The 144,179-nt window shown below is 40.2% G+C and overlaps 1 protein-coding gene across 1 annotated transcript; it reads left to right on the top strand.

The window, feature by feature from the left end:
• The first annotated feature begins 29,679 nt into the window (after positions 1–29,679).
• On the top strand, positions 29,680–126,763 carry LOC149189333 (putative 4-hydroxy-tetrahydrodipicolinate reductase 1, chloroplastic). Its single transcript, XM_089411797.1, has 8 exons — positions 29,680–30,289; positions 84,510–84,747; positions 85,034–85,167; positions 85,307–85,381; positions 125,415–125,516; positions 125,718–125,827; positions 125,968–126,055; positions 126,241–126,763. The coding sequence occupies exons 1-8, from the start codon at positions 30,044–30,046 to the stop codon at positions 126,307–126,309; spliced, it is 1,062 nt and encodes a 353-aa protein (XP_089267923.1). The 5' UTR covers positions 29,680–30,043; the 3' UTR covers positions 126,310–126,763.
• Positions 126,764–144,179: the final 17,416 nt, after the last annotated feature.

Genomic DNA, 144,179 nt, shown 5'->3' with positions numbered 1-144,179 from the left:
TTATAATGTAATGAATTTTATAAACCAACGTAGATCCATCTAAACTTTGGATCTATCAAGCGCCGAGAGGGATCAATTCTTCTGAGGTGCAAACCTCTTTTTTGAGTACAAAACTTAAGAAAATGTTTGCACCTCGAGAGATTTGATCCATCTCAACGCTTGCTAGATTTGAAGTTTAGATGGATCTAGACGTTGGTATTAATAATTTAGTTAAATTTTAGGATTTTATTTTTAATCTTGATAATGTGAGATGTATCATGAAGTAAGTGTTTTGATCCTTATCATGGATTGACACCTATAGACATTTACCATCTATTTAATTTATATGGATGAACCATAGGTTTGTCTATTTTGAAATAGGAATTTCGAAATTTTAATTTAATTATCAAAATTATTAAGTAGATGGTAGGGATTTAACCTCTAAGGAATATTTAGAATATTTTCAGTCGCAGTCACGTGTCAAAGGTTAAGATTTATCTTAAAAGTTGTTATATCCTTTTCACCAAATTGAATCAAATTTTAATCTTTTAAATTACAGGAACTAAAAATAACCAAATAAAATGACCCATAGTTTCATGTGAAATATAGGCTATTAGGGATTTTAATCAAATTGGAACTTGAAATTACAGGAAATTAAATCCGATTAGGTATAATCAGTGAAACACTGCATTATTTGAAGGAAATCGTATCACTTTATTTTAAAGGGTAAGTCTCCATTCAATCGTAATAGCCCGAATGTGATTTGCTATGATTTAATTTATCTTCGTGGATTTGGATTTCATTGTTTTGTTTAATCTTATTTAGGGGTAAAGGTTTTGTAAGCGAGTGTCAAAATTCTAAATTTTATTATTTTAATTATAACTTCAAAGTAATGTTACAAAAATTCTTCATAAAATTTCATCCTTAAATATGATGGATTGAAATTTATCTCATTGTATAAACAATTGTTTTCTTCATTTTAGTGACTTTGACTATAATTATTAAATTCATAAAGAGTATTTATTTTCCATTAAAGTAGATAGGCATGGTATACATGAAAAATTATTTTCAATAAAGTAGATGAAAGATTATAAAACATGTATTTTACTTATTACTAAAGTTTTAAATATTAAGAATTATTTTTTCAATATTATATTATTGTGAGTTTCGCGAATTAGAACTATTATCTCAAATGTTATAACGTAATGAATTTTATAAACCAACGTAGATCCATCTAAACTTCGGATCTATCAAGCGCTGAGAGGGATCAAATCTTTTGAGGTGCAAACCTCTTTTTTGAGTGCAAAACTTAAGAAAATGTTTGCATCTCGAGAGATTTGATCCATCTTGACGCTTGATCCTTATGAACATGGGTAATGGTTTTTTGGGCGCGTGGTATTAGTAAGTCATGATATTGTATCAAAGCCTAATTACAAATTAAAATTCTCTATAACAAAATAAAGGTAAATTTTAATGATTAAAAATCTTATTACATTTTCCTTTTTAATACATATATGTTTAACTCATATATTAATTTTTTTGATAACTGATAATAATAAATTGTTGTGAATTGAACCCGCGCGCTCTGCTCCCACGCCCTGCTGCGCACCTGCCCTGATCCCTGAGCGTGCCCGCGCCTGGCAGCTCTGCTGCTGGGCTGCAACCTTCTGCTGCTGACCCCCCATTGCCCAGGGCCTCCTGCCCTCTCATCTGCTAGGCCTCCTGCCCATCTTCCCTCCCTGTCCGCTGGCGGAGCGCTCCAGCTCTGAACTATGGATCCTCCCTCTCAAGAGCAGGCAGAACTGGAGAAAGCATTTGCATCTCTCATTCCAGAGAACAACACGGAAAGGATCCGCCCTTCAGCCTCAAAGTTTGTCAAAAAACTTGATGAAATCCCAGAAGTCTCGCTCCCCCCAGCCCTTCCAAGGAGAGCTGCTGTGGCTCTTGCTGAACGAGGCTTGGTTGGTCAGTTCACGGGGTTATGGCCTTCTCCCCGCACGGTCCAACGTTGGGTCGAACGAAACTGGAATACAATGGTCCAAGGCAAGATCGCAATAAGGTTTTGTGGAAGGGGTTTCTTCACCTTCCTTTTTGAATCAGTGGAAGACCGTAACCTCATTTTCAGAAACGGTCCCTACTTCATGGACACCAGAGGCCTTTACCTCAATCGATGGACTCCTGATTTCGATCCTGAGATGGATGTCCCAAATGCTGTCCCCGTTTGGGTCCGCCTTCCACATCTGCCGCTCCATTGTTGGGGAGATGAGTCTGTGCGAGCCATCGGGAACGCGGTGGGGAAATTTATTGACAGGTCGGAACCAAAGGAGAATATGCATGCATGCGCTAGGATATGTGTAGAAGTGGACTTGGGGAAAGGACTACCGGAGGCAATCAAACTCAAAGTAGACCAGTGGACGCACATTCAGCAGGTGGACTACGAGCAGCTGCCATTCAAGTGTAAGGTATGTCATGAATACGGACATTTTGCTAATAGATGCAGCAAGACTAAATCAATAGATAATAGCAATGATGAAGCCCCGGAAGAGGCTTGGGAAATCGTCAAGAAAAAAAAGACAAACCCTCCCCCTGTTTCATCAAAGCCCTCCTCGGAAACCCCAATCCTCTCTTCTCAACCCTCAGGATCTGGTCCTCCCTTCCCTTCCTCCTCCAATCCTTTTGAATCCTTGGCATCAGAGGAACCATCATCTCCTCCTCCGTCTCCCAAGGGCCCCAGGGCTTCCCCTTCTTCTCCCCTTCAGGCCTCCCCCCCTCCAACAGTGGAAAGAATTCTAACTAGAAACAAAACAAAGGAAAACATCTCAGCCACGGACCCCCCAAGAAAAGTAGGAAGAAAATCAAACAAAGAGATCAGAGATGAGAATGCAGCAAAAGAAATGGCCACCGGGACCCAACAGCCAATGGATACTTACCTTGACAAGAATAAAGGAAGCGGGGAGAAGATGAAGGAGAAGAGCGGGATCCACAACAAATCAAGCAAATGATGATTTTGGTCTCTTGGAACTGTAGGGGGATGGGCTCCTCCCTAAAAACAAATGCAGTCCGAGACCTTATTAAAACAGAACATCCAGACTTCCTCCTACTCCAGGAGACCAAGATCAATGAACAAGAATTCCATAACAGCCTGAAAAGAAGTAGAAATTATGAAGGACTAGCCATGGGTGCAAGCGGAGCCTCAGGAGGTATAGGGGCAATCTGGAATAAAAACAAATGGAGACTCACAGATAACAAGCAAAACAGATGGTGGATCAGGTTAGATATGCAAAGTACAGCCAATATGGAGGAATACACAATCTATAATGTCTATGCTCCCCCCCATTTCAGAGACAAAGCCTCTTGTTGGGATTCTCTCATCACAGACCTTGTGACTGCCCAAGGGAGAAATATTTTCCTGGGAGGAGACCTTAATTTAATAAGGAACGCAGACGAGAAAATAGGAGGGAATTTTTTGGCTGATCCCTCAAGAGACAAACTGGAAGAAATCATTCAAACACACAGTCTCATTGACATCCCTCCTCAGAATGGCCGTTACACTTGGTCAAACAAAAGAACTGGCAAAAATAATATCAAAGAGAGACTTGATCGAATTCTGGTTCAGGAGGGAATTGTTGCCAACTTCACAAGGATACGAAGTACAATTATACAGGGCTTTATATCAGACCACAAACCAGTGGCGCTGCATTTAGACAAAGGGGAAGACATGGGTCCGCTGCCATTCAAATATAACAGAGCATGGGATTCCAATGAGGACTTCAGAACCGTGATAAAAGAAGCCTGGGCAACTGAGATAATAGGCTCCCCACACTTCATTTGGGAATCAAAGATCAAGCTGCTGCGTATTGCCATTAAACAGTGGGCTAGGAACCACGTGTTAGAGGAAAGGAAGGAAAAAACAGACCTGCAAATGAAATTAGAGAAATGGAACCAGGAAAAGGAAACCGGTCAAGACACTGAAGAAGACCAAAAGAAAGAAAGCGAGCTGTATAAGGCACTCTACAACCAACATCGTAAAGAAGAGGACGAGCAAAGACAAAAATCAAGATGTCTTTGGCTCAATTCTGGGGATAAAAACACCTCGTTTTTCCATAACAGTCTTAAAGTAAGGAGAGCTGGAAACAACATTGAAAGGATAACATTTGAAGGCAGAGAGATTATGGACCAAGGGGAAATTAAGGAGGCAGCATCTCGACACTTCCAAACTCTTCTTACAGCAGACCCTCACTACCAGGAGAACCCGGAATTCCTCAATGTAATTGAGAGAAAGATCTCTGAAGCACAAAACTGTGAGCTGGACAAAGAAATCTCAAGGGAGGAGATTGAATGGTCAATCCATAGTATGCCCTTGGACAAAGCCCCTGGGCCTGATGGCTTCACTGTGAGCTTCTATAAAACCCACTGGGATATCATCAAGAAAGATTACATTAGAATGGTGAAAAATTTCCACTCAAAATGTAAAATGGGCAGCAGCATCAAATCTTCACATTTAGCGCTAATCCCAAAAGAGCCCAATCCCCAAACCTTTGACAGGTTCAGACCTATCTCATTGTGCAATGTCTCTTACAAAATTATCACTAAGATCTTGGCCAATAGATTAAAAAAAATCCTTCCCTCACTCATTTCCGAAAACCAAGGAGGTTTTGTCCCCAAGAGACATATAACAGATAATGTTATTCTCATACAGGAGGCGATACACAGCAGCTTAGCCAGAAATGAAAGGGGAATGATCATCAAGTTGGACATGGCGAACGCCTTTGATCGGGTAAACCACTCATTTCTGCAGGCAGTCCTAACGAATTTCGGTGTCTCAGAGCTCTTCATCAGCAAGGTAATGGAATGTATCTCCTACAATTGGACAGCCCCACTAATTAATGGCAGGCCATGCAGCGCCTTCAAAAGTTCAAGAGGCCTGAGGCAAGGATGCCCTCTATCTCCTTTCCTCTATATTATCATGGCAGAAACGCTAAGTTTGCACCTGGAAAACAAGCGTAAGTTAAAGGAAATAATAGGAGTGGACATTGTTCGAGGAACCAAGGGGATCAACCACTCCTTATTTGCAGATGACACCCTTCTAATCGGAGGCGCTTCAAGCCTCATGGCCAGGAGATTCAAGAACATCCTGGACCTCTTCCTTCAAGCCTCCGGGGGCAAATTAAACAACAATAAGTGCATGGTCTATACCTGGAATGTTCCAAGATACATCACTCAAAGAATCTCTATGATCATGGAAATCCCAGCCCAATCAAACTGGTCCCATTTTATGTACTTAGGGCTGCCTCTAGCCAAAGAATCAATTAAAAATGAAGTTTGGGTAAAGCTAATCGAAAAATTGAGAGGAAAATTGCAAAGCTGGGGGATGTACTGGCTCAATTTGGCGGGCAGAACAATACTCATCAAGGCCATCCTATCAGCTCTTCCTATCTACCAATTTGCCATCACCCTCGCCCCGGCAAGCATCCATAAGCACATGGAGTTGATTATCAGAAGTTTTCTATGGAAGGGGGGAAAGCATGACACAAAAAAATTCAGCTTGGTGAAATGGGAAAAGGTCATCCTTCCCCTAGAAAAAGGAGGACTTGGAATCAGAATTCCAAGGCTGGCAAATATGGCAATGGGCTTCAAGTTAACTTGGAGAATCCTCAACGAGAAAGGGTCATGGTGGACAGAGGCCATCAAAAGGAAATATCTGAATGGGCCCAACAGCAACATCCTCTCTGAAGTCATCACTGAGAGACATTGTACACCTGTTTGGAAATTAATCAAAAAAACTCTTCCCCTCTTTAAATCCAGCATATCTAAAGCCCCAGGCAATGGAAGACATATCAGCATATGGGAGGATAGAATTATGGGGTTGGAAGCCATGGAAAAGTCCATCAAATTCAGGCCCCTTCATCAGTGGATGACAGAGGCAAACCTCAAAACCCTCTTTGACATCTCTCTTTGGGATCGAAACAGCTGGATAGGATGGAAATCACTGCCTCTACCTAATGAAATGGAGAACCTCTGGAGTGATCTTAAGCTCTCTCTCATAGGGTCAGCCCCTATTAACAGAAGGACAGATGACAATTATGTTTGGGATCCAAACGGAGGCAACTATACAGTGAAAGAAGGCTATAAGTTACTCCAAAATCTAACAGCAATCAACAACTGGCATCTATATAAAGCAGCATGGAGAATTGAAAGCCTGCCAAAGGTTAAACTATTCAATTGGACCCTGCTTCATGGCAAAATCCTAACAGCAGAAAACCTTAGGAAAAAGGGTATCCAGGGCCCATCATTTTGTTTCATGTGCAGGGAGGCAGAGGAAAATATCAATCACCTTTTCATTGATTGTCCAGTAGCAAGGTCCTGTTGGAAGCTGATAACTAGCCCTTTAAATATTGGAGATCTACCCAATCAGATTTCTCTCCTCCAGAAAGGTTGGGGGAAAAGCTTTCCTTACGCCAACAAAAACATGAATCTGGCAAAGAGGATATGGACCAGCATCCCTTCAAACCTCTGTTGGCAGTTATGGCTAGCTAGGAATGAAAGCATTTTCAAAAACAAAAAACCTAGTATATCCAGCATTCTGGCCAAGACTATCGCTCTCATTACAGAAACAATAGAAGCAAACGGAATCTCTCAAGCAGACCCGGATTACACAGAGGGCAGGGTGAAGGAGTGGGCTCGGAGATTCAACTATAACCCAAGAGCAAATAATAATACAATAACAGGACCTGGTCAAAAGGATTGGAAACTGAGAGGGACAAAGGACGAAGTTAACAATTGGATCCAAAATCAAAAGAGGTTTACACTCCACTTTGACGGGGCTTCAAAAAACAATCCAGGCAGAGCTGGAGCTGGGGGTACTATTAGGGATCCTCAGGGGAAACTGATTGTTTCGTATGAGTGGGGCTTGGGAACCATGTCGAATAACAAGGCTGAAGCATACAGCCTTCTAATGGGGACCTCCATCGCCAGGAAACTAGGCATCCAAAATCTCCTAGTATTGGGCGACTCTGCAATCATAATAGCAGCTATGAACTCTGGAAAAGACTTTAACCAAACAGCCTTAAACAGAATCAAAGGCAGAATCATGGATCAGATCAGGGGGCTCAGCAAAGTGACATTCAAGCACATCCTTAGAAGCAATAACGTGGAAGCGGATGAGCAAGCAAACAATGCAACAGGAAGACCCACGGGCCAGGTAAGGGAAAATAATGAGTTTTATGACAGGGATATTCCATAGACAGGTTTCTATCCCCTCACTCCAGGTTAACGGTCACCTCAGGCATCCGCATCAAAGCTTTTGGCTCTTCCACAACGTACCCTCATCATTTCCTATCCTTCTCGACTGCCAAAATAGATGTTATAGGACAGCATATCGCCCTCAGGATCCGAGGAACGCAGGCAGGGTATGGATTCTCTCACAGACCAACGCAGACATTTTCAGAAGGTGTGATCACGCCCATGCTGGTGGCAGGCTCTTCGGGCAGGTAAAAATCACCTCAAAAGACCACACTGATACCAAGAACAGACATCCTACTGCTCGAAACAAGAATAAGCAAGTCACCACCGCTCCTATAAATGACAGTAGGCACCTCAGGACCACCACAGTTCAAGAATATGCAAGACAGAGGCGCGGTGATTCCTACAGGCAAAGGCTTCAGTTAGCAAGCTCCTTCCAGGAACATACGCTCAGCATTCTGTTCATGGTAAACATCGGGCTCCCCTTGGTTTATATTAGTCAAACTAATCTTTTGTTCTGTTTTCGCAGAGGTCTAGGCACTCATAACTCTACAGTGGTCTGCGCCTCCCATCCTCCGATCTTCCCTCTCAGGATTTTTGTTCCTCCTTGTGCTCCACTCCGCTTTGCTATCCTCCTCCACTATCACCCCTCTGCTCTTCATTCCGACTTCTACCCCATGGAGAACCAAGACCTGATCAATGTCCATGACCCAGCCATCATGCCTATCGACAGACTCTTCAGCAGAGACTGCACCATGTGTAAAACCCATACCATAATGATCAACAGTTTTGTGAAGCAGTTTAAGGATTTGAAGGATGATTTCGAAGCTGATAGTAGGTCGAAGAGAAAGAAGCTTGAGAAACAGAAGGAAGAGATTGAAAGTCTCAAAGGAAGGTGCAGCCACCTTGAAGAGGCAATAGAACAGATTAAAGCACTCTCTCAAAGTTATCAGGCTGAAGCCTCCACCAAGGCTAGTGCAAGAAGGGATCCCATGCCGGATGATTCGGTCACACAAAAACTCCCATAAAATCTCTCATGGTTTTCAAATTCTGCTGGTTAGGCGGCACCTTTGTAAGGCAATATAGCCACTCTCTTTTTAACTTCAGTCATTATAGAGGCAGAATGGAGGAAAATGGGTCTGCGTACCCAATTTTGATCCTCTTCGCTCTAATCTCTGATATCTATGTACTAGAATTCTGATCTTGGGGTTTTATAATATGAAAGTAACCGAAGTTGTTAAAAAAATAAATAAATTGTTGTGAATTAATAAACTTTGTATTACTAAAAAAAACTAGATTACATATACATCAAATGATGCATAGAGGGAGAACAAACTATCAACCCCCGACCTTTGTCGCCTAGACGAACCATAGGAAAATTCCAGAGAAAATATAGATATATCATGTCCATAACAAATTTGGCTATCTTCCCATACAAAATTGACATTGAAGAACATGAAAAAGCCCACAAAGGGCAGACTGAAGCCAACACCCTCATCAAAATTTGCCCAAGAGCATATAGAAACCAAAACTTCCACCATGATTGAAGATCTATAGGGTTAATATAAACTTTCCAATCTCGAAACTCCCAAAAAGTTTAATCATAGAAGCACACAACCATGATGATATAATGTTGTCGTAATCCATAGATACGATCACCACGAAAAGGCCATACAAGAACAAAAACATAAGATCCAGGAAAGACTTTGATTGCGCCGCCCACCACCCATACCCATATTCATTGTTCATTATCGAAAGACGAGATTTGAGTTGGAACCTTTGCGCTAGAGCTAGGGGGATCCTCCATGTCTCCACCGTCTCATTCATAAGATATGTGACTCTCTAGATGCACTGACTGAGCATCAATTTTTTCCACATAGAATCTCAAGTTTTTTAACATTCTCTTCACATCCTCTAGGGAGGAAAAAATATTATATTTTTCCACCTACTTATCTCTCAGAACCAATGCCAACACCGTCTTCATTTGTTAGTGGAGCATAACATAATCCAAATATTGTTTACACCTACCCTTGGTGTGTCCAGGGTCCAGCACCCAAATTTAAATATCCTCTATCAACTTAGAGTCCAAAAGAGACTTCCTCTCCCACCCTACTTTAATTTCGAGCTACCGAATTTCTTGTTATGCTTCAGGCTAAATTGCGTTGAATATATATATATATATATATAGAGAGAGAGAGAGAGAGAGAGAGAGAGAGATTCATTTTCTATAATAATAATTCCCCCCAAAGTGGCTTCCATCCTCAACTCCTCTCCATGAGGTTTGAACCTGAGAGTTGGCGAGGACTAAACCTCATGTAAATCAATTGATCTACACCTCATGTGTTTAAATGTGTGTATGTGTGTGTGATTTACACACACACACATTTAAACACATGAGGTGTAGATCAGTTGGTTTGCATGGGGTTTAGTCTCTCTCTCTCTCTCTCTCTCTCTCTCTCTCTCTCTCTCTCTCTCTCTCTCTATATATATATATATATATATATATCCATATATCGAGAGGTGCTCTCCAACCAAGTATGGAAGATATGTTGTAATGTTATGTTCTGTCCTGTTAAACATTTTGACTCTATCAAATTACATAAAATAGAAATAAAATTTTAAAAAATAATAAAAAATAGAAAAAATAATAGTTATAATTATTAATAAAACATTTTGAGAGGATCAAATAAAAATTAATAATTGTGTCGTGAGGATCTCCCTAGCCCTGTATGGTAGAGATGTGTAACATAATCTAATGTGAATATTTTGACTTCGTCAAAATAAAATAATTTTTTGAAGGCAGAGCGGAGCGCGAGCCTGGAGCAACCTTCACGAGAGGAACCAATTAGCGGGAGCCTAGTGCTACCCCCGACCGGCAAAAGGAAGCCAGGGGAGCGCGCAAATACACAGCCAACCTCGAGACTATTTGAAGCTTTGGAGCCATGGCCCCAGGAGGGGGCCGAGAAAAGGAAACTCCCTTGCCACCAGAGATAGCTGCATTCCAGGATCTGGTTGCAGCTTGCAATAAAAGGCCAGCATCTGAAAACCAACAGAAGTTCGTAAAAAAAATGGCAACTATCCCCATAGTTGCTTTGCCCACTGAAGAGCCTTGCAAAGCAGCTTTAAACCTAGCAGAAAGAGGACTTATCGGTCAGTTCACAGGCTTATGGCCCTCGCCAAAAGCGGTAGAAGCCTGGGTTCAAAGGAACTGGCGTTCACTAGTCAAAGAAGGAATAAAAATCCATTTCGTCGGCAAAGGCTTCTTTGTTTTTGTATTCGAAGTAGCAGAAGACAGAAACCTAATATTCAGAAACGACCTATATTTCATGGGGCCTCAGGGACTATATCTGAATCAATGGACTCCAGACTTCGACCCAACCTAGGATGTGCCCTCAGCTATTCCGGTCTGGGTGAGATTGCCCCACCTTCCTCTTCACTACTGGAACCCTAAATCCTTGGAAACCATAGGCAACAAGCTAGGCAAATACATCGACCAAGCAGAAAGAAGAGACTAGTATTCTTGTGCTAGAATTTGTGTAGAAGTAGACCTGGAGGAAGGTCTCCCTGAAGCCATTAAACTCACGGTGGCTGATTGGTCACACATACAAGTGCTAGATTACGAGCAACTTCCATTTAAATGCAGACACTGCCATGGCTATGGGCACTTTGCCAAGCATTGTAAAAAGAAATCAGAGGATGTAGTTGAGAAAGAGAAGGGAGAACAATGGACTCAGGTTCAGAAATCAGGACCAACTAAGCAGAGCAACAGGAACAAAGGGAAAGTCGTCTCCACTGGGAGGGTTGCTCCTCCAGAACCCCAAGCAGAAGGAACTTCAGTCCCTCCAATAGCAAACAAATCAACCAACCCCTTTGATATACTTAGCACACTAGAAGAACTCCAAGATCTAGCAGATAAAGAGATTGAACAACATGCAAACAACATGGAAGAAAGCAATAGGCAAGAGGAACCAATCCAAACCCCAAAAGGTTCCTCTAGCTCCCCTACCTATGCAGATATGACAAGAAAGAAGTCCCTTGAGATATCGAGATCCTCAGAAGATGAAACATCTGAGAGGCCCTTGAAAAGAGTGGGGAGGAAATCTCACAGAGAGGCCAGAGAAGAAGAAGCAGAGAGACAAAAAATGCAAGGTAGTCAGGCCACTATAGAGATGTCTATCGGCAAAAATACTAGAACCAGGCCTCCCAAGGGAGGTACTGCCCCAACCCCTACCAGTAAATAATGTGATTAGTCTCTTAAAGTCAAAACTTCCTGAGATCCTCATGCTCCAAGAGACTAAAATAGAAGGAGAATCCCTTCTAGAACTCAGCAAATCAAAATGGAAAACAAAAGCTAGAAAAGCGGTAAGTGCTAGAGGTACATGCAGCGGGTTAGCCACCCTCTGGGAGGCTGACAAATTCCAGCTCGAGAGCTCCTTTCAGACGCAGCACTGGATTTACAGCAAACTCCGACACCTACCAAGTAAGATAAACATTTCTCTCTTTAATCTCTATGTTCCTGTACTCTATGTAGAAAAGGAAACCCTGACTGATTTTTTGGAAGCTTACTCCCTCAATAATATAATCTTTGCTGGAAACTACAATCTAATCCTAGACCCAAAGGAAAAAAGAGGAGGAACTAGCAGCAGGGATCACTCCCTCCCCTTAGTGGAAGGCCTGATTCAACATTGGGATTTAATGGAATTCAAGCCAAAAAAAGGGTTATACACCTAGAAAAATAATAGAATAGGGAAGGAGCATATCTCAGCCAGGCTGGACAGATTCCTTCTTCAGAGTTCCTTCCTCTCCTAGAAGATGATCATTTCCACAAAAATTCTGCCAAAGACCATAAACCCATCCTCCTTCTGATGGAAGAAGAAGAAAACTTGGGACCAATCCCCTTCCAGTTCAACCCACTATGGGCAAACAGGGAAGGGTTTTTGGATACAGTGAATAAGGCATGGTCCATTCATGTTCAAGGATCACCCAGCTATGTTTGGGAGAAAAAGATAAAAGCCACCAAAACAGCCCTGAAGAAATGGATAAAAAAGCCCACAGTCTCTCCCACTACCCAAAGAAAACAGAGCACAAAGTAGTTGTTGGATCTCCAAATGGGCCTGGAGACTCAAGACATAACTAGAGCAGAAATTCATAGGGAGAAAGAACACCAAATCAGCACCCTCTGGACATTTAGAGAAGAGGAAGAATATTTGAGGCTCAAGTCACGCAATCTCTGGCTTGTGTCTGGAGACAAGAATACAGCCTTCTTCCACAAGCAAATTCATACCCGTCTCTCTAGAAACCACATTGCTGAAATCACCTCACCAGATGGGACTGTTCTTAAAGGCACAACTCTGATAAAAGAGGCGGCAACCTCTCATTTTCAGCTGTTGTTCAAAGAAGAAGGAGTGGAGGATAATGAGGAAGCTCAAGACTTCCTCAAGCATATTCCAAGGATGGTTAACGAGGAGGACAATGCAACTCTCCTGAAGCCATTCACTGAAGAAGAAATCAGCAATGTCATATGGAAGATGGAACCAGACAAAGCCCCAAAACCTGATGGATTCTCAATACACTTCTATAGACTCTGTTGGGATACCATCAAGGCTAACTTGTACCGAATGATCAAAGGATTCCTTCGAAAAGCCAAAGTGGGAGGAAGCACAAACTCCACCTTCCTAGCCCTAATTCCCAAAGAAGCCAACTCGGAGACTTTCGACAGATTCAGACCAATCTCGCTTTGCAACGTGTCCTACAAAATTCTCACCAAGCTACTTGCTAATAGAATAAAACCTCTGCTGGACAAACTCATCTCTCCCAATCAAGGAGGGTTTGTCAAAGGAAGGCATATCCTGGACAATGTGATACTGGTGCAGGAAATCATCCATTCCAGCCACCAACGCAAAGAGAAAGGTATGCTCATCAAACTGGATATGGTGAACGCCTTTGATAGAGTAAGACATTCCTTCCTTCTCCAAGTTCTTTCTGCATTTGGTTTTAGTTCTGAATTTGTAAATCTAATTAAATCATGCATTGGAGAACCCTGGATAGCCCCTCTAGTAAATGGTAGACCTGCAAACTACTTCAAATCTACCAGGGGAATTAGGCAAGGCTACCCTCTGTCCCCCTTCCTATACATTATGATGGCAGACTCTCTAAGCTGAAAGCTCTCTGATGAGAAGCTCAAAGGGACTCTTCCTGGCATCTGGGTGATACCCGGAACAACCTCTATCAACCATGCCTTGTTCGTAGACGATTCTATCCTTTTGGGTGGAGCCTCTATTAAAATAGCAAGAGCCTTCAGCGGAGTAATCCAAAGCTTTTGCAGAGTCTCCGAAGCTATGGTTAATAATAGGAAAAGTGCAGTGTACGGCTGGGTTGTAGACCAACAATCTATTCTTAGGATTGCCCAAGCCCTAGGCTTCATTGGATATGTATCTTGGGAAAAATTCAAGTATCTTGGCCTGCCTTTAACCTTGGGCACTACTAAGGCCCCTCATTGGATGGAAATTATCAGCAAAATCAAGGCAAAAATGACTACTTGGGGCAGACAGTGGCTTACCACAGCTAGGAAGCTCACTCTGGTCAAGTCAGTCCTCTCATCCCTTCCTATCTACCAGGCCTCTTTCCTTTTAGCACCAAAAATGATCACCAATCAGTTAGCAAAGTTGATTCGAAATTTTCTATGGCAAGGAGGAAAGGGGAACCAAAAAAAATTCCATATAGTAAGCTGGGACATAGTGAAAAGGCCAATACCTGAAGGTGGACTTCAGGTAAGAGATCCTATGTTGGCCAATTTGGCAATGGGAGGGAAGATCCTTTGGAAAATCTTCTCAAACCAAAGACACCCTGTAAGTCAAGTTCTAATTAAAAATATCTGCACATACTCTCAATAAAGAATATGGAAGAAGGAGCTTCACACAAAGGAACCACGTTGTGGAAGTTGTGTAGCCAAGGCTGGAATTTCTTCAAAGAACAACTCTACATAATTCCAGGAAATGGGAAAATAATTAGACTGTGGGAGGACAAGATGATGTGTCTCCAACCCCTAAGCCTTGCACTAGAAATAACAGACTTGCGTAACTGGCTCATCCAAAAAGGTATCCACAAACTTGCTGACATTTGCACATGGGATTCAGCAGGGAACTGGAATAAATGGGATCTACATCGCCCCCCTGATTGGATGCTCCCTCAACTCCACCAATTACTAAAAAAACTCACTGCTCTGGCTCCTGTGCACCTGCATTCAAGGGACAAGTGGGGTTGGGGGAAGACCAGATCTTACTCAGCTCGACTGGGTTTTGCAGCTCTCCAAGAACAATAACATCAGATCCATACTACAAAGCTTTGGCAACATATTTGGGACCCATTTGGACTCCCAAAAATCAACTTCTTCTGTTAGACTCTCATGCACAAAAGGACCCTCACTGGGGAAAACTTAGAGAAAAGAGGTATAGTAGGTCCTCACAGATGCCCTTTATGCTGCAAGGATCAGGAAACGATCGATCACATGTTCATTGACTGCCCCTTTTCTCAAGAGGTCTGGTTGCAAGCAATCATGGGGCTCAATGCCCAAATCCCTCATCAGTCTTCAGTGGTTAGTCTTTTTGCATCCTGGAAAGATCGATATCCACACTCTTTGAACAACAACTCAACTTGGACTAAAATCTGGAATGCAATCCCAAAATATATCTACTGGGGAATCTGGTTGGCTAGGAATGAAGCCATCTTCAACAACAGACTTCAATCCACCAACACAGTAACTGCCAAGGCCAAAGCCTTGTTGTTGGAAACTTTTGAAAATAGACCTCATAAGTCAGACAACTCCCTACTCCCTGAAGAGCTCAGCTGGCTAGGTGATTCCCTGAGACGGGCAAGCATCAAGAAGAATATCTACTTGCCTAGTCATAATCCAGAGTGGCGTCTCCGGATCTCTGAGGCGGACTTTAAAAAATGGTGGAAAAAATAGGGAAAAGTCACGATCTTCTTCAACGGAGCCTCCAAAGGAAACCCGGGGATTTCAGGGGCAGGAGGAATAATTTACTCCACAAATGGACAAAAACAGGACAACTACAGTTGGGGTCTAGGATAGAGCACCAACAACCAGGCCGAGATCCTAGGTCTACTCAAAGCGTGTCAGCTGGCTCAAAGGAACATAGGGGAAAACCTTCAAATCTTCAGGGACTCAGAAATCCTGATCAAAACCCTTAATAAGGGCGACCAACTCAATAGCTCTGCTCTAAACAAGACCCTAGAAAGAATAAGAAAGATGACTCAAAACTTCACATCCTGCTCATTCTACCATGTCCTGCGAGCTCAGAACAAGGAAGCTGATATAATGGCTAACAAAGGATGCCTTCTAGCTCAAGGTATTCTGGTGAACAATGAGGATGAAGCTGAAAGGCACCCAATTCCTTAATAGGCAAGTAGAGTCGTTCAAGGACAGATTCCCGCAGTACAAAGGCTGGCACAGACAGACTTTCACTGTCGAGAAAGAGTAATAACAGGGCGCAGATTGGATTTCATACAGAAGAAGGCCTCGATGGACGAGATGCGTAGGCTCAGGGCGGGGGATGATCTGACGGCCATCGCGAGCTGGAAAAGGTGGGGGGTTAAAGATGCGGGGAGTGGTAAGTAGTTTTTTTTGCACCGCTTTCGGCTGCTGGGCAGTATTCCACGAATCGAACGCGATGTACCTCTCGGCCTGACGCGTGGCAGGACAAAACTGCCCATTTCGCGTGCTCCTGTGGAAATAAAGGTCGAACAACAATTGGACGTGATCAGCGTTGGATCAGAGTGGGGGAAGATTTGACGGTCATCGCGCACTTTTCATGGCGGGGTCTTATCCCAGTCGTGGGGCCGGGTACGAAGATGGTTCAGGTTAAAGCTTGGATAGCGAGGGACACGATAAGCATCAGATCTAGGCGGGGTCGATCTGACGGTCACCGCGCATTGCAAATGGAGGGGAGTTATTTCGCTGGGAGCGGTAAGCGGGTTTCATCGCACCGCTCTTGGCTGCTTGGCAGTTTTTTATGAAACGGACGTGATGCCACTTAAGGGCCGACGCGTGGCAATACAAAACCACCCATATCGCACGCTCTTGAGGAGATAAGGATCGGAAAGCGTTGGACGTGATATGCATCAGATCTGGGTGGGGGAAGATCTAATGGCTATCGTGTTTTGAACACGGCGGGGGTTAACCCTAAAGTGGGGCCGGGTATGGTGGAAAAGTTAGGCTTTAAATAAATTCATTTTAATATTTGCGGGTTTGTAATTTGGCCGTGGAACATAGTTTTGTGGGTTTTAACTAATCCAAGAAAGTACCAAAGTAGCAAGGAAAAGAGGAAAGAAAGACAGGACACTAAGTCGACAACAGCAAAACAAGCATCACTCAGCCTGCCAAGTGCGTCAAATTCAGCAGCTAATCTCAGATACAAAAGTCAGATTAGGAGGACTCTATTGAGCCAGAAGTCTCACATTTGTCTGTATTCGAGGTGTTTGGCACGCCCAACCTCTTTTTTATAAATAAAATTCAACCGTTTCTGTTAAAAAAAATAAAAATAAATAAATGACCTCCATGGTATAGATGGCGTAAGTAATGTAACATAATGTAAATTAAACATTTTTACTCTGTAAAAATAAAATAAAATAAAACTAAAAATAACCAAATAAAAATAAAATAAAATAAAAATAAAAATGACCCATAGTTTCATGTGAAATATAGGCTATTAGGGATTTTAATAAAATTTAATCTTTTAAATTACAGGAAATTAAATCCGATTAGGTATAATCAGTGAAACACTCAATTTTTTGAGGGAAATCGTATCACTTTATTTTAAAGAGTAAGTCTCCATTCAATCGTCATAGCCAGAATGTGATTTGCTATGATATAATTTATCTTCGTGGATTTGTATTTCATTGTTTTGTTTAATCTTATTTAGGGATAAAGGTTTTGTAAGCCGAGTGTCAAAATTCTAAATTTTATTTATGTGTAATTATAACTTCAAAGTAATGTTACAAAACTTCTTCGTAAAATTTCATCCTTAAATAGGATGGATTGAAATTTATCTCATTGTATGTACAATTGTTTTCTTCATTGTAGTGACTTTGACTATAATTATTAAATTCACAAAGAGTATTTATTTTCCATTAAAGTAGATAGGAATGGTATACATGAAAGTTTATTTTCAACAAAATAGATGAAAGATTATAAAACATGTATTTTACTTATTATTAAAGTTTTAAATATTAAGATTTATTTTTTAAATATTATATTATTGTGAGTTTCACGAATTAGAACTATCATCTCAAATGTTATAATGTAATGAATTTTATAAAGCAACATAGATCCATCTAAACTTCGGATCTGTCAAGCACCGAGAGGGATCAAATCTTTTGAGGTGCAAACCTCTTTTTTGAGTGCAAAACTTAAGAAAATGTTTGCACCTCGAGAGATTTGATCCATCTCGATGCTTCATAGATTTGAAATTTAGATGGATCTAGACGATGGTAATAATAAGTTAGTTAAATTTTAGGATTTTATTTTTAATCTTGATAATGTGAGATGTATCATGAAGTAAGTGTTTTGATCCTTATCATGGATTGACACCTATAGACATTTAACATCTATTTAATTTATATGGATGAACCATAGGTGTGTCTATTTTGAAATAGGAATTTCGAAATTTTAATTTAATTATCAAAATTATTAAGTAGATGGTAGGGATTTTTTATATTTATTTTTTTTAACTGAGATGGGTATGTTTTTTATTTATTTGAAGGTAGATGGTTGGGCCAAAGCCTAAACAACCAAGAGTATAGTTCTCCTTATCCTCTTTCTTATGCTAAGATGGATTACAATTATGTGAAGAGAAGCAAGATTGGTATGATATCTCGTCATTAATGTTGAGTTGTCCCTTCTGAAGAGCACACCCTTTATTTTCCATGAGGTCTGCTTCACTGTTCGAATTCCTTAGAATGTGGTAGAATTTGTAGGTGTCGAATTCAAGGAGGGTTCTCTTTAATCTGCTGAGAATTTTGTTGAGGCTTGCATTATTGAACAATTCCTCCGTGTTGAGTTTTTTTATTAGTATTTCTGAGTCTCCAAATGCTTGAAAGTCTTTGATGCCTCTTTCCCTTGCAATTTGGCATGCTTTGAGGAGAGCTAGAATCTCTGCTTGATTGTTGGTTTTTTGCCCAATACCCCAGCAAAAGCAATCCCTTCTTGAGCCATCCGGAGAGTACATAATACCCCCTGCTCCAGCAGCACCGGGGTTCCCTTTGGAAGCCCCATCAAAGAAAATCAAGGTTAGATGTTGTTGCCTCCACCAATCTTGGAAAGTGATGTTAGAATCTCTTTTTCGCCATTCAGGGTTTGCAATGGGGGGGACCAAGGGGAGCTTTCGAGGCAGAGGGGAAAGAGAATCCAACCATCTCTTTTCTTCAGGAAGGAGAGTGAGGTCTTCTTTAAAGTAAGATTGCTGGACTGCTTCTAAAAGGAGGGATTTTTCTTTGGTTGCTACTTTCAAGGGAGTATAAGAGATTTCTTTGAAAATCTATTCATTCTGGGTCAACCAAATTTGCCAACATGCGTATTTGGGATGGCGATCCAAATTCTGTTCCATGGAGATTTAGTGGGAATATTGTGGGGATATAGGTGGCTCCATGAGGCAAATAACTCTGTTACAGAATCATGGCCCAGGGAGGCAATCTGGAGTTCATGGAGAATGTAGCCCCATACTTCTTTAGTAAAATAACATTCAATAAAGAGGTGTTTAGTTGTTTTAGTATTGCTTCTGCAAAGGGCACATCTATGCGGTCCTGAGTAGCTTCTCTTGGCCAGATTTTCTCCTGTTAGGACTCTCTTATGCACCAAAATCTAGAAAACAAAGTTGACTTTAGGAAGACCTCCAGGATCCCATACTTTTTTCCAAAAACTGGGCGGATGATTGTTGATTTTTGTTGGGTGAAGGGCGTTGTAACCAGCAGCTGTGGTATACCTTCCTGAGTGTCCCCATCCCCATGCGTCCTTCATGCTTCGATGAACTGGTGCTGCCTCTTCAAGAAATTTGATGAGCCAATTTTGTTGCTGCGAGAGTCTAACAGGGACGTCGTGGAAGTCCCAGCAACACCAATTGCCTTTGCTATCCCACCTAGAAAGATCATAGACGCTAATGATGCCAGCGTGTTGGAGCCACTCCTTTATATCTGCGATGTCTTCAGACTCAGATAGCGGAGCATGATCCATAATGCGATCGTCCCACAGAGAGGCTTTCTTTCCATTTCCGGGCATGCGATACACCTTCTCTCTAAAGAAGTGTAGACTTTTTCGGCATAAATTCCAGGTTTGGGAGCAGTTAACTGAGATGCAGGCTTGCAGATTCCGTAGCGCAAGACCATCTGCGTACTTGTGCAAGAGTGATTGACTGACCGGGTGCTGTGGATCACAATGCAATTTCCACAGGATTTTGCCACCAAGCACAAGGTTAACCATCGCAGGATCATGAATCTGTAAACCGCCCTCTGTGATGTCTCTTTTCACTGTGTCCCAGTTGATCAGGTGAATTTTTTCCTAATTCCCTTTCACCCCTTGCCAAAGAAAATCCCTCAGGAATTTAGATATTTGATCCATCACATTTTTAGGAGCAAGAAGAAAAGCAGCTTGGTAAATTGGCAATGCAGACAACAGAGTTTTAATAAGAATTACTTTTCCTCCTTTTGTTAACCAGTAGCCTCCCCAAGATGAGATCTTTGTTTTGATTTTGCTGATAATGTCACTCCACAGATCCCTTTTGTTAATTCCATTTGTAATGGGAAAACCTAGGTATTTGATCTTGTCCCATTTTGCATAGGCTTTAAAGCCCAAGATCTGAGATATGCTCATGAGCTCTTGCTGTTCCATATTCCAGCCATAAATTTCACTCTTTCTTTCACTTACTAAGGCTCCTATTACCCTGCAATAGCATTTGAGGACTGAGTCAAATGCCATTGCAATTCTGAGAGAGGCTCCTCCGAGAAGAATAGAGTCATCCACAAACAGGGCATGGTTTAAGGGATCTATGCCATGGAAAATTCTGAGGCCAGGCAGTGACCCAACGTCTCTCTCAGTAGTGAGCTTTCTGCTCAAAGATTCAGCCAACATAATGTACAGAAAAGGAGAGAGGGGGTAGCCCTGCCTAAGGCCTCTCTGGGCATGAAAGAAGCCAGTAGGGCGCCCATTAACCAGGGGGGCAATCCAGGGATTATCAATACAGGCTTTTATAAGATTCACAAACTAGTTCGAGAACCTGAAGGAGCGTAAGACTTTGATGAGGAAGGTGTGATTAACCCTATCAAAAGCATTCACCATGTCTAGTTTTATCAACATTCCTTTTTCTTTTCGCTGTTTACTTGAGTGAATTGTCTCCTGCACTTGGATGACATTATCCAAGATGTGTCTACCTTCAACAAATCCTCCTTAGGAGGAGGAGATGAGCCTTTTGAGTAATGGTTTAATTCTATTTGCCAGCAGCTTGGCCAAAATTTTATAGGAGGTGTTACATAGAGATATGGGTCTGAATCTGGCAAAGGTTTCTGGGTTGGCCTCTTTTGGAATTAGTGTGAGGTAGGTGGAATTGGTTCCTCCTCCTATCTTAGCTTTCTTCTGGAACCCTCTTATCATTTTCTGGAGGTCATATTTAATGGTATCCCAGCAGATCTTGTAGAAGTGAATGGTGAACCTGTCAGGCCCAGGAGCCTTATCAGGTTCCATAGACCAAATAACATTAATTATTTCTTCATCCATGAAGGGTTTGATGAGAACATGATTGTCTTTTGAGTTGACAAGGAAAGGGATGTTTGAGAGGAGCTCTGCTAAGTCTTCCTCGTTGCCTTGTGTCCCTGCAATAAAAAGCTTTTTGAAGTGACTTTCTGCTGCCTCTTTTATTTATGCAAACCCTTTGCAAATCTGCCCTTCTTCAGTTGTGATTTCCGAAATATGATTACGTGAGAGTCTAGCTCTATATTGGCGGTGAAAGAAAGAGGTGTTTCGATCCCCAGCCTTCAACCACAGGCTACGGGATTTGATTCTCCAGTACTCTTCTTCCATTCTAAAGGAGCGGAAGGAAGAGTGTTGGGCTTCTACCTTTTTATCTATCATCTTTGAGGTGATATCCATGTGTTCCATTTCAACTTGTATGTCCTCCAAAGTCTGCACTATTTCTTTCCTTTGGCTGGTTGGATTTGAAGCGGGTTTTTTAATCCATTCTTTCAAGGCTTGTTTTGCTGCCTTGAGCTTTTGCTCCCAAACATAACATGGTGATCCTGAGATTGGTTTGGCCCAAGCTTCTTTCATTGTTTCCATGAAACCATCCCTTTCAATCCAGAGGGGGCTGAAGCGAAAAGGAAGAGGACCCAAGTCTTCTTCATCCTCTAGGAGCAGCTGAATGGGCATATGGTCTGAAGTTAATTTGGGGAGGATTTTTGTATTGATTATCTTGTTGTTCATCATCAGTGAGCTTTGAACTAAGAATCTATCCAGACGAGCAGATATGTGTTCCTCCCCTGTCCTGTTATTTGTCCATGTATAGAGACCTCTTATTGGGCTAAAATCAAGGAGGTCCCATTGTTGGATGAGATCTTCCACAAAAGGCAGCAAATGGTCTCTACTGCTGTTGCCCCCTCTCTTTTCTTTGGGCTTAAGAACTATGTTTAGATCTCCAACAAGGATTATGTTATTGGGGTTATGCTGCTATAAGAATGCTAGGAGGGAATTCCAACATTCTCTTTTTTCAGAATAAAGAACTGGAACATAAAGATTGAAGAGTGATATAGTCAACTTACTTGCACAATGCTTTAATTCTGTGAAGATCCAGTGCTGAGTTTCGAAGGAGTTGTTCAGGTGGAATAGATCTTCTGTCCATAGGGTAGCCAGTCCCCCTGAAGAGCCCCTTGGGCTTACTTCTTTGCCTGTGTTTTTCTTCCACTTACCTTACTGATGTCGAGGAGGGCTTGCCCTTCGATTTTTGTCTCTTGGAGCATGAGAATATCTGGTGGTTCAATTTTCAATAGATCCTTGACTGCTTCTATTTTCATGTCGGTCCCCAAACCTCTACAGTTCTAAGAGACAAGACGCATTATTTACCAGAAGGGGGGAGGGATCCTCCCTTAGGAGGCCTTGTTCTAGTATTTCTCCCAATAGACATCTCTATCATGGGTTGGCTGCCTTGAGTTTTAAGTCTTTCAGCCTCCTCCTCCCTTGCTTCTTTATGGGATTTCCTTCCGGCTCTTTTTGACAGACGCTCGTAGATCTCATCCTCCGATGATCCTGAGCTATCTGCTGGCTTTTTCCTTGTGACTTCTGCATACGAGGGATTGGAGGGGCTACCTTTGGAAGCCTCTGGGTGGCTTGCTTCTTCGTCTTCTTTGTTGGAGTTGGATGTTCCTTCCTGGTCTACGTTTTTTGGGATTATTTCTGAGGGTTGGGCCTGACTGCTTTCTTTTTCATTTGGGTTTGGACCCCTTTCTTTGGTGGGTTTGGAGCTGTTAGGGGCCTCCTTCTGAGTGAATTTCCCCCTACCTTTTTTTTGTTGTGATTCTTTCTGGACTAGGGTCCATTGCTCGCCATTGTGCATCTCTGCTTGTTCCTCAACCTTTTTCTTGCAGTGTTTTGCGAAATGGCCGTGACCATGGCAGTGTCTACATTTAAAAGGGAGTTGTTCATAATCCAGTTCTTGAACATGCATCCATCCGGCGACTGTTAGCTTGATTGCTTCTGGCAGTCCCTCCTCCAGATCGACTTCGACACATATGCGGGCACACGAATACTGATCTTTTTTGACTGCTTGGTCTATGTATTTTCCTAGAGCATTGCCGATTAGCTGAAGAGACTTTTGGTTCCAACAGTGGAGGGGAAGATGGGGCAAACACACCCAGACGGGAACAACTGATGGAACATCCTGAGCAGGGTCAAAATCGGGCGACCATTTGTTCAGATATAATCCTTGTGGACCCATAAAATATGGTCCATTCTTGAAGATTAAGCTTCTGTCCTCTGTACTTTCGAAGACGAAAACGAAGTAGCCCTTGCCCACAAAGTAGCTTTTTATGGCCTCTTTGGTTAACGAGATCCAGTTTCTCTGAACCCACTCTTCAACAGATTTTGGTGAAGGCCAGAGGCTAGTGAACTGGCCTATGAGGCCTCTCTCTGCAAGATTCAGAGCTGCTCTGCACGTTTCTTCTTTTGGGAGTGCAACAGAGGGTATGCTGTCCATTTTCTTCACGAATTTCTGTTGCATGGCGGAAGGGGTTCTCTTAATGCAAGCTGCTATCATCGTTTTGAAAGCCAGAACCTCTGGGGGGTGAGGGGGCGGACCCCCGTTGGAGTCCATTGGAGAGCCGAGGGGCTCAAGAGCTGCTATGCGCAGCAGCCACAAGGGGCGCGCAGAGCAAAGGTGGCAGACCTAGTTTGCAGCAGAGAGGCAGCGCGTGCCGATTTTTTTTTTTTACCTTTCTTGATATTAGAATTGGCCCTAATTTATAACTAAGTAGATGGTAGGGATTTAACCTCTAAGGAATATTTAGAATACTTTCAGTAGTAGTCACGTGTTAAAGGTTAAGATTTATCTTAAAAGTTGTTATATCCTTTTCACCTTTTTAATTAAATTGATTAAAAAAATGCCATATAAACACTTGTCTTATGAATATGGGTAATGGTTTTTTGGGTGCGTGGTATTATTAAGTCATGATATTGTATCAAAGCCTAATTACAAATTAAAATTCTCTATAATAAAATAAAGGTAAATTTTAATGATTAAAAATCTTATTACATTTTTCTTTTTAATATATATATGTTTAGCTCATATATTAATTATTTTTTATAACTGATAATAATAAATTGTTGTGAATTAATAAACTTTGTATTACTCAAAAAACTAGATTACATAAACATCAAATGATGCATAGAGGGAGAACAAACTATCAACCCCCGACCTTTGTTGCCTAGACGAACCATAGGAAAATTCCACAGAAAATACAAATATATCATGTCCATAAAAAATTTGGTTATCATCCCATACAAAATTGACGTTGAAGAACAGGCCAAAGCCCACAAAGGGCAGATTGAAGCCAACATCCTCATCAACATTTGCCCAAGAGCACATAGAAACCAAAACTTCCGCCACAATTGAAGATCTGTAGGGTCAATATAAACTTTCCAGTCTCGAAACTCCCAAAGAGTTTAATCATAGAAGCACACAACCGTGACCATATAATGTTCTGGTAATCCATAGATACGATCACCACGAAAAGGCCATCTAAGAACAAAAACATAAGCTCCAGGAAAGACTTTGATTGCGCCGCCCACCACCCATACCCATATTCATTGTTCATTATCAAAAAATGAGATATGAGCTGGAACCTTTGTGCTAGAGCTAGGGGGATCCTCCATGTCTCCACCGTTTCATTCATAAGATATGTGGCTCTCTAGATGCACTGATCGAGCATCAATTTTTTCCACATAGAACCTCAAGTTTTTTAACATTCTCTTCACATGCTCTAGGGAGGAAAAAATATTATATTTTTCCACCTACTTATCTCTCAGAACCAGTGCCAACAACGTCTTCATTTGTTAGTGGAGCATAACATAATCCAAATACTATCTACACCTACCCTTGGTGTGTCCAGGGTCTGGCACCCAAATTCAAATATCCTCTACCAACTTAGAGTCCAAAAGAGACTTACTCTCCCACCCTACTTTAATTTCGAGCTACCAAATTTCTTGATATGTTTCTGGCTGAATTGCGTTGAATATATATATATATATATATATATATATCGAGAGAGAGAGAGAGAGAGAGAGAGAGAGAGAGAGTCATTTTTTTATAATAATAACTCCCCCCAAAGTGGCTTCCATCCTCAAATCCTCTCCATGAGGTTTGAACCTGAGAGTTGGCGAGGACTAAACCTCATGTAAACCAATTGATCTACACCTCATGTGTTTAAATGTGTGTGTGTGACACACACACACATTTAAACACATGAGGTGTAGATCAGTTGGTTTGCATGGGGTTTAGCTCTCTCTGTCTCTCTCTCTTTGTATATATATATATATATATATTCATTTTTTATAATAATAATTGCGTCGAGAGGTGCTCGCCAACTGAGTATGGAAGATATGTTGTAATGTTTTGTTCTGTCCCATTAAAAATTTTGACTTGGTCAAATTACATAAAATAAAAATAAAAATAAAGTGAATATTAAAAAATAGAAAAAATAATAATTATAATTATTAATAAAACATTTTGAGAGGATAAAAATAAATTAATAATTGTGTTGGGAGGAGCTCCCTAGCCCAGTATGGTAGAGATGTGTAACTAGTATGGTAGAGATGTGTAACTAGTATGGTAGAGATGTGTAACGTAATATAATGTGAATATTTTGACTCCGTTAAAATAAAATAAAAATAAATAATTGACCTCCATGGTATAAATGGAGTAAGTAATGTAATGTAATGTAAGTTAAACATTTTAACTCCGTAAAAATAAAATAAAATAAAACTAAAAATAACCAAATAAAAATAAAAGTAAAGTAAAGTAAAAATGATCGATAGTTTCATGTGAAATATAGGTTATTAGGGGTTTTAATCAAATTGAATATTTTAAATTACAGGAACTAAAAATAACCAAATAAAATAAAAATAAAAATGACCCATAGTTTCATGTGAAATATAGGCTATTAGGAATTTTAATAAAATTGAATCTTGAAATTACAGGAAATTAAATCCGATTAGGTATAATCAGTGAAACACTGCATTATTTGAAGGAAATCGTATCACTTTATTTTAAAGGGTAAGTCTCCATTCAACCGTAATAGCCCGAATGTGATTTGCTATGATTTAATTTATCTTCGTGGATTTGTATTTCATTGTTTTGTTTAATCTTATTTAGGGATAAAGGTTTTGTAAGCGAGTGTCAAAATTCAAAATTTTATTTTTTTAATTATAACTTCAAAGTAATCCTACAAAACTTCTTTGTCAAATTTCATCCTTAAATATGATGGATTGAAATTTATCTCATTGTATATACAATTGTTTTCTTCATTTTAGTGACTTTGACTATAATGATTAAATTCATAAATAATATTTATTTTCCATTAAAGTAGATAGACATGGTATACATGAAAATTTATTTTCAATAAAGTAGATGAAAGATTATAAAACATATATTTTACTTATTACTAAAGTTTTAAATGTTAAGATTTATTTTTTCAACATTATATTATTGTGAGTTTCACGAATTAGAACTATTATCTCAAATGTTATAATGTAATGAATTTTATAAACCAACGTAGATCCATCTAAACTTTGGATCTATCTAGCGCTGAGAGGGCTCAAATCTTTTGAGGTGCAAACCTATTTTTTGAGTGCAAAATTTAAGAAAATGTTTGCACCTCGAGAGATTTGATCCATCTCGATGCTTGATAGATTTGAAGTTTAGATGGATCTAGATGGTGGTAATAATAATTTAGTTAAATTTTAGGATTTTATTTTTAATCTTGATAATGTGAGATGTATCATGAAGTAAGTGTTTTGATCCTTATCATGGATTGACGCCTATAGACATTTACCATCTATTTAATTTATATGGATGAACCATAGGTGTGTCTATTTTGAAATAGGACTTTCGAAATTTTAATTTAATTATCAAAATTATTAAGTAGATGGTAGGGATTTAACCTCTCAGGAATATTTAGAATATTTTCAGTAGTAATCACCTGTCAAAGGTTAAGATTTTTCTTAAAAGTTATATCATTTTTCACCTTTTTAATCAAAATGATTAAAAAAATGCCATATAAACATGTGCCTTATGAATATGGGTAATGGTTTTTTGGGTGCGTGGTATTAGTAAGTCATGATATTGTATCAAAGCCTAATTATAAATTAAAATTCTCTATAATAAAATAAAGGTAAATTTTAATGATTAAAAATCTTATTACATTTTTCTTTTTAATACATATACGTTTAACTCATATATTAATTATTTTTTTAACTAATAATAATAAATTGTTGTGAATTAATAAACTTTGTGTTACTCAAAAAACTAGATTACATATACATCAAATGATGCATAGAGGGAGAACAAACTATCAACCCTCGACCTTTGTTGCCTAGACGAACCATAAGAAAATTCTAGAGAAAATACAAATATATCATGTCCATAACAAATTTGGCTATCATCCCATACAAAATTGACGTTGAAGAATAGGCCAAATCCCACAAAGGGCGGACTGAAGCCAACACCCTTGTCAACATTCACCCAAGAGCACATAGAAACCAAAACTTCCGCCACAATTGAAGATCTGTAGGGTCAATATAAACTTTCTAGTCTCGAAACTTACAAGGAGTTTAATCATAGAAGCACACAACCGTGACCATATAATGTTGTCGTAATCCATAGACACGGTGACCACGAAAAAGCCATCCAATAACAAAAACATAAGCTACAGGAAAGACTTTGATTGTGTTGCCCACCACCCATACCCATATTCACTATTCATTATTGAAAGACGAGATATGAGCTGGAACCTTTGCAATAGAGCTAGGGGGATCCTTCATGTCTCCACCGTCTCATTCATAAGATATGTGGCTCTCTAGATGCACTGATCGAGCATCAATTTTTTGCACATAAAACCTCAAGTTTTTTAACATTCTCTTCACATCCTCTAGGGAGGAAAAAATATTATATTTTTCCACCTACTCATCTCTTAGAACCAGTTCCAACAACGCCTTCAATTGTTAGTGGAGCATAACATAATCCAAATACCGTTTACACCTACCCTTGGTGTGTCCAGGGTTTGGCACCCAAATTGAAATATCCTCTATCAACTTAGAGTCCAAAAGAGACTTCCTCTCCCACCCTACTTTAATTTCGAGCTACCAAATTTCTTGATATGTTTAAGGCTGAATTGCGTTGAATATGTCGCCATAGAGTCATGGGCAAAGAGCTTTGCCCCACGCTGCCTTGGCTGGGATCTACCACCTCCACCCCTCCTACTTCTTATCCTCTGCCTTAGCAACATCAATGAGACACAAGAGGGCGCCTTAATATCTCTATAGGGGTTTCCTCGACCTACAAAAGAGCACAAAGACCAACTCGACCCAACCTCAAGAAAACCAAGATACTAGTAGACTATCTTGTCGCAGTAGCACCAAACGTAAGACTGAACCTTTGATGAAGACCCACCAGAGAGGACAGAGGAAAACACTTCCTCAACCAATGATTTCTCCCCCTTGACCATTGAACAAGAGCTACACCACCTTGAGACCGCGAGACATCAACACCTGAAAGGCCACAAACAATTTATGAGACCCAACCTGCTACACTTGCTTAAACACACAAATAAACCCATCCATACCAAGTCACGAAGAGAATTCCAACAACCCCTACAACCAAAGAGGATAAGAAGACACAAAACCCGACAACTAACCACTCCAACATTCCTAACAATTTTCTCAGAACCCAAACTGCAAACCCCACAACAAGACTGAGAGACAAAACCCTAAGGACAATTTTTTTCGAAACAACTAAACAAAGGACCCAACTGAAGCAAAGATGAGACCAGAATGAGCACAAGAAATGTACAAAATTGAAATCGCCAATGAGTCTTTAAAAGTAGCGAGTCACGACCTCCACCAACTAGCGAAAACACACTACGCAAACATCTTCCTCTACCAACCACGAGAAGGGAGAAACTCTTAAGATTGCTTTCCCCTTAGCCCAAACCTCCTCTGCTCTCAACACTAGAGCCTCCACAGAGACTTTATTCACACACAAATTACTCTAGGGTGTCGAGGACCTCACCTTAGCTCTAACCTTTTTATCGCAAATGGTTTCAATTACCATTCAACTCAAGATATGAAACCCTCGTCAACTGGAGCATTGCATGCTCGTGCTAGTTACGTCCGTACACCATAAATACATAATTACTAGATCAAGCATAACAGACACAATGCCATAGACCCCATTCCATTAATCATAATACCTGATACATGAAACTAATAACAATAATAATAATTTGAAATAAAATTAGTCTTTAAATTTTTTTTAATCTTCACATTATAAAATAAATCTTTTAAAATTTAACAATCATTTAATTTATATAATTACGCTAAATATACTCACACAATAATTATAATTATAATTATAATTAAAATAAAATTTATAATTATAATTATAACCTTATTCGTCAAATCTCATCCATAAACAAAATATTCTTTATCTAAAGTACAAAGTTTATGACAATCTAACCAGAATTTCGATAATCCACATCGTACCATATAGCAAAATCTCTCCATATCGTGGGAGATTTTAAAAGCTTCTAGATCTACCTAAACTTTTAAATATTTGGATACAATCTTTAAAATATTTTATTTTGAATATTTTCCTTGACCAAATTCCAACTAAGCACAAAGGATACATACAGGCCTCATACTGTACTCACGAATGGTAATCGGGTGGACAAACGAACCAATCATCTAAGTGGCAGAGGTTAATGGCTCACTAACAGCGAAAATGCGATTAACGAGAAACCCTCACTGACGCCTACTAGAGTGAAACTTACGCTTTGTATTCTGAAACTGTACACAGTCCATAGCTGAATTTAGTATACCACCTTATAGTTGTGCCGTTTCTCAGTTGCGATCCTCTTTACTAGCTTTAGGCTGCTGAAATTTTGTTGGAAACGATAGCTGGTGCAACCGCTAGGAATAGAACGCGGACAAATCTTAATCCATTTGGAACTGATTGCAGCCAAGTGCCGATACAAGCAGGTTGCTGTAGAAGCTGTGAAAATGCCAGCGAGGGCCATTGGCACTCCTCTTCAATCTCGCTCCCCGCTTCTGCAAAATCAACGGCGAAGCAATGCAGAACTGCACTGTCAGTGGGTTGGAAATGTACGCCCCGTAACATCCCCAGTAGCCATTCCACGGAGGTTACATATGAAGAAGAGTCTCACCTGTAAATGCGTTGCAAATGCGGACACGCTTCAAAATGTGACTCTCAAATCCACACCCACACAAATCCCTACTCCCGTAATGGTAACCCCTTTTGCTCGGACCCTTTTTTTCTCGCTTAGATTAAATATTTGTTGTAATCGGGTAGCTATCAGGGTTTATGTTTAAGTGTTTTTGAGTTCCCTAAGAAACCACGCCAAGACTGTTCTATTTGGTGCTTATGATAGACTATTCGTTTAGAGACTACTGTGCTTGAATATCACGCGGTCACGTTTTGGCATATTGTATTATGGTTGTTGTGAACTTATTTTAGTCACCAATTTTGGTATGGATAACTACTATTTGAGTTAGGTATATATATTATGTTCACCTCGATTTTCTAAATCAGTCCAGAGCTGTCCCTATGTTGTCGTTTCAATGATATTTGATTTTAGCTGCTAGGGTTTAGGGTTTAAGGTTCTTAAATAAATCACTAATTTGACAGAAACGTGTGAAATTGGCATCACCAACGACACTTGGATGCCCAACTGTTCCTTATTCTCCCAAAGACACAAATTAACCACGCAATTTATACTCCTCCAAAACAGAAGTGCAACACTCCTTTTCAGGATCATTTTCATATGATAATTGTGTACATTTGACAGAGCAGGAACACTAAGTTAGATCAGCTAGATCATGTTTAATGGAGACCGCAATCTGTTTCAAATTACAATCTTATATTTGGAAGAACAGGCTGCTTTGAACTTGTCAATTGGCAAAATCCTCAATGGCTCATCTGCTTCCTGAAGTGACCTCATCAACATCAATAACATTTATATCTACTTTTGAAAGCGCCTTAAGGTTGGCACTACACTAAAAGTAAACTGTTGGAGAAATTAATGTCTATTCATCTCTCCATGCCGTTAAGTTTAGAAGGAATAGCTTTAGATAACCTATTCTCTGAGACAACCAAAAAAACCAATTTGTCTTGCCTTCCTGGAGCTGCAGGAAGGATCGAACTTTATCATTCGGTGTTGAGTGGCAATTTTCTGTTCTGATGACGTTGCAAGCTCTTACATGGCTGAATATTTCCTTGAAAGTTCTTTTCTTCTAGTATAATCCCTTCATTTTAGACGAAATGCAGGTTTTACAGTATCTGGATTTGAGTGCAAATTATTTCTGTGGCACAATGTTTTCTGAGATTGGTAATATCGGAAGCATTTTGTATTTAAGCTTGCCGAACAATTATCTAGCTAGGAGATTTCTACCCGAGATTCCATCTATTAAAGTACTTAAAACATTCAATCTGAACATGAATGGTTTAGGTGTTCATTCAGTAAAATGATCTTATGTGGGCAGCTCTTCTCAAACTACAATATATAAACAGAAAAATTGTGAAGACTAAACCATGTCATCCTCATATGATTTATTTACGTTGTGGTACAAATATGTACAACTATGTTATCAAACTGGAAAACATGATCCGACGATATAACACTAGGCACTGGAAAAAATCATTCCTCCCTTTCCTGACATCTTAACTTAACTCACCCAAATTTCATTTCATTTTATGGTGCATGACTAACATTTGGAGTAAATCTCCTTGCCTTTGTAACAAACCAGATTGGTTCAAGTAAGCAGCTGATTTGCAACTTGCTATTGGGTTACCTCTGTTTGGAGTTTTAGAACTTGTAAATTTCCTTGGCGATTTGCAATTAGAGTCATCCCCATTGCAATCTTTTCCTGAGAAGTAATGTTGCATTTCAGCTTCTAAATTGTCATGCATCAATTTGACCATAAAAGAGGAACTGAGGCTACAAGGATGGTGAACACTGTTAGTTTATGGATTTTTGGTAGCATCAGACAAGTGTTCTAGCCTTGATTTGTGTTAAAGAGGCTAAGGAACATGAAATCTCCAAAACCCAGAAAAGGTTTCGGGAGAACACCTAAAGACCACTCAATTAAATTAGTTGATCAATAATTAAAAAGTTCCTTAGTCTAACTTAGGAAAATTGATTAATTAATGCGTACTAATTGAGGAAATCAACTTATGTTCTAGATACTTCTAGAAAGTGACTTGATGAAGTCTAAGATGATCTTAGCCATCGATCATGATTAGATCTTGGCCATTAATGCTCCAACGAGAGATTATAAGAACAAGTCGATGGGATGGAGATAGACACAGTTGTAAGAGTTAGCAAGGCAGATTGAGCTACCCAGTTCACAACTTCAATGAGGGTGTAGTTCGAACCAGAGGGAGAGCATCAGAGAGAGGGAGCAGTCGAAAAATTTGGGAGTAGGATTCCAGAGAGTTTTTTGGTGTTTCTCCAATTACAGAGTGGTAGGAGATTGCTGTTTTTCCATGGCATTGGATAATCTAGGTTAGGGTCTTAGAATCTTTAACGCAACCAACTCAAATGCCACAACAAACTACTTTGCATAGTGGAATAAATACAACAGTAAATCAACTATTGCACAAATAGACAACTTTTTACAATTTTTCAACATCTCAACTTCGTTATTAACTTATTTTATCAATCTATAATATGACTGTCCAGGGCTCCTGTACTAGGGATCATGCCCCTCATACAATCATTGATACAAGAATACAAACTAGGGTTTGGTGTCAACAACTATGACCACCAATCTACCCTGAACAAGATACCAACTGACCTACTAGCTGATGTAGTGCACCTCACAGCTCCACTTGGTCGTACCCTGAACACATTTGCTGGTCCTTCTGCTCCCAATCTGCAGCAACACCAATGTGCCTCTATCAATGAATCTTGCTCATTTAGGTCACTGAACACGGCTCCAATTTGTCTGCTCTCTAGCTGATCATTAGTACATCAATGAGTCAACACATAGGGACTTTTGAGAGTTGTTCACAACTCCTAAGCTACCCACTTGCTTCTCCTTAGTCCTTCAAGAACACAACACTTTGGGACTTCACACTCTTCCCACTTTTGCCTTCCTGTGTTGCTCTAATGAAGACAAACTTAGGGCATGGAGGCTGCCCTCTATCACTGTCAAAAGTCCTTCTCCAACAATCAACTTAGGGCCTGGTCATAAGCCCACTTGGCTGCCCTTCTTCCTTCAAGAAACAAACCCTTAGGTTTCATTTCCTCTGCCTTTCTAACAATCCTTAAAGTCCTTCTTAAGTGACTGTACTTAGGGAATAGGGCTGATTTGGCACTTATTGTCATCCGTCCAACTGCTCCTTTAAATGCCAAGACAACTGTCCAAACGAGGACTCTCATCCACTAGCAGCAAAATCAACTATGGAAAATACATACCTCTAATTTTAAGGACTCTTTCTTCTGCCTCCAAGCTTGGCCCTGTACAGCTACAAACCTTAAGTTTTCGACTTGGTTAGGGCACTGGACCAACCCTCAACCAAACCTCAAAGTTCAAACTACCTCAAAAACCTTCGCTCCTCCTTTTACAAGACCTATCCCACCTGCGTTGTCACTCTAGGTTCATTCTGCTACCCTTCCAGCTATTCTAAGCCACAATTTAGAACCCAAACAGGGCTAGGCCCCACCTATAAAAGTACTAGATATTTTCGGCCCTGTTGCTTGAGAAGATCAAACTCCACGCATGCACAAAATTGCTCTCAAACGACTCAACAACCTTTTGCTCCTACTTGGCCCTTCAACCTGTCATAAGAAAGAACAACCAATCCCTTTTCCCAACTTTGTCTAGGTCTCCTTGGATGCGGTTGCCTCAGACTTCAGATGTATCTCTAATGATTCGTTGCACTTAGGATGTGAAAAATGAGGATGCTCCTCCCTCGTTTTTATATGTTTTCAAGGGTGTGCAATGTCTAGCCCTTAAGGGCACCTTCTAAATCTTGGCTGACTTGAATCTTATGTTACATGCCCACACAAACATATAAAAAATTAATTTCTCCTAATCTACCAGGCCTCTCTTGGTGTACTAAGCAACCCCTTGCTCCTTTAAGGGTGCTCTATCATCTCCAAGTGCCAAGTCATCAACTACATACTTGGTTTCACACCCACAAGCTTGGGTGCAAAACCGCCACCTTTGGTACTTAGCCCACAAATGACTTTGTGGTGCTAATTCCTCCACAACCCTGTACCCTAGGGTTTAGAGTACCTTGCAAGCTACCAATCTCAACACTCCCTCTTAGCGAGGGAGGTACTTCCAAGACTAGGAAGTAACTCTTCATCATTGTCACTATTGGCTACACTAGCCCAACTCCTGGCGGTCACCATTCCAACATACCCTATAGTATGAACTACGCCCTTCTCAGAAGTGCCATTGCATGAGAAGCCTCCTGCTCTTCTCCTGAATCGCTTTAGGTCATCCCAAGGTTCCTTCTTGCTAGCTATAGAAGCACCCTTGCTCCCCACTGACCACACGCTCTTCTTGGGCTGCACATTCTCCCTCTGAACCTGCAAACCTTTGCTAGAACTCGACTCCCTTTGAACCTCTGGAACCTGCACCTGCTTCTACTTCTGCTTCTCATGATCTATAGGCTTGCCCGTCAGCCTGTATAGACCATGCTCCCTAACTCCAATGACCACTCCACTAGAGTTAGAGCCTTTGGGCCTGAGCTTCGCTTTCCCATCCTGGAAAATCACGTCAAACCCCTTCTGCTCGATCACTGAGACAAACAATACATTATATCTAAGCTCTAGTACATACAGTACATCCTGAACTCACATCAACTGACCTGACTCCATTCTGAATGGCACGACACCCGATCCTTTGATCTCCTTCTGACTCTTGTTGCCCACCACCATGTGCAACTTCGAGTCCCACTCAGCTAGAGTCTTGAACACATCATGTGAACCTGTCATATGCTTCGATGCACCACTGTCCACGTACCATGCAATCTTGTTGATGGCACCCTCAGAGAAATGAGAAATCAGAGAAAAATCCTCACTCTCCAATCTCTTGGAGAGATCATCTATCTCAGTAGAAGTGGCGACACCTGCAACCTCCTTCCCATTCTTCTTCTCATTATCTCCCTGCTTCTTCTTTGGACACTTCGTCGAATAATGACCATACTCGCCACAGTTGAAACACTTCAACTTACTCAAGTTCTTCTTTTGCTTGCCCTTCATCCTCGTTGCAAGAGCCACATCATCATCAGAAGTCTTCTTCTTCAGATGAAGCTCCTCGTCTCGCAATTCTTCCTAAATGAAGTCATCCCACAACCTATTCCAGTCTGGTAGCTTCTCTTTGGCAACGATCCCTTTGATGAACAACTTCCATTCTGGAGTAAACCCCTTAAAAGCAATCCTCACCATCTTAGAATCTGAAACAGTCTCTTTGATGGCGGCAAGCTCATCTCGAACTTGAGACAATCTTGTTAGATATGAAGTCACTCCTCCACCCTGCATCATCTTGGTGGATTTCAACTTATCCTGCAATACCAACAACCGATTCTCGTTCTTATTTTGAAACAAATCTTGAAGAGCTTTCCACATCTCATGGGCAATGTTCTTCTCGGACAAATGGGGTATTAGAGGCTCCTTGACACCATCAAGGATGATTAACTTGGACTTGTATTGATCTGAAAATGGGGCACTTAAGGCTTCTGTCAAACTTATAAGAACCTCTCCCACTTCCAAAGCTTATTTATTCCCAAGTCTTTATGATTAACCAGTGCAGAATTAAATATGTGTTTGAACAGAAGGTGTATGCTGGTGTTGTTTATTAAAACTGTTTATGTGCTGTAATTTAATGTGCTCACACTGATATATAAATACATATAACAGTGAATAAAGCAACAGAGACAATGCAACAATAAAACACACAGAGAACAACAATATTAATTAGGAGTTCACCCAAAACTCTTGGGCTACGTCTCCGTGAACTTTAGTCAACTCAACTAGGCTCACTGGGATTATGGTATAAGTTCTTTTTACAAGCTCTTGGCTCAACTCCTGCTGTTTTACACAGAAACAGTGGGTTCAAACCAATGTTTTAAGACTCCGACTCCGACTCCGACTTGGCCGAGGATTGACTCCGACTCCGACTCCGAAACGGTAATGACTCGGCCGGCTCGATTTCAATGACTCGGTCGTTGTAAAAAATACATTAAATATTTATTTTGTTTATAAAAAAACATAATTTTAAAGATTTTAAACATAATTTTAAAGATTTTCATTCATGTTTCCAAACACACAGCATTATAATATAGATGGAAGACAACATATGATCAAAGTAGGCTCATGAACCAATCCATTATATCAAAATGGTACCCAATGACAATACATAGTCAACTGTCATACATGATCGAAGACTCAAAACAAAAAACACATAACCAAGGAGGCTAGAAATGGCCTCTACAACAAAAGTAAACTGTGACGGTGACCAGACTCCAGTACTAGTACTACAGTACTACTGGGCCACTGGCTAGTAGCTACTGTCAGAGGAGCCAAGATCATGTCGATCAATCTCTGGATCATCATCATCAGAGTCAGATAGGGGGCCCCATGGCTCCTCCTCCTCATCATCATCCCCAACTGCAACTGTAGAAGTGGTACCACTAGCAGGCTGTGCAACTGCAGCAGATGCAAGCTCAGATAGAGTAGATATGCGGCTGCGCTTCTGTCGTGGCTGAGCAGAGGAAGCACCTACAACTAGAGTCCTTGCTGGCTGTGAGACTGAGGCTGGTGGATTGGGATCTGCATTCAACTGAATAGGCTGAAGTTGAACAACATGTTCAAGTTCAACTGATGTCTCCAGATCTAAATCTAAATCAAGATCCTCATCAGGATCAAACTCTGCTGGACAACTCTCCACTACCCAATCTGATGTTGGATCAATGTCTTCCAACACAATGGGATCTGAATTAGGTCTTTTGTTCAGCAAATGGTTTCGTCTTAGCCGAAGGTTGTATTGGACAAAAACTAGATCATTTAACCGTTTTTGATCCAAACGGTTTCTCTTCTTTGTGTGAATCCTCTCAAAGACAACCCAATTGCGCTCACACCCAGATGCACTGCAAGTTTGACTCAAAATACGAATTGCAAACCTTTGCAATTCAGGACAATGGCCACCAAAGGCCTCCCACCATTGTGCTGCAAAAAACATAGGAGTGTAATGAGTTAGCTCAACAAAATTACAAATTATATCTAACTTTCAAATTATAAACGATTTAACAAACTTAAAAAAAAAGTAAAACTATTAAGAATTTGAAAATTAAAATTTTTGTTTACCTGGCTCATCTGCTTCTCTTGCAATCTTTGCTAGGTTCTTCCCAAAGGTACCTGCTGCATTGTTGAAGATATTGGCCTGTCGGTGTATCTCCAGCTGATCAGACTCCAATGGGATCATGCGTTCAATGCAATCAACCAGTCCATCTCTGACCTCCCCCCTCAAAGCTCCTGACTCCTTAGCTTTATAATGATACCGTGGGTTCAAAAAATACCCAGCTGCATGTATAGGGCGATGGAGTTGATTGTTCCATCTTTCATCAATGATTGCCCAAATGGGCCCATACTTTGCCACTCTATCCTTGTATACCGTCTTTATTTGCTCCTTTGCTTGATCCATAGCCTCATAAATGAAGCCCATAGCCAACCTTTCCCCATCCACCAACCGCAACACCTTAACTAGTGGCTCAGCAAGCTTCACAATCTCTGCTACCTTTCTCCAAAAAGTTTCTTCATGGACTTTCCTTTTCAATTCTTTGCCTTCTGGTTTGTTAGACCAATTGCTTTGATTCCATTCATCACTGGAAAACATCTTTTGCAAGTTTCTATGTTGGGAAAGCATAGATTGCAATGTCAAAAAATGTGTAGCAAATCTAGTGATGGCAGGCCTAATAATATCCTTGCCCCCAGTGTGTTTCCGCATGAGGCTCAAAACCAATGTATGATTGTAGATAAATTTTGTTATGCTTTTGGCATGATCTATAGTGTTTTTGACCCAATCTAATTTTCCAATATCCTCAAGCATGAGGTCTATACAATGTGCAGCGCATGGGGTCCAAAATATGGTCTTGTGTTTTTCCTCTAACAGTTTACCAGCAAGAACATAGTTAGAGGCATTATCTGTGATGATTTGAACAACATTAGCCACCCCCACCTCCTCAACAACCTGATCCACTAGCTGAAACAACAAGTGGCCATCTTTTATCTTATTAGATGCATCAACTGATTTTAAAAACATGGTTCCCTGTGGGTAGAAGACAAGAAAGTTTATGATGGTACGGTTTCTTTGATCAGTCCATCCATCTGACATGATGGTACACCTTGTTCTTGCCCATGAGTCCCTGAACTCTTGCAAATACTCATTAATGGATTGAATTTCTTTCTGCAAACAAAACCCCCTTAGCTCATGCATAGTAGGGCCTTTGAAGCCTTTTCCAGCAGCATGTATGGCATCAAACATAGGCTCATAATATGGTGAACGAGCAGCATTAAAGGGGATATCAGCATCATACCACCATCTAGCTATGTAATCACAAGCAGTCTCCCTCAATTCTTTCTTCCAATGGTCATCTAAAGTGGGCTGCATTTGAGTTTTACTAACTTCAGGACCATGTGCATCTGATGGAGAGGAGGGAGTGAAATAACTTTTGATAGTCACATCACCCTTTTTCAAATTCATTCTACCCTTTCCCTTATCTTTAACAGAACCAAAAGAGGGAGGAACATATCGGAAAGGGTTGGATGCCTCAGTTTGAGGGATAGAGGAAGAACCCTCAAAATCATAGTGGGGGTTGGTAGCCATCATTTTTTGTATCTCCTTCTTCCTCCCAATTTCAGCCTGTATGTCTTTTTGCCTAGCCTTATCTTCTTTAAATTTCTCAAAGCTGGCCAACAAATTCTTTCTAATCTCCCCAATTTCTGGTGAGGTACATGGGGTAATTTGGCCTCTAATCCCTGCCAAGTGTTGTTTCAGCCTATTAATGCCCCCAGGACCTTCCTTAATTTTCCTATGGCAAAATTTGCATTGCATTTGACTATCAACCATTTCAACATATGCCCAAGTAGGATCTCTTGCTCTAGGTGCCATTTTTTGACTAGGAAATGAAAGCAAACAATCTGAAAATGACAAAAAAAAAAAAACATTGATTCAATGTTCATTTATTTGACAAAAAACACTCTCTAAGCTTTCTAGATATGCACCTAAAATTTACTAAGCAAAAACAGATTTATAGAGGTGGAAAAAAATACCTCCAGGCACAAATTGCCTCCTCAAGCTTGCTCCAAGAATCAGCTCCTCAATGCTGCTCCAAATGGCTGCCCAAGAAGCTCCTCACTCCAGCTACGATGCTCCTCCAAGACTCTTCACTGCTGCTCCAAAACAAGCTCAAGAACTGCTCACTAACTCTTAAAGAAGACTCTCACTCAAATGCATAAGACTGCTGTGAGTGAATGAGAGCACTTGGGTGTGTTAAATAGGGTTTGGGAGGGGGAAATGGACCCCAAAAATCATTTAGCATATTCATATAACTGTTTGGGGTCCAAACCAAACAAAAAACAATTAAAAAATCCATTAAAAAAATATATTTTTTTGCTGTTTACGCTGCCTGGGCCGTTCCTTTGTGACTCGGCCGAGTCATATCGGAAACGGCCGGGTTGGCCGAGTCACCCATTGAATGACTCGGCCGAGTCATGGGTGACTCGACCAACCGGACTGTTTCCATGGCCGAGTCACTCTCCTTGCTGGCGAAACGGATCAAGCCGGCGAAACGGCCGTTTCTTAAAACAGGGGTTCATACACCATTTTATCCCCTGGCTCTTGAAGCTCTCGGCTTTTTGGCTCTCGGCTCTGGCTCTGGCTTTGGCTTTGGCTTTGGCTTTGGCTTCTTTGGCTCTCTATCAGTTTATAGCTCTCTGGCTTTTCACTTGAACTCCAAGTGACTCCAAAGACTGCTTTGCGCATTAGCTTTTTGCTCTCTCAGCCTCTTTTTGCTTCTGCGCTCTTTCTTATTCTCTGTTTTAGCAACAACTCCTGCTTATCCTTTATTCTCTGTCAGTCTATGGCTTTCAAGCCAATCAACGCTATTTGTTCATTTCCTCTTCTCGGGTTTTTTGGCTCCTAGCCTCTGTCCGTTCGAATCCCCCTTCTGAGCGTTAGCAATCATGGCATAACGCCTTCAGGGGAGGTGGCCACCTATTCTGCAACAGAAGAGTCCATCGGGCCTTTGAAATCCCCGAAATAGCCATTCTCTGTTTACACAGAGAAATACATTCAAACACGGGAAAAATCCGCAGAAACACTGTTCATCGGACCTCAAATATCCATAAATCCGCTTTATACTTCTATCGGGTCCGCCTTTAATCGCTTATCGCATGTTGCAATTGCCCTGTTCCGTGGTTTCCCTTTGTATTTTAAAATACATTAAAACATTGCAAAATCCCGTAAAATGGCTTTAGACGGACTTGAAATATTATATATTTGCATTCCTAAACCCTTTCGGGTCCAGTTTCATCGCATCGGTGCTTCCCTTCGTATTTCGTTTAATAAACGAAATACGCGAAAATACATAGAAAACTGTTGTTTGACGGATCTCAAAATATATCAAATATTGTCTATAGCCCTGTCGGGTCCGGCTATCGCATCGCATATATATATAACGGCCCTGCTCCTTTGTAATGCTCCGACACGATATTGTGATGCGACTTGTCGCAATCGCATATCGCATAAGCCCGAGGTCTTTCCATATGGTATGGCCTATGCCAACGCCGATTGCGATTCGCCGATATCGCATCGGCCTGGTCCTATCGCATGTCTGCCTCCGATATCCTCTGCTTGTCATCGCTGATTGCGATATGCCGATCAGATCTAGACTGTTGATTGACCAGATCTGACGGCTCCTGTGCGTTGCTCCTTTGACTGTCGATAAGCCTGTTTTCCACTATTTCTTCATATTTTTGGGTCCCGATAGTGTTTTCCGCCTTTTTTTGAAGGTTCTCCTTTTGCGATAGTTTTGGTCTTTAGAAGACTTAGAGGGTTTTTAGGACCCATTTTTAGGGGATTTTGCCCCTTTTTCCAAAGGATAAAGGGCAGCTTCATTTTATGATAACTTCCGCATCCTAAGTCCATTTTTGCCCATTCAAGTTGCAGTAGATTCAGAACGAGACGATCTCTGCAATGGGGCTAGTTCCAGGAACTTCCTTGGACTTTTATTTTCCTCAGTGAGGAACACTTAGACTTAGGAGTCTATCCAAAATCCATTTTGGATCATGTATCCATCTCTTCATACACTTCCAACTCCTTAGGGTCAGTTGGCTTCTTGATCTCTTTCTCGGCAAAGTCCCAAATCCTGTTCACCATCAGAACCAACTTGATCCTTTTCTTCCATGGACTATAGTTGGACAACCCTTCCAACTTGTCCTCATATCGCAGATTGTTAAAATTGGCAACTAGGGCCAAACTCCATGTGGGTCTTCTTATTCATGGCAACTGATATTTTCCTTGGATTCCTCTGGTTGAGAGGTGTAGGATTGATCTAAAGATCATCCGATTTCGACATGTATTCATAGAGATATGAATTTATTTGTGTTATGTGACAATTCGTCAAGGTCGGCCAACAACCAAATTACCCCCTCTCAACCTCAACGTTTCACCATAAATAGGAGAGGTCTTCAAGTCATTTGGTCACTCATCTCTTGTCATCTCTCACCACTTGTCTTTGGGTTTTGGTGGTAGGAGAGATCTAAAGAGGATACGCTGCCCTAGAGGAGTTGCCCTAGACCTTAACGTTGTCATGGAGGAGAGGCTTTAACGCAGTGAATTGCAAGCCCGTGACTACCTTGATGGGGCCTAACTTTAAGATTATTCTTGGAGACGATGCCACCTATCCTGGAAAGGGTGTAGAGAATGTTACCCTTCAATTGAATGAGGGTAACGCAATTCATTTACAAGAAGTTCTGATCTCAAGAAGAACCTGGTGTCTATTTCGGCAATGGAAGTCAAAGGTTTCAAGGTGGCATTCATCGATGGAAAGGTACATGCTTGAAAAAGGAATTTTAAAGATGCTTTTACTCTTGGGTTCAGGGTTGGCACTTTGTATCAAGTTGCAGGAATTCCATTGGGGACCATGTCGTGTGACACATCTCTTCATTGGCATCGGAGGTCTGCCAATCTTCATTGTAAGGCCATGCCCGATGTGAATCAGATGGTGAAAGGTATGCCTGAATTCAAAGAAGAGCATGAAGGTACATGTCCGAGATGTACCGAAGGAAATCTTACAAGGGGACCATTCCCCTCATGCAATAGCAAGACCACAGATGTGGAACAACCCGAGGGGTTTGAGATTTATGATCGATAATCTCATGTATGTAGGTTGAAGAAAGCTCTCTATAGTTTGAAGCAAGCACCTTGAGCTTGATATGAGAGGATTGAAGCACATGTACCTTCTGATGAAGCTGAGATTCACTAGGAGTGAAGCTGATCCAAACCATTGCTTTAAGGTTGTGGATGATAGACCTCTCATACTGGTACTTTATGAGGACGACCTCGTTCTGGCAGGTGCAAACCCTCTCATTTGCAAAAGTAAGACGGAGTTGGATTTCAAATTTAGAATGGTGAACTGCAAGCTTGTGACTACCTTGATGGGGCCTAACTTTAAAAAGTTATGCTGTAGTGATGCCGGACCTGATTTGGGAAATGCCTCTGAGTTTCATAAACTCATAATAGCATTGATGTTCTTGGTGAACTCCTGTCCGGATATATGTTTCACAGTTAGCATGTTGAGCTCATATATGGTTGAGCCTCATTGGATTGGTGCCAAGAATCATTTGAGATATCTTTAGGGCACAATCTCTCATAGATTGAGATACACTGTCGGAAATGTGAAGCTGCATGACTATTTTGATGCTGTCTGGGCAAGCAGTGTGGAAGATCGCAAGAGCACTTCTGGGTGCTGGTTCTCTTTGTGTTTTGCTTCGATATCTTGGATGAGCAGGAAGCATAGGTCGGTTGCTTTGAGCACCACTGAGGCCGGTTACATAGCTGTGAGTATGGCCTCCTGGGAAGCTGTGTGGTTGTGGAAGCTCTTCTGTGAGCTTTTTGGACACGTGCTAGATACCATCGTGATCTTCTGCGAAAACCAGAGGGGGATTCGATTGTTGAGGAATCCCATGTTCTATGATCGCTCCCAACATATAGACTGTGAAAATTCTATTACTACAGCAACTGATTTATTTTACGTAGTTATTTTTCAAAGTTATTTACGAAATCCCTTAGGTAAATATTAAAATAAATTCTACTGCAGATATCACACCATTATACATAAACAAATACATGCACAAGAATCAAACACATCAACACAGTTAATTTTGGACAATTGTCCCTGGAAAAACTCAATGCGAGAAAACTAGTCTAGCAGAGGAGGATTTTATTAATAAGCTTTTCTTGAGTACAACTAGGGTGCCAAACTGGCTCACCCAATAGAGATGAATCCTCCGGCACCTCCCCTAGGCTCAACGTCTATCCAACTAGCCTCTGCGTAGCTCTCAAACCCTCTGCGTCAGCCTCTGCCTCACTGCGTCAGCATCTGCCTCACTGCATCAGCACTTGACCTCTCTGCGTCACTCACGCAGGCCCTCCAGTGACTGTGCAGTCCCACTGCCTCTGCGTCTTCCTGAGTGGCTCTACGTCTGCCTCTCTGAACTCTGTGCTGGTCCTCCGGCACTGTCCTTGCCTCTTTGTTACGTACTCGCTACCTCTTGCTGCAATCCAGTCTTCTAGTTCGAATTTCTCAGCAAGCCCCGCTCCAGAAATCGAATTGACTGGTCTCCCTCAGTATATCTCCAACTGACCCTCAAGTCTTCTCTTATACTTTTCCTGTTGATGAATCAACGACCGAGATTAAGTCCCTAATCAACGGCTAAGATTAAAATAGACTTGATCTTCGTCTCTTAGAAGCTTCTCATCCTTATCTTTATTAATACCCATTAATATTTTTATTTTCCTAAGTTTAGACTTAGGAACTCATTAAAAATATTAATTATTTTAATAACTCTTCATCCGGATGGAATTTTCCAAAACGATTTCTGGGTCTTGGAGATCTCATGTGCTTTAGCCTCTCCACCAATTTTCATGGCTAGAGCACATCCGATGCTACCCCAAATCAACACTCCCTCTTAGCGAGGAATGTGCTCTAGTAATGCTCCACAACTGAACATTACTCTGATCATCCGGCACCAGTACCTGTGCTGATGCTTGGCTTGCTGCCCAACATCCTCTGCACTGCTGCTTTCTGTCCATGGCCTCTACCACTGCCACTGCTACATCTGTACTGCAACTCCCTCTACATCTGTGCTGTTGTTGGTCCTTCCTCCCGACAGTGCATCTGCACTGCAACTCTCTCTGCATCCGTGCTGTTGTTGGTCCTTCCTCCCAACACTGCATTTGCATTGCAACATCATACCCATTTCTGCTACTGAAATGGATTTTTTATCATCGCCATCTTCTCCCTGAAATAAGCAAACTTTGTTCTTCCAAGGGCCTTGGTAAGGATGTCTGCCACCTGTTCTCCTGTAGGAGTGTAGCTCAATTGTATAGCTCCTCATTGGACACAATCTCTAACAAAGTGACACCGAATATCAATGTGCTTTGACCGATCATGAAATACTGGATTCTCAGAGAGCTTGATGCAACTCTGATTATCACACATGATCCTGGTCGCTTCCATCCTTCTTTTGAATAGGTTCACAAGCAATTTTCTAAGCCATATGGCTTCGCACGAAGCTGTGCTAGCGGCCATATATTCTGCTTCCGCTGAGCTCAGAGCTATGAATTTCTGTTTCCTACTACACCAGGAGGTCATCCCCGATCCAATGTTGAAACAATACCCAGAGGTACTTTTCTGATCCACTGAACTTCTAGCGCAATTTGCATTAGTAAATCCACTCAACCTGATATCCTTACATCTGGTGTACAAGAGTTGATAATCGATTATTCCCTGTATATATCTAAGAACATGTTTGGCTGCTGCCTAATGCCCCCTCTTTGGTTCCACCATGAATTGACTGAGGGTGTTGACAGCGTAACAAATGTCTGGTCTGGTATTGACCAGATACATCAGGGACCCTATGAGTTGCCTGTATAAGGTGGGATCAACATCTTTGTCTTCTGATGCATCAATTTTCTTCAAGTTGGTAATCATTGGAGTAGCCATTGGCCTACAATCCTGCATTGTGAATCTCTTCAGGATCTCTGTAGCATATCTCCTTTGTCCAAGGAAGATTTTACCCTTCTGCTGCCAAACTTCCAACCCCAGAAAATAATGCATCTGTCCCAAATCCTTCATGTCAAACTCTGTGGCTAGATTCTTCTTGCAGTCCTCGATGAGCCATGATGATCCTGTCAAGCAGAGATCATCCACATATAATACTAGTACTAGAGGCTCATTCTCTACAACCAGATAGTAGAGATTGGGATTTGCATCACTCTTGACGAACCCCATCTTCTGCAAGTAGCCATCAATTCGACCATACCATGCTCTAGGTGCCTGTTTGAGCCCATACAAGGCTTTCTTCAATCTGCATACATGAGACTTCTTCTCATGTGTCTCAAAGCCTTCTGGCTGTTCAATGTATACTTCCTCTTCTATCACCCCGTTCAAGAATGCCGTTTTGACATCCATCTGATGAATCTCCCATCCCATCTGTGCTGCAAGAGATATCACGGTTTTGATAGATGTATACCTGGCTACTGGGGCAAAGGTCTCTTCATAGTCTATTCCTTCCTTCTGAGCATACCCCTTAGCCACAAACTTGGCTTTGTATTTTTCCACACTGCCGTCTGCAGCGTATTTAATCTTGTAGATCCATCTCAAACCTACCATTGATCTGTCCTGAGGCCTAGGCACTACTTCCCAGACATCGTTCACCATTATAGAGTTGTACTCCACCATCACATCCATCCAAACTTGATGTTGAGCGGCTTCTTGAAAACTGGAAGGCTCCCCATCTTGAGCTACTAAGGCTTGATATCTATCTGGTTGTCTTCGCTCCCTTTTATTGTTTCTCGGTGCTCCAATGAAATCTTCTGCATCCCGCAGAATCTGTCGGAGTTCCCGGCTCGTTCTTCCTCTGGTAGCAGGTGCATCTGTTAGCTCCTCCTATTCCTGTTCTGAAGAAGAATTCTTGGATTTCGCTAGTTGAAGTGGTTTGACCAACAACTCATCTTTTGACTGTTCTTCGGAAGGCATTTCTCGAGATTTTCTGAAGGCCCTATCTTCCATGAACTTCACATCTCGTCGAACTACTACCTTCCTGCTCCTTGGAAGATAGATTTTATATGCCTTAGCGTTCTCACTATATCCCACTAGATATCCTTTCTCTGCAGTTTGATCTAACTTCTTCCTCTTCTCCTCGGGTATACGAAAATATGCTAAACTCCCAATATCCTGAAATGGTTGATTTCAGGTGTCTTCCTGGTGAAGACTTTCTCTGGAGTAATCTTGCCCACTGCCCTATGAGGAGTTCTATTCTGGACATAGACTTCCATGTTGCATGCTTCTGCCCACAGGAATTTTGGCATATCATGATCATACATCATGGCCCTAGCTGCGTCCACGATAGTCCTGTTCTTCCTTTCTGCTACTCCATTTTGCTTCGGATTGTAAGGAGCTGTCCACTCCCTTTTGATGCCCTCCTTGGCGCAAAAATTGGTGAAGTCCTTATCGACATATTCTCCACCATTGTCTGAGCGCAAAACTTTTATTTTCTTTCTTGTCAGATTCTCCACCAGAGCCTTGAACTCTTTGAATCGATAGAATACCTCGTCCTTGGTTTTAGAAAATAAATTCAAGTTTTCCTGGAGTGGTCATCAATGAAGGTGACGAAGTATTTGGCACCACTAAGAACTTTAGTGGACATTGGTCGCAAATATTTGAGTGTATCAATCCTAGTACAATCTTGGCCCTGTTTTTACTTCTAGGAAATGCTGCTTTGGCATACTTACCAGAGCACATCCTTTGCATACATCATCTCGTTCTGTACTAAGATCTAGAACTCCTGTTACAGTTTTCCTGAGAATTATCAGAGCCCCATGGTGCAAATGTCCCATTCTTTTGTGCCGTAGTTCATTCAAATCCTTGTCTCCATTACTGGCTATCAGTGCCATTGCTGATTCTAGCTGTAATATGTATTACCTGTTACTTCATGTATTACCTGTTACTTCTGATTCCGATCTGCACTTTCTTTTTCCAGCTTGGGTGTTTGACGTATACTTTCTCCTTAATGAAGAAAACGTCATAGCCCTTGCTTTGAAGTTGTGAGACAGAAAGTAAGTTCATCCCCAGTCTTGGCACATGCAACACATTGGTAGCTCGGAACCCTCTAGTGACTGCGCAGTCCAGCTGCTTCTACGTCTTCCTGAGTGGCTCTGTGTCTACCTCTCTGAACTCTGCGCTGGTCCTCTGGTACTGTCCCTGCCTCTCTGTTACGTATTTGCTACCTCTTGCTGCAATCCAGTCTTCTAGTTCGAATTTCTCAGCAAGCCCTGCTCCAGAAATTGAATTGACTGGTCTCCCTCAATATATCTCCAACTGACCCTCAAGCCTTCTCTTATACCTTTCTTGTTGATGAATTAACGGCCGAGATTAAGTCCCTAATCGACTTGATCTTCGTCTCTTAGAAGCTTCTCATCCTTATCTTTATTAATGCCCATTAATACTGTTATTTTCCTAAGTTTAGACTTAGGAACTCAAAAAAATATTAATTATTTTAATAACTCTTCATCTGGATGGAATTTTCCAAAATGATTTCTGGGTCTTGGAGATCTCATGTGCCTTAGCCTCTCCACCAATTTTCATGGCCAGAGCACATCCGATGCTACCCCAAATCAACATAGACATCAAGTGCCACTTTATCTGGGATATGGTACATCGGGGAGCAAGAAGGCTCCATCACTCTGGGACTAATGTGTAGGTCGCCGTTATTCAGATGAAGCCCTTGGGAAAGGCCAAAATCTTGACTTTCCGAGAATGACTAGGAGTCGTGGAGAGACTCTCTCCTGAAGGTCCTGTATGATATGGACATTGAGCTCTGGGAGCTCTGGGGGACCATAGTACTACCGATGGACGCATCGTGTACTACCATACTCGCTATGCTAGGATGACTGATATTGACGTAGGATCAATTGGAACTGACTTCGGGTTAGTAAGAGTGGTATGATACACTCCCTTTATTTGGAACTGATTTCGGATCAGTAAGAGTACTATGACACACTCTCTTTATTGGAACTGACTTCGGGTCAGTAAGAGTGGTATGAGACACTCTCTTTTATCTGGGATTGACTTCGGGTTAGTAGAGAATGGTATGATACATTCTCGATCACTTCTTCTTCTTCATAATTCAGTAGAGTAGAGCAGTGCAGGGCATTGCGTTGATGACAAAGATAGTACGGTCTGACAGATGGATTAGTAGATGGAGTTCTCCCTAGTTGAGAGGGAGTGTTAAAATTGGCAATTAGGGCCAAACTCCATCTGGGTCTTCTTATTCTTGGTAGCTGATATTTTCCTTGGATTCCTCTCGTCGAGAGGTGTAGGATTGATCTAAAGATCATCCGATTTCGACATGCATTCATAGAGATATGAATTTATTTGTGTTATGTGACAATTCGTCAAGGTCGGCCAACAACCAAATTACCCCCTCTCAACCTCGGTCTTCAATGTTTCACCAGAAATAGGAGAGGTCTTCAAGTCATTTGGTCACTCATCTCTTGTGATCTCACTCCACTTGTCTTTGGGTTTTGATGGTAGGAGAGATCTAAAGAGGATACGCTACCCTAGAGGAGTTGTCCTAGACCTTAACGCTGTCATGGAGGAGAGGCTTTAACGCAGTGAAGGAGGCTTCCATAACGCAGCGAGGAGAGACCTAAATGCAGGTCTAGAAGAGACCCTATGACACTGATCTATGAGGCCTTAAATCCGCTGTCATAATGTGCCCTAGCCGCAGGCTTATGAGGAGATCTATACGCAGAAAATAGGAGACCTATATGCAACTCAAAGAAGCCCCTATACGCTGTCCAAAGAGGGAGATCTAGCCACAGTAAATGAGGTCTCTTCACAGCTAAAAGAAAGACCCTAATACGCAGTCCCTTGTGCCCTAACTGCTGGCCTTATTCCGCAGCAAAAGAAGGTCCAGATGCAGCTTTATATCCACAATTGAAGGAGGCTCCTATACGCTGCATAAAGGAGGTGTAAACGCTGGCAAGGGAGACCTAATCTATACGCTGCATAAAGGAGGTGTAAACGCTGGCAAGGGAGACCTAATCTATACGCTGCATAAAGGAGGTGTAAACGCTGGCAAGGGAGACCTAATCTATACGCTGTTAAAGTGCCCTAATCCGCAATCCTGTAGGAGACTAGATCACAGTCATGGAGGACCTATTGGCTGCCTGAAGAAGCTCCTTCTTAACGCTGTTAAGGAAAGGCCTTTGACACAGTTAAGAATGATTCCCTGCCACTGTTAGTGCAGCCCTCTTTCCGCAGCAAAGAAACCCTATACGCAGCAAAGAAAGAGATTCCTTATCTGCAGCATAATATGGCACTTATTCACAGTATAAGGAGGTCTGAAAGGACAACATATAAATTCAGATTGCTGTAGGTGACAGCATGATGATGGAAGTCATTTAAGTCATGCCTTAAGGACTGTGTGTAAAGTTGGTAAGTCACTGTTACATAATGAAGGAATGCATCTGCCCTAGATCAGCGTATGTAAACAGCTGGATGTTTTTATGATGCTGCTTGGATGCTGGTTGATAAAGGTCTAGAGGCTTATCTTGTTGCTGGGCTAGGCCGCAGGCCATAGCCAGCAACAAAGGCAGTTCTCAGGGTGCCTATGAAACCTGGGCAGTGTTGCAGTGGGACAGCTTATGCAGCAAGAAGACTACAGCGTTCTGGGAATTATATTGAGTCAAGGTTTGACTATGTTTAGCTCTGTGTCATGAGCTTCATGTTGATGATACTTGGGTGAAAGTTTCTGTCCAGTTTAACCAACTTTGACTTCTCTGGTCAAGGGTTTTATACTGCTGTCACAAAATCTCAGATTTATGTATTTGTACCATCTCTCTCTCTCTGCTGAAATATTGAAGATCATAAGAAGATCTGATCAAGGGTTTCCCCACATTGGGGTTTGTCTCTCGCTGGCGACACATCTTGTGTCCTCTTGTCTTAGCTTGTCTTCTGATGTTTATGTTTTATGTTCTATCTGCACTTTACTATCATGCTGATGTGATTGCTAATCTGAATATTGTTATTAGGCTAAAATGAAAAATTGAAGTAAATTGCTCTAAGCATAGAACATACCTAAAATTAACATAGACCAACAGACAACTTCAACATCGTTATTAGTCCTTCAACAACAATGGAACCAATTCTCTCTTGAGCTGTACTTGCTGTGCACATTCTGATTCACTTGCCCTTCAAAGCGTGCTCTGATACCATGTTGTTTTTCCATGACATTGGAGAATCTAGGTTAGGGTCACAGAATCTTTGACACAACCAACTCAAATGCCACGACAAACTACTTTGCGCAGTGGAATAAATACAACAATAAATCAACTATTGCGCAAATAGACAACTTTTTACAATTTTTCAACAACCCAACTTTGTTGTAGTATCAATCTATAATTACAACTGTCTAGGGCTCACGTACCAGTGATCATGGCTCTCATACGATCATTCATACAAGAATACAAACTAGGGTTTGGTGTCAACAACTATGACCACCAATCTACCCTGAACAAGATACCAACTGACCTATTAGCTGATGTAGTGCACCTCACAGCTCCACTTGGTCCACGTACCTTGAACACATCTGATGGTCCTTCTGCTCCCTATCTACAACAACACTAATCTGCCTCTATCAACGAATCATGCTTCATTAGGTCACTAAACATAGCTCCAATCTATCTGCCCTCTAGCTGATCATCAGACCATCAATGAGCCAACACATAGGGACTTCTGTGAGTTGTTCACAACTCCCAAGCTGCCCACTTGCTGCTCCTTAGTCCTTCAAGAACATAACACTTTAGGACTTCACACTCTTCCCACTTCTGCCTTCCTGTGCTGCTCCAATGAAGACAAACTTAGGGCATGGAGGCTGCCCTCTATTACTGTCAAAAGTCCTTCTCCAACAGTCAACTTAGGGCCTGTTCATAAGCCCACTTGGCTGCTCTTCTTCCTTCAAGAAACAAACCCTTAGGCTTCATTTCCTCTGCGTTTCTAACAATCCTTAAAGTCCTTCTTAAGTGACTGTACTTAGGGATTTGGCACTTATTGTCAACCCTCCAACTACTCCTTTAATCCAAGACAACTGTCCAAACTAGGATTCTCATCCACTAGCAACAAAATCAATTATGGAGAATACATACCTCTGATTTAAGGACTCTTTCTTCAACATCCAAGCTTGGCCCTGTGCAGCTACAGACTTGAATTTTTCAGCTTGGTTAGGGAACCAGACCAACCCACAACCACACCTCAAACTACCTCAAAAACCTTTGCTCCTTCTACAAAACCTGTCCCACCGATGCTCACTCTAGGTTCATTTGACCACCCTTCCAACTATTCTAAGCCACAGTTCAAAGCCCAAACAGGGTTCGTTCCTACCTGTAACAGTACTAGATATTTTCGGTCCTGTCTCTTGAGAAGATCAACCTCCACGCATGCACAAAATTGCCCTCAAGCAACTCAGCAACCTTCTGCTCCTACTCGGACCTTCAAAGTTCAACCTGTCATAAGAAAGAACAACCTATCCGCTTTCCCAACTTCGGTTAGGTCTCCTTGGATGTGGCTGCCTCAGACTTCAGACGAATCTCCAATGACTTGTTGCACTTAGGATGTGAGAAATGAGGATGCTCCTCTCTCCTTTTTATATGTTTTCAAAGGTGTGCAATGTCTAGCCCTTAAGGGCACCTTATAAGTCTAGGCCGACTTGAATCTTTTGTTAGAGGCCCACACAAACATATAAAAATTAATTTCTCCCAATCTACAAGGCCGCTCTTGGTGTATTAAGCAGCCTCTTGTTCTTTTAAGGGTGCTCTACCATCTCCAAGTGCCAAGTGATAGAAAACGTACTTGGTTTCACACCCACAAGCTTGAGTGCAAAACCCTCACCTTGGGTACGTAGCCCACAAATGACTTTGTGGTGCCAATTCCTCCACAACCCTGTACCCTCGGGTTTGGAGTACCTCCCAAGCTACCAATCTCAACATAGATAGGAGGTTGAATTATCTGTAGAGAAGGCAGTAGAAGCCAGTGTGTATAGCCAAAAACCCTTGAGCGAGTTGCCGGAAGAGAGTGGATTCAGTTGTCGGAAGTCGGATTAGCTTCGAGGAGGTAGAGCGAGTCACTTCCAGAGGCAGAGGAGGCATGACGACTCACTTGGAGCCAATTTCCAGGTAGTGCGAATTATCCAGAGGCAACAATGCGAGTAGCCAATGTGGGGAGGCCAAGTTGTTTAGCAGAGGATATTTGGGATCTCTAGATCATTTTGCCAGTATATTTTCTGGAGGGTTGCCAGTGGGGGATCCAGATTGTTGTACTGTCAGATTTCAGATTTGCTGCATAATAATAAAATAAATCCTCATCTGTTGCATTGGTTTTCCCTTTCAGTTTATTTTTTTGGTCAGGGACTTTTTGGTCCAAAATAATTGTGTCAAATTTTATGTGTGCGCATCTATTTCTCAGTTCCTTATTTTACTTCCGCAGCGTAATTTATTTGTGAAGAATGCGTCAGTGAGTTATTTGCTATTTCCCGTAAACAAATAAACTACTAATCAATTAGGAGAATAATTTCCAGTTGGTGCATTCGAGGAAATTTCACAAACACCAATTTCTGTCATGTTGCTGCTTTTCCTATAGTGCTTCTGTATTGCATTATAGACACAATCCATCACAGACAATATATGAATATACACAACCAGAAGGTGTTCTTTAAGATATGTATGTGCAAATTGTTGTTTGTAGGCCAAAAGATACTCCAAGTGACTTTAGCATATGTAACCCATATGCGAACCACAACACCAATTAGGACCAATCCTATCCTGTATTACCAGTCCAGTTTTGGAATTGGCCTTTGTAAATATTTCACCAAACAACTGGCCAAGGATCAAATCATCATTCGTGCTGGCTCAGACAATTACCTGTCCTTCGTAAGGGGTTATTTGCACCCTTTCCCCAATGATAATTCTCTACATGCAGTGCCATTTTCCATGATTTGGTCAAGGCACAAGACTCAATTCAGTTCTTATAGAATTTAGAAGGAAACTTTGTGCATTCATTTGGTCTGCAGTCATGCCTGCTCGAACAAGCACAGAGCTTCCTAAACATGACCTACCTAAGAGCTTGATTCTTCTAATCCTGAGGTATTCATAACTTAGAAGAACACCCAAAAGGAACCACCAACATATTCAGATATAGGATGAAAATAATGCATTCAGAAAAGTGTACTCTTATCAATTGGATCAGCCCCAAGTCCAATGAATATGTGATGATGGCCGCAATAACAACTAATTTTGTCCCAAATTTATTTATAAAAGTAATTGGTAAATTCCAGAATTTGCAGATCTAAGCTTATAGAAATTGTTTTAAGGCAGAGTTGGTTAAAATTACATGTCCATGTAATACTCTTGCAATAGCACAACTCTGAACCATATTAATCCTTTGGGGGCTTATCTATCAAAGTCCAATTTACCTTTCGTATTCAATTTATCAGTTCATCAAACTTTTGCTATGACAACATGAACATTCCTTAAACGCATTAAAGACGGTCAAATGAAATGGATATTTGCTAAATTTAGGACACCTCTACCTGCACATGAAGGGTTCATCTACATATGTACAAACATTCCTGTTTTATAGCCCAGAATTCAAACGGGTAAGGTTTTACTGATGTATCTCGACGATTACATTGAAGCTCAAAGGTCACAACTTCACAAGAGGGTATGCTTAAAGAACACAGACCATTAATATGAATATCCAATGGTAGAATAAGGTTTGCATGGGTATGCTTAAAGAACTCAGACCATTGGTATGAATATTCAATGGTAGAATAAGGTTCGTTGGCCCAGAGCAATTTTGTAAGCTCACAAGTAGAATTGGGCAAACTAGAAAGCATGCCTACAAATGCCATTTTCTTCAATAACAGAAAAAGGAGGAACACATGAACAGAAAATGAGCAAAATTCGTCAAATCTCTATTTGCCAAGAACATACAAAAACATAGCATTCTTTCTTCTTTGTTCATGAATCATGATATCTAAAGGGTGGTTTTAGTATGGTTAACTTTATATGCAACTGGAAAAATGTTTCTATTACTGAACTCCAGTGATGGTTTCCAAATCTGAAGTAGTCATTTGCCCTGAAATCCCTGCACCACATTTTTGAGAATACTAGACCCTCAATTCTAAAGAAGATACGTGGAGAACTAGCTGTGCTCCTGAATAAAGTTATAGACGGTAAATTCTACCTTAAATCTTATAGTATAGTGGTGCTGAAAAATGAATTGTTTCTTTCTGCATCCAGAGTAAAGTTTAGGTATATAGGTATGCTGCCCTCTAGGTTTTGCAATGGTGTTTACCTTGATCAATAACTGGTGAAACGTAAACTGTCTTGTCTTAGAAGAAATTTCAACATATGGGACCCAAATTGTCAAAACTTGGGAGGATGATGATTTTGTCTTTAATGGAGGAAGTATTTTGCATTAAATGATAGTTTAGGGTTAAAGGCCCAAGGATAGACAATTGATGTGTGTGATCTAGGGTAATAATTTCCTAAATTTTCCTTAAGGACTAGTAAAAATTCCTCCCTTTTGAACAAATCAATTATCCAATACAATGATACAATTCCAATAAGCAGTGCTGACTCCAATAGTGTAGTAAGTCCTAGTATAAACCAACTGTTCCATCAGGCAGTATAATCCACATACAACAGATAAGGATTCCAAACAGACCCTACTAATTTAATAGAATAATGGTGATCCAAATTGTATATCCAGACCTTTGCAAACATCATGGGAATCCCAGCACTCGAGCCTGTCTTTGTTCTGCATTGGAAACTCACAGTTTCTGAACTGTGCCACTTAGAACCCTCACACTTCCTAATTTTCGCTTCCGCACTGTGACAGAACCTTGGACCTATGAAGCAGACCTCCTTCGTGTCTGGTCAGAAGATCTTACTTAACTACAGGGGACTCTGATCACTATCTAAAAACCCTCCAAATTCTGTCACTGGATTACTTCAGGAGACCTGATCCAGCTTAGAAACCCTTCGTACAGGACTTCGTTTGGCCTCAGGATATGCGGCCTATTCAGATTGATTACAGGAATGCGTCTGTCCATGCTAGGCTTCAGAGAATGTGATTTGTTCAGAAATAATACTCCTGTTCTCCCAGAACAACTTTGTATCGTTTCAGTCTCATTCCCTCCGACTTTTGCTAGGCCTTGATCACAGATAGGTTTGCAGGAGGTTTAGGAGGTCACTCAATCTATTGACCGTACAAATCACTGTAGAAACCCTGACTTTTTGCAAAACCGCTTCAGGAATTTCAGCTGTCATAGGAGGAAATGATTTTACTGAATGCCTCCGATCTTTTCTGGTTGTTCTTCGCTTAGCCTTAGGGTTCTAGTCTGTCATAGGAGAATTGCCATTTGTACTATAGAGCAATTCACAAAGCCACAAAGTAGGTATGTTTCAGTGCTTCGTTTTGTTTGCCCTCAGGAATGAATCCGACTTATCTTGCTTCAGTTACTACCAAAAAGAATTTCGTTCATGTAACACCCTCCTCCCACATCTACCCAAGTATCTAGCCAACCAGGCTAAATATGCGACGAGAGGCTACTATGATGGGATTCGACCTCCTATGTGACCTTAAGGAAGTGGAATCGACGGAATTATAACACATAGACATCCAACACCAGTCTCAGGACCCACAGGAACCAAACAAGCACTTTAGACAGCTTGCCCCTGGGTCCTACTGTAGTTTTGACCAACCTAGGCCAGAGTAACGCTCCCTAGACACAGCCCAAGAGAGTTATAACGCTCTCCAGCCCTTAGCCAAATGCGTTATTCTCTAGGCTAACGCTCTGTTTGGTCAACATTCCGGGATTTGAACCACCTTTTCAGGCCCACAACCCAGAACACTGCTCAGAATTGGATGATAATTTAAAACCGGTAAAAGTACAAGTAAACAATGATGCCAAAGCAATGAACTGAACAAGACCATATCCAGATCCCTACTAGCCATGCTAGGCATTTCGTCAAACATATCATCAACATGTAATCTACAGGTGTAAACAACAAAGTTAAGTGTAGGGATCTCATACTTATCTGAGAATCACCATTAACCATTGTTTCGTCATGTCATTCGCTGCCTTATCATTTATTAGGACATAGATACATTATCCATTCATAAACAAGTAAAAACATGCTGAGAGCCATACATAGCTGTTGCCACAACATATACATATAACCAACATAATAGGAACAGAAATACCATAAACATATCAGCCATCAAAATCCATATATACATCAGTACATTTGCACATGAAAATCAAGGGAAAGAATTTCTCATTAATAAATGCAATGAACCAACTGGAGATGGGACTACCACATTCCACCCGACCATAGATTGGTTGAGCCAAGTCTCTCTTCAGCCAATCACCCTCGTGCCATATTCCAAGCATGAATGTGGGACTCATAGAACACATTAGAAAAACACCAACCAGTATGGATGCCACTGGAGTTCTCCGCCTACACTGTGAGGAGTTTGAGTGCCTCCTAGTCTCTCAAGCTTTACCGTGCATCCACAGTTTGATCCAGGGATCACTATGCCCTACACCGAGACATACTCTCCAGGATTTATTGTGCATTCCATCCTGGAATCACTAGGCCCAATGGAGAGAAAATCCACCTCTTGGCTTTACCGTATATCCCGCCATTCAACGACAAGGTTTCCTAGGTCCATCGAGGCACACAATCTGGCTTTATTGCAACCCATAGTTCGGTTTAGGGGTTACTAGGCCAGTGGCTTTATGATCCTCAGTTCGGTTCAGGGACCACTACACCATGTGTTTGTCAATTCGGAGATCCACCCACTCAGCTTCGAATCCAATATGACCATCTCACATAAATCGAATGAGAGAACCCATCTCATCAAAGCTATTAGGAAATGGCAAGGCTAGACTGAAAATAATGTCACACCTGGAAAAACCCATACCATGGTAGAAAAGAAACACATGCAATCTTATGAAATCGAATTCGTTCCCCAGGCCCTACGTGCCCTGAATCCGGCGAATTGGACATGATTCGGGCAGATTCAAGTCCGAAAATCAAAACACCTCGTGTCCGATCGGGACACTTCGAATTCGGAATGTGTCTCGATCGAGATGCTTCGAATCTAGAACGTGTCTCGATCGGGACACTTCGAATCTAGAACGTGTCTTGATTTTCAGACATGAATCCGAAAATTAAGAACCCGCACGGTGTTATAAAGGCGTATTTCCCCATTCTATTTGCACATTCACTTGTTTAGTTTGCTATGGGTGTTTGGGAGCAAAGGGTGTGGGAGCATTTTCAAGGAGATTCAAGCAACAGGTAAGCGCTAGAGCCTGTCAGATTTGATGATGGTGATACTATAGAGGGGTCATCCTCCACACCAGTAGATGCAGTGATGACTTTGGATACAGAGGAGGAGGATACAACAGAGGAGAGCAGTGGTGACCATGATGATGAGGACAATGATGCTGATTTTGATGATGACTATGAGGATTGATGACTCATGAGTCATGATGTACCTACTACCTTGAGGCTTGTATACTTGTAGACTTGTAGTTGTAGTAGTTGTTTTGTATTTTTGCTATTTCTATTTGCCATTAGCATTGCACTAACTATGTAAACAGTAACACATTTTGATTTTGATGACTTAATGAGAAAACTACAATATCTTTATCTTACTATCTTGTCTTTCTCCTATTGGATCATTGATGAATTGAATATGTATTATAAATTTATAATTTATAATTTATCATTTATGTCACAATTGTATATGCATAATGTTACTTTGTAAAACTTACATCTAGATGAAGATCTATGTTTGAATCAATGAATTTGTATCATGAATGAGAATTTGTGTAAGAAATATCTAATTTTTAATATATATGTGTGTGTGTGTGTTATATATATATATATATATATATATATATGATAAAATAATATATAACGTATCCGAACATGTCCTGTTCTAGGGGGTCAACGTGTCCGAATTATATAATTGATTGAGTGAGGTTCACTCAAAACTCCATCTTTGGGTTTCTTTGCCCAGTTGCCCCAAAACTTGCCTAGACATTGGGTATTTTGGGGTTTTCCCCCTTTATCAATGACTATAGCCTAGGGGGGTCGATAAGCTAGTTTGCGACTTGGACAATTAATTTCCCGGGAACATTACACGACGTTGCCTTTTGAGAAACACTTCTAAAAATTTTGTTGTATCTATACTGTCTTTTATACTATTTACTAAGTTACCAGGATATGGATATGGATATGGATATGGATCAATCAGATTTTTGCAAAGCCAGGATCCAGATACAACAGGGAAATGGCATTATTTATTTATTTATTTATTTTTTTTAAATTAAAAAAAACAAATTTAGAGTTAAGAATAAAAACCATTTATGAATCACAACACTAGATTTGAAGTCACTAGATAAGTGATAAATCTGATGCCTGAAGTCATGATGCATCATGCCTCGTACAAAAACGATAATTCTAAATAGTAAATACAAAACAGTGTATCTCATCAATGATCACACTATTGATATGATAGTGTAGAGTAGGTCTAATTACATATCCTGAAATGTGTCTACATCGTCATCATCTGGACATTTCAACTCTACATCATGATGAACCAGTTGTCTTACTTGTTGGGTTGATTTAATTAAAATATTAATGGCACAACCATCTTGTGTACACAAAGAAACTGAAAACTAAGTATATAGTATATACCATATCCTATTATCATATACATTGTCTCAGACCTTTCCCAGAGTTTTCCCACTAGCATCATCATAAACTGATTAAGATTTCAATACGTCAGTCCTTTCCTGCTAGCATTGTCATATGCTATACAACCTACAAAATACAGGTAACTAATAACTTACCTATAGAGACACATTAATAATAAATAATCTAACTAAAAGTCTCAATGGACTAGACTAAGCTACAGGCCTGTAGCTACCATTGGGCACACTATAATATATATTTAAACTTTAAAGCTTGCAAACATGAGCATGTGAGTACTCGTCCTTCAAACATGTATTGATCAACATTACTATGGATACTTGACTTGACTTGAATGAACTGTGTTACAATATAACAGTAAACTTTAAATACTCTGCTCAGTTTGCACTGACAGTCACTGTATTGATCAACATTACTATGGACACTCGACTTGACTTGAATGAAGAACGATGTTACATTATAATGGTAAAATTTAAATACTCTGGTCGGTTGACAGTGTTATCACTCTGATAATTCTTTTGAAGTAAGAAGAAAGAAAAACCAAAGGTAACCACAAACCACTTTTGGAGATCAGGACCAAGCCTTCCTGATGCTAAGAGAGGGCTCTCTCTTTAAAATTTAACTTTGTTTTAGTTAAGATGATTTTAGGCTAGTTATTACTTACACTTGGGTTTTGTTTTGAAAAATTGGTGGTGGGATCACTTTACTTAGATGAATAGAGGTTTGGTTTCTACCATTGGGCTATGGAGTTGGATGTCTGACAAACAAGACTGGATTCAGCGCTAAAAACAATGTCTCCAGGGCAAGATAGATAAGTTATTGCAGATCTTAGAGGCTAAATTGTGAATGGCTTCAAATTAGATCAAAGGAGCAATTAAGGGTTCCCTAGATCGGACTTTGGAAGGAATGAAAGAAATCAACCGGGATGGGAGAGCAATCAAGGATTCTCAGATCCGGGTATCAGAAGAAAACATGTAAATGACTAACTGTGCAAAACAGAGTGTAATTAAACAAATTCTGAGTGATATTTCCAGTTAATTCATTTAGATTTTAGAACACATTTAAGATTATGAAAACACATAAGAAAGATAACAAAATCACACAAAGAAAGTACTTCACTGCAAATGGCTCATCTCATGAATCCTGTAGCGAAAAGCTTTTATTACTTGCTCCAGTCTGTTGACTTGAAAATGGTTACATTCACCCTCAGGTTTAAGATCAAAATGACTCTACAAATGTAAAATAATCCACCATAATACTTCGAATTTTGAAGTATTTATACAAAAGGAATTACAAAATATTTGAAACTGTATTCAGAATTAATCTAGGAAAAAAGAAATATCTTCTTGCAAGAAGATAGAGACAGCTATTGAACTGTTTCATGCTGTCCCTTTTATTTTGGTTCTGCTGGCTGTGGACTTTGATTTTTAGCCCATTATGCTGCTACACCGTTTAGCCTTCACGCTGGATGCCCTGTTTTACTTTCATCTTTCATCTGATAGTCTTTTACCTGATACAATTTGACTGTGGTGAGCTGTCTTCATCCTTTTACCATGCTGTTTACTTTTTACTGTACATTTATAATTTTACTGTGCTTTTACTATAATAAATCATTCAACTTTTCCCATCTTTCTTCATCTGGTAATTGGATATTGATCATTTTTCTGTATATCTCATCTGCCTCTGTATATTTGGCAAAAGTGGGTTTATTAATAAACAATTGTTTTACCTCATGCTGGAGGTAAAACAAGTTTTCAAATGTTTTGTACAAGACTTTGCCTGTTGGCATGCCCTTCATAGATGTAGTCATCACTTGTTCTTTGGCTACTTCTCTGATTTTCTTGTTGTAGTCCTCCTGTGTCATCAATTTATCATTATAACTAAGGGATTAGGTAATCCCTTTTCTTTCAACAACTCAAATTTAGCCATGAACCTGTCAACGACTAGCTGCATGTTTTGACACTTATCTTCTAAATTCGACATTAAGTTCCTCTTGGTGAGGACTCTCCTGACTTCTAAAATGGTACCTGTCCTATCAGGTATCTCAAGCTCTTGCAGTTCATATTTATTCTTGGAGTTGAGGAAGTGGATGATTCTTGCTGCTTCCTCTGGCATATCTCCAAGTTTTGTTTTAACCCTTTCAATGGCTTCTGTGGCCTACTTGATCAAATCAGTCTGCTCAAATATGACCTGGATAGATGGCCAAATATCATTGACATAGTCAATGATATTGGCCCACAGTTGCTCCTTAGCCTTTCCTATTGGCTCAGTGAAGGTCAGTTCTTTCTTTAGGCCTTTAATCCTTTCATTAATTCTTGTAGCCTTCTGTTGTTCTTCCTTATGCATGATCTGGGCTACCATGCAATCTGTCTCCAGGCTGGTAAGTTTCTCTTTTAACTTGTTCATTTCATTGGTCTGAATGGACATTTCTTCCATTTCCTTGACCAACTTGTTTGCTTCGTCACCTGTGGTACCTGCTACTGTTGATGCCGTTGCTGATGTAGTTGCTGTTGCTGCTGGCAATGCAATGGCCATTGGACTAGTGGGAGCTAATGCTGCTGCCAGAGTGGAGGGTACAGTTGTAGTCACTGTAGGAATGACAGTTGGAGGAGCACTGTCTAGACTAGCTTGTTTGAGTTGGATTAAGCTTTCTAGTTCCTTTTCCATCTACCTTCAATTGGTCATTGAGTTGCAGCACCAAGTCCATCATCTCTTCATGATTTGTTTGGCTTTCCAGGACTTCTTTCGTTTGAGGGCGCTGTGACTGAGGCAGCTTGAGCTGCTTCTTAAGGGCTGCAATGTCTTCATTTTTCTTCTAAATTAACTGTTCAGCAGCCTTGATGTCCTTTGGGTCATGGCCCAGCTCAATGATTAGGTCTTCTAAGGATTTGATCCTTGTGTCTTTGGCACTGGAAGATGCTTTTTCCAGTTTGTACTGGGCTGTCACATTGTCTAATGAGTCCTTGAGCTTGAATGCTGCCATTGCTTTTGCTGTGAGGGTGGAGTAGATCATCTCTCCAGCTTGCTTGTGAAATTCTATTTGATCTATGGGATGCACATCCCTGGCTAAGACCTCAAAGTTGGTCTTCTTGTAGTCTGCTGTGGTTTTAGGCTGCTGTACAGTAGGCTATAGGAAAGACACCTGCATCTTTCCTTCTTTGATGTCAAAAGCTGACATCAATCTATTTTGATTCGGTGGTGTCATCTTCAAGTACTTGGCATAAGTGTCTGCCTTTAGCTTTTCATTCCTCATTTTAATTTCCTTGAATCTTTCCTTGATATCTGTTTCCTTGTCAACTGGCCTGACAAAGGAAGACACCTCCACACTCTTCTGTCTCTGTATGATCTGTGTGTTGGAAGTAGATGGCTGCTGTGTTTTTGTTGATGTAGCTGTCTCAGTTGTCTGTTTACTGCTCTGCCCCATTGCATCAGTATCAATCATTTCTGCTGATGCAATGTTTTCCTCCTGTTCAGGCACAGGAGTCAATTTGGGCCTTTTGCTTAGTTGGAATTGTTGATCAGTGGTCTCCATAGCAGAACTTGATGCTTCTTCCTTGTTTCTTTTGGGATTCTTCTCCTCATTGAGAGGGGTCTGAATGACAGGAGTGATGTTCATTGGCTCTCCCAACTCTGGGACCTGCAAGAAAGAGCTTTGGTCAAATTGTTTCTCCAAGTCAATCATGGTGTTCTCCACATCCACCACTGTGCTGTCCATATCTATCAATGTGTTCTCTACCCATTCTGACTGATTAGCATACTGTTCAATGTCAGGCATGGGGTAGTGGATGTAAGGTCCCAGCTTGACCTTTTGTCTGAGTTTGTTCACAACCCCATGAGGGTCATAATGCCAAATGAAACTATGCTGGAATTTCATGTCTTGAAGCATCTTATCGGCCTCAGGTCCAGCCTCTCTGGTGTTGCAGATGAAAGGTCCCATTTGGTTTTTCATTTTAAACTGTGTCTTCTTCCTAGCAGCTAGGAAGTTGACTTCATCTGCACTTATGATTTGCCTGAAGTATTCTAGGGCAAATATTCTCATTGGGAGATACTTAGGCAATTTGTAGGGGGGCAACTCATAGCCATAGATCCTGATTTCAGTATGATTCTGGTAGAGGTACCAGTCTCCTACTCTGCTATTCTTTGCCAGTTGCAGTACTCTCTTGATCTCAGTATTGATTCTAGGTTGAGTGCTAGAAGTCAGCATGTTTATGACAGGGTGAACAAAACAATCTATGAAGTCTTTGTATGTGAATGTTGTGTTATACCTTTGGACCAAGGGTGTCCAGTAGATGACTAATCTTTCCTTTCCCCTGGTATCTGTTTTCTGAATCTTCACTGGGAACTTGTTTGTCTGGTAATATAGAAACATGTAAAACAACACTGAAGAGTATTTGAAGACTCTTTCAGTGGGAAATCTAGTGAACTGTTCATGCATTTTATCTACAATGAACTGGGCATAATCATACAAAATGGCAGGAGGCTGACCTAGAGTGAAAATGGATAAGAAGGCTATGATTATCTCATCCAAAAACTTGTCTGATGTGAATCCTAGGATGTTTGAGATCATGGTGATTATTCTTCTACTAGTCTCTGAAAAAATAGCAAAAACATAGGGTGGAATGTCTTTAGGAGTATGACGCTCCTCAATGATGAAATTCTGAAATATTTGTTTGATCCTGGCTAGGTCCAATGTGGTATACAGGTCCAACAGGTTTGCAATGGACAAAGGAGTCAGATTAGGAGTAGACTAGACTTGCAGCATCTGGTTGATGGATTCAGCAGTGATGGTGAATAATATTTCATGGTTAGGTGCCTCAATAGCCCTATGGCTTGGAACATAACAGGCATGGCAAAAATGTACTATGTCTGGGAATGGATGGACTTTTGGGAATGTATACTTGGGTAGATTTGAGTCCCAAAGGTGGATATCATCTGCTTTGTTCAGGAACCTATCCTTGGCCCAGCAATGGATTCTCAGAAGGTTGTCTTGGGTGGTTGTGTCTTTGATTTGAAAATCCCTGTCTGCCAGGGCCAAATGGTCAATATCTAAATGAGGGGTTGTCACTGGTCTGACATCCAGAGAGGTTGGGGCAGCTATCTTTGTGATAAAATGTGGAAAATTGGGCTTTATATGGCTTTGGGAGTGAAATTTGAGTAATTGAATAATCAGGGTAGGGTATGAGCAGTTCGCAGGTTGGGGTTCTGGTATTTTGGGAATAGGAGACTCTCAATTAAATTGAAATCATTCAAATTCTTTCAGTTATTTTAAGAATTTAATGTTATTTATTTAAAGTGAGGGCAATTCTTGGTTTTTGTTCAAATACCTGGAATTTATAGTCGGGGCTGCAACTGGTTTTCAATTGGGGTTTGCAGAGGGTTTCGGCAGCTAGGATGGTGTGCAGTGGTGGCGTCGAAAGGCTCTGATAGTTGATAGCTGGTCATAGAAGTTTGGAAGGCGCATGTGCTTCAGAGGTTCAGCAGTGCGATTTGAGCGAAAAAGGGTGAAAATGGGTCAGTTATTTTAAGAATTTAATGTTATTTCTTTAAAGAGAGAGCAATTTTTGGTTTTTGTTCAAATACCTAGAATTTACAGTCGGGGCTGCAACTGGTTTTCAATTGGGGTTTGCAGAGGGCTTCGACAACTAGGATGGTGTGCAGTGGTGGCATCGGAAGGCTCTGATAGTTGATAGCTGGTCGCAAAAGTTCGGAAGGCATGGGTGCTTCAGAGGTTCAGCGGTGCAATTTGAGCAAAAAAGGGTGAAAATGGGGGTCGGAAAGCTTTTAACTGCGAACGGTTGGAAAAATGGCAGGGAAAAAAGTTTTATGAACAGTGCTGGTTTTCAGTTTGGCGGGGAGGTGGTTTTGGAGGCCATCGCACCGCTTATGGTGGTCAGGCGGTATTTTGCCAGGGGAACGCGATCTATGCCAGAGGCCGACACATAGGCAAATGGCGAGCAAAACCGCCCATATCGCGTGCTCTCGGGCCGTTAAAGGTCGGACATTGTGCGAGCGCGATACGACCGATGGCCGTTGGATTTGGGGGTGGGTGATCGGACGACCATCGCGTGGGAAAGTTGTGCGGTCGGGGGATGGGGCGGAGGTTAGTGGGACCCATGGGTTTTAATTACGATTTAGAGTAATTAACCCATGTTTATGGCGAACTAATTAAACTGCGGAGTTTTAGGGGTAGCGGGGTTAGTTTACCTCACCAGGGTGGCGGGTTAAACTCGAGTTTAGTCGGGAAAATGGTTAAGTGGCGGAGTTAGTGAGGCGGGGGGGTTTTAAAGTTAGGATAAAGGGTTTAGAGGGGTTTTGGGTAATTATTGAAGTGAAAACATGATTTTAAAAGGGGGGAAAGGGGTTTCACACTTAGGGGAATGGATTTTAGGAGTAATTGACTAGGGAAATGTGTGAAACTAAGGGGTAGGAGTAAAAATGAGGGGGAAGGGGTTTTCATAAGCCATGAAGGGGTAAAAGGGAAGTTAGTGAGTATATAGTGGGGGTGAAATGCAATGAAGAGGGAGTTAGGCAAATCAGTTTATGAGTATTCTTTTTTCATTGATAGTTGCTCCTGCACAATTGAAACACATAGTTAAGCATGATAGTAGTGCTTATGCTCTAAATAACTTGTATTTCTACAACCTTTCTTTACTTACCCTAACATTTTTTCTTCACTTTGGTGGGTGCACTTAAGCTAGCAAATGCCTTTTATTTCCTTTATTATTTTATAAAACAAACTATCTACTTCTAACCTTATATCTTCCAAGGGTTCAGATTAAACTGATGAGCTCCTTTTATTTCTCTACCTATCTAATGATCTGCCAAGATTAAACTGTTTGGTCAGATTTTTATTCTCTAACTATAAACACGAAATTCAAAGTATGAAACAGTCAGGATTAAATAGTTTGAATATCATGGGTTGTGGCATATAGGACAAGCTGCACACAACCATTATTTAAGACATTAATAGTAAAAAGTAGTGGCATTTGGACTTGCACACTTTCATGATCTGTTTTTGTTTGGGTTCATGTTTTTTCATTTTTTGATATTTTCTTATTTTTCTTGTCCTTTGATATTTCTTTTAGGACATACCCTCTTTACGTTTTTTAATTTTAATATGGGAAACTTTTGCAGAAAGCAAAGGTATGTACAATATTACAAGAGTTAACATCATTCAATTCAAAATTATGAATCCTATCACTATAGGACTCTAATAGACAATCACTGCTCATCACCTTCTCACTCGCGAGTCGCCACATGGGTGTTCCCAAACTCAAATGAATTCTCCCTTTCTGCTGAATGTCTGAACAGTTGTTTACATTCTGCTGTATTTAGAGTGGAGTAGAAGACTCTTATAGAATATCTGCTACTTAGGGTTTCAAACAGGTGGCAAACATCCTTAAGAAATAAAAAACCTAAAAATCTCATGTTATTTGCTTGGGATCTGATGTGTGGGGTTAGCTGGCATTGGATCCATATCTTTATTGGCTGGATCTGCATCTAAATCATGGATCGATTTCAGTGGCACAGGATTCATTTCCTTGTATGAAAGATCCATATGCGTGGTAGATCGTACACAAATCTATGCAGATTTAAATCCAAAACACGGATCCGTGGATCCAGTCTCAAGCCCTCATGGGTCTGGTAACACAAATTATCTATCTATACTAATGATTTCTTTGTTTTCTCTTCAAAGGTTATATTTTTTTGAATGTAATGAATAATTATACATGGAAAACCCCTGGAGACTTCACCACTGTTGATGGGTGGTAACCAGGGTAAACCGTCAACGTAGACTATAGTAAACTCGACCTGGTAGGACATCAAGTATTAACATATAACACATAGCTGGCACGGGGACCTGAGACCTCTTATTTGGATTCACAACACTCAGACATTCGAGCCAACACACCTGGATTCTAGAATGATTGTATATCAAATCAATTTTGATTTTTTGACCCTCTGTGTCTTCGATGGTCATTTGGTTCATCAAAGCCATTGAAAAGTGACAGAAGGTGATGCTTATGGCTTGGGTGATCTATGGTTCTACTAAGATGATCAAATACTAGAGAGGACTTGTATTTTTTCTTCTACTTATGCAAATAAATTTCATATTTGAAAAAGGTGATTCAGTAATAAAAACACGGGTAATGTTGTTAACACACTTTAGAACATTTAACTATCTCAAGGGGTATATTTTCATAGGAATAAGATCCTATGGGGTTTCTAGATGGGTTAGATTTGTTGGAAATACTGAGAGGGGAGGGGGTGAATCAATATTCCTTTTCAATTGTTATTTTTACCAGCTAAATCATTTATATTTAGAACACAAAATGAACAATAGGAATAAATGCTTTTATTAATATAATCTTTACAATAAATCAGATACAATATATATAAGGCTCCAACATGTTGCCAAGCACCAACTTGGACATTGTGTGAGGCTCCAACCTCCAGGGCACCACCCTGTCTTGTCAAGGCACCAACCTTGGATTTAGGAGCACCAACTCCAAGGACACCAATCCTTCCATTTCTAAGGCACCAACCCCAAGGGCTCCAACCCTCTGCTATATATTGTCTGGATATGTTTGGTAGTAATTCTCTGCTCCCAAAATCTTCTTCACTGAATTTTGTCAATCTACAGCTTCATTGTAGTCTCCATGCTACATCATCAATGACAACATGTCTTCATATGAAGGAGTCTTCACAACTCTTCATATTGCCCACACAGAGTTTGCAAAGTTACCTCATGATGATTTCAAAAAGCCATCATGATCTCCAATAATGTCTCCAAGATCTGCTGATACTTATCAACAAGATATCTGCGTTAGGCCTCAATGTATTTTCAAAACAACTCTGTTTCGACCCTCTGTTCTTACTGTCACAGTAACTGCTTCGGCAGTGAGGCTTTAGGAGTAATTACTTCAAGAATGACTTCTTCAAAGGAGTGACTGTTGCAGTTTCATATTTTGCATTCAATTAAAAAAACAACCTTGCCCTGTTCAAACTTCATACTCAGATAATCTTCTTAGATCCGCAGAGCGTCCTTTTGAACTGTTATATGAAATCACACCGAAACATAGGTCTGAGCTTTTCAATAAATAACCCAGTCAACAGAATGTTTGACGTTCAGTTTCCTTCTTCTTCCGCTGGACCCTTCGGCTTCCTTCTTCGCTCGCGCTTTGGCTTCCTTTCTTCTTCCGCTGGACCTTTCGGCTTCCTTCTTCGATCGCTTGATCTTCGGCTTCCTCTGCGCTCACTCGACCTTCTTCGCTCACTTGATCTTCGGCTTCCTCTGCGCTCACTCGACCTTTCGGCTTCCTTCTTTGCTTGCTTGACCTTTCAGCTTCCTCTGCGCTCACTTGACCTTTCGGCTTCCTTCTTCACTCGCTTGATTTTCAGCTTCCTTTTTCGCTCGCTCAACCTTCGGCTTCCTCCAATGAGGTCCCACATCCACGTCATCAATCGCAATCGCAACTTTCGGAGGTCCTGCAATCGCAACTCTTAACATCACTGATGTAACATGGCCGATATTCATACTGCCGATGAAATGGACGCGATATAATATTAAACAGTCGTCAATAGATCCGTTGGGTCCATAGCTCCATCGCAATCGGCAGTTTGTCGGGTCCACAAGTCTTATCACAATTGCAGTTTACCATCATTACATTTCTTCAAGACTTGCAATATGCGACGAATGCGATATTTCTTTAGGACGTATTATAATGGTGCAATGGGTCCGCATACATATCGCAATTGGCGGATTTCAATGTGGCAAGGCTTTAAAGAGACTTGCGATGTGGCAGACGCGATATCATCTTAAGGTGTATGTAATGGAACTATCGGGTCCGTATTACATATCGCAATCGGAGGTTTTGAGTGGTGGCATAAAATAGAATTGCCGATATGATTTTTGCCGATATTATATACTGTCGAAAGGGTTCCCATGGTTTATTACTTCCTCCATATTACATATTGCAATCAGAGGATTTCAGTGTAACAACAAGGCTTCAAGACTTGTGATGCGGTGGATGCAATATTTCAATAAACAGTGGTTAATAAATCCGTCGGGGCCACAACCTTATCGCAATCGACGATTTGCGGGACTTCGACTGACACATGGATTAAAAACGGCCTTAACCTCCATAGTTGACCGTGATCTAAGGGTTGACTATGAGATCGACGACTAGGATTGAGTGCGGGACTTCAACCACGATCAAGGAAGTCCGTACTTTCCTACCCCCCTCTTCTGATAGTTTTCTTCTTTACCTCTCTGTTATCGCTGTTGCTCTTTGTTCTTTCGATAACACGTACCCTTGGGCATATGCGATAACCTGCTCCTCTTGCTCCAATGACTTGTTTCTTTGATGGCTTTCGATAAACTCTTCATCTTACTCTTTGGCTTCTTGCCCCTGTTGCTTTACTAGATCTACTGCGTCATTTGTTGTTCAATTGACCTCATGCATCATTTGCTGTTCAATAGCTGTTCAATTGACCTCCTGCGTCATTTTCTATTCAATTGACCTCCTGTTGTTCAATCCACTTGGGTCCTCCATCTCATCATATATCAAACTTTCATCACTATGAGCATTATGATCAATGGGCATCAATGGGCAATCATGCATCAAAGAAAACACTGCTATATTGACATCAAGGACAACCTAGATTAACAATCTCCCCCTTTGTCATTGATGGCAATATTCTTCTTCTCTCCCCCTTTGACATCAATGGCAAAGGAGTGCACAAGGACTCCCCTTGTCGAATTGCTTCTGTTATTTATGAATAGTATATTTTTATGGGTATGTTACTCCCCTTGTCGTGGTGCTCATCTTTTTACTCAAGATAGAAGGATTGCTGCCTCATCATCAACTAGCACATTATCCCCTCTTCATGTCTCAGAACTTCTTCATAATGCTTTCAACAATGCTTAAAGATGCTCCATTTCAATGCTTCCAAATAGGCTCCATATAGCCATACACCAAATGTTCAAGTCCAAGTTTTATGCTTCTGCAATTCGAATTTTGTTGTCTTCACAGTCAGAATTAGGGAGTCTTTATAATCTGAATCAGGAGCAGAGGCTCCATATAGCCATACACCAAATGTTCAAGTCCAAGTTTTATGCTTCTGCAATCCGAATTTTGTTGTCTTCACAGTCAGAATTAGGGAGTCTTTATAATCTGAATCAGGAGCAGATGCCACTGAAATTGTCATTCTCGCTATCTTTCTTCAAATCAGGATTCCTTTGTATCTCTATGCTTCTCCTTAAGTTACTGAGCTATATTCGACTGCACAACATTCTCCTTTCTATAGTCCTTTTGATGAGCCATCTTTTCCTTGTGTTCTTGTAAAAGTCTCTGCAAGTTGGGAATCACGATTGCCGTTAGACCAAAACCTGCAAGTTATCTCCACTAGCAGATTTTGATATCCAATTTGTGACTGTCTTTTAAATTCTTTTACTAGTTGACAACTTTTTGCAATGCTTCAATTATGCTAGATTCTTCCAACTGCTCTTGCTTCAAGCTCCATTCCCAGATGTGTTTGTTTGTTTGAAGGTTGCCTCTATTACTGTCCTTGATTTACCTGTTCTCACATTATATCCCTGAGTCGAGACATTCAACTTCTGTAATACCAACAACATAGTTATTTGCCCCATTTCTCTAGCATTGGATGGCCTTCCCTGCTACTCCAATTTCGGTTTAGTGATCAAGTGGAAAACGTCTTCAACAACAGTCCAAAGAATGGTTACAAGATCATGTTCTTTAATGTAGTGCTCCTGAGAAATGATCTTTATCAAAGGATGATTGCTGATATAGCTCAACAAGGATTTCATAAGGACCCTTTCATGAACAGCTTCTGCAATAATGATCAAGAATCACAAGCTCCCTGTAACTATATGCATGGTCTCTTTTCGGTAGAATCCCATCATCAAACACTCAAAATATCAAGAATATCTTCATCAAGTCAACAACATGTGTTGTTGGCTAGAGGGTTCAGGAGATTTTCAGATTGTATTTGCTTTCTTCTCCATACTTGTGTAACTTTCTTTTCTAGCATGGTTCTAGCTTGAGAAGGTGCCCAAATTAAGTTACAATTACGTGCCATATGACCAATGTTATGACACTTGAAGCATTCTATGTTGTTCATGAATAAGAAGTCATGACTTCTTCCTGCGAAATTGCTTCTTGGATATTGACGGGGATCATTATAAGCCCTACAATCTTTTGCCATGTGTCCAAAGTTTATACAAGAATAACAATAACCAAGAAATAAACTTTGGTACCTGGGAGATGGAGATTTCCTTGATGTACTTCTGAAGCCTTTCTGCCTTGAGATCCTTTGATGATAATTATTGCTTCTCGCATCCTTGACAACATCTACATTTCTTCTTGGAGCGGGATTTCTTCCATTGTTGCCTTGACTCTTCTCCTTGCCTTTGCTGGAACTGGGAGCATCAACATTTCTTTCTGGCTTCCTCACATCCTTTTTGTTTGAAGCATTATCATTCTTGCTTGAGGATTCACCTGCATACCCGAGACCTGATTTATCAAATGGACATCTTTGATGGTTGAGCATGTCATCCAAGGCTTGAGAGCTCTTCAAGGTTTTGTCCATCCCTTCGACCTTTTTCCTAAGGGAGACAATCTCTTCTTCCAATCTTTCGCAATCATTATTTTTCTTAGCAAGTTGTTTCTCAATCTCTTCCTTAATACGTATTGCTTCATTTGCTTCTAATTTAAGGGAGATGATATCTGACTTCATTTTGAAGATTTCTTCATTTTTCTTTGCTAGACTGCTCTCCATTTCTTCCTTGATCCTTGTAGCTTTACATGTTTCGGCCTTGACAAGGTTGATGTTAGATTTTAATTTGAAGATTTCTCCATCCTTTGCTTTTAGTTGACATATCATGGTGTTTCTCTCCTTTTCTGCTTCATCAACCTCTCCTTCTATGTTTGCCAATGCTTGCATTGTCTTCTCAGCTCCTTGTGCTTGTTTCCTTGCTTTTTCTAGTTGTGATCTAAGGGAGGAGACCTCTTCCTTGTATTGACCAATCCTTGCTTCAAGTTTGTTCAAGCTTTTGTGCCTTTGTTCAAGGTGGTTTGACAAGGCATCTTCCCGTTTCTTTGCTTTATCCAATTGATTTGTCATGGATATGACTTCTTCATGATGCTTTCTTTTGCTTTGATGAAATTCCTTCTTAAGCTTGGCAAGCTCTTCATCCCTTTCTTGTACTTGAAGCTTGACAAGGTCAACTTTCTTCCTTGTTTGGTCTTGGTCACCAGCTAGTGCTTTCTTATTAAGTTCCTCGTTTTCCTTTTTCAAATTGATAATCTCTTCCATGGCAGCCATAGGTTTAGCGATGAGATCTTCTACAAAATCTTTTTCATTCTCTTCATCTTCTAGGTCTTCTTTAGCCTTGATGTCATCATTCTCATTTTCAGCTTCTATGATGGGTTCTGGATTTCCTTCTTGGTTTCCATCATCTTCTTGATTGGTGGTCATGGTCAATGCTCCTTTTGAGTGAAGGTCATGAAGTTTGTCCCATATACCCTTTGCTGACGAACATTTTCCTAAATTGTTCTTTATAGAATCTGGTAGCCCATTCAAGATTGCCTTCATTGCTTTTGCATTGTACTCCTTGGATTCTCTATTCATCATGTTATCAATAATTATTGATTCCCATACTTCAATGCCTTGAGTCTTCAAGAAATTCCTCATTCTTGCCTCCCATATATCAAAGTTTCCATTGAACCATGGAGCCTCCACAAATTGATTGACTTCTATTTCAGTGGTAGAGGGAGACACATCTTTAGGAGGATTGGAGACTTTCTTCCTTGGCTTCGCCATTTGTGTTCTAATGATCAACCTTCAAGCTATTAGGCTTTGAGTGAAGGTATTGGCTTTGATACCAATTGTTGGAAATACTGAGAGGGGCGAGAGGGGGGGGGGAGGCGGGTGAATCATTATTCCTTTTCAATTGTTATTTTTACCAGTTAAATCATTTATATTTAGAACACAAAATGAACAATAGGAATAAATGCTTTTATTAATATAATCTTTACGATAAATCAGATACAATATATATAAGGCTCCAACATGTTGCCAAACACCAACTTGGACTTTTTGTGAGGCTCCAACCTCCAGGGCACCAACCCTGTCTTGTCAAGGCACCAACCTTGGATTTAGGAGCACCAACTCCAAGGACACCAATCCTTCCAATTTTGAGGCACCAACCCCAAGGGCTCCAACCCTCTGCTATATATTGTCTGGATATGTTTGGTAGTAATTCTCTGCTCCCAAAATCTTCTTCACTGAATTCTGTCAATCTACAGCTTCACTGTAGTCTCCATGCTACATCATCAATGACAACCTATCTTCATATGAAGGAGTCTTCACAACTCTTCATATTGCCCACACAGAGTCTGCAAAGTTACCTCATGATGATTTCAAATAGCCATCATGATCTCCAATAATGTCTCCAAGATCTGTTGATACTTATCAACAAGATATCTGCGCTAGGCCTCAATGTCTTTTCAAAACAACTCTGTTTCGACCCTCTGTTCTTACTGTCACAGTAACTGCTTCGGGAGTGAGGCTTCAGGAGTAACTGCTTCAAGAATGACTTCTTCAGAGGAGTGACTGTTGCAGTTTCATATTGTGCGTTCAATTAAAAAAAAACAACCCTGCCCTGTTCATACTCAGATAATCTTCTTAGATCCGCAGAGCGTCCTTTTGAACTGTTATCTGAAATCACACCGAAACACAGGTTTGAGCTTTTCAATAAATAACCCAGTCAACAAAATGTTTGACGTTCGGTTTCCTTCTTCCGCTGGACCCTTCAGCTTCCTTCTTCGCTCGTGCTTTGGCTTCCTTCTTCTTCCGCTGGACCCTTAGGCTTCCTTCTTCCACTGGACCTTTTGGCTTCCTTCTTCGATCGCTTGATCTTAGGCTTCCTTTGCGCTCACTCGACCTTCTTCGCTTGCTTGATCTTCGACTTCCTCTGCGCTCACTCGACCTTTCGGCTTCCTTCTTCGCTTGCTTGATCTTCGGCTTCCTTTGCTCTCACTCGACCTTTTGGCTTCCGTCTTCGCTCGCTTGATCTTCGGCTTCCTTTTTCACTTGCTCGACCTTCGGCTTCCTCTAATGAGGTCCCACATCCACGTCATCAATCGCAATCACAACTTTCGGAGGGTCCCGCAATTGCAACTCTTAACATCATCGATGTGACATGGCCGATATTCATACTGCCGATGAAATGGACGCGATATAATATTAAACAGTCGTCAATAGATCCATCGGGTCCATAGCTCCATCGCAATCGGCGGTTTGTCGGGTCCACAAGTCTTATCGCAATCGCAGTTTACCATCGTTACATTTCTTCAAGACTTGCGATATGCGACGGATGCGATATTTCTTTAGGACGTATTATAATGGTGCAGCGGGTCTGCATACATATCGCAATTGGCGGATTTCAATGTGGCAAGGCTTTAAAGAGACTTGCAATGTGGCGGATGCGATATCATCTTAAGGCGTATGTAATGGAACTATCGGGTCCGTATTACATATCACAATCGGAGGTTTTGAGTGGTGGCATAAAATAGAACTGCCGATATGATTTTTGCTGATATTATATACTGTCGAAAGGGTTCCCATGGTTTATTACTTCCTCCGTATTACATATCGCAATTGGAGGATTTCAGTGTAACAACAAGGCTTCAAGACTTGTGATGCGATGGATGCAATATTTCAATAAACAGTTGTTAATAAATCTGTCGGGTACACAGTGTTATCGCGATCGATGGTTTGCAGGACTTCGACTGACACATGGATTAAAAACGACCTTAACCCTCACAGTTGACCGTGATCTAAGGGTTGACTATGAGATTGACGACTAGGATTGAGTGCGGGACTTCAGCCACGATCAAGGAAGTCCGTACTTTCCTACCCCCTCTCTTCTGATAGTTTTCTTCTTTACACCTCTGTTATCGCTGTTGCTCTTTGTTCTTTTGATAACACTTACCCTTGGGCATATGCGATAACTTGCTTCTCCTGCTCCGATGACTTGTTTCTTTGATGACTTTCGATAAACTCTTCATCTTACTCTTTGGCTTCTTGCTCCTAGCGCTTTACTGGATCTACTGCGTCATTTGCTGTTCAATTGACCTCCTATGTCATTTGCTATTCAATTGACCTCCTGCTATTCAATCCACTTGGGTCCTCGATCTCATCATATCATCATATATCAAACTTTCATCACTATGAGCATAATGATCAATGGGCATCAATGGGCAATCATGCATCAAAGAAAACACTGCTATATTGACACCAATGACAACCTAGATTAACAAGATTGAAATGTTTATTGGTGTATCAAGTGTGCTATTGTCAATATTTTATTCACCAAAGGTTATGTGATCTCCACTTGTGTTAGTGTTCCCTTTTCATAGTTGTTGATTGTTTTATTCCACCTTTTTGTTTTGTTAAATGTGGCAATTTGGCATGCTATATTGAGCCGAATCCAAATAATGTTATATTATTAAGACCCCAAGATGTTCATTCTGTTGTTGCCATTTGGTCTATGCAGACCCTCAGAAGTCTGAGAAATCTGGATTCAAAGTAAATATGGATCAGCCAAATGCTGTAGCTCAAAGCATGGGATGTTAGAATGGCCTGAGACACGGGCTTTTTTGGAGACTCTTCAAATTATTTTCAAACTTCAAAGTTACATAGCATGATATAGAATAAACTTGAATATGTGTTGTTTCCTTGTAGCTAATAATTGCGGTGAATATATAAGTTAAAATTGGACGTAATAACCCTGACATACCATCTTTACATGCGAGGCTTGACATATTTTTGCTAGTTCCAATATCAAAAGGAAAACTGATGTTTTTCTTCTAGAACTCTACTACATCTTGATGCTTTGCTCGTTTGAAAATTGAACTTGTAGATGTGCATTTGATTCCTTCCCTAATTCACCCAGTATGTTTTTGTTGGCCATACCAACAATTTAACTATGTATAAGTTACTATAGAGCTTGTTGTCGCACAGAATGTCTAGGCACTGCGACAACGGCTCAGATTGGGGGCTGTCACCTTGATCCCCAATCTCTCCGTTTAAGTTGTTTCCTAACAGCAGGGTAAGGGGGGTAGACCCTACGAAAATGAAATGAAGGAGAACTAGTTGGGAATCAACCAGTTTGGGAGACACAGTTAAGCGACCAAGAACTTGATTTTAGATTTAGCAAGACTTATAGAATTCGATTATATTTAAACAATTGATACCAGTGCCTTATGGAGTCAACTATCTTGGTATGAAATTTAGGACTAAGTAATTGATTAGCAAATGCTACTTAGATGAATAACTATCTTATATGAAGTGAAAATCCTAAAACTAATGTGAGATGCAGGAATCTTGGTTAATTTTCATTAAATGTCTATCTAAGTTTTAACCCTTCGATTCTTTCTATATTGAGCCTGATTCTATAGTACGTCGTAGAGAGAACATAAGGTGAAGCACACTAAGGTGTGATTAACGATACCTCTCCTGAAAATCTAACATACCTGGTGCCTCTGGTGCTGTAGAGAGCTGTGGCTTTGACGACTGCAAGGCCACCGTTTTAAGTACTATTAAAAGTAGGTTTCTCAAGCAAAGATGGATGGGTACTTATCATTCTATCGACCAAGCTTATGCTTGGAAGTAAATTTTAATTATGCAGAACTAACTTAATATGCAAATGCACGAGATGATTAGAAGATGAGATGAAGTTAGATTCAATGGTTGAAAGTGCTTATGTCGTGATCTATCAAAGCCCTTAATCACCAAAATGAAATGTTCACTTCACTAGACAAAGACTGAAAGATAAACTTCTCAGCAATATCACAATTAAACCACAAGCTTATTTCAAATCTTTTTAATACAATTATAGCTCAAAGAGAACAAAAACTTCTTCACAATTTAATATCAATGCCAATAATAGCTCAAATATACTTAGTTTAAGAAACAAAAGATATGCAATTTACCACAGTTTCATGAAAGAGTACTTAAAAATTACTTGAAGAATTCTCAAAAGTTTAATAGGCAATAAATATTCAATAATTCAAGTAATTAAACCACACTTAGAATTACTTTAACGACGAGCAATCTCAATAGATGTCAAATATAAAAAAATGTTCAAAACCTTAGCATGCAAAATACTTTAGCAACTAAATTTCGAAAATTTATTACCATGTAGAACCATGAAATTCAAATGCTAAACACTTCAAACAACTCCGGATTAATTTTTTTTTCTTAAGTGACCCAAATCCAGAAAAATTTATTGTTTTCCTATAGTCAAAATTTAGAGATGATTTAAATGATATTTAAATGTGTCTTGACTATAGAGAAATTTAAAAGTTTTCAAACACCGCAAAATTTTCCTTTGCCTTTTTTTAAGTGCCAAACTCCTAACACAAAAAACCACAAAAGGAAATTTAGATTAAAAAATTTAATTATTCCTTTGGCAAATTTAATGTGATAAAGTTCATGAATGAAGAAAAAATTTAAATGTGGCAAATATAAGAAAAAGGCTTAGTTAATTAAAATTTTGATGGGCCAAAGACCACATAAAAATTTAATCTTGAAATATTAAAGGCTCCCCTTAAAAAATTAAAAGCCACAAATGAAAAATGAAAAATTCTTTTAAAGTTAAAAAAAAAATGAAAAGCAAGTTCATAAAAAAATAAAAAAACGAAATTTTTAAATTTTTGTTTTTATCTAAAAAAAAACCAAACAAAATCAAAATGATATAAAAATTCAAAAGAAAAAGGAAAAGCAAACAGATAATTTTTTTTTCGATTTCTAAAAAGAAATAAAAATTTGAAAAAAAAATTAAAAAAAATCAAACTTTAAAAAATCGAAGTCACAAAGAGAAATTAAAATCGTAAAGGAAAAGAGGAAGAGATGAGTGTAGGGTTTTGCAGGTCGACGACGGCGGAAGAAAGATGTAGGTCGAAGGATGGACGCGGAAGAATGGAGCGGGCAAAGAAGAATGGAGGACGAGCAAGCAAATGGCAACAACTTGGACAAAGGAGAAGCTTGGACGCGGAAGAAAGTTGAGTGCAAGTTGGATGGCAGCGAAAGAGCTCAAAGGAAGTTCGCGGGGAGAAAGGAGGACGCAGACAACAAGATGAAACCGATGCATAGGGTAGCAATAGGTAAAGAACGTAGGCAACAAAGGAAAACTGACGACGCCAGATAGAGAAGAAAGGCAACGAACATAAAAACAAGGGTTGAGAGATACTGAATGAAAGAAGAAAAATGCAACAATAGAGGGTTGTGATTTGGCGGCAAGGGAAAAGAAGGCTGCTGGAGGAAAAAAGAAAAGAAAAACGCAGCAAAAGGAGGAAGAAAAAAATCAATTTTTTCCAGAGAGGAGAAAAATGCAGCAGAAAATGGTAGCCCAAGAATCCCAGAAATTTATAAAAAAAATATATATATATATTTTTTTTGCCCAGAATTTTAAATTTTAAGCCAACATATTTCTGCTTTGAAGTTTGCTCTTAGAAAAACTTCAGATCTGAATTTGAAACCCTTGGACTGAAAATAATTTTGAATAATGTCCCTGCAAAATGGTATTGAGGCTAGATCTTGCCCTCCAGGGTCTAGATCTGGCTTCAAATTAAACTTCTCTTTCAGATTTGCACTTGCAAAACGAAAACAAAAATACCCAAAACCCAAATATAAAACAAAATGAATAAAAACCCCAAAACCCAAATTAGAAAATTTCCAGATCTATATAATTTTTTTTATAGATTTATAACAAAAGTTGCAGATCTATCAAATTTGAGGAGTATGAGTCCAACTCCACTCCCAGATCTGATAATCGAAGGCTCTTAAAAGCCAGATCTATCAATTTTTCCAAAAAAATATTTAAAAGCTTTAGAATTTTTTAGGTACTAGCCCAAAAACACCCTTCAGAAAAATAATTTATCGTTAGATAAATCCTGGAGCTTATATGAGGTAGGCTCATTAGAAAATATATGCTGAGAGTTGGCTGGTCCAATCGAGGACTATCTACAAACACTCAACGAAAACTAGAGAGATCTCCTGCAAACACTAGATCAACCATCAAACCGGGTAGAGAAATAGAACAACAATTAAATTATGAAGAAATAAAGATACTTGCTACTTCGATCAAAATTAAAAATGTTACCGTAGATCCAACAAACTGAATAAGGTACCTGTATTCAAATTATTCTAAGAGAGCTATTGATTGATAGTTTTCACATAATATTAAGCAGGGATTAAAACAATGTTACCATAAATTCATGAAGAGGAACACCACCGCATGTTGAAACTCCAAAGATTTTTGCATTAATTCAAAAAAGTAAACAAGAGAGTTTGAGAGCTTAATACACGATTCAAAGATCGGATGAAAAACAAACTGACACCGACCTCTAATTTATAGGTAAAATCTCCAATAGCTAGTTGGCTTGATCCCTGTCAAATTAATCTCGAACGGTCAAAAAGATTTAATTAATATTTAATTATCACCGTCAAAATTATTTATTTTTCGAGGAAAAATCGAAATTTTGATTTAATTGATTTTTAATTAACTCAAAATTAATTATTTTGAGTTAATTTCCTCAAAAAATTAACTTTGACTTAACCACCAATGCCCAAGGGTCTGAAATTTCTTGATTTCTTCAATATTCCCTTGGTCAGGGACCTCCAAAAATTAACTTCTTTAAAATCCACAAATTTCACCATTGGAGAATTAAATTTTACCTAGAACACAAAATTAATTAAATTTCTGGCTTAGGATTTTAATTTAATTTTGCCAGAAAATTTAATTAATTGACTTATGAGAGGATTAATTATTTTTCCAACCCTCTAATGCCATGGTGTCTACTTATGAGAGACCATGCACTAAATATTTTTTACATCAAGATTTTCCAGTTTAATACATGGAGGGGGAAAACCCGTTCATTATAAACCCTAAAAAAAACCCATTTCTGCGACACAAATTATAATCCAGTAGACCAAGTGACTTGTAATAAAATAATCTAGCTGATTAGCTAAGATTATTCTCAAATCACTTTTACATAGACTCGATCTAAAACATTAGGACTTGCCTAAGGTCTTAGCGACAAAATCCATTCTAGCTTTGGGGTAAGAGTGGAGGAAAAAACTCTGTCGATCATTTGTGTCTAGAGACAGATGAATCAGTGAGATAAAAAACTTCTTAAAATGGAGATCTTCACCAAAACCATAGGTTTACCTAGGCTGTTACATACAGACATGGTCATACTAGGATTATTTACATTATACATATGCAGAATGGGTTGACATCTTTACAAAACTGCCCACTGATGATGAAATCTGAAAGGCGCGAACACTAGAACATGATAGATCCCTTTTGCAAAAAAATGGGTGTACTACTATGGGGTTGTTGACACAAAGTGGTCAACAGAGCTTTAAATAGAGTTCAAGATTGAAAATCACCTTATCTGATATGCCAACCTGTAGTCTTATAGAGTCTAGACTAGCGTAGATCCATGTTAACTTGGGATCCATTAAGTGGTGACAGGGTTAAAAGAAATTTGAGGTATATCTGTAGATTCTCTTTTGATTCCTGTTGGTGCTTAATAGATCCAGTTGGATATGGATCTATCTTAAGAAACCAGATTCGTCCTCCCCCTCATGTTTCGAATCTCACGTGTCAGACACAATTCTCGAGGGACACATATCTGATTCGTGGCTCAAGCATGTCCTAACACGTGGGATTCGTGTGCCAAGCGAATTGAATTCGACTTGCCAGCGAATCCCTATTTTAGGACACATGTCCCTTTGAAAAGAGTACCACGGGTCTTTAAAAGCCCGATTTGGGCCAATTTTTTCCTCATTCTTATGTGTCTCTCTTGCTATGGGTGTGTGGGAGCGAATAGCAAAGGCTTTGGGTGCATTTTGGAGGTGATTCAAGCAATCGGTAAGTGCATTTTGCTTCTATTCTTTTTTCCATTTTTGCTACAACAATTTGCCTTTCCATTTTGTTTAAATGCTAGTGCATTTTTGTTTTTTACAACATTCATGGCTCAATCAAGGACAATAGGGAAGGGGCAAAAGAAGGGGAAGAATGTCCTCATTGGTGATGCCCCTCCTTTTTCAGTTTCATTAGGGTCTGCAAGTGTTCCCTCTGTTGGAAGTGGGGTTGCAACAACAACTTCAAGTGTTGAAGGCAGAATAAATTTAGAAAGACAACAACCTCAAGAAAGTAAATATCCCTTGTGGAAGTATGGCACAAGAGATCAAGGGCTAGGCAACAAGTTAAAAGGAGGAGGCAATGTTTTTTGGACATGCAAATATTGCAACAATCAATTCAAGAGCACTTATTTCTATGTGAAAGCTCATTTGTTGGGCTTACCAGGTTGTGGAATTGGAGCATGTGCAAATGTGTCTGTAGCTAAGAAGAAAGAAATGGAAAAAGAGGCCAATGCTGGTGTGGCAAAGGTGGTTGCATCATCTAGAAATAACAAGAACAAGGATCCCCTTCAATTCTTGAGGAAAAGCAACAACAAATTTCCATTTGAGAGTTTTGGTGGGGGTGTAGGTCAAGCAACAAAAAGAAAGGCAGTGGCACTTGCTCCAATGGACAATATATTTTAGAAAGAGAGTTAGGAAGAGCTTGATATCACCATTACCTTCTTTTTCTATTTGAACTTCATATCATTTAATGTTGCACGATCACCTTTATTTATTGAGATGTGCCAAGCTTTAACTCAAGGGGCTCCATCAGGGTATGTGCCTCTTGGGTCAAAGAAGCTTAGAACCATATAGTTGACTAAGGCAAAGAAAGAGGTTGACAAAATGCTTGAGCCTATTAAATCAACATGGCCAAAATTTGGGGTTAGTATGGTTTATGATGGATGGACAAATGCAACACGCCACCCACTCATCAACTTCATGGTGTCTTCTTTGAATGGACCAGTTTTCTTGAAATCAGTGGATGCACTTGGAAAATACAAGGGTGCACAATATATGGGTGAGTTGTTCATTAAAGTTGTTGAAGATGTAGGTGTTGATTCTTGTGTGCAAATTATTACAGACAATGCACTTGTTTGCAAGGCTGTTGGCATGATTGGGGAAGCTAAATATCCACAAGTATATTGGACATCTTGCATTATCCATTCCTTGAATTTGGCACTTAAAACTATTGCTTCTGATGTGCCTTGGATTGGAAGTGTTATTGAGGATGCACGACATATCCGCAACTTTGTACAAAATCATACTAATGCCCTCACAATCTATAAGGAGTACACCCATCTATCATTGTTGAAGATTGCAGATACACGGCTTGCCTCTTCAGTCATCATGCTGAAGAGGTTGAGGAAGGTCAGGACCACTCTTGGGGCCATGGTTATTTCAAAGTGTTGGTCTTTTTGGAGAAAGATAGATCAAGTAACCTAAAAAAGAGTCAAGGACACAATGTTAGATGATGCTTGATGCGAGAGGGTAGATCTCACTACTAAGATCATGGACCCTATTATTGCTTTACTACGATTTATAGATACAGACCAACCCATCCTAGGAGAGGTTTATGAGGGATGAGATTCCATGATTGAGTCTGTGAGGACCATTATTTTACAGAGTGAGTGCCCTGAGTATGAGACATGATCAAAGGCCTTCTTCACCACCATATAGGATATTCTTGTCAGCGGGTGGGACAAGAATTGCACACCTTTGCATTGTTTGGCTCACTCATTGAATCCAAAATACTATAGCCATGAGTGGCTTAATGGTGGACCTTCCCACATATTCCCCCTTCACATGGATGGTGAAATTTCACAAGGGAGGAATGATGCATTGAGGCAGATATTTCAGGATAGAGCATCCCTTGATGAGGTGGAGGATGCCTTTGTAGAGTTTTCCATTGGCACTGGGTGATTTGCAGGCTATGATGTGATTAGAGACAGGGGGGCTAAGAAGCCCTATTCTTGGTGGGAAACTCATGGGGCAACATGCCCTCCTCTACAACAGTTAGCCATGAGGCTCCTCTCTCAGGTTACTTCATCCTCTTGTTGCGAGAGGAATTGGAGCACATATGGGAATTTGTATAGTGTGAAGAAGAGCAGGTTTGAGCATTCCAGGGCAAAGACAATGGTATATGTGCACGCCAACCTTCGTCTCATTTGCAGGCAGAGGGGTGAGTGGTTGAAGGGAAAGACAAAGATATGAGATGTCTTTCTTGATGATATGGGTTTGGACAACAATGCTGAGTTGGCATTGGCCAACTTGGATCTTAATGAGCCAATGCTAGAACATATCACTTTTGATGATGGTGATAGTCTTGAGGGGTCATCCTCCACACCAACAGATGTAGAGATTAGATTGGATATAGAGGAGGAGGATGTAAAGGAGAGCAATGGTGACCATGACAATGATGCTGAATTTGAATTTGATGATGATGATTGATGAGCTACCTACTACCTTGTAGTTGTTTTGTATTTGCTATTTCTATTTGCCATTGGCATTGCTAGTCAGGAGTCCTTAGGACTCAATACCTATGTAACACATTTTGATTTTGATGACTTAATGAGAAAACTGCAGTTTCTTGTCTTTCTCCTATTGGATTATCAATGAATCTGTCACGATTATACAATGTATTTGTATGCATAATGTTACAACTTACAAATTTACAATGTAGAATCTAGATCTATGTCTGAATTTGTATCATGAATGAGAATTTGTGTAATATGAAATCATTGAAATATCTATTTAGTATGATATATATATTTTAATATAATAATATATAACGTGTACTACGTGTCCTGTTCCGGGGGGTCTATGTGCCCATGTTGGACACTCGAATTTGCGTGTCCCGCGTGTCTCGTGTCCCAGTGTCAGGTGAATTAGGGATCTATGCTAGTTTTATAATTGTTTTTGAAATCTGGTAAACTAGAGAAATGAGAGATGGGATACTTTTTTTTTCTTTCTAATTTGCTTATTTAACATTAGCACACACAAAGACACCTAAGCCCCCCATCCGGGCTGTAGAATACAACACTTCTCTTAGTACAACCACCTGATTAGTGTTCTTCCCTTAAACCAAGTCTCAAATAAACACCTGGGGTTTGCATTATTTGAATCTATTGAAAGCATACTTTTGGGATGGCTGTTAAAGTTATTTGTTGAGATTAGTTATGTAAAACATGGAGGAAAGTTGACTTGCCAAAAAGCCTTTGCTCAAACCTTCAACTGTGGGGAGCCTTTTTGAAAATCTTTACTCCATGTTTTTATAGTTTTTGATAACGTTTTTGGAATTGATTCTGTAACAAGTGTAAGATTTTTTTTGAATATTTCTGTGGGATTAATTATATGACAGGTAAATGGGTGTGCTGGTAACATGGGCAGAGCAGTGGCAGAAGCAGCCCTTATTGCAGGCCTTCAGCTTGTTCCTCTGTCTCTCACGAGTCCTGATCTAAAAGATCAAAAGGTCCATATAGGAGACATGGAAGTTGATGTACGCAGTGCATCAGAAAAAGAGGCTGTCTTTGATTCCGTCCTTCAGAAGTATCCTGATGTAGTTGTAGTAGATTTCACGGTCCCTTCTGCTGTTAATCGTGAGTGAAATTTAATTTATTCTCTCTTAAATTGTTTTAAGTATGTAGGTTAGCATCGGAAACTTTCATCAGATAAAGGGACATATTAAGTGTTTGCTATCAAGTTACTCATGGTATGCTTTAAATTGCAATATCTCCCTTTCAAAGCTTTATTCTGAAACATAAGGAGTTAGTAAAGACATTGTTCGTAGATACAGAGATTTGAGGCTATAGCACATGGTTAGTAATTTCTCAGTTAAAATTTAGTCAACTGACACAATCTATGTTCTTACCATCCAATGTGTAGAAAACGCTGAACTTTACTGTAAATTAGGTGTTCCATTTGTAATGGGCACCACTGGAGGAGACCGTGAAAAGCTATATGACTTGGTACAGAAGTCTAATAACTATGCTGTCATTTCACCGCAGATGGGAAAACAGGTAATTGCCTATCCAATATACTAGATTATTTATTTATTTATATCCATAAATTTGTTTTATTCTCATGCATTTTAGTGAAAATATTGCATTTGCATTTGAATGTTGCTTTCTTAATAATAGTTTGTTATTGTTTCTTTAGGTGGTTGCATTCCAGGCAGCGATGGAGATAATGGCAGAGCAGTTCCCTGGGGCCTTTTCGGGATATACACTTAAGGTTTGTCTATTCGTCTCTGTCTGCTTTCCACACTCTTATAAATATTTGTATATGATTGTGTGCCCTTTTCACTAAGTATTTATTTCTGTTTGATATCAAATTTTCTCTCTTTAAAGCATTGTCTGTTTTGTTCTGCATGCATATATATACCAAGTTTCTATCTATATCAGCTTTGTGTAAAGATTGATGGAATTATGTCTGTGGTGTTTTAACCTGGCTCTCTGATAAGATGGCAATTTTTTTTGACAAATTGGACAATTTGCTTGATCAATTTCTTATTGAAAGACCACAATGTGTCACTGAGGGTTTGATAGTCTGTATGGAAAAGCTCTCAACATATGTCATTCCATTACCATAGTGTATGGCTACTTTTGACAACTGCTCCATCTAAGATTGTCTGCTCAATCTGGTGTCCTTGCAGATAATCTGCTGGTGATAAAAGGTCTTGAGCAGCTTCCTCCACAATGTCCATATCTATTACTTTATGCAGAAAATGCTGTAACTAATAGATCAAGTCAGACTTATGAAAATTTTATGAACTTAAGAAATAAGCAACCCCCATAGCACATAATAGTGGTGGATATGGAGATTTGAATGTTCATTTAAATATCAACTGTGATGTAAATGACCCCATTAACTATCAAGATAAAAGTGTTTTTGTTTTTTTCACAGAGAAAAAGTGTAATGTATTAATTCAAAAAGGAGAATTACATAACATTTTGTACTTATGCCTGTAGCATAATACCTTACTGACAGCCATAAATTCATATTTCTAGTGCTGAAGACTGCTCCACCATTATCTTTAAAACTCAAAAAAACTGCCAACATAGGTCGATACTGATTGGCATGTACGCCATTAGAAATACTATCATAGATCATTTTATCGGATACATACAAGGATACCCCATCCAGGTCCAGAGTCCAGACTACATCACTAACAGATAAAAGCAGACATAAACAGCAAATGAGGTTGACAGAAAACGACAGAAAATAGAAAGGAGGACAGACAGACCAAACTCGTTTTTTCTCTTCTTGCATCTTGATCAAACCATCTTTTGCACTCCAGCTTTCAAGAGAATTGGGTTTTTGGCATTGAGTTCTCTGAATATATGTGTTAAGGAGACGGGCAAATTTGCTTTTCATATCAGAGATCTGATTCATGATTTCTTGAAGGCTGACATTCTGAAGAATAAGCTTGCCATTTAACCAATTCACAGTAATTTTAGAGTCACCATAAACTGTTAAATATCTATGAAAGTCTGCAACTACTTAGATAAATAACTGAAAACTGAATCTAGTTAACTTTCACCAAGATACATAATTTCTTAACAATTCATCAGCAGCGGAATAAAAACACAGAGATAAAAAAACATCACACAAATTGACACATTCATTTTTCTCAGGAAACCCAACAGGGAAAACCTGCTTGCTTGATGTGGTATTTTATTGATTGTCTTGGAGCAATTGAATCTATTGCAAAGCAATTTGTCTCTCTTGACAAAGCGTTCTGCTTCTCTTACAGATCTCAGCCAATATGGTTGATCTCGGCTGGCCTTGATCACTGCTTGATCTCGGCTCTCTAGCTCGCAATAAATCCTCTGCTGTCTCCTTGACTTGCTCTGCAAACTCTGCTCTCTTGATTCAATCCTGCTCCTCCTTCCTTGCGCACTTGGCACCCCTAAATCCTTGCCCACTTCTCCTATTTTCTTGCGCACTTTAGGTCTTATTTTCTAGCGCACTTTCTGCCTCCTATTCTTTAGGACCCAACTCCTATTTATTGTGCACAATCACCTCCTAAATCCTTGCGCACTTGTTCCCCTATTTCTTTGGAAACAATTCCTGCACTCTCCACAATCAAGGCTCCTCTCACAAACTCGTGAGCTGTCTTGTCACACAAACCTTGTGCACAAAACTTATCAGTTCTTTGTGTTTTTGTCCTCCTCTTTATAGGCCCAATTCGAACATGCAAGGTGGCTTAGTTCTATTTTAGAAGTTGAGTTTTGATTGAGAGCTAACTGAGAGTTCTTCTTGTCCTTTCTCCAATCAACATTGGAGTTCTTAACTCGTTCTCTCTCGAATCAACACTAGAGACTAACTCATTCTTCCTTCAATCAGGCCTGGAGACTAACTCGTTCTAACTGAACTTGTAATTGCCACCTCGTTTTGTAGTCAAACTGATAAAGACTCCACTTAAATGAAGCTCCAACTCTATGCATGCTAACTTGATGATTATTCCAGTAAACTGGAAATAACTCATCCTAATTGAAGTCTAACGCATGAGGACACTTTGAGGTCTTTGTTGGCTAACGCACAAGCCAGAAGACCTTGCTCGCTACATTTTCAACATAAACATATAGATTGCTCACATTTTTCTCTATTGCAGTTTTAAGAAGGGTTGTTATGGCCAATAATCTAGCCCAACTATTGGTCCCAAAACCTAGGCCCGAAAAGGAAGAAATACAGTGAGAGGAATTAAAAAAAGGATGCATCCTGTTGTCCCACATTTCCCGGGCTTGTCCTGGGAAGCACCCTTGAAGAAGCCTGAAGGGCTGGATTCATCTATAACCAAAGAATCAATTTAGTGCTTATGGGATTCCCTCACATTATCATTGTAATCATTGTTGCCTCAAAGTCTAGCAGGCCTTGTGAGAGGCCTCACAAGTGAAAGGCTAGACCTTGTTGCAACAATGAGGGAGATAGCCCAGAGTTGCAAAAACTGCCCACCCTAGTTCAAGAGACGGATTTTCACCCCAAATAGATTTGTGGGTGATCCTTGGGCATAATCACTGTTCAAAAAATTGGAACCCCATTTTTTCCCCTTTTTCATGGTTTTGGGACTTTCGGAACCATGACAATTCTGAACTGCGGTTTAGCAAGCTCAAACGTCGGTTCTGTACGCTTGAACCGTCGTTCCACCACAATTCCTAAAACCACGTGCACAATTCCACGAGCCTTTTTTTTTTAATTCTGGAATTTTCACACTGCTATGTGAGAGGCCTCAAAGTCTAACAGGCCTTGTGAGAGGCCTCACAAGTGAAAGGCTAGACCTTGTTGCAACAATGAGGGAGGTAGCCCAGAGTTGCAAAAACTGCCCACCCTGGTTCAAGAGGCGGATTTGCACCCCAAATAGATTTGTGGGTGATCCTCGGGCATAATCAATGTTCCAAAAATTGGAACCCCATTTTTTCCCTTTTTTCATGGTTTTGGGACTTTCGGAACCATGATGATTCCGAACTGCAGTTTAGCAAGCTCAAACGGCGGTTCTGTATGCTCGAACCGTGGTTCCACCTCGATTCCTAAAACCACTCGCACGATTTCACGAGCCTTTTTTTTATTCTGGAATTTTCAAACTGCTATGTGAGGAACCATGCTTTCCGGACACTCTCTTGATGCTCCCTAGACGCTTCCTAGATGCTCCCTAATGGTAATGTTAAGTTCTTAAAGTAAAATGATGAAATTAATTAAATTTTTAATATTACCATGAAATGGCTCAGGATGTTTGAGAGTGGTTCCAACCTCATTGGACTTCATATGGAGAAAAGATAATTTCATAACCCATTTGAAATTTAGCAGACTTAACAGTTTTCAGGATTTCAAGATCAATGGGATTGTGGCATTTCGTTAGATTATATAATGTATGAGGGTCTGTGATTGGCATTTAATCAAGAGCACCAAGCCCTGTATGTACCTCGGTGTTGGTGGTGTTGATTGTTGAACTCCTTTGTCATGGCCTTAGCATAAATGTACCCTCCACTCAAATCAAAATCATTGATCAGACATGTTAAGCTTTTTCTACCATATTATAAGACTTGGATTAGGTAGTTTGATCAAAATTTGGCAATGTTGACTAATATCCCTATATAAGATAAGATAAGTGTTGAAAATTGACAGCTAAGGGATGAATTTCCTTGCATAAAATCTCCTTTCTAACTATTCTAGAGTGACTTTAAAAAAATAAAAAGTAATGTTTATCATCTCAAGCATGACTTTCCAAAAATAGTAAATCACCTCGCTTCAATTGGTAATCAAGTATAGATGATGGAAAATCACTTAACTTATTCTTATCAATCTTAATTATTCAATTTTTACTTAATCATCAATATTATCATTATTATGATACTATTATATTATTATTAAAAAGAAATTCAAGTCATTCAATCATGGGACTTAATCATGTCATATGTAACTCTCCTCAATTAATGCATAAGTTGCTCTTTCTCTTACTTAATGGATACATTACACTCTCTACACACTCATTAAAAGCATGGCATATTCCTCTTATGCACTCATTAAAGCATTTCATAAAAGATTCCTCTTATGCACTCTTTAATGCATATGTTACATTCTCTCCTTTATGGCATAAGTTACTAAGACATGCATTTCTCTCCTTAATGGCATGAGTTACACTCCCTAATTGGCATATGTAACTCTCCCTCAAGGCATGTGAGTTACTCCTCCTTTATGATTCAAAATCCTTGCTCCTCCTATATATATGTGCCTCTCATCGTCTCTTCTCAAAAGAAGGATTCAAACTTGAGAGAGAGTTGGAGAGACTTGAAAAAGAGTGTGAGAGAGAGAGAGACTTGGAGAGTAAGAGAAAAACTTGAAGGTTGATTCAGTGTTTGCATCAACTGCTGCTACCAGTGACTTTCATGCTACAATGTCGCTGCCTCGCTTGCACACTTAGGTTAGTGTGGGAAAAATACTCAACCCCACAAGGTGTGTTCTGAGTGGCAAACTCAGAGAAGGGGCTGTCACCTAATCCCAACTCTCTTTGTTAGAGCTCTCTCCTAGTCAAGCTAAGGGGGATGGTCCCTAAGAATGATTAGTAAAGTGGAATTTGAGGTTCTATGAGACTTAAGGTTAATGGAACTACTTCTCAAAGATAACTTGATTCAAGATATAAGCAAGCCTGTAAATGTATGAACAATATAAGAATATATTCAATGATGATGCATATGACATTCAAGAATAAACAGTACAAATCAATGCCTTGTTAATGATTGCCCAAATGTAAATAACAAGTACTTTGTTAAAATTGGCAACTAGTGCCAAACTCCATGTGGGTCGTCTTATTTATGGTAGCTTATATTTTTCTTGGATTCCTCTCTTCGAGAGGTGTAATATTGATCTAAAGATCATCTGATTCCGACATGTATTTATGGAGATATGAATTTATTTATATTATTTGATAATTTGTCAAGGTCAGCCAGCAACCAAATAACCCCCAGCTCAACCTCAACATTGCATTTAAATAGAGGAGGCCTCAAGTCATTTGTCACACACATCTCTTATGATCTCTCTCCACTCGTTTGGGTTTGGTGGAAAGAGAGGTCTTGAAGGAGACATAGACGCAATCACAAAGGAACACTGGCTGCAGTCATGAAGGAAGACCTAGCCGCAGTCTTGAAGGAGCCCTAGCCGCAGTAAAAGGCATCCCTAACCGCAGTCAAAAGGAGGCTTAACCACAACAAGGGAGAGGCCTAAAGACGCAATCAAGAGAGGCCTAAAGACGCAGTCAAAAGAGAGCTCCAATACGCAGCAAAAGGAGATCCTAAGACGCAGCTAAAGGAGACCCTAAGCCGCAGTCAAAAGAGAGCTCCAATATGCAGCAAAAGGAGACCCTAAGATGCAGCTAAAGGAGACCCTAAGCTGCAGCAAAAGGAACCCTAGTTGCAGCAAGAGAAGGAGCCTTAAGGCAAGAAAATGGATCTTTGTTTTAGGGTTGCAAGTTAGGGCTACTTCAGCAAGGAAGGGAAGGATGTTAGGGTCATTCTTATGATTGTCTTGAAGGAAAAATGAACCAGCATTAAGGCCGCATTAAGGAGACTAATTCTGGGCTGTTTGTAAGAGCATTTGTGGCAAGCTTCACCTCTGTTTTGGGCAGCAGATTGCATAGGAAGGATTGCAAGGAGAAAAAGCCCTAAACAGTGGGTTGCTAGGTGAGTATAGGGGCTGGTGTTAGCCCTATACTCCTGCGTAGGACAACAACAAAGAGGAGGGACCAAGCCGCAATGTTAGAAGGTTGTTTGGGTGCATGCTTTAGGGCTGGTGCAGGCTGCAGCATACCATGATGCCCTAACCAGTAATGCAGCAAGTGAAGGATGGTCTTGTGGAAAGCCACTGTACTCTAGGTGATTGGTGGAGCAGTTTTAGGACTATCATCTGCTACATAGAAATCTTCAGTCCTTGATGCCAAAACTGTAATTTCATTGACTCATCCTCATGGTTAAGATCTATGATGTTTGCTCTCCTATTTGGCAAGTCATTGACTTTAAATCATTGTACTCTATCTCTATCTCTCTGCTGAACTATTGAAGACTAAAGAAGATTTGATCAAGGGTTTCCCCACATTGGGGTTTGTCCCTGGTTGGTGCCACATCTTGTGTCCTCTTGTCTTGGCTTGTCTTCTACTGTTTATGTTTATGTTCTATGTGCATTTTACTATCATGCTGATGTGATTGCTAATCTGGATATTGATATTGAGCTAATAAGAAAATTGAAGTAAATTTATCTAAGCATAGAACATACCAAAAATTAACATGGTATCAGAGCTGAGGTGAAGACAAAGCCCAAGCAAGAGTGAAAGAGCAATCACCGAAGACAGTTGGACAAGGTCAAAGGCTCAATGGGTTCCTCATCCCACTTCCCAGCTGAAGACAAGCTCCGTGAAAAGTCTGGCTATCACGGATGGAAGACGTCTTGATCTAACATTGGAAGAACAAGAAGTGCTGGATTATGTGAAGGGTAAAATCCCCGAGCCTCCATCAAATGCACTGGCTGCTCCAAAGAACAAGTACACCAAGGGTGAAGTCAAAGCGAAGAAGATTATCAGAGATTCCATTAACAAGCGTCTGGTGGCCTACATCTCCGATCTAAACACCTCCAAGGAGATCTATGATAGATTGGTAGGTATGTTCAAGGTTAGTGATGCAAATCAAATTTTGTTCCTCAAAAATAAGTTGAAGAATATTAAGAAGGGCAAGGACGAGGATATTCAATCCTACTTCTTAAGGATCACTGAGATCAAGAATGATCTTCTATAGATTGGAGAAGTCATTCCTGACAGGGAACTTACTATCACTACTCTTGGAGGACTCCCACCCGAGTGGTATATATTTAGAACCATTATTCTCAATAATGATCGAATTCCAGGGTTTGAAGAATTGATGTCGAGATGCATTCAAGAAGAAACTAGGATGGTGGAGCAAGAAATGCCTTCTAATAGAGGCAACCCTACTACTTTCTCCGCTCATGCCAAAAGGAGAAATAATGCAGGGTCCAAAGGTCACTTCAATGGAAAGCTCGGATCTATGGGTGGAAGGAAGGGTAGGTCTTTTGTTTGCAATAAGTTTGGCCACTATGCGAGGGAGTGTCCAAATAGAAGGGATGCATCACATGACGATGATCACAATCATTCCAGGGGCAACTTCAATAACAATGAACGAAGGAATGACAAGTACAATGGCAAAGGAAAAAGGAATGCAGGACATCAAGGAAATGGTCGACCCTCCAAGAAAGCAAGGAACTCCAAGTATGAAGAATCAAATGTTGTTTCTGATAAACAAAATGAGTATTGTCTTATATCAACCCTCTCCTCTACCTCTCCTACGGACACTGGGAAATTGGCTTATTGATAATGGTGCTTCAAGGCACTTCACCAGATACAAGGAAGCGCTCTCTAATCTGATAGAGAAGGAAACAAACTTTAGAGATTATTCTTGGAGACGATGCCAGCTATCCCGTAAAGGGTGTAGGGAATGTTACTCTTCAATTGAATCAGGGTAACACGATTCATTTACAAGAAGTTCTATATGTACTTGATCTCAAGAAGAACCTGGTGTCCATTTCGGCAATGGAAGACAAAGGTTACAAGGTGGCATTCATCGATGGAAAGGTACATGTTTGGAAAAGGAATTTTAAAGATTCTTTTACTCTTGGGTTCAGTGTTGGCACTTTGTATCAAGTTGCCAGAAGTCCATTGGGGACCATGTCTTGTGACACATCTCTACAATCTGAACTATGGCACCGGAGGTTTGCCCATTGTCATTACAGGGCCCTACCCGATATGAGACAGATGGTGACAAGGATGCCTAAGTTCAAAGAAGAGCATGAAGGTATATGTCTGGGATGTACCGAGGGAAAACTTCCAAGTAATTGTAGGACCACATGTGGAACAAACCGAGGGGTTTGAGGTTCATGACCAGGAATCTCATATTTGCAGGTTGAAGAAAGCTCTCTATGGTTTGAAGCAAGCACCTGATCTGATAATAACCCTATGAGTGACCTCAATGAAAGATTTATTAAACAAAAAGGTATTACAGACTCATGTGATGGTGTGTGTTTTGTGTTATTGAAACAATGGATCGATCAGATTGCCAATACACAGAAAATAAGTGGAAGGACAACAGAGAAATACAGTAAGCAACACAAAGACAAACAATTTTTAATAAGGAGTTCACCCTATTCTCTAGGGCTACGTCCCCTGTCCAGCTTCAGTGGTGGCCTTGTTTTATTGTGTCTTTCAGCAGAGAAATTACAATACAGGGACTCAATATGAGTTCTCCTGAAGCAGGTTTTGCTTGGCAGGGTGGTTCTTGGATTCCCTAAGCCACTCGGAGTACACAGACTCTTGTTCTTCCTACCAGCTTTGTGACCCTTGGTCTACAGTGGAAAGAGCCAACTGTGATGCTCAATCCGGACCGTTTCCTCTATGGGAAGGCTTGATTCTTCAAGCTCTCTGGTGCTCGATGCTGCCTGTGGTCAGCTCGGCCCTCTGTCTCCTCTGCTTGGCTTTACTGCTCTCTGTGCTCAGTCCTCCTCTTGGGGTTCACTGTTCACTGTCTCTCTTGGTCGCTTGGACTCTTCGCTCTCTCTGAATCCCCATTCAGCTGTCTCTGTTCATGGCTTTTGCCATTCGACCTCCATGCCTGTTCAGTTCCTCTCCTGCCTGTGTCGATTCTCCTTCCGCCTGTGTGCTGGGAGTTCCTTGTTCGGCATCAGCATGAACGCTTAGGAAGTAGCCACGTGTCCTCATTGGAACAACGCCAGCCTGTTCGTCAATTCATTTCTTCGGTTATGTCGTGGATACGTTCTTTCTCCACCGTGGCGGTCAATGGATTCCAAATCCCCTTAAATCGCGGCTTAATTCCCTGTCGATTCCGCTTCTGTCTATTGGGCGCAATCTCAACCGTCCGATCTGGGCTCCTCCAGATCCAACGTCATACGCACGTCGAGCGCGGTTGACTTGCTCGACTGATAATGCGTGATCACGACGGTTTTTCTCTCACCTCCGCTGCCACGCGTCGATTGCTGAGTGTGATCACTCCATTTTCTCCAAAACCTCTTATCGTTCAAGGGCGCCCCGATCAAACCACCAGTTTCCAGGTCGTGGGTCCCACCTTTGTACGATGGCGCTTTTCATTTCTCCGCCCACGGTCCTCTGGCTCCTAACGTGACCGAGTGCTTAAGGCTCTACCATTTCAGCCCTGTTCGCCTAGCGATGTGCGATTAGCTAGACACTAACGCTAATCGCACATCGAAAATCAACTCCTTTTCCCATTCCCGGGCTTCCATGGGCTACATTGACCTCCTGCGTAGTCTCCATGGGCCTGGGTCAGCTCGCTTTGACCGAGGTCCTCGTCGTTCCACGCCGACTGCCATGGCCACTAGTTCAGGGTGTTTTCGATTGCTGTTTTGGATTTCATTTGAGATTTGTTTCGTCCCGATACAGTCATGGTTCTATGACAGTCGTTTATGGATCCGATTTGGATCACGACCTCCCTACTGAAAAGCTTTTGGACCACCAAAAGTTGGTTTTTTTTCTTCAAGCATCGACTAAGTGAGGAAACTGCTGTCTCACTTGTCCAATCTCAATCCACTTCGCACTGCTCGGCTTCGAACCTTTAAGCCCAATCCTGAGGTATTCCACCTGTCCACTGCACGTCGTCCTTACCTTCCTGTCCAACACTGTATCTTCCTGCAACTCATTAAGATATTCAGGTAGCAGGTCGTCAACAGAAGGCAATTGACTCTGCTCTTCAGGGTCCTCAATCATTGAAGGTTCAAACAACCTCAATCATTGAAGGTTCAAACAACCTCAAGCAATCTGCGTTCACGACTGAGTAGATGTGCATGTAAGCTGGCAGATCAAGGCGAAAAGCATTTTCACCAATCTTTTCAAGTATCCTGAAGGGTCCATACCTGATAGGTTTTAGCTTCTTACCTTCACCTTGCATCCTGTCCTTGCTGATATACAGCCAGACTTGGTCTCCAACTTGAAAACTATGCTCCATCCGATGCTTATCATGCCCAGCCTTGTACTTGGCCTGGCTCTTTTCCAGCTGTTCCTGTACTGCCTAGTGGATCTCCTGGATCTGTTCAATGAATCTAGTTGCTTTGTCCAAATCACTGTGTCCATCAACCATGGTATCTTTACCAAAGACAAAATCCAAGGGAGACCTTGGTATGAAAGCAAAGCAGGTCTCAAAAGGAGATCTCTGGGTAGAAGAGTGTTTGGCTCTATTGTAAGCATGCTGCACATAACACAGGTGTTCATCCCAAAGCTTAGGGTGTTTGCTGCAATATCCTCTCAGTAACTGGATCACTATCCTGTTAACTACTTCTGTCTGGCCATCTGTTTGTGGATGAAAAGCTGTGCTTTTCTTTAATTTGGTGTCCATTAGCTCCCACAGACTGGACCAAAACTTTCCTACAAATCGGGTGTCTCGATCGGATATAATAGAAGTGGGTAATCCAAAATGAACCCATACATGTTCAAAGAATAATTTTGCAGTTTGTTCAGCTATAATCTGTTTACTACAGGGTATCAAAATACACATTTTGCTGAACCTATCCACAACAACATATAGATAATCATGACCTTTCCTAGATTTAGGCAGTCCTCCAACAAAATCCATGGAAATGCTTTCCCAAGGGTGAGAAGGAACTGGCAATGGAGTGTACAAGCCTAGTTTTCTGTTGTTGGGCTTGCTTTTAGCACACATAGCACACCCCTTTACATATCTAGAAACTGTCTCACTCATTCTTGGCCAATAGCAGAACCTTTGCAGCTGTGCAACTGTTTTACTTACCCCAAAGTGACTTGATATCAGAGAAGTGTGTGCTTCCCTAATTATCTTTGCTCTCTCAGTTTGTGGAATGCAGAGTTTCCCACAATGATATAAGAGTCGGTCCTTCACATGATAGTCCAATTCTTCTACTCTTTTGCCTTGACTCAAAGTTGCATATACATCTTTAAAGTCCATATCTTGAGCGTACTGTTCTATGTAGCTTTCATGCAGCATAAAATTATGCTGAAGTATGGTAGATGCATTTATAATGGGTCTAGATAACATGTCTGCAACCTTGTTATGTATGCCCTTTTTATATCTGATGACTAAATGAAAATGTTGTAGAAAACCCATCCATCTGTAATGTGTTGATTGTTGCAACTTAGTTTGGGAGTGTAGATATTGAAGTGGTTGATGATCAGTATGTATTACTGTTTCTTTGCCCATTAAGTAATGTTTCCACTTTTTCACACTTTGAACTAATGCATACAATTCTTTATCATAGGTAGGATAGTTGACTACTACAGGATTAAAAGTCTCAGAATGATAACATATGGGTTTACCGTGCTGTGTCAACACTGCTCCCATGGCATAGTCACTAGCATCAGTTTATAGATCTGGCAGTGCTAGTACAGGTGCTGTACTAATTTTTTCTTTCAAGGTGTCGAAGGCTTTCTGCTGTTTGCCTCCCCACTGAAACACCTTGTTCAATCCTGTCAAAGCGAGCTGCAATTGAGGAAAAATTTGAAATGAACTTCCTCCAATACTGTGCTGCTCCTAAGAAGCTTCTCACTTCTGTAGCAGACTTGGGTTTAGGCCAATTTACAATGACTGCCACTTTAGAGGGTTCTATTTTCAATTCACCTCCCCCTACTATATGACCCAAGTAATTTGGAGAGGTTTTGCCAAATTCACATTTGGAGAGTTAACATAAAGTTTTTCTCTTTTCAAAACATCTAATGTCTGCTTAACATGCTTTAAATGTTCTTCCCATGTTTTACTAAAAATCAGAATGTCATCCAGGTACACAATAACAAAATCATCAAGAAAAGGTCTGAGTACATCATTCATTAATCTCATGAAAGTAGCAGGGGCATTGGTCAAGCCAAAAGGCATAACCAACCATTCATACAATCCCTGCTTTGTTTTGAAAGCAGTCTTCCATGCATCTTGCTCTGCAACTCTAACCTGATGGTATCCACTGTGCAAATCCAGCTTGGTGAAATAAAGTTTAAACAACTTCCTTCAATTGATCTAAAAGATCATCTATGCGAGGAAAGGGATAACGATTTTTGATTGTTATCTTATTCAGTGCTCGGTAATCAATGCACATTCTCACCAAAACGATTGGTGACCCACATGGTGATGTGCTAGGCCTGATGAACCCTTTCTCGAGCAACTCCTGCACCTGCTTCTTGATTTCAACATTTTCTAAAGCAGATAACCTGTACATCCCAATGTTAGGCAAAGGAACATCTTGCTGCAAAATAATATCATGTACTATTCCCTTTTAGGCTTTTTGGGTGGCAAACCTTGAGGTTCTTGAAATACGACATCATACTCAGAAACAATCTTTTCTATATCAGCTTGCTGATCAGAATTACAACCCTCAAATACATTGGTTTTATCAGTTTTCTTTTCCTTTACAACCATCAGTAATAACTGTTTGCATGAATTTATCATTCTTTTCATCTGTCTTGAGTTTATGAGAGTATAATTATTCTTGAGCTTATGAGCTCTTACAAAGTATTCGATTCCATCTTTAACAAGTAGATACTTGTTCTCGGCTCTATAGAAAATAGCCTTTCTATCATACAAGTAAGGACTTCCTAAAACAATTCCACATATATCCAAAGGAATTACATCTAACTCAACCTCATCTACAAATGCTGACCCAAAAGAAAACTTGAGTTTGCACTGTCTAGTCATTTGTAGTTGTGCTTTATCATTCAACCATCCTAATGGGTATGGCTTCTTATGAGGTGTAGTTGCTAATCCCAATTTCTTTGCAATTGCTTCAGAAATCAGATTTACTTGTGAGCCACTATCAAACAAAGTATCAATCTTTTGATTCTTGGAAACAACTCGAATATGGAAAAGCTCATGCCTTTTTCTCTCATGTTCTTCATCAATGACAGATTGAGCAGAATTACTAGTAGATGTTTCAGGATTCTTACCTTTTATACCTGTGGTTGCAATGATTGTTTCATTTCCCGAGTCTGACCCAAATCTTTCTGAATAGCTGCAGCAGTCTTCTTCTTCTTGCCCTTGAACTTCTTAGGTCTCAGCTCTGGATGCAGAATCCAACAGTGCTCATCATCATGCCCCTCCTTTTTACAGTGAGTGCATGAGGCTTTGCCTTTTTGTGCAGTATTAGCCTTCCTTGCTTTCCACTTTTGCTTTCTTTTCTCCTTGCTCTTGCTTACAGTGGGTTGGGATGGTCCCCCAATTTCTGGATTTCCATTCTTTCCTCTAGCTTCTAGATGAGTAGCTTGTACAGATACCTCATCTATACTAGTGGGATTAAACATGAGGATGGTATGCCTCATGTAGCTGTGTAGACCACCAATGTACTTCAAAAGAGTTTCTGGTGAGTCTAATGAAATACCCAACATCAATGCTCTTTTTCGGAACTCTTGAGTATACCCTTGTACACTTTGCCCTTTCAACTGCCGAAGAGTTTGCCAACTCATCATGGCTTGTTGCATGTAGGCCAATGGATAGAACTGCTTTTTGATTGCAGTAACAAATTCACTCTAGACAGAGATGGTCTTACCATGCTTTCTCATATCAGCTTGGGTTTTGCCTTCCCACCAAACCAAGGCAGTGCCCCCTAGGCGAAGGCTTGCCAGCTGAATCTTGCTTTTGTCTGAGTCTATATTTTGTACTCTGCAATACACATCAATTTGTCTAATCCAGTTGTCCAACTTTTCAGCATTTAGCTCTCCATCATATATAGGCAAATCAAATTTAACATCTAACTTAATCAAAGATGCTTTCTTATTATGCACAGGGCTACTAGGAGGTGTAGGGAAGCTTTCTTCTTTCCCCTTTTCTTTGGAGTGGTCATGGGAATGAGATTCATTTTCTTCTTTATCTTGCGTAGAGCCTGATGAATCTTCACCCTTATGCTTTCTAAAGTCCCTATACATTTCTTCTACCATAGACTTTATAGCTAGGAAACTTTCTATGAATTGAGGGTTTGGCCCTATAGAACCTTCTTTTGACATTGTCTTCTGAGAATAGACTCTCCCAATTTCAGGATTAGTTTCCACCAACTCTCCTCCTAATTTGAGCTTTGATCTAGTGAGCATTCACAGCTAAACCAACACAAGCTTGTCTAACCTTACAGCTTAGAGCTCTGATACCACTTGATCTGATAATCACCCTATGAGTGACCTCAGTGAAAGATTTATTAAACAGAAAGGTATTACAAACTCATGTGATAGTGTGTGTTCTGTGTTATTGAAACAACGGATCGATCAGATTGCCAATACACAGAAAATAAGTGGAAAGACAACAGAGAAATACAGTAAGCAACACAAAGACACAAACAATTTTTAATAAGGAGTTCACCCTATTCTCCAGGGCTACGTCTCCGGTCCAGCTTCAGTGGTGGCCTTGTTTTATTGTGTCTTTCAGCAGAGAAATTACAATACAGGGACTCAATATGAGTTCTCCTGAAGCAGATTTTGCTTGGTAGGGTGGTTCTTGGATTCCCCAAGCCACTCGGAGTACACAAACTCTTGTTCTTCCTACCAGCTCTGTGACCCTTGGTCTACAGTGGAAAGAGCCAACTGTGATGCTCAATCCGGACAGATTCCTCTATGGGAAGGCTTGATTCTTCAAGCTCTCTGGTGCTCGATGCTGCCTGTGGTCAGCTTGGCCCTCTGTCTCCTCTACTTGGCTTTACTGCTCTCTGTGCTTAGTCCTCCTCTCAGGGTTCACTGTTCATTGTCTTTCTCTTGGTCGCTTGGATTCTTCGCTCTCTCTGAATCCCCATTCGGTTGTCTCTGTTCATGGCTTTAGCCATTCGACCTCCATGCCTGTTCGGTTCCTCTCCTGCCTGCGTCGATTCTCCTTCCGCCTGTGTGCTGGGAGTTCCCTGTTCGGCGTCAGCATGAACGCTTAGGAAGTAGCCACGTGTCCTCATTGGAACAACGCCAGCCTGTTCGTCGATTCATTTCTTCGGTTATGTCGTGGATACGTTCTTTCTCCACCGTGGCAGTCAACGAATTCCAAATCCCCTTAAATCGCGGCTTAATTCCCTGTCGATTCTGCTTCTGTCTATCGGGCGCAATCTCAGCCATCCGATCTGGGCTCCTCTAGATCCAACGTCATATGCACGTCGAGCGTGGTTGACTTGCTTGACCGATAACGCGCGATCACGACGGTTTTTCTCTCACCTCCACTGCCACGCGTCGATCACTGAGTGTGATCGCTCTGTTTTCTCCAAAACCTCTTACCGTTCAAGGGTGCCTCGATCAAACCGCCGGTTTCTAGGTCGTGGGTCCCACCTTCGTACGATGGCGCTTTTCGTTTCTCCGCCCACGGTCCTCTGGCTCCCAACGTGACCGAGTGCTTAAGGCTCTACCATTTCAGCCCTGTTCGCCTAGCGCGCATCGAAAATCAGCTCCTTTTCCCATTCCGGGGCTCCCAGGGGCTACATCGACCTCCTGCGCAGTCTCCATGGGCCTCGGTCAGCGCGCTTTGACCGAGGTCCTTGTCGTTCCACGCCGGCTGCCATGGCCATTGGTTCAGGGTGTTTTCGATTGCTGTTTTGGATTTCATTCGAGATTTGTTTCGTCCCGATACAGTCATGGTTCTATGACAGTCGTTTATGGATCCGATTTGGATTAGCACCCTAGGCTTGGTGTGAGAGGATTGACAACTAACTGTTAGGAGTGAAGCCGATCTAAACCTTTGCTTCAAGGTTGTGGATGATAGACCTCTCATACTGGTACTTTATGTGGACGACCTCTTCTGACAGTTGCAAACACTCTCATTCACAAACGCAAGACGGAGTTGGATTTCGAATTTGAAATAAAGGACCTAGGACTGATGCACTACTTCTTAGGGTTGGAGGTCTGGCAAAAGCCAGGAGAAATTTTCCTATCACAAGGAAAATATGCTGTGAAGATATTGAAAAGATTTGGGATGGTGAACTGCAAGCCTGTGACTACCCTAATGGAGGTTATGCAATAGTGCTGCCGGACTTGAATTGCGAAATGCCTCTGAGTATCGTCAACTCATAGGAGCATTGATGTTCTTGGTGAACTCTCGTCCGGATATATTTTTTGCAGTTAACATGTTGAGCCAATATATGGTTGAGCCTCATCACTCACATTGGATTGGTTCCAAGAATCTTCTGAGATATCTTCGGGGCATAATCACTTATGGACTGAGCTACACTGTTGGAGATGTGAGGTTGCATGGTTATTCTGATATTGATTGGACAGGCAATATGGTGGATTGCAAAATTCACTTCTGAGTGATGTTCTCTTTGGTTTCTTCTTCGATATCCTGGATGAGCAGGAAGCAGAAGTCGGTTGATTTGAGCACCGCTGAGGCCGGATACATAGCTGTGCGTATGGCCTCATGTGAAGCTGTCTGGTTGGAGAAGCTCTTCAGAGAGTTGTCTGGACATGTGCTGGATACCATCGTGATCCTTTGCGACAACCGGAGTGGGATCCGATTATCAGAGAATCCCATATTTCATGATCGCTCCCAGCACATAGACATCAGGTACCACTTTATCCGGGATATGGTACAACGAGGAGCAATAAGGCTCCATCACATTGGAACTGATGAGCAAGTCATTGACATTCTGACGAAGCCCCCAGGAAAGGTCAAATTCTTGACTTTCCGAGACCGACTAGGAGTCGTGGAGAGACCCTCTCCTGAGGGTCTTGTATGATATGGATATTGAGCTCTGGGAGCTTCGAGGGGCATGGGGTACTTGTTGGAGCGATGAGAAACCATAGGGTGAGTGGTTTAGCCTTCCCCTAGTGGTTTGCTATGTAGGTAGGATGAGTGGTTCATCCTTCTCCTGCTGAGACACAATCATAGGGTGAGTGGTCTAGCCTTCCCCTAGTGATTTGTTGTGTATATGGTGAGTGGTTCCACCTTCCTTTGAGATACCCCATGGCGACATGTAGGCAGGAGGAGTGTTTCATCCTTCTCCTGTTGAGACATCCTACCCATGCAGTCTGGGACTCATGGGAAGTACCTCTCATCTGGCCAATGAGTAGGGAAATGAGGATAGGGACCATTGTACTACCGATGGACGCATTGTGTACTACCATCCTCCCTATGCTAAAATGATATTGATTTGGGATCAATTGGAACTAACTTCGGGTCAGTAAGAGTGGTATGAGACACTCTCTATTTGGAATTGATTTCGGCTCAGTAAGAGTGGTATGAGACACTCTCTCTATTTGGAACTAATTTCGAATTAGTAAGAGTGGTATGAGACACTCGCTTTATTTGGAACTAACTTCGGATTAGTAAGAGTGGTATGAGGTACTCTCTCTATTTGGAACTGATTTCGGATCAGCGAGAGTGGTATGAACACTCTCTTTCATCTGGGACTGACTTTGGGTCAGTATACAATGGTATGATAAATTCTCAATCACTTCTTCTTCTTCATAGTTCAACAGAGCAGAGCAGAGCAGTGCAGAGTAGTGCATTGATGGCAGAGATAGTACAGACTCGCAGATGGATTAACAAATGGAGTTCTCCCTATTTGAGAGGGAGTGTTAAAATTGGCAACTAGGGCCAAACTCCATGTGGGTCCTCTTATTTATGGCAGCTAATATTTTTCTTGGATTCCTCTCTTCGAGAGGTGTAGGATTGATTTAAAGATCATCCGATTCCGACATGTATTTATGGAGATATGAATTTATTTATATTATTTGACAATTTGTCAAGGTCGGCCAACAACCAAATAACTCCCAACTCAACCTCAACGCTGCATTTAAATAGAGGAGGCCTCAAGTCATTTGCAATGTTCCACCAAGCCTTTGGTGCGGGGAGACACGGGTGTGGGGAGGCGCATAAGGGGGGACGTGTGGGAGTACCCTCAAATTTTAGGGAAATTTCGGGGGTGCTTGGAGACGTCAGGGTATATAATTTTTAACTATATATATATATATATAATTCAAGTTCATATTCATTGTTCAATAATGAAAGCAAAATATTAAATAGACTAGTAGTAATATGGATACCAATACATTGAAAATTGAAATTTGATCCACACAAAATTTAAATTCATAATTGAATTAAATAATGACATACATTGATCCATCCTTATCATTAATTCATTGATCCATCCTCATCATTAATTTTGATACATACATCATTCATATGACATACTCATTATTCATCCATACCATGAGATTCAATAAAAAAAATTCAATAATGAAATATTCAAATATATTGATCCATATCATTCATCATTCTACAATCTACATTGATTTAAAAAATAAATTCATCATTCATCATTCTAGAATTTAAATTGAAAGAAAAGCATACTAGTATATTACAATATACTATATACTAGATACTGAAGTTTTGAGGGGGGATGCCCAGACGCACCCCTTTTGGGGAGTCTTGTCCCCCACACTGGGGAAATGCACCCCCTTGCGTCTCCCCAAGAGGGACGCCCAAACGCACCCCTTTTGGGGAGTCTTGTTCCCCACACTGGGAAAATGCGCCCCCTTGCGTTTCCCCAAGACTCCCCAAGAAGGGTGCATGGGGAAACGCACCCCCAGTAGACTCCTTGTCCCGAGTGCGTGGGGTGCGTGCACCCGACCCTGGGGGACACGTCCCCGTGGAACACTGGTCATTTGTCACACACATCTCTTATGATCTCTCTCCACTTGTTTGGGTTTGGTGGAAAGAGAGGTCTTGAAGGAGACATATACACAGTCACAAAGGAGCCCTAGATGCAGTCATGAAGGGAGACCTAGCCGTAGTCTTGAAGGAGCCCTAGCCACTGTAAAAGGCAGCCCTAACTGCAGTCAAAAGGAGGCTTAACCACAACAAGAGAGAGGCCTAAGGTGTATTCAAGAGAGGCCTAAAGATGCAGTCAAAAGAGAGCTCCAATACACAGCAAAAGGAGACCCTAAGAAGCAGCTAAAGGAGACCCTAAGACACAGCTAAAGGAGACCCTAAGCCGCAACAAAAGGAATCCTAGCCGCAACAAGAGCAGGAGCCTTAAGGCAAGAAAAAGGATCTCTGTTTTAGGGTTGCAAGTTAGGGCTACTTCAACAAGGAAGGGAAGGACGTTAGGGTCATTCTCATGACTGTCTTGAAGGACAAATGAACCAACATTAAGGCCGCATTAAGGAGACTACTTCTGGGCTATTTGTAAGAGCATTTGTGGCAAGATTCACCTCTGTTTTGGGCAACGGATTGCACAGGAAGGATTGCAAGGAGACAGAGCCCTAAACAGTGGGTTGTTGGGTGAGTATAGGGGCTGGTGTTAGCCCTATACTCTTGCGTAGGACAACAGCAAAGAGGAGGGACCAAGCCGCAGTGTTAGAAGGTTGTTTGGGTGCATGATTTAGGGCTGGTGCAGGCTGCAACATACCATGATGCCCTAACCAGTAATGCAGCAAGTGAATGATGGTCTTGCAGAAAGCCACTGTACTCTAGGTGATTGGTGGAGCAGTTTTAGGACTATCATCTGCTGCATAGAAATCTTCAGCCCTTGATGCCAGAACTATAATTTCATTGAGTCATCCTCATGGTTAAGATCTATGATGTCTGATCTCCTATTTGGCAAGTCAGTATTGACTTTAAATCATTGTACTCTATCTCTATCTCTTTGTTGAACTATTGAAGACTAAAGAAGATTTGATCAAGGGTTTCCCCACATTGGGGTTTGTCCCTGGTTGGTGCCACATCTTGTGTTCTCTTGTCTTGGCTTGTCTTCTACTATTTATGTTTATGTTCTATCTGCATTTTACTATCATGCTGATGTGATTGCTAATCTGGATATTGATATTGAGCTAATAAGAAAATTGAAGTAAATTGCTCTAAGCATAGAACATACCAAAAATTAACATGCACAATGGAAATGGAAATTCAAGTTACAATGACAAGTAATTGTGCAAAACCAATGTTAGATCAAGATTGTGAAATATGAGCAATGGGAAATATAGCTTGCAAGGTAAATAAAACTTGCACTTGTAAAGAAAATGTTCAAGTAAAAATACATAATGACATTAAATAACCATGAACCAATTAATGACAAGTACAAGGGTTAGATAACAATATTGCAAGTAAAATTGAAAATGCTCATAAGACAACTTGGTTAGGATGATATGGAAAAGTAACTATGTGAAATGAAATTATCTTGGTTAATTTTAGATACCTAATCTAAGGTGAGAAATTCCCCTTTCAAATTCTTACCAAAGGGTAAAAATTGGGGTAACTTGCAAGGAAGAGGGGCTCAGGAAGCACTAAGTCCGTCGTGTTGAGAAATTTAAGGGCAATGCAATTGTTATATTTCTCTTTCTTAGATAATTGCTTGATATATTATTTTCTTCAGATTTGATCGATATTATTACTATGTATCATTATCATCAACCAGCTTTCAAAACAAGAAAATTAATCATGCACAAGTACACAAAATTGGCACCATGCTAGGGCAAAAACCTCTCCAAAACTTGAGAGGAAAACCCTTGAAATCTCTCTTATAGAACCTTTATTGAGAAATTACATGACTCAAACTTGACCTTGAAATGCCTTCAACATCAAATGACAGTACCTCATAATATGTACCCAATAACAGTGTTCAGTTCTGCAATTGAAGAATTATATCAGTCTGCACCAAAACAGTTCGGATAGGCTCTCCTAGCCTCGATCTACTCTTGCTCCATATATCTAATTATTATACGTTGTCATAGTTATGAATATAGCTGATGTACAAGGCTTCCACAAGATGATTCGGTTGACTGTCACCACAGTGAAGGAGGATGCCCTAGATTTCAGAGCGTATATGCATACGTGGATGGAGTTAGGGCTCTTCTAGCCTTACGGTACCCTTGCAATGTCATCCGCAGTCTCCTCCTTCCTATTGAGGTCAGGACTGCCCTTCAAACCCTTCACGCAAACATGAAATGCAATATGCTAACCCAGATCTGGATGCCGAGACGAGGTGCAGGCTCGATGAGGGGACAAACTTCCTCATACGCTGTGGCTACTTCGCTACCTTGCTTCTTCGTGAGAGAAGTGTATTGAATTGCCTTGTGGAGGATCCATATGTAGCCTATATATAGGCTTGCCTTCCCATTCATTGAGCCGACGTGAACTTCGATTAGGCCGACATTTCCTTCGATCATTTAGCTGAGCCGACGTGGTTTCATAGCCTTCCTTTGAGCGGTTTCTAGAGTAAAACTGTGGGTACACATTTGAGTATTTCTTTGATGATCTAGAAGGACTTACATTCATTACATTTACACAAATAATACATGATTGGTCTTGAGCTCTTTAATTAGAGCAAAAAATAATTCTTTAAATACAAAAATATGTTAATGCAAAAATAATGAAGACCGAACCTAGTTACACTATTTTCAACACTCCCTCTTAACTAGGGAGGTATTCATTCATACATGGTACATGGACATTCTCAATACAAGAGTTCTCATGTACAAAGAGTCAGATTAGTTATCCATCTGTTATAGCATCATTTCAACCAACATTGTTTCCATATAGCAAGGCCTTGACTAATTGCTCTATCTTTCAATCATAGATCAGAGCAGTGTTGCGGGGGAGCGCCCCCCCCCCCCCCCCCCTTCGAACCCGCTCCCGAAGCGCGCTCCGGGCGGGAGCGGCTCGGGAGCGCGCTCCCAAAATCGCTCCCGTAAAAAAATTTACGCTCCCTGGTTTGTTAGGGAGTGACTCAGGGAGCGATCGCTCCCGCGCTCCCGGAGCGATTTTTAATGCCCGGGAGCGATCCCGCGCTCCCGGAGCGATTTTTAATGCCCGGGAGCGATCACTCCCTGATCGCTCCCGGGCATTAAAAAACGCTCCGGGAGCGAATCGGGCCGGGCCGGGAGCGGTTCGGCGGAAAAAAAATCCGTCGGACCCGAAAAAATTAAAAATTTTAGAATTTTTTGTTTTATAAGGACAATGGGCCAAAAAAACATTCATTATCACTTCATTGAGCAAGTTTGGAGCTGGAGCAAGAGCATTGGAGCGAAGAGCAAGTGCTGAGGAGCGAGGAGCAACTGCCAAGGAGCGAGGAGCAAGCCTGCAGAGGTAAGTAACTTAGTAATCTAGTTAGTTTAGCTGGTTGGGTAGTTAATTTAGTTGTTTGAGTTTAACTGTTTAAAAATCATGTATTTAAATTAAATTAATAAATTAAATTAATAAATTAAATTAATTAATCCCAATAAATTAAATTAATTTGCAGATTCAAGACTCAAAACCCTACAAACATCAAACACCATGGACCTGGGGATATTTATTGGCATTTTCCTCTTCCTGGTCCCTTTTATGGTTATTATGGTGGTGGAGAGTAGGAAACGGAGGGGGCCTCAAACTGAAGAGGTGGATGAAGAAGCCGGAGGAAGTCAAATGGGTGAAAACCCCAGTGAGGAGGAGGTGGAGGAGGGTGAACATGACCCTCAAAAAACTAAACAAGACCAAACTCCATTGTGGAAATATGTTCACAGGGCTGAAACAGGGAGAGGGGGTGGAACCACTAAATTTCATTGCCCCCATTGCAACACTGATTACACAGGTTCATACACCCGTGCTAGAAGACACCTCTGCGGGAAAAGGCCATGGGATGGAGAGAAACAAATAGGAATCAAAACTTGTGTAGCGGTGTCAACAGCAGATAGAGCCAAATACATAAAGGAAGAGGAGGACGCCCAATACAGAACAAAAAGATCAAGGGGTTTCTTTGAACCAAGCTCACAATCACAAAGAACTCCTTCAGCATCCTCCCAAGGCAGTGGATATGGACATGGAGGCACAGGGTCATCATCTTTAAGGCGTAGAACCATATCAGATTTCCTTGATGAGGGGTGTAGGAATGATGTGGATTCAAAAGTTTACAGGTTCCTCTATGCATGTGGGATACCATTCAATGTTCTACGCTCACCTTATTGGCACGAAATGGTTTCTGCCATAAATGATGCCCCTAAAGGATACAAGAGCCCTGGGTATGACAAGGCAAGAACTGTTGGCCTTGATCATGAAAAAGCAAAAATATCACATTCTTTGAATAAAATGACAAGTTCTTGGACTGACAATGGGGTGTCCATTGTATCTGATGGATGGACAAATGTAAAAGGCAAGCCATTGATAAGTGTTCTTGCTGTGTCTGTTAGTGGTCCCATCTTTCTAGCTGCACATGATTACTCAGACAAGTTCAAGACCGCTATCAACATTGCAGAAGCATTACTTGAAACAATTGAGCGTATTGGCCCATACAATGTCATCCAAGTCATCACTGATAATGCTCCTAATTGTAAGGCAGCGGGAGCAATTATTGAGGATAAATACCCGAACATATTTTGGTCTGGATGTTTGGTTCACACATTGAACCTTCTGTTGCATGATATTGTCAAAAACAAAAATGAACAATACCAATGGATTGGTGATTTGTACAAGAAAGGAAAACAAATGATAAAATTTATTACAAATCATAGCAATACCCATGGCCTTTTCCGCAGTCACTCGAGATTGGAGTTGCTGAAGATTGCGAGGACTAGATTTGGTAGCTATTACCTCACCTTCAGGCGCCTTTTGAAGGTAAGAGAGGCATTAGCTAGCATGGTATCAAGTCCACATTGGCAGGTGTTAAAGGAAAGGGCTACAAATGTAGCTGACATGGCAGGTTTTGAAACGGTGGAGGAGGCCGCTCTTGATGGGCAGTTTTGGACAACTGTGAGGCAGGTATTGGATTTCACCAAGCCAATTTATCACATGATTCGGTTTGCAGATACAGACAAACCAGTGATTGGCGATGTGTGTGAGCAAATGGATACCATGTTGGGGGAAATAAAAGACATTGTTCATAATAGAGATCCCAACTTGTACAAACTGATTCATGATTGTGTGTGTGAACGGTGGAATAGGCTTAACCTTCCACTACATTGCTTGGCGTATATCCTTACGCCAAAATACTACTCTACATCTTGGTTGGGCCAACCTGCAGCAGGGGGTGGGGTTAGGACCAAACCCCATTTAGATCAAGAGGTAACTAAAGGATATTTGGAAGCATTAGAAAAGTTGGTGCCTGACAGGGAGGAATGTGCAGCTGTGCGCCTTGAAATAGGCAGATACTTCAGTGGCACTGGTTTGTATGGTAACTTCCATGCAATGGACGACAAAGATAAATTTGATTCTCTCACATGGTGGGAAACATATGGCGGCCACGGACTTTTGCCAAAATTGGCAAAAAAAGTTCTTTCACAGGTTGTAAATTCTTCTTCTGTAGAGAGGTGTTGGAGCACCTACAGTTATATACATAATGTGAAAAGAAACAGACTCAACGAAAACCGAGCAGAAAGCTTGGTTTATGTGCACTACAACTTGAGGTTGTTGAGCCATTACTGTGATCGGGCTAATGAAGATCCCACATATAAAATTTGGGACAATCACCCTGAGGACGACAATTTGGAGGATGACATTGTACATATTGAAGAACTAGAAGAGGAGCTTGTAAGGGATGAAAATGAAGCAGCTGCAGCAGCCATGCCACCTCCACCTCCACCATCCAGTAGCAGTGCTCGAGGCCCGAGTCTTGTTCCATTGCTGTCGCCACCTCCATCGACACCCTCGCGTGGAGGTTCTAGTTCTGGTCGTCGGTCTGTGCGGGAGACTCCTAGAAGACCACCACGACCTGCTTATACTCCTGGAGACTCTCGTGGCAAGGGCCACTTGTAGATTTACAGTTTACTTGTCTTTTTTAGTTTCTATTAGACTTTAGTTTTCATAACTGTTGAGTTTTGAGTCCTTGACTCTTGACTCTTGACTCTTTCATATCATTATGATATTTTTTGTAAACATTATATCACTGTGACAATGAAAATTTGAAGTTTGAAGTTGGGCCTTGGCAATTATAACTCATTGGTAATGATTGTGAATTATGAATATGATGCTTTGTGAAAGACTAAAGTTGTTTCATTTCATCTCATTATTCATGTTTCATTTTATAAATTTTTAACATTTCATATCATGTTAACAGTTAGAAGTTAGGACTTAGAAATATCTTCGATATTACTTCTTGTAATGGTTAAACTTGGCTTACAAGTTCAACTTTGGTGATCAATGATGATAAATGTTATTGAATTTTCAATTCTGAAAGCTTGAAGTTGAAACTTTAATATTGAATTTGATGAATCATGATTTATAAGACTCAATATGTTGCAGTTGTAATATGTATTTTACTAACTTGTGGACATGGTTGATGACAATTATAATTTCTAGATGATTGATGTGATATGGTTCAATGATCAATTTATGTTTTTTTATGTTTTTTATGTCTATTTCATCATTCTACATGTTTTTGTTGACATATATGTATCAAAAATTAAAAAATATAAAAAATATATATATTTTTAAAAAATCGCTCCCGGATTCGCTCCCAAACCGGGAGCTTCTGAAAATGGTCGCTCCCGCTCCCGTTTTCGCTCTCGCTCCCCGCTCTCGCTCCTGCTCCCCGCTCCCGCTCCCGTTTTCGCTCTCGCTCCCCGCTCCCGCTCCCGCCCCGCTCCCAAGTAACATTGGATCAGAGCACAATGCTCACGAGACCAATGACTTATAGACACACTCGTCATTGTCTCTCTTAGGGTCATACCCACCCGGGTGTTCTTCGAGTATGCCCTACTAGGACTATTCTCATCTTGGGTTCCCAGCCCTCAAGAATATCGGTCCTCTTGCCCACTCTTGTCTTGGATGCCCTACCTCATCCTCAAAGAGTGTCGGATGCCAGATGATAACTCAATCCTCCATTCTTTCTTCCAAACTAAAGACAAGAATGTCGTGTCTAACTCTCCCTCTTAACCAGGGACGAGTTCCAAGTTTCTCTTCACTCAGAAACTTGCTCGAGTTCCTTTACTCATAGGAACTTCCCAGAGCTCCCTCTTACCCAGGGACTCTATCATCAGTGCTTTATAGGGTCTTCTAGTTGACTGATGATTCAAGATCTCGATGTCATCAATTTCTTCATGTGTAGGGTTCATCCATCCATCACTTTCCTTCGTCATGTCATTCCTTCTTTCCCGGAAAGTGTCCTCCTTGGCTTTACATTTGGGGCTTCCTTCATAAGTTCATCTGTCTTCATTTTTTAATAGTGATTGCTCTGGATCACAAGGTACATAGTTGTGACATCCTTCACAACTCTCCTTTCCATGATCCTGCACACATACCCAGACTTTTCCAAGAGGTCAGACACCAAAAACAAATCACATATTACCTTTTGGTGATGGCCTTCTTTCAGTGACATCTTCTTGTAGGCATCAATCATCCTGCATCTATGTTGACACATCTCCCAATGATATCTGTTGTCAAGGGTCCTCATCTTTTCAGACTTCCATCAAAGTCTACTCATCATTCCGGGAGGTTTCCTGGTCAAGTCTTCCTGATCCTCTGGATGTTGACTGCCTTCGTCATGGTTGCATGTTTCACGATCTCTTTCATCCTCATGTCTTTCATTCCCAGGAGCTCTCAGAGTTCTTCAATTGTAGTCAACTACCTCATACTTCATATGAGGACATATTATGTTGATTTCATCTAGTTAAACTTATGTCTTTCCGCATCCTTTCAGAGGAGGAGATCTATTTCCTTTTGATCATGCTTGATCTATTTCACCTGCAACCATACATCATGACCTTACAATATTAAATATAAACATAAGCATACACCTTGTTTTACCTTCGCTGCTTCCAGCAGCTTCCTTGATTGAAAAGATCTTCAATCCCTTGGTCTGCTTCATTTCTCATGTCATTGGACCATCGTCTCATGAATTCCAAAGGTTGGATTTCCTGATGAAACACTTGCTGCCTTTCCTGACTAGGGGATCCTTCATGGAGGTTTTCATCAGAGAATCTTCAAGGTCTTGTAGATCCCCATCTGGAAAATGTTTCCTTTGACTTCTTGTCCTTTCCTTTAGTGTCCAATGAGATTCCCAAGAGCTATGTCCTTCATGCTCGACTGCCATGGATTTTGTCCTTCATGATTACGAGCTCTTGTTTTCATGATGCCATGATGCATCTTATCATCATGAACATATCTGCAGGAGATTTGGAGCTTGTGATAGGACCCTTTTGTGAGGGACACCATCTCACTCATAGTAGAGGTCTATTACTTCCTCTTTCCTTCTGGTGATATGAGCTCCTTTCCATAATCTTCCCATAGCACTGAAAACTGTCTGGTTTGAGGACCAAACTTCCCTTCTCATGCTTTAGTCTTTTAACCTTCAACACTTTTGTCCACAACTTATCCATCTTTCTTAGATCTCCCAATTGAGATCTCATGAAGATGACCTTCTTTACTGCATTTTAGAGAGTACGTTTTCCAACATTTAAATTAGGTCACTGCTGCACCATGACTGTAATCATCCTTGTTGCTCCTTCACCCAGATCATCATTGCTGTACCTTTATTGCACCGAGATCTTTACTGCTGCTTCTTCATTATATCAACGAGGTCTGTTGAGATTTTCACTGTGACAATCATCATGATGACTGATTCATCATGTTTCCATAAGCACTAGGATCATCACTATACCTTAAGATCGTATGCCAAGAGAATATGTCGAGACTGTAAGCATAACTGAGGGATCACTGTGATCCTCCTTATGCCGAGACAGTTAGTCTTTTATCATCATATAAATACATCCATCGAGACAATGATAATGTTCTAGATCCTTACCCTTTTATTGATGCCAAGGTAGTAATGGATACTGTGCACCGAGATTACTGTGATTAGGAATGCGTCTTTGTTTTTCACCGATACTGTAACCAAGTATAACGTTGCACTAGGATCTGCTGAGGGTATGCACAGATACACTTATGAATATGCCGAGACTATTAGCCCAGACTTCATGCCAATGTTGTGTCCTCATTCGCAGTCCTCTCTGCTTCATCCATCCGAGATTTACTAGGTATGCCGAGAATGAGATCTCTGCTCCATCCATTCGAGATCTGCACCTTTAGATCATGGATATGCCGAGAATCACCGAGATTCATTTTATGGTAATGCCGAGTATGCCGAGAGTATATTTCTAGACTGTGAGATCTCATTCTGAGACAGTGAGACTATATAAATACAGTGAGGGTTCCGAGCCCTTCTTCATCATAGGTATACATTGACTGTTATGAAATAAGTCCACCGAGATTGAGATACTTACCTTCCAGTGAGACTATAGTAGTTATTGTTGCTTCTAATACTGTTATAATTCTGAGACTGATCATCTTTGTCACTAGTTGTTTCTGCGTCTTTTCATCAAGACTGAGGTTATATTCAATGATACAGTGATCATCAAGTATGCAACAGAGATATCATATGCTGCATCTAACTTGAACGTTAATATCATTACAGATCTGAATGCCGAGATGGTATATGAAAAGATCATCTATATAGAAATGCTAAGAATGTAGCCCTACTTCACTGCTGTTCATCATGCCGAGACTGCTACAGGAATATCACCTAGATCCACTCCATCAATGATATGCCGAGACTGAAGTTATGCTTGGAGAGAATGCCGAGGATGTAATATACATATATATAAGTATGCCGAGATCAAACATGATCTTCATGAAGCCGAGACTGCAATAGATACACAGTCCTCTTCGTCCATCCGAGATCTATTCGTGTGAGATCACTGTGTCATCAAATATATATTCTCCTTCGGGTATGCCGAGATATTTAGCCCTACTGTAGGATCTCATAGATCCTCTTTGCCACAGGAATACTGACTCTGACCCCTTTCACGGAAATGAGTACCACCGATGAGGAGAGAATTATCACTGTGATAATTACCGCATTTGTTAAGGCCTTCTGAGATCTATGTCAACCGAGATCTTCCTTCTGCCTTTTTGCGCTAACCCATACTTGCTAATTGCTGCATGAGGGAGCTGATCTTCTTTACGCCCTTTGTTGAACCCTCGCTCTGATACCATGTTGAGAAATTTAAGGGCAATGCAATTGTTATATTTCTCTTTCTTAGATAACTGCTTGAGATATTATTTTCTTCAGATTTGATCGATATTATTACTATGTATCATTATCATCAACCAACTATCAAAACAAGAAAATCAATCATGCACAAGTACACAAAATATTGGCACCATGCCAAGGCAAAAACCTCTCCAAAACTTGAGAGGAAAACCCTTGAACTCTTTCTTATAGAATCTTTATTGAGAAATTACATGACCCAAACTTGACCTTGAAATGCCTTCAACATCAAATGACAATACCTCAGAATATGTACCCAATAACACTGTTCAGTTATGCAATTGAAGAATTATATCAGTCTGCACCAAACAGTTCGGATAGGCTCTCCTAGCCTCGATCTACTCTTGCTCCATATATATAATTATTATACGTTGTCACAGTTATGAATATAGCTGATGTACAAGGCTTCCACAAGATGATCCGGTTGACTGTCACCACAATGAAGGAGGATGCCTTAGATTTTAGAGCGTATATGCATATGTGGATGGAGTTAGGGCTCTTCTAGCCTTACGGTACCCTCGCACTGTCATCCGCAGTCTCCTCCTTCCTATTGAGGTCAGGATTGCCCTTCAAACCCTTCACGCAAACATGAAATGCAATATGCTAACCCAGATCTGGATGCCGAGATGAGGTGCAGGCTCGATGAGGGGACAAACTTCCTCATACGCTGCGGCTACTTCGCTACCTTGCTTCTTCGTGACTGAAGTGTATTGAATTACCTTGTAGTAAGGCTTCCTATAACATACAAGGAGTCTCCTTGAGACTTTCATCAAAATTCCCTTATGACTTTGCTCTCTATATGTTCTTCCTTTAGGAATGGCCTCCTTATGTAGGCTTGTTAAGGAAATGGGAAGATGAATATGCACACCTAGGTCCTAAAGAAGTTTGTCTTATGCACAAATTCTCAGATCATATGATAAGGCATCTCGATTCAAATTTAAGTCAAATAGATCTTCTTGGAATTGAGCAATTCTAGAAGCTAGGGACTTCCATCACTCTGTCCTAGTGCCTCTGGAGCGATGGTGACATGTTCATCGCTTATTGTAAGTTGCAACTAAACGATGCATTACCTTATGCAAGGTCGTTTGGAGTGATGGAGCTTTTGACATTCAAATATTGCCTTCCCAAGGTTAGAAGTAGGGTATCACGACCTGCTAACTTAGGTAGGTTTCTCCTCGAATTCAAGGGTGTCAAATAGGGTTATAATAGTTAGTTCATGGGGTACAACCTTATATTCAATTGATACTGAAACCAAAGGAGGAGGAGGCAATTGACAAGATTGTGGCCAAACATTTTCTATGGAGTGACATTCCCTTTCAACATTGCCAAGAACAACCCATTCTACCATTCCATGTTTGAAATTGTTGCTATTATGTGCTTGGGGCACAAGACCCTTCCTATGATGACTTTAGAAGGCCTCTCGTTCAAGGGGAAAAGATTGATTACACTAAGAGATTGGCTAAGCTTTGGGAATCATGGGAAATTACAGGTGTACCATTATGTTAGATGGATGGACAGATGAGAAAGGTAGGTCATTTTTTATTTTCTTGGTAAACTGTCCTAAGGGGACAATATATATCAAATGTGTTGATGCATTTGTGTATGTTAAAGATGCGTTGTTACCTGTGTTGCACGGGTACCCGCACCCGGGGGTGGGGTTCTCGAACCCGTCCCAGGTTCCCGCACCCAAGTACCGGATTCGGGTACGGGTTCTTCCTAGACGAACCCAGAAGAACTGGGTTCTTCCATGAAGAACCGGGTTCTTCAAAAAAAAATTTGGGTTCTTTTCCTTTAACGGGTTCTTGGGTTCTTCGGGTGCTTGGGTTCTTGGGTTCTTCGGGTTCTTCGGGTTGGGTTCTTTGGGTTCTTCATAAAAAAAACTATATTAAAAATTTAATTTTCAAATAATTTTTTTTTTATTGAAATTTAAAAAATAACTTATAACAAAGGTAAAACTTATAACAAAACCTAAAAAACCCTAAATCAATTCTTGTAAATCAATTTGGAATGAAACATTCTTCCACGGTCCTTACCATCAAAACCTGTGTTGCACGGGTACCCGCACCCGGTTTTTTAAGTTTTTTACAAGTCTTGTTTTTTAAGAATTCTTGTAAATCAATTTGGAATGAAACATTCATTCCCGAGCCAAATAACCATCAAATTATAAACTATAAATGCACACATACAAGTTCAGACATTTTCGGTCAAATAGAAAGTAGGATTGAGACCAGCCATAAGCTGTAATCAGCTGATGCTGTTAAATGGCGAAGGGCTATTTTGGACAATGGCTAAATTAAGTATCAAAATCTGCCAATTTCTCACAACATTCTGATAACATCATGTTAAGATTAAAACTAGGAAAATATGCCTAAATCATATATGGTCTCTACAAACTTGTACACCAAGTAATCTTTAAAAACTGCGAAGATGTTTTATGTTTAGATAATTAATATTCAGGCAGAGCTTTGCACTCAAAGACAAACTATCCCTCAAGCCATTAGATGGCTGCTGTGCATTTTATTGGGAAACAAAGACTGATAAGCGTGTTTTGTGGAAGGGTAAGGCTGCCACTGTTTTTGGGATTGCTTTACCACAGGGCACACCATGCATGGGGCAGGTGGATGATTAGACATCAAGAAAATTCTAGACCACTATCAGGTTGAGAAGAATCTCCTATGAAAAAATTGTGTTTTTATATGGGAGAGATTAAACATTCAAAGCAAAGTTACAAGTTCAAGCTCCAGCCAGAATGAGCAATTTCAATAAGGAGAGAAGCTGTCTTGAAATTAGAGCAGGACGCAGAAATGCTAACACTCCTTGGCTGTGTAGGAGGAAGGGTCTGTACGACCACAACCTGATTCATTGATAGGCATCCTTGCAAATGAACCTAAGCTGCATGGTTATTTTAAAGCCTGTGTGTGACAAAATCTGTCCCAAGTTTCACCAAAATAGTTGAGTCTAGCATTTATCCTAGTATGTATTTTGAATTTTCAGTTTTAGTAGTAGCCTTGAGCTCTCTCACGTAGCTGTCATAGTGTCATGGTTACATAGAAAAGATTCAAAAGAACAGTTTTTTGGTGATAAATTTTGAAATTTCAATGTCAATGTTGAATGTTCAATGATGTGCATGTTTAAATGATTATCATTAAAGTTTTCTTGTTTAAAGTTGAAAAAATATACAAATTCAAATTTCATATATATTATTAATTATAAATTATAAATTTATAAAATATAATTATTAAAATTTAATATTATTATATTACCCAACGAACCCACGCACCCTGTTTCCAAAAATGCCGTCCCCGTCCCCGTCCCCGCACCCACGTTTCCTGGCAACATAGGTTGTTACTATGTCAGTTGTTGGATGGCTTCATTTAGTAGATATGTCTATTGTGTGTTGTCCAAGTCATTATGAACAATGCTGCCAATTTTGTTGTTGTTGGTAGGTTGCTTATGGAGAGGTATTGAACCTTACATTGGACTCATTTTGTCGCCCATTGTATTGATTTGATGTTATAGGACACGGGAGAAATTTCTTGGATCAAGGAAATCATTGATTCAACCAGGAGCGTCACCATATCTATATATATATATATATTATTCCCTATACATATATATTATTCCCTATATATATATATATATATTATTCCCTATATATATATATATATAGATACTTTTTTTCCATGAGAAATATCTTTTTACTTCCATATGAGGAATATACATGTGATGCCTTTGAAAGACTATTCAGATTCAACAACAAGGTTTGAAGCCATTACGACAAAACTCATCATGTTAATTGCGGGAATTGAACCTAAGTGGGGTGGATAACAATCATTCCTCTCAAACCTGATTGATATGAGTCTCACTATATATATATACACACACACACAAAAATCATACATATGTTGTTACACTCATCACACACACACACAGATATATATATATATCATACATATCTTGTTACACTCATGAGACTATTCATAGAGAACAAGGAGTGTTAAATTTTCATTAAACCTAGGACTTGGTAAATCATCAACCTAGCAAAAAGCAGATCTACTGAATAACTTATATAGCTAGGTTCTTAACTTAGTTAGTTGAAGCAAAAAATAAATAACCAATCTCATAAAATAACACACAGATTTTGCCCAACAATTTTTCATTAATGATCCAAACTTACGTGGGCTCCTATTCTAGGATAATGGCCTCACTGAGAAAATACATAATACAAATAAACCTGGATCTGATCTAGCAGATTTGCCCTAGATCGATGCTCAATCTTCCCTGCAGATTTAGATTTCCAACCCTTTGCACTCCCTTGAACCCAACACACTTCCTCACTAAGATGCCTATCTCAATCTTGTGTTGTTGTAGTGTGTCTTTTTCTTCTCCTTAGCCTTGCTTTTATAACTTTACATTGAGCTAAACCCTTAACCGTAACCCTAATCTCAAAGTGATTAACAAATGTGGTTAGATCTTGCCTCACTTGAGATCAACGACTAAGATTAAAACATAATCACTAAAGTAAATTATTTACTTTTTCAAGTTTCTTTTAGCTCAATAAGCCAACATAATAATATGTGCTTTTTCTTAATTTAGACTTAGGCTAAGTTACATTAGCAATCTTGTTCATGTTGAGAAATCAAGGGCAACTAGATAAGGGTGATTTCTCTTACTTTGATCACTGCTTGTGATGTTCTTTTACTTAACTTGATGTACTTGTAGTTAACTTCTTATCTTGATTATTATAGTGTTCTTTAATCATCAAACAACTGCCAAACAATGAAGATCAATGAGACAAGAGAACACAAAATGTAGGCTACTAGCTAGGGCCAAAACCTCTCCTCTTGAGAGGAAAACCCACAAGATTTCTTCTCTTCTTATAGAATCTTCAAATGATGAATTCCAAGACTTAATACCCTTGTCAAAGACCCCTCCAAGGCCAAGTCAACCTTTCCTTTAATGAGCTTCTCTTCCACAAAGTCAACCCAAGTCAAACTAGCTTCATACTTCATATTTTCGGCCTCTGCTTCATATTTTAGTCACTGCTTTAGAACTGTGCTTTTCGGCCTGCCTGTACTTTTTGCAATTTCGCACGTGTGATTGTTTTAGGGCAGAATAGAGACTCTTTCTTCTTTGCTGGGCTAGCTCTTCTCTTCTAAGGTACTCGACTTCTTTTCTTGGTCTTCTACTTCACACATCAACTTCTTTTGAGGAGTCTGCAATTCGATTTTGCCATAACAAATATGTTGCCCTAATCTTCGCACGTGTGAGAGGTAGTAGCCCTAAAACAATCCTTCTTTGGCTTGGTTTCTCCTTGTGAACTTTGCTTGCCCAAGATACTCCTTTCTTCTTAGATTCAAACTCTTCTCTTCCTTGATTGAACTTCCTTTTGCTTTTGAGTGAATTATCTTCAAATGAGGTCACTAGGACACTTATATATACCTTCCAAGGAGCTCGAACTGTCATCATGAGGCCAACTTGTCTTGTCTTGTAGGCCGTCTTGTCCTTTGCTTAGGTCGACTTGTCTTGGAGGGACTTTGACACATTTTATGACTCAAATGAATTTTCTTGCAAGATCCAAAGTGACCAATGGAGTCTTTCATACATGACAATGACTTAATTGACTTCTTGACTCAATGACAAAACCTATAAGCACTCAATGGGTGCTTGACCAATAAATAAATTGACCTTGAGCTTGAAACCCATGCTACAAAATAATAATAATAATAATAATTTTTCTTTCTTTTTACAATATACAAGAATCAAGAGTACATTTCATAATTATGAAGACCGAACCTAGTTACCTGTTTCAACACTCCCTCTTAATTAGGGAGTTACTCATAATCTGTACAAGGTACTTGGACATTCTTCTATTGAAGAATTCACATAAGAAGAGTCGGATTGGTAAGTCATCTCATAAGCTATCTTATCAACTTATATCTATGCATCTCATCGTATCAACCAACATTGTCATATAGCAAGGTCTTGACTAACAACTCTATCTCTTCATAAGAATAGAGAACAATGCGGGGGAGACAATGACTAATAGATACCTTCACCATTGTCTCTCAAGGCACATACCCCATCCGGATGTTCACAAGGTATGTCCTTATAAGACCATCCCCATCTTGGATTTATGGAATTTTCTCTTCGACTACCCTTACCTATTGGATGCCATACCTCATCCTCAAAGAGTATCAGAATCAATCTCAGATGCTTATCCGATCCTCCATTCTTTCTTCACAACATGAAGACAAGAATGATGTGTCTATCTCTCCCTCTCAACTTGGGAGATCTACCCATTCCTATAAAAGGAATATACCCAAGCTCCCTCTTAACTAGGGACTTGTTACCAACAACAACTATCTGCTCTTCAATGGAGATCATGGTATTGTCAACTGCTTGTAGGGCTCCTTTCCGCATCATCATGTCATGGATGAACTTCAACTTCTTCATCATGGAGCCTTCTTCTTCATTACTCCTTTGTAGGGCATCAACCATCTTCTTCATCACATCCCTTCAACGAAACATAGTGTTGAACCAATGGTCATGTCATCATTTTCTTCATTGGGAAGTGACCTTCTTGTCATCATCTGGCTATCCTCATACAACTACCTCTTTCAAGTCATGTTTCTTTCAGGATCTTCCATCCAATCTCAGTTGTAGATGAACTTCTACAACCCTCTTTCGTTAGCCCTGTTACAACCCAACCAGATTTTTTCTCAAAAATAAAAAATGAACATCAAATCAACATTACCTCTTTATGATGGCCTTTCGTCATGACATCAACTTCTTGCAACATCAACATCCTTTCACATATTGTATGAATCCATCTCCAAGACATATATTACCAAGATTCTCCTTTTCTAACATACATATCAGGGTCTTCATATTTTTTCCACGGAGATGTCATAGCTAATCCTTCTAGTTATTAGATGTTGATCATTTAACTTATCTTACATGACTATAGAATCTAGATACATCTTTCACGAACTCGTCTTCCACCTTTCTTGGCATATTGCTTCATCAGGATCTTTTATACATAGTTCCTTTATCATATGAACCATGATTGCCAACCACCTCATTTTTCTTTATGAGGTCATATTATGTTCATTTCATCTTGTCAATATATAGAAGAGTTCAAGGCACATCGTCTACATGACTTTATGCATCATTCCAATGGAAGAGTTTCTTCTTCTTTCATCATGCTCATGAGATAGAGCATTCTAATCATTCTATCTGCAACTATGTGATGACATGAGTTTATTTATCTATTACCAAATATATACATACCTCTTCCTTCATGTGGTCATCTAGGCTTCCTTTGGCAACTTCCTTTCCTTGCTTGAAGATGATAATGCTTCAACCAATTTGACATGCTGCATTTCTTTGTCATCATACCGTCATACTTCTAACCAGCGAATCCCACACAAGGTGGAATGTTGACTATTTGCGAGACACTTGCTTCGTCTAAGGAGAGGTGAACCTTTTAACAAAGATTCCAATGGAGGATATTGATGATCCTTATTTTGCAAATGCTTCTTCCTAATGATGATGATGTATGATGATCTATCTTTTGTCTTTGCTAGATGACTTACTTCAATTATATAAACTGCTACTTTGATTGTCCTTCTATGCGTTCAATGAAGATGCCATGAGTTACTTACTTTCTACCATGTACTATCACTGCTTCAACCATATAGACTTCTACTTGGGCTATCTTTCCATGATGTTATTTCAATTTCGGCTACAATGCATGCTATACTGTGATGCTTTTCATCGTGACTACTATCTACTACAAACTGAAAAGAACCAAGTATATGATGTTATCTTAGTCATAGTAAAGGTCTTTCCCTCTTCCTTCTTTGTCTTTTTCTTTTCTGGTTCTTTTACTTCTTTGGTGACATGGGCTTCATTTCTTTCCTTTCTCTTCTTATTGTCCTTCTTGAGTTTAAGACAATTTTTTTTGAAATTCCCATATTCATTACATTCATAGCATTGAATCTTGGAACATGTCAATTTTCTTTTGAAACTTCTTTCGAGGCTCAAACTTTCCAAATTTCCCTTTCTTCCTTGCCATAGTTGCAAATGTTTGAGTTTGTTCATTTGATCCAACATCGTTTCTTTGCCTTCAATTTGGTTTCTTCAATTTTGCATAATGACCATAGATCGTTGAATGGGGTAGTTTCCTTCTTTCCATAGATACTTGATACAAAGTTGCCTCATTCATCTGGTGGTGCATTGAGCACAATGGTGGTCATCTCTCAATCAAACATTACTTCACCTAGCTCTTGTAGTAGGTCTTTTATTTGAGACACCCTCCTAAGGTATGAGATTACCCCTAATTCCTTTGATACCTTCATCTTGTATAGGTCGGTTCTTAACTATATAGTTTCTTCTGTAGTGCTTATAGAAAACATTTCCACCAATTTGTCACAAATAAAGAGATGTCTTCAACTTTGCTACATAAGGAATGAGAGAATCTTTGATTGAATCAATAAGGATTCTTTTAGCTCTTACGTCTCCTTTCATATATTTTGATAGTGCTTGAGATTGCTCTTGAGAAGGTCTAGTGATAGAGCCCTTAACATATTCAATAACTTCATTCTCCATGAGAATTAAATCAATTCTCTTCTTCCATGCAAGGTAGTTCAAGGTCCCAACCAATTTATTGTTCTCCTTGCAGAAAGAAGTCATTTGGTTTATAGATTGAGACATAAAGTATAAAGTACTTACTTGTCAAATGAAGATACCTCCTTTGATGATGATATCTTCAACTAGATGCCTTCTTGATGATGATGACTTGATGATATTCTTCAAGGATGTTTGAGATGTAATCTTTTCTTCAATTTGAGGGAGATCACTTTGGTTCCTTTGGTGACGATGAAGTGTTTTTTTTTGCTTCCTTTGATTGATGATTGTAGAATGTGTAAGCTTCCTAGGAATGCTTCAAGTGTAGAGTTCTTCTTTGAATGGAGGTAGGGTCTTTGAGGTCTTCTTCTACTTACACAAGTTGATGATGTGATCCTTGTGATGTGATGGGTACTCCTCCTTGATGCTCTTTGTTTTCCTTGATGGTGTGATGTCTTTGATGCTTCTTAGTTCTCTTTGATGATCTCCTTGTGCTTGGTCCTTGTGTATCCTTCTTCAATTATAAGCATGTAACAATAGTTGGTACTATTGGAAATATTGAGAGGTGGGGGGTGAATCAATATTTCTTTTACAATTGTTATTTTTAACTAGTTAAGATCACTTAAATAGGAGACAAAATGAATAATGGAAAAGTAAATAATTTTATTAATCAATATATGTTGAGGACACAATCCTCCTTTTACAATAAAACAAGCACACAAAAATCACGGCTCCAACATTAGATGAAGACACCAATCTTCAAATCAACTAGACTTCAACCTGCACTTCAAGGCTCCAACCTTATGCTTCACCAAGCTCCAATTTGATATTAGAGGACTCCAATCCTTTCAACAACACAGGCTCAAACCTAATTTTTCCAAGGCTCCAACCTTGTTTTATGAGACACCTATGTCTAGGGCACCAACCCTTTCAAGTTCTTCAAAATGAATACATGTAGATTTTAAGGCTTCTTGTTAATTTTAGATAACAATGGTATGTTCTATGTTTAAGAGCAATTTACTTCAATTTTCTTATTAGCCCAATATAAATTTCCAGATTAGCAATCACATTAACATGATAGTAAAATGCAGATAGAACATAAACAATAACAGTAGAAGACGAGCCAAGACAAGAGGACACAAGATATGGCGCCAGCCAGGGACAAACCCCAATGTGAGGAAACCCTTTGATCAATTCTTCTTATTATTCTTCAAAAGTTCAGCAGAGCGAAAGAGTACAATATGTAATATTCATTTGCCCAATCAAAGTGAAATCTGTCCAGTCAAACAGTAGCCACAGATTGCCCTAACCAAAAAGTCAACGCTGGTCAACAGCGCAAAATTTGATCATGATGACAACTTGGTCAAACCCAGTCAACTCACCCTCCAACAGTTATCCGAATCAGCTCAAAACAATTCTGAAAAACTTAATAAAACTTGGTCAATGCTGCAGTCAAATCCTTCTGCAGTCAACACTGGTCAAACAATACGGATTTCCTCTATTTCTGTGCCAAAAAAATGCTTCCCGGCCAAACAGAAAATTCCCTCACAAATTCCCTCATCAGTCAACAGGTTCTCTAGGGAGGCGCTCTCATCTAGAGGCTCCTGCTCATCCGTCAGCTGTGACTGACTAAGTAAACGTGCCCTCTGCATACCAGTTGTCGGGGAATCACCCACCCTTTTACAGGGTACCAAGTATCTGCCACAAAGAAAGAACCCATTTTTAAATTTCAGAGTATTGGGTTCTCCATACCCGAACCGGGTTCGGAAGGGTGCGTTTGAGAAGAACCCGGATCCGTTTCCGGTGCTTGGTTGCTTGAATTGTGTACGGGTACGTGAACCCCACCTCTGGTTTTGCGTACCCCTACTTCATAGGTTAAGGTTGAAATGATGTTATAAACAAAGGAATGCAGTAGTCATGTCTCTAATGAGGCCACGACTTATTGATTAATTATAGAATTCACTCTTAGCTATCAGTTATCCTTTACTTTAACACTCCACTCTTGCAGATTCCTTCCCAAAAATTAATTCCTTGGTAAACTCTGGGTTGATAATGATTATTGCATGTTTACTGGTACACATTTACTGTATACTTGTAATTATTGGTTTATGAAGTGTGTCTGTCATTTCAGGTCAGAGAATCTCATCAGTCAAGTAAGATAGACACATCGGGCACAGCAAAAGCAATTGTTTCAAGTTTCCAAAGGCTCGGCGTTAGTTTCAATTTGGATCAGGTAATTGTTAGTGCTCTCTGATGGCAATGGTTTGTGGAAGTCCAGTACTTTGCCTAAAGGATTATATATCTTTTTAGATGCTATTTTTTTATTGTATTATTGTACGTATAATGTTCTATGCTTATATGAAAGAATCCCATGTTAAATCTATTTATTGGGAGAATGGCCAAGGCAATTGAAGATTGCATTTTCCAATTCCAGATAGAGAAGGTTCGAGACCCCACTGAACAAATTAAAAATATGGGAGTTCCGGAAGAATATTTGGGAGGTCATGCATTCCACACATATAGCCTCACATCTCCTGATAACACGTAATGTTCTGTATTCCTCCTTTTCTTAATCTACCCTTGCTTTGTCCTAACTTCTATGATCTCATATTAGAAAATTAAATGCTGTACTATTATAAACTTTTCTGTGCACCAATAAATCTGTTTATGTTGGACTGGAGCAGAGTTGCTTTTCAATTTCAACATAATGTCTGTGGAAGGTCAATATATGCCCAGGGTACTATTGATGCTGTCATTTTTCTGGCAAGGAAGGTATGTGCCCTTTATATCGAGCATCCTTTATTTTTTAGGTTTTCTTTGTGTTTAAAGCCAATTTTCATTATATTCTAGGGAGGTTTCTTCTGACGAAGCATTTTAAGAAACCTTCTGAGGTTTGAACAGTTAATGATGAGGGCTTCTCAGAGTGATTGTGTTTTCCATTTTTTTTTTTGTTGCAGGTTCAATTGAAGGCAGAGAAAAGGCTTTACAATATGATTGATGTTTTGCGTGAAGGTAATATGCGTTGATACTATTTATATTTGATCCAACAGAGTTTGGTGTCAGATGATATTCCCTTTCTACATCTGCAATGACGAGAGGAAATGCTAGAAGCTGTTAGTTTGTTGACAAGAGAAAGATTCCTCCCATTCAAATTCTCAGGTGGCCTTTATCTTCTTGTCCTTGGAGCATATTTGAATATCATTTTCATTTTTTGTCTTGTGGCTTTATTTGGATGATTTGATCATTTTTACTTAGAGGATTGAAAAGGCGTATTTGAACCTTATTCTTGGCCTATTTAGCATATGATAAACACAAAATACTTTAACTATACACAATATCAGTCAATTTTGTTACAACTTTGGTTACACCAGTACTGCTTGATGTATTTAATGGCGAGAACTGTGGTCCACCCCTCTAAAAACTGTTTTCTGAGGGCGTATGAAACATTCCTCAATGAAGATGTATTGCTACATTAAATCATTTGTGGTGTGGTGCGTGTGTGTAAGTATAAGTTGCTGGAAACACCCTTCCATCCATTTCCAGGCCACAAACCTCCAGTGGGTTGGGGGGGGGGGGGGTGGGGGGTTTATTTTGGTAGTGGAAATGGGTCCCCAAAACGTGCCCCCACATTTCCCACTTGTTTTGGCCCAAACATCCCATGTTTTTGCCCACAAAATCTCTTATGTAAAAGGTACTTGGGACGTGCAAGAAGCACACAAATGCATAATGACAAGAAAACAGTGATGAATTAAGTATAAATAATTCCCAACACGCTAAATTTCTTGATCTTTTCAATCAAATTTGGAAAATAATGTGCTATTTAAAAGAAATCTCTTTTATGTAATATTTATCTTTTTAAAGTGTTGCGTTTCTGCATTTCTGTATCAGAAGCTTGTACCCATTTCCATGTTTAATGCAACTTCAAGAGAGAGGGAGAGAGAGTGCTGCTTGCAGGCACCATACTTTTGTTTGCCATACGCATTAATCTCGAGTAAACCAGAAATGCTTCAAACTTTCTGAAAGATGCAGGTCAGGAATAAACAACCTTAGCTGATGGCCAGGGTCAATTCCCACAAATGTATTTAGTGTACAGACTCGAGCATACATTTGAATTTGATGTTTTTAATGTAGTGATGGACAAGGGGAAATAACTTAGTAAACATCAAAACTGTAAATTATTTATTTAGGTAGGATGCTGAACGACTGCATTGGAAGTTGCCATAATGGCAAACAATATACGTTGGCATAGACTGTATCTGTAGATTTTTTTTTAATAATGCAAGCTTTAAGCTCACTATGTGGAATGGTCTTTGAAGTGGGCATACATTTAGGAGTTTGATATAGGAGAGCTATAGCTTGAATTTCATTCTGCTTGGTTTTAAACTCATTGTTTACAAATTACAAGCTTTTAGTTAAGCCTCTTCCAATAATGTGTTTTGAGAGAAAAATTGGTTCCATTAGAGAGGGTTGATGAATAAGCATCTCTGCTATGGCCAACAGAGTAAAATATATATAATATTTATAACTTTATAACTGAGACTGGTATCGGGTGATCAATTTTACTGTATTAATCTAATCTAGCTTTTTCAGATAAAAAATGATCTGAAATTGTTTAGACACATTGTGCGTTAAGTGGTGATTGATTCCTATGTCCTGTATACAAAATGTTTTTAATGAAGTTTGACAAATAAGCAGCTGTATCCGGTTAGAGGGGGCAAATAACCCAAGTTAACCATGACTGGTATCTGAATATTAGTTTTGTTAGAGAGAACCCATTAACCTTAGCATAGCTTAATTTGTCAATCGGTTTTCCAAATGCACCTAGATTAAGTGGGGTGATGCCTACCTCCTCAGAAGTCCCAGGTTTAAATTTCAATCCCAGGGCAAGGCTTTTATATATACGATGTCTGAAGATGTAGTTTCGGTCTTCTCATATAACTAGTAGTGGGTGAAAGTGATTCAAACTAGAGCACGAGGCCTTGAAATATAAAACTTCTGAAGGTGTATTTTAGGTCTTCTCATATAACAAGGGGTGAAATTGATTTAAACTAGTCTGTAAGGCTTTGATATATAAAATATCAGATGGTGAGTTTAGATCTCCTCGTGTAACAGGTTAGCTGAGAAAAATTTAAGCTTTGGGTTTGCTAAACAAATAGCTGGGAAGGGTGTAAATACTAAATATTGAAGATCGCATCATTCAGCATCTTCTCCACATTAGCAGGGGTCTATCAGTTAATCCTAATACGTTCTCGATTTAGAAGTCTTTTCAAGGTTTGTAATTGATATGTTGAAGTACCACTCCTTGGAACATGTTTGCCCATCCATTTATTTTTCCTTTTTGTAAATTGGTATAAAATTTTCATTAATCAAAAGATGTTTACAAAGAGTACATGGATATGACAGGCGTCATCTGAAAGTGCAAAACGCTTTTAACCAGAGGAATGTGTAACAACCCTGAGCACATTTCTGCTCCAAAAAACTATGTATGCCATCCCTTAACATTGCCAAAGTAGACATTACTCAGGGAATTCCATACATGGATATGACAGGCGTCATCTGAAAGTGCAAAACGCTTTTAACCAGAGGAATGTGTAACAACCCTGAGCACATTTCTGCTCCAAAAAACTATGTATGCCATCCCTTAACATTGCCAAAGTAGACATTACTCAGGGAATTCCATTAACTGTGTCCAATACCAGGATCGAGCTTCTGAGTACAAAAGGAAACAAAACAAAACCCATATAGAGAGAACAAAATAATAGAAGAGATGTCATGGAGAGTAGGAACCAGACCATAAATGCACTGACAATCTTGAAAAAAGTCAAAAACAAAAGCTGCTATGAAGCTGATACCTCTAGTCGGAGATAACTACCGAAGATAGATGATATCTATTTGCTGGAGGAGTAGTGTTAAGAGGTGGTGCGTTGAAGAATGTAACTAGGTTCGGTCTTCATAATTGTACTTGAAGTCAAGATGTAATATATTTGTCTAAAGAAAGCAAAAAGAATTTTTATTATTATTGAATTGACTTGTTAAAGCATGGGTTTAATGCTTGGGTCAATTGTCATAGGTCAAGCCTCCATTGTAGGCTTTAGGATTGTTTATTTGGGTCAAAGTCAATTTGTTGATTGGTCAAAGACTCCTCCATCAAGTCTCCTATTGTCGGCTTCAAATAAATCATCATCAAGTCGACTTCGTTCAAGTGAAATCATGTCGGCCTATTTCAAGAAGAAACAACTATATATACCAGCCTAAGTACCTCGCATTCCACATAGAAGAATAAGCTCGGATTATCTCTGAAATGAAGTTCAGATATCATAGTAAGGTAATTTCAGATCAAATGTGGATTAAGGTTCAGTGCTACCACAGTTTCGGTGCTACTACAATAACACAGTCTTGGTGCCACAACAGTGAGAAGGGTCAACAATAGATCTCGGTATAACTACAGTGATAAGGGTTCGGTACCACAACAGTGAGAAGGTTTTGGTGTCATCAAAGTAAGAAGGTCTCGGTGCCTAACGCAGTCTCAATGCAATCTGTCTCAGTGTAACTACAGTGATAAGGGTTCGATGTCACAACAGTGAGAAGGTTTCAGTGTCATCACAGTAAGGAGGTCTCGATGCCGCCACAGAAATGAAGTCTTGGTGTTATAACTATGATGAGGTCTCAGTACTATTAAAGAGGTAAGATCTCGGTCTCGGTGGTATTGCAGTGATGCTGTCTCAGTGCAAACTCAGTGGCAAGTATTCAATGCAAACTCAGTGACAAGAATTTGGTGCTAACACAGTGACATAGATCTTGGTATGTAAACACAGTGAAAGGAGGATGACTTGATGGAGGTAGTCTCGAGTCTAAGTTGTAAGGGTCTTGGTCGTCTCATCTTGAATCTACTGAAGGAAGAATTTTGACTGGGTTTTCCCCTAGAATGGGGTTTTGCCCTGGCAGCATGCCTACATCTTGTGTTCTCTTTTATTTGTTGGTTGGCATTAGTCTTGATGATAATAAAAGATAATTCAAAAGAACAAATAATATTAATGAAAAACATTACAAGATAATGTCATAATAAGGGAAATTGTTGAACTGCCATCTTGTGGATTTCTCAACATGGTATCAGAGCTATGGTCAAGGTCAAACGGCAGTTTGAAGACCACTTATACATCTTTGAAGGATCCTCAGCGAAAGGTTCTGTTTGCACTAGTCTTGAAGAACAGGTCAAAATCAAAATGGACATTTCTGAGCTAACGGAACTAATATTACAGTGAGCTAGTTCAAGACACCTTAAAGAAGAAGGAGAAGGTTCGGATGTCTCAATGATGGATTCTAATATGTCACAATAAAGAAGTTCGGTCAATTTCAAAGAGGAGAATGGCAGTGATAATCTCAGAAACAAGTGCAGTTTAAGATCGGCGCAAATCTCAGCAGGCAGTCTGATATAACAATGATACATTTCGGTGCATCTTGATAAGACAAGTTCAGATCAATTTGCAGTAGTATGAGGATCGGTGAAATCAGAGTTCAATATAGAGGAACAACTATTAATAGAAGGTGAAGTAGTACATTCGGTCTACAACTCGTTGAGGAAAAGGATTTCGAAATCACTGCCTATGGAAAGCTACCAATGATCTGAGGTATCTCTGACTACAAGAAGCATTCAGTTTGAAGGGAACCCGAAGTCTGTCCTATGAGAAGCACAAGGTACCAGCTCATGGAAATCAAGTTTTGTCATGTAATAAAATTCACTTGCAACAAGTCTAATGAAATTAAAGGTGTGTAAACTCAAGGTATGTATGTTCATAAATTTTCAAAGTATCTAGTCTTAAATGGTTCATATGATCCTTGTTTATACCTAGACTAGGATAAAGATAGTACTCCCTAGATATCATACAAAAAACCTCATATTAGAACCTTAATACTTGTTTTCTAGAGTTTACAAATAATCTTGGCTATCAAGTAAAAGTCCTCCTGTTGATAGAAAGAATTAATAGCTTATCATAGGATTCCATCCTCCATGATTATGTAGAAGATCTAACTTGAGAAACTAAATTATGTCCTTGGTATCACATGTTGTGCTTGTAAGTATGTACTACAGGTATAAAAGATGATGGCTTAATACAAAGCTTACACTTCAAGGAATCCTTACAAGGTTTGCCAAGGAACATCTCTAGGTATGTCTTAAACTATACACCTTACAAGATTCTCTTAAAAGTATAATCATCTTAGTTTTGAAGTTTGCATTACATTACTAACATCGTTATGTCTAGCTGTCTTGAATCATAAAGATTCTTGTTTAGGGTGATTCATCACTTGATAAATCTACCCTCCTCATATTCTTAATTGATTTTTATAGAACCCTAGACAGGTTCTATGGAAAACCCTAACCTAAGGGTATGCTAATGTTAATGTCTGAAATCCTAAAACTGCTTAGGGTTATTGGGAAATGCTATTTTAAGTTTTTGTTGATGATGTCATGTTTGGGGTTTTAGTATGATCTTAAAAACCCTAACTTGTTAGGGTTGAAATGGTGTTGTCTGAAATCCCAAACCTATGAAGTTTTGGTATAATAGGATTTGCTTTGCTATGTTATGAAACCCTAGATCTTTAGGGTTTGGTTGGGCCTATAAGCAAAACCCTTGTTATGATAAGATCCTATGAATGAAATCCTAGGTATATATGTGTCCATTGGTTGAAACCCTAGCTTGGTCTAGGTCGATATATGTCTAATATATCAATATTGTCTGACATATGATATGCTTATGCATGATAATGAATTCCTAGATATGTGTGTTGACCTAATTATTGATGGTCACAAGTCTTAGGGTTTAATATAAGCCCTTGTCTGAGTTTTATATTGTAGGATGATGCTGTTTGGGAAATCTAGGGTTTTGTAGCTAAACCCTAGTAATAGCTAAATTTTCTATTATGTGTGATATAACAATCTAGAATCTATGAATCTATATAGCGATTGTTGAAATAAGTAAATCTAGGGTTTGTATGAAGCCATAGTAGGAAGTCTAATATACAAATTCTGAAAATTGTTATATACCTTGTAGATCTATTTTTGTTTGAATTGTTTCTAGGGTTTGCTATATGTTGTAGTAGGGTATGTCATACCATTGGTAGAAACATTGAAACCCTAGATGTAATGAAAGTTGTTATATAAGCCTTGATGAAGTAGTCTAGGGTTTAGGACAAAGTCCCTAGCAAAATGTTGAAGAGTATATGCCTTTTTGGGTATTTGATATATAAAGTTGAAATGCTTCCGTGATTATGATATGGCCAACTTCATGCTTCTATAGATTTGGTTGTGCTTGCTATCTAAGTTTTGCAGGTACATATAATCTTCAAGATGGTAAAGATGTTCGTAAAATAAAGTAGATGTGATAAGCATGATGTGAATAATGATGATAACTCTGATGAGATGGTTGAAAGCCATGAAAGATTCTCCAATGTCGAAGAGCTGGATTAAGATGGAGACTGAATAGAGGAAATCTCCTTGAGAGCATATTTTTGATTGAAGAATGAATTTTGAAGGATATGTTGCTGCATGTGAAGAAGAAAAGGAAAATATCTTCTATCAAAGATTCGGTTGATAGTCCTACCGTGTTGAGAAGCAACATTAGAACAGCCTCGAAGGTTTGTGTTTATTTATGAATATGTGAAAGTATATTATTGATTGGGGTTGTGTTTGTACAGGTAAATCTCTCAAAGGTTTTGATAGCATGCTGGTTACCGATCAGTTTGATCGGGAGAGATTTGTTGTCCTTGATCTGTTGGATCAAGGAGTGTTGAGGCTTTGTGAGTGAAGCATTGCCTGGGAGGACATCTGGCCGACACTTTGTGTTGATGTCTAGGTACCGAAGTTGGAAGGGTGGTGTTGGTCATAGAGCTCTGACCTCGGATACACACGTAGATCCCTGGGTTGATGGTTAGCAAGTAAGCCTGATGGTACCTAGAGAGGTTGAAAGCTTGAGTCCATCTTAGTCCCACCTGGATAGATTGCCTTGGTCAGGAATCTAGTCTGTGGCATTGCGGTGCCTAAATTGTTGAGAGACCAATGGATAGATTGCCTTGGTCAGGAATCTAGTCCATGGCATTGCGGTGCCTAAACTTCTTTGTAGATGATGTGTTTTGAGATCTTCGATGTATCTCTATGGTTATATGCAAATATCTGTGTTATAACTATGATGAGGTCTCAGTACTATTACAGTGGTAAGATCTCGGTCTCGATGGTATTGCAATGATGATGTCTCAGTGCAAACTCAGTGGCAAGTATTCGATGCAAACTCAGTGACAAGAATTCGGTGCTAACACAATGACATGGATCTTGGTATGCAAACACAATGAAAGGAGGATGAATTTATGGAGGTAGTCTCGAGTCTAAGTTGTAAGGGTCTTGGTCGTCTCATCTTGAATCTACTGAAGGAAGAATTTTCACTGGGTTTTGCCCTAGAGTGGGGTTTTGCCCTCGCAGCGTGCCCTACATCTTGTGTTCTCTTTTATTTGTTGCTTGGAATTAGTATTGATGATAAGAAAAGATAATTCAAAAGAACAAATAATAATAATGAAAAACATCACAAGATAATGTCATAATAATAGAAATCGTTTAACTGTCTTCTTGTGGATTTCTCAACATGGTGCAATGGTGACCAGTGGAGCATTGATCACTGTTGGAATCTCAGAAATGTTTTCTGAGTTAGAGTCCGAATCTGACACAACGTACTTCTCCACCCTTTGTAGACATAATATAATATCATCCAAGCAGTACCGAATGCTTCTACGTAGGCATTTCAAGTCTTCCTGACTTGCAAATATTCTGTAGTGGTCCACTTGTTTTTCCTGGATGACCAAACATAATAGGGAGTCCAATCGCTGGTAACTTGCAACAGAATGTAGGAAGTGCAATTTCCTCTTTCGAAATTTGTCAGGGTATGGAATCCATTTGAACTCCTGATTACCCACTTTGGAGTCTGAAAAGTAATCTTTGTCCCCAAATTCCCTAGATTCAAGTTGTCGAATCTCCTTTCTAACTTTCGGGGGGATTGAGTCAAACAAAGTTGCCATGGAGTTCCATCCGAACAAATGCTTGGACTGAGAGATAGACCTACTGCTGGAGCCTCCACTACAAATTGCCATTCTATTTCGAGGTGGCATAGTTGCTTGGAGAAGTGCAACAAGAGGACAATGTAGATGAACCCCAAGACTACCCTGAGGGATTTTAACCAAACATGAAACGAAATTCACAGAGCGGATGTGAGGTACTTGGACAAAGGACTATATCATCACAAAACCGACAATGCACTGAAATGGATAAAATCCACCCCATTCGAGGACTCCTCTATCCATAAAGTCAAAGGAAGTTAAAAACAACACCATAGAGAGAACTAAATCCACTCGCAACTGTTGTGAACCCTCGTGGTCAATGGGTGCTTTAAACAGGAGAGGGAAGCGAGAAGCGACAATGGTACAAGGGACAAGTGCTTGTGGCAGGGAGGGGAGACTATAAACAACAATTAGGCCGAGGCCAATTGTTTTGCAGCCTACATGATACCAAGGCAAAGGAAAATCATGTGTAAACATAAACAGGAGACAAATCCCCCACAAAATATGCCCCGGAAAGCAAAATAATCCGCATTGTGTCTTTGAAGGACTAGAGAAAAATACACCATTAAAACCAAATCGAAAAAATTCCCCAATACTTGTAGTATCCTCGGGCAACTTTTTTTTTTTTTTTTTTTAATACAAGGATGCCAACGTTTCCACAAAAAGCTTTCCCCTGCAATTAAAATAATCTTTGCAATAATTCAATGTAATTAAAACCTTCGGTTAAGCGACAGATTGAATCAAAACCCCTTAACAATAAGACATAATGAACAAAACCATATGAATTTAGTTCATAGACCACAATATAATAATACCATATAGTCCACAGTATAATAATACCATAAAAGAGTGTCCTGTCTCCCACAATTAGCATAAATTCCAAGCAATATAATCCAAATAATAACTATATGGATTCCTAACTATGATTTCTGATACGAGTTCTTGTAACAACGACATGCTGCCGTGTTGGAATTTCTAAGCCTAACTGTTAGAAACCCTTCATGTGCTTTTCTGATTTATTTTTGCCTACTTGTTCTGATTAATTAACAAGTTATTTACCATGTAAATACTAAAAATAAATATAAGTACATGGTCAACACATTACAGATCATCAACTGAAGGAAATAAAACAAGCACATAAGTGACATCGTTGTTTTTGGACCAATGTCCCTAGAAAAACTCAGTGTTGGGAAACTGGTGCAACCATTTGAGGGTTTTAATTATTAAGTAGTTTCAGAATACAATCTGGGTGCCAAAACTGGCTCACCCAACAGAGAATAATCTCGGCAGTAGTACCTCTTAATCGGAGACAGATGTTCCGGCTGAAACCCTGGATAAACACTCCGACAACTCCCAGCTCCAATCTTCCCCACGAAAACCCTAGCGTCAGCCTCTAGGGACCGTGTGAGCCCTTTCTGGCCCAGCGTGTGCCCAACGTCATCCTAGCTCGCCCTGCGTCTGCCCAACGCCATCCTAGCTCGCCCTGCGTCAACCCTTAGAGCCTCTGCGTCACCCACGCTGGCTCTCTGAGGCACTGCGCAGCTCCTGGCTGCCTCTGCATGAGCCCTGGCTGGCTCTGCGTGAACCTCTGGCTGGCTCTGCGTCCCTCTCTCCCGGCTTCTGCGCTGATCCTCCTAGTACTATCTCTGCCTCTCTGCTTTTGTATTCACTGCCCCTCAGCTGCAACTTTGATCACTCTTTCGACTTCCTTAGCAAACCCTGCCCCAAAAAATCGAAATCTTGATCAACTCGGTGTGTTCTCCAAGTGACCCTCAAGCCTCCTTTTATACTTTTCTCGTTGACAAATCAACAACCGAGATTAAGTCCCTAATCAATGACTAAGATTAACTTTGGCTTGATCCATGACTTTTGGACCCTTCTAACACAGTTTTATATTTTTTTTTTTCTAGTTAAGACTAACCTAAGTACCCACGGGGGATTTGAACCGGTGACCTATCACAAGGAGTGCCTTAACAGTACACCCATTCACCATCAATCCAAAGCCCCGTGGGCCTAACACAGTTTTATATTAATTCACATTAATATTTTATTTTCCCTAAGTTTATACTTAGGGACTCCATTAAAAATATTAATTATTTTAATATCTCCCAAACTATTTAGAATCTGCCCAAACCATTTCTGGGTATTGGAGATCTCTTGTGCTCTGGCCTCTCCACCAATTTTCGTGGCTAGAGCACATCCGATGCTACCCCAAATCAACGCTCCCTCTTAACGAGCACTGTGCTCTAGTAATACTCCTCACTGAGCATCACCCTGATCATCCGACATCGGTCCCGTTGCTGATGCTAGGCCTGCTGCCCAACATCCTCAGCATTGCTGCATCATGTATTGCTACCCATGGCCCTGCCATTGCCACTGCTGCATCTGTATGGCAGCCCCTCTCATCATGTTGCATTGTGCTGCCCATGGTACTGCAACTGCTAACTGCTGCACTATAACTCAGTTACTGAGAAGTAAGTAATTGATCTCCCAACTCTGACATCTCTGTCAGGCTAGAAACACTCCCAATGCTGAAGCTCCCTCTGTCACTTACAAGTGCTCTCTCTTTGACCTCTGCGCTGCTGCAACAACTCTGTGCATCTTGCAACTGCTGCCTCACGCTGTCCTAGGACTCCTGCACTGTAGCTGCCTTTGTCACTCCATCCGCATTCGTCTCTACCGACATGCGCCAGTCCTGCTACTCTTCGGGGCTCCTGTAGCCAGGTATAATCCAAGAGGTTGGGTACCTCAAGGATCCTGCCCCTCATCACCTGTAGTCCGTCTAACTACAACTCGATGTCTCCCCACTTCTGCTCAAGTGGCGTGTGAGCACTCATGGCACAGTCATCATCTGTCTCCACTTCCTTCTCCGCCCTTGCTGGCGCAGCCTTGGTCTCGAAAGCCTCTCCTTTGCTCTTCTTCCTCGGACACTGGCTCGCATAGTGACCTAGTTCCCCACAGTTGAAGCATTTGACCTTGGAGAGGTCCTTCTTCTTCCGTTTCTCCTGCTTTCCCTCAGATGCTAGGGCAACATCCTCCTCTTCCTCCTTCTTGATTCTGATCCCCTTGCCACTGCTTCCCACCTTGCTTAGCCTTCTGATCTCTTCTTGGCGAAGAGCCGCCCACATTTCCTCCCAATCTGGAAGGGTCGCCTTGCCCAATATGCTCTAGACAAACACCTCCCAGTCTTTAGATACTTCATTCAGGGTTGTTCTCACCATCAATTCTTAATCCGACGTGGCCCTTATGGAAGTCAGCTGATCACGAATCTCCTTCAATCGACTGAGGAAGGTGTTGATCTGTTCTCCCTTCTGCATTTGGTATGACCGCAGTTGATTTTCTAGTAGCATCCTTCTCTGCACAGAAGTATGCTGGTACAATTTCTTTAGGGCCTCCCACATCTCATTTGCCGTATTCTTCTCGGCAATGTGTGGTACTACATGGTCCTTGACGCCGTTAAGGATGATGCTCTTGGCCCTCGCCATTGCATCCTCGTACTTATTGTTATCAGTCGGGTCAACTGGGACCGCTATTGTCCTCAACATGAAGTGCTTGAGACAATTCCTGTCTAGAACAGATAAGATTCTGGCCTTCCAGACTATGAAGTTTGAGGCTCCGTCTAGTCTGTCCTGGTCTCTTACCCCGTTCATTGCCATCTTGTTGCTCCTCTACTTCCCTTCTGGAAGTTCTTAGTGTGACTCCCTCTAAGCCTTGATTTCCCTCCTAGAAACCCCTCTGTCAATGTCGAGATGCCCCCCACTTTGATCCTTAGTACAGTTGCACCACTGATCCAGATTTCTTGGCTAGAAATCCTTGGTAGCAACTCCCTCCTCCTTGGTCTTGCCTTGTTAGGTACTGTTCTGACTACAATACCCCACTAGCTTTACTCTACAACTTACCCACAGCCTCCCAAGCTCCAACAATTGAAGGTTAGAGCTTTTAGGCTCTGCGCAATTCCGACACTAGCAAAATCCGCACCTCCTGGCCACGGGCGTCAATCCCTCCTGACTGAGAAAGATGACCGGGCACTATGTAGGTCGAGTCTACTCCCCTCTGCCACTGCGCTGATCCTCTTCCTGGCTCAAACTTGATGACATAGGCACTGCGTCACTGCTTCCTTCCTGCTTCTCTGCTAGGAACAACTTCTGTCGCTCAGGACAACTGTTGTTGCTGCTCTGCTCCACTGTTGTCTACATCACCCCTTCCTTGCTGCTTCTCTGCTAGGAACAACTTCTGTCACTCGGGACAACTGCTGCTGCTGCTCTGCTCGACTGTTGTCCTTAGTTCTCCTGTGATCTGCAACCATGCTCTAATACCATGTTGGAATTTCTAAGCCTAACTGTTAGAAACCCTTCATGTACTTTTCTGATTTATTTCTGCCTACTTGTTCTGATTAATTAACAAGTTATTTACCATGTAAATAATAAAAATAAATACAAGTACATGCTAAACACATTATAGATCATCAACTGAAGGAAACAAAACAAGCACACAAGTGACACCGTTGTTTTTGGACCAATATCCACGAAAAAACCCAGTGTGGGAAAACCGGTGCAACTATCTGAGGGTTTTAATTATTAAGCAGTTTTAGAATACAATATGGGTACCAAAACTAGCTCATCCAACATAGAATAATCTCGACAATATTACCTCTCAGTTGGAGACAGATGTTTCGGCTGAAACCCTAGATAAACACTCCGACAGCTCCCAGCTCCAATCTGCCTCACGAAAAGCCCAGCGTCAGCCTCTAGGGACCGCGTCAGCCCTTTCTGGCCCAATGTCTGCCCAACGTTACCTTAGCTCGCCCTGCGTCAGCCTCTGGAGGCATTGCGTCAGCCCTTACAGCCTCTGCGTCACCCACGCTGGCTCTTTGAGGCATTGCGTAGCTCCTGGCTGCCTCTGCGTGAAACTCTGGCTGCCTCTGCGTCCCTCTCTCCCGGCTTTTGCGCTGATCCTCCAAGTACTATCTCTGCCTCTCTGCTTCTGTATTCATTGCCCCTCAGCTGCAACTTTGATCACTCTTTCGACTTCCTTAGCAAACCCTGCCCCAGAAAATCGAAATCTTGATCAACTCGGTTTGTTCTCCAAGTGACCCTCAAGCCTTCTTTTATACTTTTTTCGTTGACAAATCAACGACCGATATTAAGTTCCTAATCATGGCTAAGATTAGCTCTGGCTTGATCCATGACTTTTGGATCCTTCTAACACAGTGTTATATTAATTCACATTAATATTTTATTTTCCCTAAGTTTATACTTAGGGACTCCATTAAAAATATTAATTATTTTAATATCTCCCAAACTGTTTAGAATCTGTCCAAACCATTTCTAGGTATTGGAGATTTCATGTGCTTTGGCCTCTCCACCAATTTTCATGGCTAGAGCACATTCGATGCTACCCCAAATCAACACTTGCGTTGCCGCCTATTCTAAGGGGATTGAGCTTGTTTAATCTTCAGTTATGAATTAAATTCCTTCGTATGCCTACGTTGGATCCGCTTATCCACTGTTGACGCGGAAAACTGGGAAAACACAGATTCAATATTAGCTGCAGAGATGGGCCCGCTTTCGTTAACGTCCACAGATTTGATTACAAAGAGCTCACTCAAACACGAAAGAGTCATTGCTTTGCCCAGGTTGTTGTGTGGCTACTTCAAAACCCTTTGACTGGTGGATGAGGCTCGTTCAACTCTTTGAGATTCGGCTCTGTTGACAGTACCCAAGCTTCAGGTTTTAACCACAGAGGTGCTTTCGCTTGTGCACGAGAGGATGTTCCTTTCACGGAAGGGTACCGACCTATGTAAGAATATTCACCTCAGACGAAACCTTCTTTGACCTTGCATTCAATCCAGAGTGATGCCAGATCCCACATAGTACTAAAATATGTTCTCCCCAATTCGGATGGCTCCTCAGACTTCAGATTGTTCCTTCGCTGGTCTTCCAGAGAATCACCCTTCCAAAAAATCTTTATCCTGCCTTAGAATAATCACAGACCCTGTACAATACTTCACTGCCAAATTAGAAGGGATCCGTGTTAGAAAATCAGAAAGGCAGAAATATTTTCTTTATATAGATAATTACTTGTGACTTTCTTGTTTTTATGTTCTTTTATCTTTTAGTTCATTAAGAAATTACCAAAACAATAGCACAAAGATCACAGACACCAGATATAGGTGGACAACCAGGGCAAAACCCTTATTTATGGGAAAACCTAATCAACAACTCTTCCTTAATAACTTCTTGAGATATTCCAAGACTCTTGACCTAGACACATACTTCCTCCATACCAAGTCAGCCCTTTCTCCCTTCTTGCAGATGATAACCCTTCAACAACAACTTTGACCTTGCAGCAACAACTTCGATCTGACAACTGGCAACAATAGCAACAACAACAACTTCGACTTGACAAGAGAGACTTCGATTTCCTTGAGGAATCCACACGAGAGAGATCCCAAAATTTCGATCTTGCCTTTTTTTTCCTTCTTCTCCAACTTCGCACTTCTTTTAGCCTCCTTTTCCTACTTCTCACTTTTCCAACTCTTTCTTTTGGATATCGAACTTGTGTGTGGGGAGAGTGAGTGCTCCAAATGAATTCAAACTGCTTGTATATATAGGCTTCTGGTGAGGTTGAATTACCCAGATTGAGGCCAACTTGGTGTGGAGGGGACAAATAGCCCATTTGACTCAATATTAATTCTTTTTACATGATTCAAAAGCCCAAGAAGGGTCTCTTTAAATGGACAATGACTCTAATGACATAGAATAAATCCTAGAATTCCTCAATGGGGACTTTGACCTAAAACATGATGACCCAAGAATGAAACCCATGCTTTAAAAAGTCATAATAATAATAATAATAATATCTTTTCATTCTTTTGATAAATACATTTCACTGTGACTCAAATACATTTTATGAAGACTCAACCTGCTACATTCTTCAACACTCCCTCTTAACTAGGGAGGTATTCATAATAACAAGTACAAGGAAGATCTCAAAACATACGAACTATGAAGAGTTTAGGCACCACAATGCCATGGACTAGATTCCTGACCAGGGCAATCTATCCAGGTGGGACTAAGATGGACTAAAGCTTTCAACATCTCTAGGTACCATCAGGATTACTTGCTAACCATCAACCCAGGGATCCAGGTGTGTATCCGAGATTAGAGCTCTATGACCAAAGCCACCCTCCCTACTTCGGGATCTAGACATCAACATATAGTTCTGCCTTGATGTCCTTCCAGGCAATGTGTCTCACACACAAAGCCTCAACACATCAAATCTCTCTAACCTCAAGTATGCTTTTTTTCAAAAACCTTGAGAGATTTACCTGAACTGTCACAACCCCAATCAATAGCAACTTTTCAAATACTCATGAGTAAACACAAACCTTCGGGGTCTCCTGACATTTTGATGCTGCCTCACAATTTGTCATAGGAGGATTTCGAGGCTTTCCAAACAAACACTTGACAAAGGTTCCTTAATCATTCAACTTTCTTTCCTACTTCACATGCAACAACCAAAACTAGCTTTCCTTCTTTCAGCAACACCTTAAAATGCATTCTCCAATTTCTTCTTTCAAGGTATCCATCATGAATATGATATGCCCTCCCTCTTAACTAGGGAGATTTCTTTTATCTAGGCTCCCTCTTAACTTAGGGAGCTCAACTTTTGTCTGTAACATCGGAGAATCTTTCATGGCTTCCATCCTTCTTATCAGAGTCATCATGACCATCATCATTCATATAACTTTCTTCATCATGCTTATCAACTTTTTCTTACAAACATCTTCATTATCTTGAAGATTATGTACCTGCACATGTTAGATAGCAAGTACAACCAACTCCATAGAAGCATGAAGTTAACCATATCAGAATCATATAATAATGGAAACATTAGACATTAGACATCAAATACCTAAACTTAGTTAGGTTAACAAGAAACACATACTTTTATACTTCAACTACATGCCAGGGTTTTGTCATAAACCCTAGATTTCATCATCAAGACTTCGAGCACCTCAATCAAGATAACAACCTTCATTATATCTAGGGCTTCAATATTTCTTCTAGAGATATGACATACCCTACTACAATATATTGCAAACCCTAGAAGCAATTCAAACGAATATAGTTCTACAATGCATCCAACAATTTTGAATTCATATGTTAGACTTCTACTAGGATTTAGTGCAAGATCCTAGATTTCATACATGAGCCATTAAGCTTCAACAATACTCAACACAATTTCAGATTATCACACTATCATCATATATTAGAGAACTGAACTTCTACTAAGGTTTAGTTACAAAACCCTAGAATTCACAAACACTATCATCCTAGAGTATTAAACTTCAGCTAGGGCTTAGTTCCAAACCCTAGGACTTATGACCATCAACAATTAGGTCAACACATATCTTTAGGATTTCATTATCATGCACAAGCATATCATACCAACATAAGTTAGTCAAACCCAATGACATAATCACATTCATACATCTAACATATTTGATTAGATGGACAAACATATGCCTAGGGTTTCATTCCTAGGGCATTATCTAAAATAAGGGTCTTGCTCATAAACCCTACCAAACCTTAAAGATCTAGAGTTTCAACAACAAACCCTAATTTATCAATACTTCAAACGTTTGGGATTTCAGACATCATCATTCAACCCTATCAAGTTAGGGTTTTCATAACCATACTAAAACCCTAAACATGACATTATCAAAGCATCAAACATTTTATTTAGACTTCCCCAATAACCCTAAGTAGGCTAGGGTTTCACACATTATCATTGACATACCCTTAAGTTAGGGTTTTATAAAGAACCTTTTTAGGGTTCCATAAGAATAATCAAAGATATGAGGAGGGTAGATTTATCTAATGATGAATCACCCAATCAAGAATATTTATGATTCAAGAGAGCTAGACACAATAATGTTAGTAATGTAGAAATGAATATACCTTTATCATGAAGAGAGCAAAACTTATAGTCTAAGGCATACCTTTTGTTTCATAACAAACCTTGTAATTCCAATGCTTTGTCTTGTGAGGCCTTCTTCCATAATCCTTGAGTATTCAACAAGCTTTTCCTAAACAAGGAAAATATGAATAGAAATGTGATTAGTATTTAATGCAAACAAACTTAGATAAGTAAGGAAAACCAAAGATGAAAAGGTAATACAAGGAATAAGATACTTATCTTTGGAAGTTGGGAGGGCTTCCTCCAAACTCGAAGGATACCTATAACCTTATAAAAACAATTCAAAACTGTTTTTCCAAAATATGTTAAACCTACAAATACAAGAAATAAAAATTGAAACAACTAAATCTTAGAGCAAAGGACTTGGTAGTGTAGGTCCCTTATATCTGATTGTTTGGCTTTATTCTTCTTTGGAGATCCTTCTTCAACAACATTAGCTTGGTACCTGTTCCTTTTCTTGTTCTTCGGATTGTCAAGACAGTCACTTTTATAGTGACCCATTTTATGACATTGGTAGCATTCTATTTTGGACATGTCTACCTTTCTTCTTGGCCCTTTTGACTTCTTGAAGCTTCCTTTCTTGTGATAAGCAGAGTATGCATTTGAAACTTTTCTTCTTCATTGCTGGTTACTAATGAGATTCTCATCTCTTCTTGGCTGTAGGCATTCCATAATTGTTAGAATGAAGGAGTTTCTTTCTAGCTGTTGATTCCTGAAGTAAAAGTACTCCAAGTAGGTGGCAATCCCAATAATGCAGTAATCACTAGCTCTTTTTCGGTACAAGCTCATCTATGGCTTGAAGGTCATCTCT

This window comes from Pinus tabuliformis, chromosome 3_1, assembly GCF_031772625.1.
Source record: "Pinus tabuliformis cultivar Carrire ecotype Pingquan chromosome 3_1, CPIR1, whole genome shotgun sequence".
Taxonomy (NCBI): Eukaryota; Viridiplantae; Streptophyta; class Pinopsida; order Pinales; family Pinaceae; genus Pinus; species Pinus tabuliformis.
The sequence above is the reverse complement of the archived record's forward strand: the minus strand, read 5'-3'. Positions and strand labels throughout refer to the sequence as shown.

Excerpts from the sequence above, each read along its gene's own strand:
- LOC149189333 (XM_089411797.1), top strand. The coding sequence starts at position 30,044 with ATGCCAGCGAGGGCCATTGGCACTCCTCTTCAATCTCGCTCCCCGCTT. Across the intron at positions 84,748-85,033 it reads GGTCCCTTCTGCTGTTAATC|AAAACGCTGAACTTTACTGT; the intron begins GTGAGTGAAATT and ends TCCAATGTGTAG. Across the intron at positions 85,382-125,414 it reads TTTCGGGATATACACTTAAG|GTCAGAGAATCTCATCAGTC; the intron begins GTTTGTCTATTC and ends CTGTCATTTCAG.